At 42.9% G+C, this 124,594-nt stretch overlaps 3 protein-coding genes and 1 long non-coding RNA gene across 5 annotated transcripts in view; 2 read left to right on the top strand and 2 right to left on the bottom strand.

Annotated features, from left to right (window-relative positions):
* Positions 1-27,237: 27,237 nt before the first annotated feature.
* pycr3 (pyrroline-5-carboxylate reductase 3) lies at positions 27,238-46,912 on the bottom strand. Of its 2 annotated transcripts, none has more exons than XM_084310161.1 (7): positions 46,767-46,912; positions 45,599-45,692; positions 45,446-45,510; positions 43,403-43,582; positions 35,655-35,867; positions 28,450-28,542; positions 27,238-28,008 (listed from the first exon to the last, which is right to left on the bottom strand). In XM_084310161.1, exons 2-7 carry the CDS (start codon positions 45,672-45,674, stop codon positions 27,802-27,804), a joined length of 834 nt encoding a protein of 277 aa, XP_084166287.1. In that variant the 5' UTR covers positions 45,675-45,692; positions 46,767-46,912; the 3' UTR covers positions 27,238-27,801. The 2 variants fall into 2 exon arrangements, with proteins under 2 accessions (XP_084166287.1, XP_084166286.1); XM_084310160.1 differs by lacking the exon at positions 46,767-46,912 and adding an exon at positions 45,872-46,537.
* Positions 46,913-50,716: 3,804 nt separating this feature from the next.
* LOC311225197 lies at positions 50,717-51,769 on the top strand. The gene is made up of 5 exons (XR_014619489.1): positions 50,717-51,022; positions 51,118-51,165; positions 51,256-51,336; positions 51,446-51,511; positions 51,640-51,769. It is a non-coding gene; the product is annotated as an uncharacterized lncRNA (long non-coding RNA).
* Positions 51,770-54,819: 3,050 nt separating this feature from the next.
* bmb (brambleberry) lies at positions 54,820-103,215 on the top strand (the record flags this gene model as incomplete). Its single annotated transcript, XM_084311239.1, has 12 exons — positions 54,820-55,065; positions 55,338-55,466; positions 56,875-57,060; positions 66,695-66,917; positions 72,752-72,868; positions 72,996-73,175; positions 79,005-79,211; positions 84,967-85,117; positions 85,979-86,043; positions 90,613-90,728; positions 102,839-102,936; positions 103,086-103,215. The coding sequence occupies 12 exons, from the start codon at positions 54,820-54,822 to the stop codon at positions 103,213-103,215; spliced, it is 1,848 nt and encodes a 615-aa protein (XP_084167365.1).
* An 8,505-nt stretch (positions 103,216-111,720) lies between these two features.
* LOC311225378 (GDP-L-fucose synthase-like) overlaps positions 111,721-124,594 on the bottom strand; it is a gene marked incomplete at its 5' end in the record, with an annotated part of 18,083 nt that continues 5,209 nt past the window's right edge. The window contains 4 exon segments of the mRNA XM_084310641.1: positions 111,721-114,452; positions 115,099-115,198; positions 122,483-122,562; positions 123,035-123,166. Of these exon segments, the coding sequence (XP_084166767.1) occupies positions 114,397-114,452; positions 115,099-115,198; positions 122,483-122,562; positions 123,035-123,166 (368 nt within the window). The 3' untranslated portion in view covers positions 111,721-114,396.

Genomic DNA, 124,594 nt, shown 5'->3' with positions numbered 1-124,594 from the left:
TAAATGTTTAAATGTTGAGCGATTTGCACGGGATAATAAAAGTATTTCTATTCTATCTATGTAGTCAAGACCTGTGCCTGGGTAAGGACGTCGTCCAACCTGAATCGCGGAGCAGCTTGCCTGCCATAAGGTGAGCTTTGTCTTCGATATGCAATGCTCCCATCATTACGACAAATTTATCTTCACCAAGTGTCGCTCAGTATCACATCTTTGAGTCACATTACAATAATCCATGTTTTTTTTTATATATTTTTTTACACCTTCCACCCTAGTCGCAGAAATGAACAGGTTGACTCCCATGTTAAACAATTTCTTTTTAATACACAGCCTGTACAGTTTAAAATTAGAATGATTCATAAGTAACATGATAAAAGGATGGATGAGGCCTCCAAGAGGTAGTTTGTGCATTTATTCATTTTCAGGATTTTAACCATTCTTTTCTTTAGGAAAAGGGATTGGGTAAATTGGAACAATAGATGAAAAATATATGTTTTACTGAGATCGCAGTTTCCGTCACTAGGAAGACAGGTGGGAGTTTTTTGAAGGTTGACTGGAGGGTTAAATACATCAAAATAAGAAATGACATAGTACACATGACTTACGCGAGATAGGAAAGTGTTGCCTAAATGTTGTCATTGCAGGAAATAGTAGTTGTAGACAACAGAAATAGGAGTATCCCTTATTTTCAGGAGGGCTCCTATAAATTGAAATGATAAAAATGCATATGACAAAGGGCTGTGTTCATTGTGTAAACAGAAGAAGGCATCAGTCATTGTTATCTTGATAGCTAGATACTGTAGAACACTAGCTAGCCAGCTAACTAGCTAGCTAATGTTGTGTGATGCAGAGAGAGCAGGATACATTTCCTGGAATTATTGTAAGATTATAAAAATGACTGATGATGAATGATGAATTATTACTTACTTGAGGACGGAAATAGTAGTTAAGCTGTTGTTCAGCTGTTGTTCATCTTTATGACTTGCACACAAGCATGATCAGCTTTTTTAAATTCACATCATAGCCACAGGGGGGCGCAGTTGACCCTGTAACACTAACTGCCCTTAAGTTCAGGAAGCCCTCCCACATGATCCACAACATTCAAAATGGGTCAATATTGAAACAGAAACGTAAAAGTTAAGGTAAAAACTCATTTTCGGGGAACCGCCATCTTGGAAATATGCAAATTAAGGGTCCAGACACACGTCAGCGAGTATGCTGATACCGTTGTAAGCTACATAACTACAGTGGCAGACGGCATTGTCCTCACAAAGACGGCGCGGGTTTTCCCAAACCAGAAACCTTGGGTGGACAGCACTATAAGAACAGCCCTAAACTCACGCACCACGGCTTATAACCTGGGCAGAGAGTCAGGAAATATGGAAGAATACAAGGCTTCAGTCTACACTCTACGCAAGGCTGTTAAACTTGCTAAGAGGACATATGCTGAGAAACTGGAGACACAAATGGCACAAAACGACACAAGAGGCTTGTGGAGGGGACTGAAGACAATAACTGACTACAAAGTCAGCGCCCCCTCAATGGGGAGCGACGACGCCTCTCTAGCGGACAAACTCAACTCCTTCTACGCTCGGTTCGGTGTAGACAGTGTCGCCGCTAGCCCTCTGGCTAGTGACGTCACTGGCGCACCGGCTGTTGTGGAGGGGGGGGGGGCAACCGCGGGGGGGCGGGGGCGCTCTCTCGTTGTCGGAACACAGTGTGAGAAGAGCATTTATGCAGGTGAACACCAGGAAGGCTGCAGGCCCAGATGGTATAACAGGACGCATACTTAAGTCCTGTGCAAACCAGCTTGCCCCGGTGTTCACCGCCATATTTAATCAATCCCTGGCGGAGTCAGTAGTCCCTGCCTGCTTCAAGATGTCTACCATCATCCCTGTACCGAAGAAACCCTCCCCAACATGTCCAAATGATTACAGACCGGTGGCACTCACCTCTGTGGTCATGAAATGTTTCGAGAGGCTGGTCAAGGACCACATTTGTGCCTCTCTCCCCAGTGATATGGACCCTATGCAATTTGCATACAGGACAAACAGGTCCACTGATGACGCGGTCTCCCAGGTACTGCACAGCACTCTCTCCCACCTTGACCGTCAGAAGGGGGGCTATGTGAGACTGTTGTTCATTGACTACAGCTCAGCGTTCAACACCATAGTCCCCACCAGACTGGTGGACAAGCTGATCGAGCTAGGCCTGAGCTCCGCCCTGAGCGCCTGGGTACTGGACTTTCTGAGTGAAAGACCCCAGGCGGTCAGGGTGGGGGGTCAGACCTCCAACACCATCACCCTGAGCATCGGGTCCCCCCAGGGCTGTGTTCTAAGCCCCCTGCTGTACTCACTCTACACACACGACTGTGTGGCCAAGTTCAGCTCCAACTCCATTGTGAAGTTCGCCGACGACACGGTGGTGGTGGGGCTGATCTCGGACAACGACGAGAAGGCCTACCGGGAGGAGGTTGAGGTACTGGAACGTTGGTGCCAGGACAACAGCCTGCTCCTGAACATTGGTAAAACCAAGGAGCTGATCGTGGATTATAGGAGAGGACAGCGGGAGACACACACACCACTGAGGATTAACGGGGCTACCGTGGACAGGGTGAGCAGCTTCAAGTACCTGGGGGTCCACATCTCAGAGGACCTGACATGGTCAACACACATAAACACAGTAGTAAAGAAAGCGAAGCAGCGCCTCTACCACCTGAGACAGTTAAGGAAGTTCAGAGTATCGGGGAAGATACTCCAGTCCTTCTACTCAGGAGCTGTAGAGAGCATCTTGACCGGAAACATCACTGCCTGGTATGGGAACAGCACGGCACAGGACAAGAAGGCCCTACAGAGAGTGGTGCGCTCAGCCGAGCGTACCACGGGTATTGCGCTACCTCCCCTGCAGGCTCTATACAACAAGAGGTGCAAATCCAGAGCCTGCAGGATAATGAAAGACCCCCACCACCCCAATAACAGCCTGTTCCAGCTGCTGAGGTCAGGCAGACGCCTGCGAATTCTAGAGACTAAGACGGAGAGGCTTAGGCTAAGCTTCTTCCCCCAGGCCATCAGAGCCTTGAACAATGAACATTGAGAGACACAGAAACTGAACTATCCACACACAAGTACATACACGACACGCACGCTGAGCACGCTCACACACTAGCAGCCACTTTAACACTCATGACGCACACACGCACACTTATGGCCAGAGGAAAGGCCACTTAAAGTAGTATAACATCAGGAACAGTGTATTGCACTACTAAAGCTAACTAGCATGTCCTATATGCTCTGTAAATACTATGTACAGATACCGAGATGGCACACCATGTACCTGTTTATTGCACTGTTTTATTGGATTCTATTAATATGTTGTACCACTGTATTTTTATTGGATTCTATTATATGTTGTACCACTGTATTGCACATCGTCGCGGGCAAGACCAGCCGCATTTCATTGTATACCTGTATGCCGTGACAATTAAAACTCTTGAATCTTGAAATCTTGAATCTTGAATCCAATTATAAATATAAGCATTCCAATGTGTTTCTAATGGCAAAGAAACATAATAGACACAACGTTTTTATTTGAAGCTCATTTGGTTCAAAAGTTTTAGCCGAAACCTTTTTCGGGGGGGGGGCGGCCATATTGATTTGGCCACCAGGTGGTCGCTGGCTCGGGCGCCCTGGCTGAATCATTAGAACATACTCTGAGCTACATCTGGACCAAATTTGGTGCTTTTGCACAAATTTGCACGAACATGGCCTAATATAGCCCTAAGGCCCCCAACTAAAAGCAGTCGGGGCAATGGCAAGCCGAAAAAGTTATTTGAAGTTTGGATTTTTTTTTTTACGACTGAGGTAGGTGGATTACATTTTTTGAGACTAAAGTACAGAAAAACGGTACCGTTGGGTACCGGTATCGAGTCACAGGTACCGGTACCGTACCGGTTCAAATGTGAACGGTACCCATCCCTATTGCTTATGTCCAGAGATTCCACCTTTGATAACTAAAGTAATGACACTTGAACCTGTTATATTATGTTTTGCCTTTTTAACCATGTCCCTTATCGCGCTGTCCTCTGGCACGAGACGCGCACTGAGAGCTGGCCAGTATACCGCGGGAATTTTTATGAAACATTCTGATATTTTCGCGGGCACGAGACCACTGCACAAGACCGGCGAAAATATCTCCATAACAGTTAAATACGCCTATACGGGCTACAGAGTAGGGATGCACCGATATGAAAATTTGCCACCGATACCGATTGTTCAACTAACACAATCGGCCGATACCGATATTTGTGGCAAAAAATATATAATAATAATATATATATATATATATTTTTTTTTTATGAAACTACTGTATATTTGTATGTCTCTAAATGTTTTGATGAATTGAAAATGGAGGACCCTTATGTAGAAAAGCCGAAAGTCTTTTTCTAGTCTTCATCCTCCAGTCCACTGAGCTGTACTGTATTGTACCCATTCTGCAATCTGCCAATAAAGTTCTCAATCAATCAATCAATCAGACAAATGCATAGAAAAGCTCCCACCATAACCATATAACAAAAAATTATATTATTGTTTATGAAAATGTTTTAGCCCTATGCTTGACTATTATTTTAGCCATGGCAACAAATAAAATAAATAAATAAATAAATAGGCTACACGTAGGGCTGGGCGATATGGCCTAAATATGATATCACGATATTTTCTGACCTTTCGGCGATACACGATACACATCACGATGTTTTTCCTTTTTTCCCCAAACAATTCATTATGAGGCTTACCAAGACAGTATTTGAGTTTGCAAGCGAACATTTTTTTTTTTATATATTTTTTTTTATTATTGCAAAACAAAAAATTATTAAAAGTCAGTACTCAACACACAATGCATAATGAAACTTTCAGTAAAGGTGGTTATAATATATGCAAGTACAGAAACAGGATAAAACAAAAATAGTCTATAATAACATTTTAGCCGTATACAGTGTATATCCAGCGAAATTACAATTATATAAATGTTAGTATATAATATACCCCTAATACCTATTTTCTAAAACCCTACACACATATGCTCCAGCTCAAACCCCCCCCTCCCAGACCCCCTCTTGGATAGTACCTCCATTATCCCTCACTCCTAACCAGACACCACCATTATAAGCTAGCTTTCAGGGGAGGAAACTAACTTTTTGGCTTACCAGCCAACTGGCGAGTATCTGATTTTTTTTACCAGACAAACTGATTTTTTACCAGCCCAAAAAAATCGCTAATTGTGATGAATGAATGAATGAATGAAAACTTTATTTAACAGATTGCAGAATGGGTACAATACAGTACGGCTCAATACATACAATTGTTAAGGGGATGCAGACCTGAGAAAGACGTTTGTCTTGTTTCCATCAGGGTCCCCCATTTTCAATTCATATAGACATATATGACATACATGACATACAGATAGTCAGTACTGCTACATCTATACATTTATGACATACCAGATTTGCAAATACAGTACTGTTTGTGATACAGAAGGAGTCAAGAAAAGGGAGTATATACATTTGACGTAGAAACTGTACATTGGAGGAGGTTGGGTGGGGGGGGTTGGGTACATTGGGATATTGACAACCATACTGGGTAATTTACATTGGAGGTGGTTGGGGGGGGGGGGGGCGGGATAATTACTTCTTTGTATGTCTTTGTCTAAATTGATTTTCAATCATAGTAAAAATCACACCGTGTCTCTACTCTTTAAAATATTTATTAGCATAAAACATTAATAACAGTCTCTACTCTTCACAATATTAGCATACAACATGTATTAATCACACTGTCTCTACTCTTCAAAATATTAGGATATCACATATTAACATGAAAGAGGGAACTATTCTGGACTGGGTTGGGCTGAACTAGGCAGTGAAAGATGCTGGGCTGGACTGGACTAGGTTGGACTGGTCTAGGTTGGACTGAGTTGGGCAGTGAAAGAACCAAGCATTTCACTGTAATGTAATAGCTAAATAAAACAACTTGACTTGTTACATTTGCACTCTGGTTGTATGCCAAATGTATTCTGGTTGTACTGTACTTGTGCTGTAAGATGACAATACATTGGAACCGAATCGACAACGCTAGGGGTTCAGCAGGTGTATTCTGAATGCCAAGTATGACAACATCACCGTTGTGAAGGGCATATGGGCGAGTGGTGATATGGGGGGAACCCCGGTAATAATAAAATGTCACTCGGCTGCATTTAAGCAAAGCCGCTCAGTATAGTCCACTATGTTGAACGCGCGTTATGGTAGCTTGTTACATGCTAGGTAGCTAGCCGGCTAATGCTGGTGCCTGGTTGACTTGTCATTCTCATCCGACTCGAAGGAGACGCGTCGCATGCTATTGTTCGCCCCCATGTCAGACCGCACTGATATCCGAAAGCGACGACACTACATGCAATTATTTTCATCCACTGATGTGTTTTTGTCTAAGTTTGTCTACGTTGTCAAGCCGGTGGCAGGAGTCTGTAGGTCCGCGCGCAGTGATCTGTCCACTTCCCCTAGATGGGCGGCATCTTCTAGAAAATGAGTGTTCATTGGAGGAGCTTAGAGCGCATCTGTACAACGATGATGTTCATTGGTTATGGTTGGATTGAGGCGCAAATGGGAGGAATCAAGGGGGGAGTCAGAGTTCGGCTTGTGCCAGTGAGCGAATCAGCAGATTGCAGAATGATTTTTTTGTTTGTTTTGTAATTACAAGTACTCGCCAGACTGGCGAGTGCTCTTCATGAATTACTCGCCAAACGTAAAAAATACTCGCATTTGGCGAGTAAAGTGGCCTAATTTCCTCCCCTGCTAGCTTTTATTCTCTCCACCACTTCTAACCACATTGACATTTTGGATTCATTGAGCCCCAGAATTCTTGCTGTAGATATTTCTTGATATATCACATCAAGATATGTAAGAAACCACACTTTTCGGCAAATTTTTTCCGGTTGAAACCAACGTGATGCGATCAGTTTTTTAGCTACTGTGATACCCGATAAAACCAATCTTTTTAGTTGTGGATTCACTGCAAACTCAAAAACATCATTCAATAGTAATACCGCGGGGTGTACAGGTATATTCCAAAATACGAGTGTTGATAATTGTTGGGATACATCTTTCCAGAATGCCTTAACTGGTGGGCAGTCCCAATACATGTGCATAAATGTTCCTTCGTCCCCATTTGTACATTGGGAGCATTTGGAGTCTTGTATAAGCCCCATTTTGCACAGCCTTATAGGAGTCAAGTATGTCCTGTGAATATAGTTCAGATTGATTTGTTGATGATCCGGGTTCCTTGATGTAAGTCGGACATTTGCCCAGGCTCCTTGCCAATCAAAGTCATATTCCAGGTCTGGTATATCCCTCCTCCAGACAGTGTCTATTTGAAGGGTTTCATACGAGGACGTTAGTAATTGATAATAAAAACTTGATACAAAACCTCCCAATGTATCTCTTTCATAGAAAAATTTGTGGTATCTGTGGTGTTCAATTGGTACTAGTAATGGAACACCGTGAGATCTCATACAAAGTCGTAACTGTATGTAAAAAAGCCATGTGGACTCGGTGAGGTTAAACTTTATACATATTTCGACATAACTACAGAGGCCCTTGTTATTAAAAATATCCCCTAATGTGTGTATGCCTTTCTCTTCCCATATAGGGAATCTTATAGGTCGCTTTCCCATTAAGAGTGCATTGTTATTGAATATGGGAGTGTGATTATGCCATTCTTGAGGTTTAGGATATTTCTTTTGTGTTTCCCGCCAAGTTCTGATTGCATGGGTAATTATTGGGCCAAATTCTCGCTCACAATGCTTGATTGAAAGTTTAGTGTGTGCTATGTCTTCCAGTCTCTGTGGGGCTACCATGTTTCCTTCTAATTCTCTCCAAGATACCAAAGCCTGGGGATCAGACCATATCTTCACTGGTCTTAAAGTGAAGGCCTTAAAATATTGTAAAAAATCTGGGACTGCCATGCCACCGTCTGCTTTATTTCTCTGTGCGGTGGATCTTTTTATGCGAGGTGGTTTGTTATTCCAAATAAATTTGTATGTGGAGGTTTGTAATCTTTTCCAGTAGCCCTCTGGAGGAGGTAACGGAAGCATTGAGCTGAAGAAATTGATTCTTGGTAATACATCCATCTTAACTATTGATACCCTTGCCTGTACTGAGTTTTTAAGTTTTGCCCACCTGTCCAGGTCGTCTTTGATTTTGTTCTGTATTTTTGTGTAATTGTGCTTCACCGTTTGTCTTATGGTGGGAAATATTTCCACACCCAAGCATCTGAAATGTTTGACCATAGGCATCGCACCTGGGAGGGTTGTGTCTTTTTTTGCACTGGTGTTAAGAGGAAGAAACGCCGACTTAGGCCAATTTATTTTAAATCCCGATAAATCACCAAAGTTTTCTATCAACTTGAGTATATGCGGCAATGTGTTGTTGGGGTTTTGCATGAACAATATTACGTCGTCCGCATATAAACTAATTTTAAGATGTGTGCCCTTGATTACTATTGGTTCTATGTGTTGGGATTGTCTTATAAATTGTGCTAAAGGTTCTAATGATAGATCGAATAGTCCGGGACTAAGAGGGCAACCCTGTCTGACTGAGCGTGATACCGGAAAGATATCGGAGATGAATGTGCCTGTTGTAATCCTGGCCGATGGGTCCTTGTATAGTACTTTAATCATATCAATGAATCCTTTTCCTAACCCCATCCTTTCTAATACTGCCCATAGAAACGACCATTCTAACCTGTCAAATGCTTTCATAGCATCCAGGGATAGTATCGCCTTAGGTGTGTTGTCCTCTTTGTCAGCATCTAGTACGTGCAGTATTCGCCTTATGTTATCATTGATCAGACGACCTTTTATGAAGCCTGTTTGGTCCGGATGGACTAAAGACGTCATATGCTTTTGCAATCTGATGGCTAATATCTTAGAGTACAGTTTGACATCGGTTCCAAGGAGGCTTAAAGGACGGTAACTACCGCACTCAGTGGGGTCTTTGTCTTTTTTGTGAAGAACTGAAATGAGTGCGGTATTTTGGTGTTTATGGAAACTTCCCTCTTTGACTGAGTATAAGATCATATTTAGTAATAAGGGTCCAAATATGTCCCAGCAAGAAATGTACATTTCTGATGGGATACCGTCAATTCCCGGAGCCTTGCCGTTTTTCATTCCGGATATGGCCTCCTTGAGTTCTTCTAATGTGATCGGTACTTCTAACTGTTTAGCGTCTTCCTCCGTAATTTTAGGGAGAGTAATTTGATTAAGATATGTGTCTAATTTGTCTTGATCAAAGGTCGTTTCTGAATTATATAAATCGGAGTAGAATTCTTTGAATGTATCGTTTATTATTTTGGGTTCTGTTACTAGAGCTTGTTGTTTCCTAATGGCAGTTATATCTGCAAATTTTGCATTAATTCTTAGTCGCATGGCTAATAGGTGACTAGGTTTAGAGCCTTGGAAGTACTGCTGTTGTCTTGTGCTGCGTATTTGCAATTCCGATTTTTGTCTGTATATTGCTTTGATCTCTGTCTTTAGAATGTTTACTTGGTTTTCTAGTCTAGTAGAGTTGTTGTATTTTAAAGAATTAAAAAGCGTTGAGTAAAGCGTTTCCATTTCAGATAGTTTTGTGTTTTGATTTTTGCGCAATATGGAGGAAAATCTATCCGAGAAATCCTTAATCATAGTCTTTACCGACATCCATAATATTCTGGGATCTTGCACCGAGTTAGTATTATCCCGTAGGAATATTGCGAGGGCTTCTTTAATTTGTGTAATGAATTCATTGTTGTTAAGCAGCATAGAATTAAAATGCCATCTTGGGGCCCGGGAAGATAGTGTACCAAATGTTGCTTTCAGGATTAAGTAGCAGTGGTCTGATAGCGCATTGGGTGTCATTTCCACTTCATATTTATCAAATATTCTCGGGGATGCAAAGACGTAATCAATTCTGGATAGTGTGTTGTGTCTCGACGAACGACAGGAGTACTTGCGGGTCATGGGGTTAAGTGAACGCCATAAATCAGTTACCCCTGTTGATTTCGACCAATCTTTTAATGCTTTAGATGAATTTTTTTGTTCGCTGGAAAAGGTAAGGTAAGTTTTGTCCATCCTTGGGTTCCAAATGGCATTAAAATCCACACCTATTATATATGAGTATTCAGGATGGTTTAACATTTCTTCGGTTAGTGAAGTGAAGAAACCCACTTCGTACAAATTTGGGGCATATACCGCTGCTAATGCAATTTTCCTGTTATTGTGTATAATCCTAGCTATAGTTATGCGCCCCTCAGCATCCGACCATACCCCTTTCAATTCGATATTTAATTTGCGTCTGACGACTATGGCTACCCCTCTAGTTCTCGTAACAAAAGAAGAGTGACTAATATTATGGGATATGTTATCCGCTAACGTATTTATGTCTTCCTCTAAAATGTGCGTTTCGCTTAATAAAGCCAAGTCCACATGTTCTTTTTTCATCAGTGTGAGCACGCTTTTGCGTTTGTGTTGTTTGTTTATCCCTCCGGTGTTCCATACCATTATATTCAAACTAGCCATAATCTATGCATGTTTTTGGTAATGTTTCTGGAGTGTGAAGCTACAATAGATGTACATCCAATTAATGAGGTCCCGTTGAGAGCTGAGCTTAAAAACATATATATATACAAATAAAAATCCCCTAATTTCCCCTCACCCAGAAAGTCGTACAGGCCTGTGTTCCAAGAACACATCCTCCGCGATTGACTTTCTCCCCTAGTCCACCGGATTGCCCAAACTGAGCATTGTAATCTTAATCCTATGCTAATTGCCATAGGATCTAACATTTCCATTCTATTGCAATAGAATGTCGCTTTTGGTCTTGCACCTTCCCTTACTGTAATGAAGTGTTGTGATAAATGACAGAAAAAATTAAATAAACAATAAAAATTAAAAAAAAGAGAATAAACCATTATCGACATTCATTTGAACCCTCTACTAACGTGTGGAAAAAAGGAAAAAAGGAAAAGATTGTAGAGCAATATTGACACCTTAATGTGAAGAACATTGGAAAAGAACAATGCAAGTTAAAATATATTTTAAAAAATATAGATTAATGAGAAGAAAAAATTAAATAAAATAAAAATCAATGGAAAGATATAGATAAGGAATGAGAGATAGAATAATTATCAACGTGGAGAAGCCACTAGTCTCGAATTAACATATTAGATAAGATAGAATAGAAAAGCAGCGCCTTTTAGAGCTTCAATGTGCCTTCAATGGAGTGATTACTTAAATTGTTAGAATAACCTTGTAGTGTTCATACGTTTAAGTGTGGTTAATTTTTAAAATATTATTAAAGACTGATAGAACTTCATTTAATTTGTTATCTGCTATGTGTATACACACCGGATGTTTATTGTTAGAGTTGTAGGCTTCGTTGTCATGGTGCCTTATATTCTAGAAGGTTGTAGAGTATGCTAGTGCCTATACTATTTTATGTTCCAGAATGATCTAAGAGACCCAGGGCATTTGAGCGATAAACCCAGAATATTCCAGATAGATCTTTTTGCAATGATATGTATTTGTCTCCTCCAAGACCAGAGTCTGAAATTATAATGTATTATGAATCGTATTATACACAATACACATTGTTATAGACGGCTTGCATATCGTCTGCTACCTTGATGAACACAATAAAGTCATTCTAACACTGGTATACAATGAGAAAGAGGCTTATATGTTTCCGACACTTTCGCCCTGCCTTGGGTTATTTGCTCCAATTCGATTCAGAAAATCCTCAGCTTCCATAGGTGTGTGTATATCTGACCTGCGACCGTCACTGCCCACGAATGATAACAGCGCTGGGTATGATAGCCTTGGCTTGTAACCGGCTTTGAACAGCTTTTGCATCACAACTTTGTATGGTAGACGTCGGTTGATGGCATCTTTGCTCAAATCTTCGTAGATAAATATTGGTTTACCATCATAACTCAGATTCCCACGTTGGTTGCGAGCATATTTGATGATGTCATCCCTTGTTGTAGTCTTCCGCAGGGTGACAATGATGACTCTTGGCCCGTTGCTTCTTTGCCCCCGAGAACCGATTCTGTAAACTTGTTCCACTTCTGGCACTTTGTTTGGATCGATGTTATTCAAGATCGTTGATAACACTGTTGGAAAGTTGGGATCATCGCAGTATACTGCTTCTTCAAGCCCTACAATGCGGATGTTATTCCGCCTGTGGTAGCGTTGGGTTTCTAGTTGCCTCTCCGCCGCTTCGTTTTTAAGCCCTTGTATTTCACTCCGATATTCTTCTTTCACTCTTTCCATCTCATTCCCCATCTCTGTCATGCCACCTTCGCTCGCCTTGGCTGCCTTTGTGATTTCTGTCACCGAATTCTCCACTGACGTGATTCGCATTGACTGTGCATCGATCGCTTTCTTGACTTCTTCTAATTTCTCATCGATGCGATCGAATTTAGCATCGAGCGCCTTGATGTGTGTAATCTGTTCTACCATCAGGTTAGTCAGTGTGTTGAAATCGGGTGGAGTGGTAGTACTGCTTGCTTCAATTGGCGGCATAGATGCAGTGACGGTGACGGTGGAATCTTTTGCTATTGGTATTCTTTTATCCAGATATTTGGCTGCTCTCTCTTTCACGGAGCTTGATTCTGTCCCTTCTGTTATGTTGGTATCTATTAACTCTCTTTCGGGGACCGTAATCGATGTTCCCGGTAAATTTTCCTCTTCATTCTCCTCTTCGGAGCTTGTCGCCGTCGGCTCAGAACCAGCGTCGGTTAGGACGCGTTTTCTTAGTTTTGATACGTCCTGCGCCGCTGAAGTTACCGTAGTTTGTTTCCCTACCGTCCTTCTACCTTTAACCATTTTGTCTTTTGATATGATTAGTAGAGGGTCTTATCAATACATACGATGTGGTCTATTCTCTTTCCTTACTGTCCAAATAATGTTTTTAAACGAAATTAGCGTTGGTGGGAGCGGAGCAATTGCAAAATGCGTGCACTACATATTGTGCTAAACTGGAAGCGAACATTAAAGACAAAAGACTCATGCATTTAGCATTTTTATATTATATATTAGATTTAGATTATTGGATTCTTAAATTATATATTTAGCATTTTAGCCTTTCGTTTTTTTAGATTATATATTAGATTAGATTTAGATGATTAGATTACATATTGTAACTATTTATTTATTTACATGTATGTATATATTTATTATTTGAACGGCTTAAGGCTATATCTGTACTTGATGTTTGTTTGTTGTGTTGCATACTTGAAATAAACTTCAATCAAATCAAATCAAACCCCCCCTCTTAAAAACAAAAACCTGTGTTTAACCTAGCCATCTATAAAACATCATGCTAAAACTGAAACAAATGTCCTACTCCCCTAAAGAAAGAAATACATAGCAAACATGACTCAGTTATCCAATAGTGCTGCTGCTTTTTATTTTGTTAAAATCTTTTAGTTAATAAGACTAAAAGACTACAATATATATGACTACAAGGGCCAGAAGCAGACTTCATGACGGCTTCCTGTCCTCTCATTCCATTTTCGGTTTTCCGGTTAACGTTACATTTTCAACAACAGATTGCTGCTAATTAAACACTTCATGGAAATGGAGTAATGTTAACGTTATGTCGAGTTCATACGTGTAGTGTAGTATGAACTCGACATAACGTTAACATTACTCCGTGTCCACTGTTGCTGCCACTGTTGCGTCGCAGATGGATGGTACACTCTGTTAGCTCCGTAGCTAATCCGCTCATAGACTAACTTACCGATTGCAGTACCGTTAACGTCGGAGCTTACTCCTGGGTTTCAGGGGGCATCCCTAGCACCGAGCCACCGCCTCTCTGTCTCTGGCTAGGTGTGTGCGCTTGCGTGCGTGTAGATGACATAATTTGGGCAAGTGTGTGTGACTGACTTTTTTTTTCCTGTGAGAGGGAGAGGAAAGCATTTAGCACTGCGCTTGTAAGTCTCATCTCAGCCGCGGCGGCCTCTAACGCGAGGGCAAAACATCACGATATCCACGATACGTTTAAAAAGTGTATTGTTAATGAACTGTACCCGATATTTATATAATATCGTCATATCGCCCAGCCCTAGCTACACGGCTCTCTTTTTGTGTTACAAATTGTGCTCACCAATATGAACATAGGCCTCTTTACTTACTTAAAAAAAGGAAACATCAAGAAATATGTTTATGGTATTAATTCCACCATGCCATGGTGCACCATCTCTCTCTCTATGACTCTGCTCTCAACCAAAGCAATGCAACAGAACAATTTTGATTGACAGTCGATTCTGCCAATTACGTCACACCGCTTGCACCCGCCTCCTGCTGTTCTTACCACCAATCGGCAAGCGCGTATTCGTTTTTTACTTCTGCGTGTCCGCCATTGATTTTGACGAGAGCCAACAACAAAGCTACTAACGTTAGCTCCCCGCGGCCGACGAGTAGATTACCAGCACTCCGCAGGATGACTAAACAAGGCATAATGATTTTACTGTAACGAATGTTATAATAAAAGCCTTTCCATACATCTGTCTGATTGAAAACTTTAACAGACCGCAGAATGGGCACAACTCAGCACGGGCTGAGATATGAATGAGCAATGCTTGCCATCTATCTAGGTCGCCCTCAGACGTTGTTATGGTCCGGTAAATACACTGATGCTATTGAACGTGTAACTATATAACGTTAATGCCACAAAACTAATGCCTTTGTTAATCATAAGTAGTAACTTTGATGCAATAGCGTGTGTGTGGGGGCGGCGTTGTGCAGGTCGCTTGACTGAAACTTTTCAAAGTTTTAACGTGTGGGCCAGATTGACGCGACACAAATTGATGGATATTTATCGGCTACTGCCATCGGCACATTTGAGCTTATCGGCCGATACCGATACCCGACCGATATATCGGTGCACCCCTACTAAAGAGTTATGATAATAATAATAAATGTAACGAGTGATCCTAATAAAATGTCTATTCGATTCATGCCTGTTAAAGGTGCTATGCATTATAAATGTCATTTTTCAGTCTCTAGCATTGTATTATAGTAATAGGAGTTCGTATCAATGTGTTTTTGGGCCTAAATACTATATTGGCGAATTCCTCAGCTACAGCCCATCCCCTCTTTGCCTCTAGTAAATCAGGTCATGTTGATTTGACGACCTGGTGCACGTCACAGGGCGCTGTTTATAGCGCACGGTGATGTGATTGGCTCTGTGGTTTTAGTAATGCCCGCCTCCATTCTTGCTACCTGCAGGGTGGAAGGTTTGTCCAGAAGATCACTAATCAGCTGATGCGGTTCCCTCGGTCTTCGACAGACAGACCGGCGTTAGCTCTCGGGACTCGGGAGCGATCGCTAGCTACTTAGCACCAGCCGGGGCCGGCGTTAGCAACCGGGAGCGTCGTTGAGCATTCAGCCTGCTGGCTACCTAGATCCACTTCAACCAGCGTCGCGGAGCATTCAGCCTGCTGGCTACACAGCTTGTCGGTGTGCTAATAGCCTCTGCAAGCTAACGGTAGCTGGCTAAACAGCTTGTCGGTGTGCTGGAGCCTTTGCAAGCTAACGGTAGCTGGCTACACAGCTTGTCGGTGTGCTGGAGCCTCTGCAAGCTAACGGTAGCTGGCTCCAGGCTATTAGCACATCGACAAGCTGCTGGAGCTCCCAACGCTCGGCTGGTTGAAGTGGATCTAGGTAGCCAGCAGGCTGAATGCTCCGCGACGCTCCCGGTTGCTATCATGTGCAGGTCCTCTTCTCAGACCTGTGTGGCAAAGCACTGCACACGCATCATGCAAGCTACACATCGCTGCATGTTGATCAATGGTGGCCCACTCGGTGCATCACAGTGGGCTACTATTGTGCTAACAACAACCGCGGTGTCCGGCTTGTCGGCCGGCATGAGTGCTCGATTTGGGGTGGTTCTCTCCTCCTTGTGTGCCCCCGTTCTCGCGGGTGTCCTGCCGGGGAGCTTGTGGACGCGACAACAGCGGCGGCCGTAGCGTTAGTTAGCTCATAGCTATTGTGTACCACTAGCGTTACGGCGGGCTCGAGCACCCTACGGCTGCCGCCGTTGTCGCGTCCATGGGCTCCCCGGCAGGGTACCCGTGGGGACGGGGGTGTACAGAGAGGAGAGAACCATTTTGTGTCGGGCGTGCATGCCGGCCAGCGAGCCGGACGTCGGGATATGTTGTTAGCACAATAGCTACCAAGCTAAGCTATGTTAGCTTCTAACGGTGTATACACAATATGTACAACGCCACAATGATTTACATTATTACAAATATGGTAACGTGGTTGTGGCTTTTACAAATAGTGGTAACATATATATAGATAGACAGTACTGCTACATCTCTATATTTATGACATACCATATTTGTATTGCTACAGTACTGCTCAGTACTGCTATGATGGAGACCAGAGAAAGACTTTCGTCTTGTTTACATCAGGGTCCCCCAATTTCAATTCATGGTAACATATTATATATATATAGATAGACAGTACTGCTACATCTCTATATTTATGACATACCATATTCGTATGTAACCTGAAACCTAATCTCTGACGGGGAGATGGGCGGAGCTATTTGGTGGGTGGCTGTCACTCAAAGCATTCTGCTAGTATGGGTGGAGCCAAGCCAATAATAGCCTGCTTTCATGAGGCTGAAAAATGCTGGTTTTGAGTACAAGATTAGAAATATTAAACAATGATTATTTTTGGAATAAAAATTACAGATGTGTTACATAGACTCACAGGAAGTGTGTAAAGTTGCCCAAATAGTGCTAGGAATAGCAGTGCATAACCCCTTTAAACAAGTAAAAAAACTATGTAAATATGTTGTTAAAAATGGTACAAATATTCATCTGGTGACATTCTTCATAGCATTAACACATTTAGTGACCCAGAAAATGTGTAGTTTGACACCAAAATTGATCTTCTATGTTCAACATTCTAACAACAAACCCTAACCCAACATTCACATTTTTGGCAGTTGTTAGAATGTTCGACACATTTGTACCACATGCACAAACCTGCTTGATTATTGCCCAAAATAACATGCAAGTTGGACAAAGTGGGTATGTCTGGAAAGAAGAGGCTTGTGGGTACCTATAAAACCAATGTTCATTCTGATATATTCATGTGAACAGCCAAGGGACCTTTTGGAAGATGAGCATGGCAGTTTTTTCTAGGTGAAAATTGAACATAATTAAAACACCCTTCCCAACAGTTGGGCTTAATGAGATACCAATGGAAAGCTTAGCTTCTCTAGTTTACAGGGATATCAATACATTTGTGTTCGCTCAAATATTGAGCGCGCTATGGACCAAGATATTTATTAATGGGCAGAACCTTGATTTTACATGGCGGCCATCTTGAAATCCATCATGATGACGTGGCCCCTACCCCAAAATGAAAGCTATGATGATGAGGAACACGTGGGAAAACTGTGGTGCTTTTGTCCGGCACGTCCACATCCTTCTCAAATCTGGTGCTAAGCCACAAGGGCAAGCCCTTGTTTGCCAAGATAAAGCAACATACAGCCTCAGGTGATCCGTAGTTATGCCCAGGGCCAGCACGGTGCAGCTTCTAAATTACTTTGTTTATATGCCTTGGAAAAATACCGTATCCAGGGGAGGAAATTAGGCCACTTTACTCGCCAAATGCGAGTATTTTTTACGTTTGGCGAGTGATTCATGAAGACCACTCGCCAGTCTGGCGAGTTGACAGTGCCACGAGAGCACTGCACAAGACCCGCGGACATATATAATGTTTAATAAAAGTTCCCGCAGTACTGGCCAACCCGCGGACATATATAATGTTTAATAAAAGTTCCCGCAGTACTGGCCAACCCGCGGACATATATAATGTTTAATAAAAGTTCCCGCAGTACTGGCCAACCCGCGGACATATATAATGTTTAATAAAAGTTCCTGCAGTACTGGCCAACCCGCAGAAATATAGAATGTTGAATAAAAGTCCCGTGGTACTGGCCATCAGTCAAGGAAGCACTCGCAAACAGATAACGTTAAACACAGAAGATGGAAAACAGACAGACTGAGCAACGGGGAACTGCATCCAACCCTAGTACAACTCTCGAGTCCAAGGCAAGGACACATTTAAATTACAGAGGTGTATGTTAGTCTATTGCGCACCGGACTACGACGTAAGGTTAGACATTTTATTTCATGCTCAAAAGCCCCTGGCTTGCACATCGCAGTCACGAAAGGGGCTAGCTCAACCAGTGCACAACAGCAGACCAACCCAACTGACGTTACCACAACACTTGACGGAACTTCACAGCACTGTCGTAAGGCCACCGTGCCGTCTTAAAGGCACAGTGAACACTCGGATGCATACACAACATTGACGTGGCTTGACAACCGAGGTTCAAAGTTAACTTGATTGACTGATTGAAAACTTTATTAACAGATTGCAGAATGGGTACAATACAGTACGGCTCAATACACACAATTGTTAAGGGGATGCAGACCAGAGAAAGACTTTCGTCTTGTTTACATCAGGGTCCCCCATTTTCAATTCATCATAATAACATATGACATACACGACATACAGATAGACAGTACTGCTACATCTATACATTTCACATCTATCTATCTATACACTTCACAACATACTTCGGTTTTTTTCTTTCACTGCCCAACCCAGTCCAACCCAGCATCTTTCACTGCCCAGTTCAGCCCAACCCAGTCCAGAATAGATCCCTCTTTCATGTTAATATGTGTTATGCTAATATTGTGAAGAGTAGAGACTGTTATTAATGTTTTATGCTAATAAATATTTTAAAGAGTAGAGACACGGTGTGATTATTACTATGATTGAAAATCAATTTAGACGAAGACATACAAAGAAGTAATTATCACAATTAGCGATTTTTTTTGGCTGGTAAAAAATCAGTTTGTCTGGTAAAAAAAATCAGATACTCGCCAGTTGGCTGGTAAGCCAAAAAGTTAGTTTCCTCCCCTGACCGTATCCATTTAGCTTTTTGAAATTTTACTCAAAATAGCGTGCTGGTGTTCGCTACAAAGCGATCGGCGGTCAGAGATTCGGAACGCAGATGTTTGCTTTACTCGGCCTGCGGGAGCAGGATGATCATGTGAATGATGTGATTGGCTACATTATTTAACCTGAGCCTATGCGTGATTGGTTACCGCCTTTACCTGGAATGTTAAACACTGCCACCGATTATTTGACACCTTCGTCGTTGACACCGCGGCCAGCGGGCTGCAGCACAAGACACACACAATAGCCAGCAGCCTGCGCATATATATAAATTTCAAGATTCCCAGCATAACGATTTGGGTAGGCATAGCCTAGCCTGGCTGCGTGAATATTTTAGGCAACCAACTTGTGTTTAGCGTTTCTCTGATTGGCCAATACGCCCATGTGACCACGGCAGCGCGAGAGAGCGGAAATAGGCTGTCTATTGCCATTCTCTAAGTCAAACTCTAACCTTAACCAGCTCCTTAACAGCGCCTAAACTTAACCCTTCTAACCTTAAGCAACTCCGAAACAATGCCTAACCTTAACCAACTCCGAAACAATGCCTAAACTTAACCGGCGAAATGAATGCACGTTAAAAAATATTGCCATTCTCTAAGTCAAACTCTAACCTTAACCAGCTCCTTAACAGCGCCTAAACTTAACCCTTCTAACCTTAAGCAACTCCGAAACAATGCCTAACCTTAACCAACTCCGAAACAATGCTTAAAGTTATGCCTAAACTTAAAGGATAACTCCACTATTTTGGGAAATTAGCTTATTTAACATCTTCCCTGGAGTTAGACAAGAAGATGCATACCTTTTTTGTCTCTGTGCGTGCATTTTAGCTTTGGGAATAGATGCTCCGTTAGCATAGCTTAGCTTCATCACTGGAAGTGAGGCAGGACAGTAGCCTTACAGTGCCTTACAGTGTATTGCAAGGTCTGACATTGACCAAACTTGATATGCATGACCTTGGTGGGCTCTAGGTCAACTCCTGAAAAGGGGGTCAATGTCAGACCTTGCAATCAAAAGTTAGGGGCGCACTGAAATTATGGCAAGGGTTATTAGCCCCCTAACTTTTGATTGCAAAGTCTGACATTGACCCCCTTTTCAGGAGTTGACCTAGAGCCCACCAAGGTCATACATATCAAGGTTGGTCAATGTCAGACCTTGCAAGGCACTGTAAGGCTACTGTCCTGCCTCACTTCCAGTGATGAAGCTAAGCTATGCTAACGGAGCATCTATTCCCAAAGCTAAAATGCACGCACAGAGACAAAAAAGGTATGCATCTTCTTGTCTAACTCCAGGGAAGATGTTAAATAAGCTAATTTCCCAAAATAGTGGAGTTATCCTTTAACGGCGAAAGAATGCGAATGCAAGTTAAAACAAAAAAAAAAAAAAAAAAAATTGAAGGGAATCGAACTAGCCAGCAACGAGCCGTAGGATCCAAAGCCATGCAGCGTTGCCAATTGAGCTATTTCTGGATACTGAATAAGGGGCGGTTACTGGCATAGCTGCCGCGACGGAGCTCCGCGGCCGCCGCGGGGGCGTGGCTAGAAGCAAGTTGGGCGTGGTTAGACACAAGTTGGTTGCCTTATTTAGGCAGCCTGGCCTTATATACACGCGCCTATGCATATATGTTATGATGAATTGAACCCTGATGTAAACAAGACGAAAGTATTTTATCTGGTCTGCATCCCCTTAACAATTGTGTGTATTGAGCTGTACTGTATTATTGTACCCATTCTGCAATCTGTTAATACAATTTTCAATCAATCAATCAATCAATAGTTGTAAGAAAGAATATCGAAATCGGCACGTCAGACCTTTATAAAGAAAAACGGAATATTACCATAATGGGATAATAATATGCTATTGCTATTGAAACCTACCACCAGACCGTTTTCATTGTGAAGTCAGTCTGTGTGATGGTAGGTTGTATCTCTACATGAAGCCACAGGGCGCGTGGCCCTGCACGGCCCCCCAGTCTGACCACCAGGGCTCGAGCTGGGAGCTTCCCCCCGGCAGGTGCAGTGTCTAGCTTAGCTTGGTTATTATCTACCAACAAGCTGGTTAAATTAACACAATGACAGAGTTAGTATTTGCTAAACATTTCCCCATTTACATGAAATGCCAATGCAGCACAGGCACAGCCAGGCAATACGATACGAAACCGGCATGATGACAGCTAACGTTGGAGCCAGTGTTAGCCGGCTAACCTACGTAGTGTGCTGCGTGCTCGCTGCTAGCTCGGTGTAGCCTGCTGTTGGCTAGAGGGTGCTGCTGCTAGCCGTCCCATTCAAAGCCGCCTGTCTCTCCTTAACAACACGAGGCAATGTTTAACACACGTACGCCACATACATTAATTATTCGTGAGCCGAAAACCCAAGCTGTCAGTTGACATTAACGGGACTTACTGTTGTGTTTGTCGGTGATGATGGACCGGGCCGGTGGGTGGGTGGGTGACTCGCGTGCTGCTCCAGCAGTGAGAGACACTGGGTGATGATGGGGAGGGAGGAAGGAGCGGTGTGGTGGCGCGCGTGGGGGACTTGAAGGAGGAAGGAGGGAGGGGGAAGGGGGGCATCGACTGTCAATTATACCTTTTCCAACCAAAATAAGACTTTCATATTTGAATTGTCTGGGTGGTACATAGGCTATCCATTAAAAACTTAAAAGCCAACAGTCAACTCTGTATATAACCCATGACTCTGTACTATAAGACTTGATTGATTGATTGATTGAAAACTTTATTAACAGATTGCAGAATGGGTACAATACAGTACAGCTCAATACACACAATTGTTAAGGGGATGCAGACCAGAGAAAGACTTTCGTCTTGTTTCCACCAGGGTCCCCCATTTTCAATTAATCAGGACATATATGACATACATGACATACAGATAGTCAGTACTGCTACATCTATACATTTATGACATACCAGATTTGCAAATACAGTACTGTTTGTGATACAGAAGGAGTCAAGAAAAGGGAGTATATACATTTGACGTAGAAACTGTACATTGGAGGAGGTTGGGTGGGGGGGGTTGGGTACACTGGGATATTGACAACCATACTGGGTAATTTACATTGGAGGTGGTTGGGGGGGGGGGGCACACTGTATAAACAAGCAAAACTGTACATTGAGGGGGGGGAGACTCTGTACAAACAAACAAAATTGTACATTGGACTATTGACAAAACCATACTAGGTAAATGACTGTACATTGGAGGGGGTTGGGTTAGGATATTTACAGGGGCCAGTGTTGAATTGCAGTCTCCCGTAGGTGTCTCTTGAGAGAGGTTTTGAAAGTGGGTAGTGATCCACATTCCTTTACAGCTTTGGGTAGGGCGTTCCACATTGATGTGGCATAATTGCGAAACGTGTTTAGTCCCTTATTTGAGCCGAATCTGGGTTTAACATGATTTGTGGAGCTCCCTCTGGTGTTGTGATCGAGGTAATCACTGACCTTTGGGAAGTATTTTGCCATGTACATGGGTACCTTGGTCGTGTAGTGTATCTTGTAGACCAGGCCCATTGCAAGTTGCTGTACTCTGTCATCTACTCTAAGCCATCCTAGGTTGTCAAAGTGGGCAGGGGTGAGGTGGGTTCTAGGAGAAAGGTCAAGCAGTAGTCTGACCAGTTTGTTTTGAGATGTTTGTAATTTTGTTTTTAGCGCCTTTGAGGTGCTTTGGTACCATGAGGTGCAAGCATAGTCGTAGTACCCCTGAATGAGTGCTCCTGCCAGAGTCTTCAGGGTATTCTTGTTTACCAGAGAGGAGATCCGGTACAAGAATCGAGTTCGTTGGTTGACTTTTTTTATTACATTGGATGCCATTTTGTCACAGGAGAGATTAGCCTCTAGGATGGAACCCAGGTAGGTAATTTCATCTTTCCTTGTGACAATATTGTCACCCACTGTAACTGAGAAGCCGTCGGTCTTGCTGAGTTTGTTATTTGAACCGAAGAGAATGGACTCTGTTTTGCCCATGTGTAATGATAGTTTGTTATCAGCGAGCCATATGCAGCAGACATAACTCTGTACGATAGCATGTACACTAATGCTGTACTGTATACGACCGTATAGATTAATTATTACCATATATATTTATCCACATGTTTACACATACCTGCATATATAATAACCCTTGTTACATATCCCTTACGTACTCTTTACTAGTTACGCTGCTGGCCAGTATGACTTACTATCAGTGTCTTTATACCTTTATCACAGTACATAATAATACTACAAGTCTGCACATCTGATTAGGACTATCACTCAGTAGCACTCATTTTTCGAGTTTACATTGTATATTACTTTACTGTTACATTTGCACTCTGGTTGGATGCCAAACTTATTTTCATTGTGCTGTAGGCCTACTTGTGCTGTATCATGCCGATAGATTTGAATCTAATCTAAAGAGACTTGTCAGTGTTCACGGCTTTGATTAGACTCTTCTGGGAGTAACAGATGACTCAAAACCTCCATGCTTGTCTAATTCTGACCCATGTCTTCGCTTTGCGTTTCCTGTCTCTTGAGAAAATACATTTGAATCTGCTTTTGATGCATTTAGTTGTATTTGAATTAAAAACGGGTTTAAATCGGATTGTATTCCTCTAAATTTCCAACGTATCTTAAAGAGATTTTCAAACCCTTTACTTTGTGTCTCGTGGCTATATAACACAGATGCTATAGAATGAGCTCCAAAATAAGAAACTGCAAGTAGAATATATAGAACAATAATTGCCCAATATTTACCGTGCCCTAGCTGCCATACCTGGTTCTTGCTTCCAGACTTGTTCTTAACTTAAATACTTGATTTTGATGATGATGTTATCATACAGACACATATCCATTTGTTAGCTTCCTTTCAATTGCTTGCCATTAAACACTTAGTCATGCTCAAATCAAATCAAATGTATTTGTATAGCCCGAAATCCCAACGAATTTAGGGCGGCTGGGTATAGCGCAGCGGACTAAGCGCCTGCCTACCACCGCAGAGACACTGGTATCGAATCCAGCTGTCAGCGGTACCTCCGGCTTGGTCGGTCGTCCATACTAACCAATTGGCAGTGTTAGCGGGTGGGAAGCCGGCAGGGTGTGTATCCTGGTCGTTGTAAACAGCGACTCCTACAGGTCGGTCGGGGCGCCTGCTCAGCGAGGGAGGGAACTGGGGGAAGTAGTGTGAGCCTCCCACACGTTACGCTCCCCCAGCGAGAGTCCTCGCTGTCAGGTGAAAAGAAGCGGCTGGCTGACTCCACATGTATCGGAGGGGACATGTGAGATTGTCTTCAACCCTCCCTAGACCGGCAAGTGGGGGGCAAATGCGCGCAATGACCAGGTAGGGGAGGGGGGAATTGGCATAACGACTAAATTGGGATGGGAGAAAAAATACCGAAAAAAAGGAGAAAAAATTCACACATGTTCTTCCTGTGCGCCCAGAACAGTTCAGTCAGTATTTGTGAACGTGCACCTCTCTCCTAACCTAGAATAAACCCTCCAAACTGGGATGTCGGGGCTGCTCCATAGACAATGAATGAAGCCCTGCATGAGGCCATACAATGTTTGTGTGAGCTCAAATAAAATAAAAAAAACTCAAATTAGGTTTAATTCTGGTTCAGACCAGAGCTCACACAAACTTTATGGCCTCATAAATTAATTTGGTGGAAGAGATGAGGAGATGGGAGCACATGCATGTCATAGGTTACTCCTATAATTTATCTAAACCAGTTTGTCTCCATACTCCACAATGAGCAATGCCACTCTTGCTTTGCCCCATAACTGCTCCAGGGACACTGCACTGTGGGCAGCCCTGCACTCTGACCTCTCTAATGAAATGCATGTGTGTGGAGGACTGTGTGTACGTGTAACTAGGAGGGACATGTGAAAAGACTATTTAAATTGCCTTGTGTGTATTGACAATAAAATAATCTTCGACTCCATTTTTTATCCAATTGTTGATTTAATACACCTGGCAATGCAGTTGGAGGCATCACTGATGATGTGCCCTGGAGTCAGTGGGTGTCTTAGGTCTTTCAGTGTCAGACAGCCTCAGGCGGATGACCCAAGAGGTTGATCAGTCCTCAAATTGTGTTGTAGTAACATTAGCTCTCTCCCATGCATCAAGTATCTTGATCCAAAGTCATCTCGAGGCCTCTTCTTCAGTTGCCTCTCTGCTCTAGTCTAGTGCATCATGCCTTTTGAGTTTGTAGGCTCTGTATTAGAAAGGGATTGCCCTGCGAAGGCCATACACCTACTTCCACTGGTGTACAGCCTGGCATGTGGTGGTCACTGACCAGCCCCTAGTTCTTAGGACTTCTTCCTCTCAAACGTTTCTGGGGGGGGGGGACTTGAGCCGTTTGTTCTGGTTCGCCAACAGCTTCGAATCCCAGCCACTCTGGCGAGAAGCCCGATTGCTGCATCTGGAGTTGACCTTGGTTGGTCTCAGGCTCTGATGAAGCTGCTGGTCTGTTTTGTGGTCCCCGTCTGCTTGCTTGTTTTAATCCAGGTGTATATAACCTAGGGCTGGGCGATATGGCTAAAACGTTATCACGATAACGATATAATGTTATCATATCACTCGATATCGATAATTATCGATATTGTTACGAGTATACTCGTTATTGGCCGCCATGCGTTGAGTGCCAAGATCGTTATTTCTTTTATTAGCTATTGGCATTCATAATTCATCCAGGAAGCCTCCGGGAGCCAGCTGGACCCTGTCTGATATTGCAACGCCTCAATACCGCCGCCTGGTGGATTTCGGGCGAGTTACACTCCTCTAAACCGGAAGTGGCGCTCGGTGCATCGGGGAAAAGGCTCCGCCAGAGATATCTTGTAACGTGGATCAATATACACACCTCGAGTGCATTGGACCGCTTTCGAGACGCAAGAATCAATATGCTTTCGGCGTTTATTGCGTCATACAAACGGAAAATGGATCTAGCAGATCGACGTCAAATAATTTGAATTTTTCGGCCAGAGGTAAGAGGAATCTAACGTTATTTCCAGCTCGATTGAACATTTATTTCATTGCAATCTGTCCGATCAACGTATGGTGTCTTACTAAAGAAAGCTGTTAGTGACAATCAAGGAATCATAAACGACCCCCCCCCCCTTTCCTTCACGCATGATGGAGCATAATGTATAGCGATCATATCCATTTGAAATTTTTAATATAGCGTGTATAGGGACGAAACGCCAATCGATAATGTATAATACGTGCCAGGGCCTATATCGCGCGTTCTAGGAATTACTGCTATACAGTCTAGTAAAAACATACTTATATTCTCGACGGTACTAACACGACAATGTATGAATGGAAAAATATAACGTTCCCACATCCGGAACGATAGATACCCGATGTTGAATGGGCCATAGTAATGTCGATATAGCTATAATATTTAAAAAGTTATAGCCCTGCAAAGAAGGTGAGCCACTCCATAGGCTTACAGCACTGGCAGAGAGTGGTAAAGATGGACATACTGCATGGCACCCAATGTGTTAAGTTGCAGGCAAGAAAGACAAGTCTGTCCACTGTCTCTTGCAGGTCACAAAAAATATATATATTTTTTTAAATTATCGATCGATATCGATTATTAAATATATCACGATAATCATCGTTATCGTTTTATCGCCCCCAGCCCTAATATAACCTTTGCAATGGTCTCAAGGACTTAGCTGTGGAGTCAGCAGTACTGACCATATCCTAGCATCCTTGGGACAGCTAGTCAGTATGTGCTCTTCTAGACACAACAGGGTTCCACCACATCCCAACAGTAAACAGAAAGGCAATGCAGTAAGACAAGCAAACCAGTTCTATTTTCAATGCTTATGAAAAATATTTGTTCACACTTTTGTGACAAATCATTTGTAGCCCTGTGAAGCCCAAATAAAAGACATTAGCAACTTCAGAGGCCAGAGGGTGGGACCTATAAACACATTTACTATCCAATATTGTGAGGCCGAACAACAGGACCCATCAACTATGTAAATGTCCCTAGAAAATGTAAAATAAACATTTACAGAATTTTTTTTAAATAGCTAAAAGCGATGTCATTTTACAACGAGGGCCTCACATGGCTAAACATTGTACCACATAATTAAGGTACGTAGTAGTTACAAACTCCATGTGGAGAATACACACTGGTCATTAAACTGTAGCAGCACAAACAACAACCCATGTCCAATGACTCCTACATTTTAATGTTCATCATGTTTCTTCATTTGGTCAAATAAAAACAAATGTTACTATAGGACTGCAGTGTATTGAATATTTACATTTTACAGTAAGTGGTTGAAGAGATTTTTATATTAACTATTAAGATACACTTGGATAAACAAATGGCTCCATTCTCTGGAATTCTTTTCTTTTTTACACATCGTATTCCATCAGTATATGGGTACAAACTGATAAGTGTATTTGAGTGCTCACGCTGGGCATGTGTCTACTAATAATAGACCCTTTATTTGGAATGGTATGGTATGGTATAGGCTCAAATCCCACCTTTTGCAAAAACAAACAAACCAACCAAAAAGTAATAAAGTACCCACTATCCTCTTGATGAGGCCAGTAGGAAGATAATAATAGTCCCAGTTGTTCCTATTGCAGTCCTTTGGCGATGCTGAAGCTTGTGACAAGCCAGAGAGCCAGCTGGTAGGCTGTGGGTCCATGGATCAAGGTTGAGATTCAACGAGTAGCTTCCTCAGGTCAAGTATTAAGATGTATCGAGTCATTAAGAGGGCAGCCATCACTTCCTGTCTCCCGGCTCCGCCGACTTCCGGCCGAGCTCCCTGGCTCTTTCGGTGGCCGACTCCACGGCGCTCATGGTCGCGGCCCTCACCCCGCCTTGCTCCAGGGTGTGGAGCCCATAGATAGTGGTTCCCCCCGGGGTGCACACCTCGGAGCGGAGCTGAGCCGGGTGTTTCCCAGAGTCCCTCAACAACCGGCCGGCGCCCTGAGACAAAGCGACAGAGTTACACCTTTCTGCTGCATCATGCGTACGTTGGGTTTTGAGTTTGTATGTAGGGTCTACCTCGTCATCGCAGGTGTTTCCCAAGATTAGTCATGCATGGGTACATTATACACATTGAAATGGTCTATCTATAAATGGTCCATCTATAAATGGTTTATCTATAAATAGTCCATCTATAATGGTCCATCTTTAAATGGTCCATCTATAATGGTCTAAATCTATAAATGGTCTATATCTACAAATGGTCCATCTATAAATGGTCTATATCGGTAAATGGTCAATCTATAAATGGTCTATATCTACAAATGGTCCATCTGTAAGTGGTCTATATCTATAAATGGTCTATATCTATAATGGTCTATCTACAGTTGGTGAGACTGAAAAATTACTGGAGAAACACAGACCACACACTGTAAAACTGACCAGTATAGTCTGAGCTGCGATGCTGTGGGCGAGAACGCTCGGCATCCCCATCTTAACGGCCCCTTCGGCCAGCGCCTCAGCGAACAAGTACACCTGCAGAGGGAATCACAGCACAGAGAGTATGATCAGAATCAGATAAAACAAGTTTGGGGGCCTAACAACCTCAATACAGAATTGAAAAAGTCACATAAATTATTCTTGTTCTCGTCTTCCCCATTTGCCATTTAAACGAGGCCTTTGCCTGCATCCTTTAAAATGAGGCATTCGCCGGCATCCTCTAAACTAGACATTTGCCTGCATCCTTTAACTCATTGACTGCCAATAACGAGTATATTTGTTTTTGGCGCCCATGCGCTGAACGCCAAAAACTAGTATATTCGTTTTATGTTTTTATTACGATACTAGACACTCTCACGCACCTTGTGTGTGATCCTGGTAACCCTGAGATAATTACAATTGAAATAAATGACGATCGAATCCCGATAGGTGGCAGTCTCGTCTACCTTTTGAGTACATGGGGGGGTCTTGTCCCCATGAACTCTGCATGAACTTTAGCAGCTGGGAAAGCTTTAGGTCGCTTTCACATATAGTTCGGTGGACTCTGCGATTCGGGGGGTGAAGTTGCAACATTGTTGCATTCTTCATTTGGTTCGGTTTGCTTTCATACTACAATTTGTCAAGTGCACCAAACGTTCTGAACAATGTCACACGATCGAAAAGGGCACTCGTCTATTGGATATATGTTAGAATCACAAAAACAGGCTTCGGGGACAGCTCTACAGTGCACACACACACACCACATTATTCCCCCGGAGCAGCTCAGCGCACACACATACACACCACATTATTCCCCGGAGCAGCCCAGCGCACACACACCACATTATTCTCATATATTGCTGATAAAGTTTTTTTTACTTTGATGTGACATTGATCGATTGTAGCTCATTGCCATCATTCTCTCGCTAAACTACTTGTACACCTCGTTGTTTTTGTGAGTGGCCACAAGCAGCTGTGTAATTTGCTCGTCTGACCATATTTCAATCAGGGCGTTTACCTCCTCATTCGCCCACGTCTGTCCACGAGACATTTTTCACGCGTGCTTCCAATTATCAGTGCGCGCCGCGGTATTTCTTTTGTTTCCTTCTACCCAAGATGCACAGTTTATCGGGTCATTTCCTATGGTCTTGCGTTTGGTCCGATGAGCATTCACACCACAAACGTACCAAACCAGGGTTCACTTGGAAGCGAACCGAGACCTACGTTTTCAGGCGGACCAGAGTTCGCTTGTTTGTTCCGCACCAGAGTTCGAATGAGCTTTCACACCACCCCAAACCAAGCGGACTATCCGAGGAAACGAACTCTGGTGCGTTTAAAGCGGACCAAACAGCTCTGGTGTGAATGCGACCTTAGAGTACATCTGGGCTAGGATTGGTCAATTCAAATGAAAAGAAGCATTGTCGCCACAAACTTCACAGAGCACAGAGAGCAAACGGTTTGTGAGAGAGGTGGCGTTATTGATCAAGATAAGAGATAAGATATTCCTTTATTGATCCCCTTGGGGAAATTCAGGAATGATTGAAGATCATGAAGAGGAAACGCAAGACTACCCAGACCGTGCGGTTTTGCCAGACCATGCTCGAGTCCGCATTTCTGGTAAATAAAATAAAATTTCCAACTCCAACCGCCGGGCCAAGCCAGGCAGGCCCAAGTGGGGTAACTGAAGCCGGTTTGCTAGGAGCATCTCACCTCGCCGTAGCTGTCACAAGCGAGTACGTCCACAGCCAGAATATTTCACAGAAATGTTCGATAGCAACACAGACAGCGACATAACCGAGCCAGACCCAGATGAGCCAGAATGGATGCCAAGTCGAGAAGCAGGTAAGGTTATTGTAAGGTCTTTCATCCAAATTGTGAAATAATCCTCAATTATAAATTGTCAATTAATCCAGTCGGGCCTTCACCCAAATTAAGTCGTATATCTGACTATATTCAATATCCAAATTGTCATGGTCAATCATATCCAATAATGAAAGGTAGAACATCTTTCAATGGTTTTATTCCAAGAAGTGAATCAGCATAAGTTACAGACGGGTATACAATACGCTGAAATGTGGTAATTTCAACGGGCAGACATTCTAGGTTCTGCCAGGAGCAGAAAGTAACAAGTGACTTATATCTCGTCCATTAGCCAATGGAAATGCATCTTCAGAAATAGGATCAGAGAAACAAGACTGACACAAGACAAAATAAAGAAATAGGTATTGGTCAGCTAGGTAGGATTGGATTACAATTTTGGATTTGGATTGCCAGGCCATCATTGTAAATAAGAATTTTGTTCTTAATTGATTTGCCTGGTTAAATAAAGGTAAAATAAAAACAACTGAGCTCAACATTATTAGAACAGACTCTCTGGTGCCTGTTGTATAGGTCCACAGGAATGTATGACATTTTACATAGGCACACATAGTATCATATATTCAATTCACATATAATCAGTTTTAACACAGTAGATAAGATAAGTACATTGTCATTTACAATAGATGGAATTTATAAATAGATAGATATGGTAGAATTGATAGATTAGATATGGTAGATTATAGATACTGTAGATAATTTTATGGATAGTCTTATATTAGCATAAAACCTGCAATATTCTAACATTATCATATCCACCGACATGTACAACAGAAATGGGCTATAATAAATTAGCACACACATCCCTTCGGCAACTAACATTAATTATATAAATTGTTCCTGTTCAGACTCCGACACTTCGGAGGAAGAGTGGACAGGGTTTGGCGGACCTGCTGACCAAGGTAACGTAACTGTAAGAATTCAGGCACAATGTTCTATTTTACCGAACCCCATCCTAACATGCCTTTTGTGATCCCAGCCTCAGACCACATAATGCCATATATCCATTACCAATTCTACACAATGTATGTGCATGTAAATACTGTATTCACGTGTATGCGTTTACTGTATGGGTATGTGTAGATCTGGTGTGTAAAAATGTGGACTTGAATGTGAGGTGTGGGGATGGGGTTGTGTTGCACATGTACAGATATGTAAATAAAATGTCCTGCAAAGGACAATAAATCTAATCTAATGTATCTATTTGTATCTATACGTTCCTGTGATTCCAGAACCAGAGGTGACAGAGGAAATGGCAGAACCAGGGATGATGGCAGAACTGCATTCCAAACAGTCTAGACAGAGGGGTGAGTTGACCAGGACCAGCCTCACTCACTCACTCACTCACTCACTCACTCACTCACTCACACAAAGTTGTATTGTCTAACTATGTATTCTAGGAATGTGTGTCTACAGTAGGGTGTACGGGTATGGACTAGTTATGGTAATAATTGTATAATTTACAGGTCGACAAATGCAAATGGGAAGAGGTACTGGTGCCAGGAGGCATGCTAGAAGCAGGTCAGGGCGTGGTGGCAGCCAGGCTACCTGGCAATGACAAGGACTGGGCCCAGAAGCCAATCAAATATGGCATCAATCATACATTTTGTGTGACTCAGAAACCGGTTACTGTTTTGGGATGAAACCATACTGTGGGCGCCTGCAGTGTACAGAGCCTGGAACTCTGCCGTGTACAGAGACTGGAACTCTCTGCCGTGTACAGAGCCTGGAACTCTCTGCTGTGTACAGAGCCTGGAACTCTGCCGTGTACAGAGCCTGGAACTCTCTGCTGTGTACAGAGCCTGGAACTCTCTGCCGTGTACAGAGCCTGGAACTCTGCCGTGTACAGAGCCTGGAACTCTCTGCCGTGTACAGAGCCTGGAACTCTGCCGTGTACAGAGCCTGGAACTCTCTGCTGTGTACAGAGCTTAGAACTCTCTGCCGTGTACAGAGACTGGAACTCTGCCATGTACAGAGCGGGAGCCTGTAACTCTCTGCCATGTACAGAGCCTGGAACTCTCTGCCGTGTACAGAGCCTGGAACTCTCTGCTGTGTACAGAGCCTAGAACTCTCTGCCATGTACAGAGCCTGTAACTCTCTGCCGTGTACAGAGCCTGGAACTCTCTGCCGTGTACAGAGCCTGGAACTCTCTGCTGTGTACAGAGCCTAGAACTCTCTGCCATGTACAGAGCCTGTAACTCTCTGCCGTGTACAGAGCCTGGAACTCTCTGCCGTGTACAGAGCCTGGAACTCTCTGCCGTGTACAGAGCCTGGAACTCTCTGCCGTGTACAGAGCCTGGAATTCTGCCGTGTACAGAGCCTGGAACTATCTGTGTACAGAGCCTGGAACTCTGCCATGTACAGAGCCTGGAACTCTGCCGTGTACAGAGCCTGGAACTCTGCCGTGTACAGAGCCTGGAACTCTGCCGTGTACAGAGCCTGGAACTCTGCTGTGTACAGAGCCTGGAACTCTCTGCCGTGTACAGAGCCTGGAACTCTGCCGTGTACAGAGCCTGGACCTCTCTGCCATGTACAGAGCCTGGAACTCTGCCGTGTACAGAGCCTGGAACTCTCTGCCATGTACAGAGCCTGGAACTCTGCCATGTACAGAGCCTGGAACTCTGCCGTGTACAGAGCCTGGAACTCTGCCATGTACAGAGCCTGGAACTCTTGAGGAGAGCACAGGAAGTTCCTCGCCTTTCTCACAAGTGTGGTGTGACACACCACTGGGGCTGAGGAGGCAGGGGGTGATGGGGGTGAGGAGGCAGGAGGTGAGGAGGCGGGGGTGAGGAGGCAGGGGGTGATGGGGGTGAGGAGGCAGGAGGTGAGGAGGCAGGAGGTGAGGAGGCAGGGGGTGAGGAGGCAGGAGGTGAGGAGGCAGGGGGTGATGGGGGTGAGGAGGCAGGAGGTGAGGAGGCGGGGGTGAGGAGGCAGGGGGTGATGGGGGTGAGGAGGCAGGAGGTGAGGAGGCAGGAGGTGAGGAGGCAGGGGGTGAGGAGGCAGGAGGTGAGGAGGCGGGGGTGAGGAGGCAGGGGGTGATGGGGGTGAGGAGGCAGGAGGTGAGGAGGCAGGAGGTGAGGAGGCAGGAGATGAGGAGGCAGGGGCTGAGGAGGCAGGGGGTGAGGCCATGGGAACGGAGGAAGTGGAGGACGTTGGCAGGCAGCACAAGGAGCCTAGGGGCCCCAAGCAGAGACCCTCAGAGTAGGTTGAGTGGCAGCATTGGAACATGGCAAAGTACAAGTCCACCCACAAGAAAAAAAAATCCTACTAGAGTATGCAGGGTGTGCAAGAAGGATGGGTACAGAAGTGAAATGAGGTATTACTGCACATTATGCCTTGTCCCTTTGCATGTTGGAGAATGTTTCACTCTCTACCACACAAAGAGAGATTATGCTGGTCGATGAGTTTACTTGCAGTACCGCTATGTGCCACAGTCACTTCACAACACTTGAAGTCTATCGTGACTGTGGATATACTCACAGACCTCCGTTACATAGACATGGCAGTTTTGCACCTATTGTGTACAGGGCTGTACTTTTTTTGCACATAGCACTGGTGCTACAGAGGTTGATAGTTTTGTAGTACAGGCCAAAATATTGTAGCATGAGTATAAAACGTGTTATATTTGTAACAATCACAAATGTGCCTATTGTATTTGTGTTGTTATTTAGTTGCAGTGCCATGTTTGGTCACTAAGTGTTGTACCTGATGTAGCTACAGGTTTAATTTGATTTAACCTGAGCCAGTATATAGTTTTATAGTATAGTACATAGTCAATAGCAGTGTAGACATCATAGTATATGTATGTCTACACTATAACAGTGTATACATATACTATAATGTACACTGTATTGTAAACATTGGACATATTGCACAATCAAGGTTATAATTGCACATTACATGTTACAACTGTGAATGGTTTCACAGTAACATCTTGTTGAATGACAAATTGCACTATACCCTAGGGTAGCTGCCACATAATTGTGGGCCTGGATCTTGGCCACGTTCCCTGGTTATTTATTTATTATTTTATTTATTTATTATTATATTATATTTTTGATTTGATTTGTTTTATTGATGCCTTCTATGTGATGTATACTGTCCTTATGTGGTGCGATTTATTTTGTATTTTATGTTGTCTTGTAATAAATGCCCCCCCATGGTGGTTTTGTGAATGTATGATCATGAGCCCTTTGACCTGGAAATGTATAAGTGTCAGACGAGCAAAAAGCACGAACTGCGCATGCTTCACAAAAGACGCGATATCTCGCTTTCTAGAAAATTAGCATGGATTATTTGGAAACTGGCCATTCTTTAGAAACGCTGGCGCCAGGGAGGCCTGTACGTTAATGCCAAGCAAGCAGTGCAAAAATGCTTCCGCATTCGTCACCGCACGCTAGTGCGGTAAAGCGCCCTTCTTTTCAGACAAATGCTACCGTGCGTGCACCGGCGGCGGCGTGCTCGCTCAGGTGCGTGCGTGCGCCGGCGTGCTCGCGCGAGGTGCCCGCGCATGCGCGACACGAGCGGAGCTCAATATATATAAGTCACCGCCCCTTATTCAGTATCTAGCAATAGCTCAATCGGCAAGGACACATGGCTGTGGATCCTATGGCTTGTTTGCTGGCGAGTTCGAATCCCATCGAAAATATTTTTTAACGTGATTTTTTTTTAACGTGTATTCTTTCGCCGGTTAAGGTTAGGCATGGTTAAGGTTAAGGTTAGGCATTGTTTCGGAGTTGGTTAAGGTTAGAACGGTTAAGTTTAGGCGCTGTTAAGGAGCTGGTTAAGGTTAGAGTTTGTCAAAGAGAATGGCAATATAATTTCTATGGTTAAGGTTAGGCATGGTTAAGGTTAAGGTTAAGGTTAGGCATTGTTTCGGAGTTGGTTAAGGTTAGAACGGTTAAGTTTAGGCGTTGTTAAGGAGCTGGTTAAGGTTAGAGTTTGTCAAAGAGAATGGCAATAGACAGCCTATTTCCGCGCGACCTGGGCGCTGGGCGGCGGAAAATGAAAGGCGCATTACTGCATGCCACTACGGTAAATTTTTGCACTGCTTGCTTGGCATAAAGCTACACGCGCCAGGGAGTACAGATGGGAAAACAGGGTGGCAGTCAATGAGTTAAACAAGTAATTTGCCTGCATCCTATCAGCCACGATTGGGAAGGGTACATTATGTGTACACACATAACATTTGTATTTCTCTGAGACAAATTAAGCTCTATAGTAAACATATGGAACAGTCATTTGATAAGACCCTCCCTCATCCCAATCCCGCCTGCCCATTGGACACTCACAAAGGCCACGCCGCTGCCACTCAGCCCTGTATGGATGTCAATCCAGGCCTCTGGGCCCTCCTCCACCAGGCCACAGTGCTGCAGCAAGGAGTGAAGCATGGCTCCGTCCTCTGGCTTTGCCCGCGATCCCCGGGAAAACAACAGCGCCCCCTCCTGGAGCAAGCAGGGCAGGTTGGGCATCAGCCTGAGGACCACAGAATCCTTGGGCAATAGCTAGAAATGAAATAAAAGAGCACATTGCAACTGCATTAGTTTTCCGATCAAATAACAGCCTTTAGGTTTATACCCTATTAGCTACTAAAAGCATTGACATCACAATGTGTTGACAAGAATGTGGAAATCAAATGTAATTATTTAATCATAATGGTATGAACACTTAACTTGGTATACATCAGACCAACGCAAGCAGGTATTTCTCCCATGGTCACACCTACCACAACACAGACGTCATTCTAATAGATGGTTACATTTAGTCTGTTATCTGACACGCCTCTTCAGTCTTCCTCTATGTTATTTATCCATTCAGCTGCAGGATATTTCCCCATTTCCCTACTTGGACATTTAATATTACGCATTATGTATCTCCGGGTGACACTAAGGGTCCTTGGGTCTTTGGCATGATTTATATGGGTTTGTTTTATCCTATCAAGTCAAGTCAAGTCAAGTCAATTTTATTTATATAGCACATTTCTAAGCAGCAGCAGCTGGCACCAAAGTGCTTCACAGGCAGGTTGATAAAAGACAAAATATAACGATGCAAGATATAAAATAAAAAACACAGTAAAACAATGAATGTAATAAAACAGGTAGGACACAGTAAAGCAAAGAAGATAAAAATGGGCCAGGGGTCTAGTGGTATAGTTGTGAACACACCACAGAACCCCTGTTTACTCCCAGAGTTGTTTCCCCCCCAAAGAGAGGCGTTTTTTTGTGTCAGACCATTTTCATGCCGGACCATTTTTCCACTGCCCGGGCGGTGTAATATAAAAAAAGGAATGTAAATTACACCAATACACCTTATATTATGCAATTAAAATAACAATTAAACTATTATTACACCAATATCTACTCACGATAATGCAGAATCAGTGGGAGCCCTGATCTTGTTTCCCTGCAACTAGACCAGGGGTCGGAAACCTGCGGCCTCGAGGTCTACAGATGCCAGTGTTTTTTCTCCTTTTCTGTGTTTTATTTCAAAGTAGGTCTACACATGGTAGTCTTTTTTCAAAGTAGACTACTTTTTATTTTATAAATGTTCCACAAATAAGGGAAGGACTCAAATATACCTGAATAGTTCAGGGTTTTATTTCAAAGTCGGTCTACAGACACCAGTGTTTTGTCTCCTCTTCTGTGTTTTATTAAAAAATAGGTCTACACAGCCAGTATTTTTTTCTCCTCTTCATAAGAGTTTGAGGTTTTCCTTTGTTATAACAGGTAAAAACAGCAATTAAAAAGTCAAACATTTTCTTTTTGTTGCTTTATAATCCCATTAATGCAACAAACTGTGTGCATTAAAGTATAATAAATCGCAAATTACTTTGGGTATGCAATTGTCAGGCGTTTTATGCTAAATGTGGGGTATGCTTGGGGATATATAAAATGTTATACACTGTTATCTTCATTTTAAGGTAAATAGGTTGTGCGGCTCCCTGAGCATTTTATTTTGTGGGACGGGGGAAAAGTGGCTCTTTTGATAGTAAAGGTTGCTGACCCCTGAACTAGACGGTCCCATGTGGGGGTGATGGTAGAGAGTGACACTCAAAGTGCCACTAAGAATGATGCTTTCAGCGCAGACACATTATTTTGTGGCCCTCAATAATTGCTTCGGTCCTTCATGTTCACATTTCTTTTCTTTTTTTTAAGATTCCAAGGGCTTGTCTTTTAAAGCAGGGTGCTTGGTTTCTCTGTGATGAAGTAGCTTTGAGGGTTTTTCATGGCTTCATCAGCTAGCCGGTTACCGCATTATTATGCAGAGCGGGTGTGGAGCGTGTGAATCACCTGTTGCAATGAACCCGTAGTTTAAGTAGGACTCTAGGTATTTTCTTTCAAATGCAGCTTTCTTTTTTCTGGCACTCTGAGACCCTTCTGGTGTCTCATCGTTGGCTCATTCTCCATTTTCAAAGTAGCTCTCCAGTGAAATTTATTTGCGCGCAGACTTACTGATGCACAGAACAAACCCGCGACTGAGTTAAGTACGTGGGAGTGAGGCGTGGGCGGAAGTGGCAATTTTTCAAAATAGAATACCTGGAAGAATACTTCCAAGTATTTTTCACCCATCCCAATTTAGTCGTTATGCCAATTCCCTTCCTGGTCATTGCGTGCATTGCCCCACTGTCGGCCTGAGGGTGTAGAACTACCACATGCCTCCTCCGAGTCACCAGCCGCTTCTTTTCACCTGACAGCGAGGAGTTTCACTGGGGGAACGTAATGCGTGCAGAGGTTCGTGCTAATTCCCCCAGATCCCCTCCCTGCTGAACAGGCGCCCCGACGGACCAGTAGGAGTCGCAGTTTACAACGACCAGGACACATACCCCACCGGGTTCCCACTCGCTAACACTGCCAATTGTGTTAGTAGGGCCGACTGACCAAGCCGGAGGTAATGCTGACGGCTGGATTCGATCCCAGAGTCTCTGCGGTGGTAGGCGAGTGATCAGTCCACTGCGCTACCCAGCCGCACCAAATGTATTTAATTTTAAACAACTTTATTCTTTATTTGCGGCCGGTACCACATTTTAGGTTCAATTTTGAAATGTTATGAAATGTTAGTAGCAGGCCTGTACGCTGCGACGAGATCGTCGCAAATTGCCCCCTAATTTGGCCGGTGCGAATGAAAAATTATATCTACTCGCAAGCTTGCGAATAGTGATTTCACCCCTTCATTCGCATTTCACTACACTAACATTAGCCTACAACCAGGGCTGTACAGGCGACATAATGTTGCGGTTGTAATTTCATTAGACAGACCAGCGCGGACATTTAATAACATGCAATTTAATTGACACGAGCAATGGGCTAACGTTAGCTGGTGGTCCCGAGTGAAGCAGGGACGGCGGAGCTATAGGCTAACGTTAGCTGGTGGTCCCGAGTGAAGCAGGGACGGTGGAAAAGTGAGGAAAGGGGGTGGGTTATATTGACAAGTGACAACGCTTGACAACAGAAGTTTAAACATAACTTCATATTTATTAGTTATTCGTTTCTGTATATCATCCACTGTGACTTTCCATCTCCGTGTTAGACTCTTCCTGTTTACATTCGAGTGTGACGTCATCACCTACGGCAGCTTAGACGATCAAAACGCGAACCTAGAACAAAACCCGGGGGGGGGGGGCTGGCTCTCTTGTGCGTTCTCGCCCCCTCTCTCTCTCTCGCTCTCTCTCTACATTCAATGATTTAAAGTAGCCAAACGTTACAGACAGTATAAATACTAACTGGATAGTTGATGATAAACATTTAATTTCATTATCTGAAATATTCTAAAATCATTAAGTCTGCTATAAGCCATTATCCCTTTGTGTGTAATTATTATTTTCTCACAGTAGTATATATATATATATATATATATATATATATATATATATATATATGTGTGTGTGTGTGTGTTTGGCTAAAGTGGATAGAAAACACAGTACTGTGCAAAAAAAGGGCACCCAAGAGTTTTTATATAAATAGTCTTAGATGTAAATAATTTTTTTTATTAGTGTGTCAGTAGACTACTCTTAGTACATTTTCATTAAATAATTTTTTAAAGCATCTTCATGGTTTAATAATGCAAACATATGTTGCAGGGACTTATTATAATCATCATATTGGCGTGACTGTATGCATCAAAGGGTTAAATCAAGCATTTTTAAGTGCTTTAGGAAATGTCAAAATATTGCGATATATATTGTGTATCGTGATATGGCCAAAAAATATCGCAATATCATTTAGAGGCCATATCGCCCAGCCCTACTATAATGGTAAAATAGTTATTTAAAAATTTGCCCCTAAAAAATATTCTTTGCCCTAAATTTCTCATTTAGGGGCAAGTGTGTCCCTAGTGAAAAAGCTTAGCGTACAGCCCTGAGTAGGCCCATCAGAGACCTAAATGTATTTGCACAAGCACTGAAAAAAAGTGAGTGAGTGAGTGACAGACAAGACACTTTATTCATCCCCTTGGGGAACTTCAGGTATCCGGTAGCTCAGTGTAGTTGACAGACTGTCTGCAGGCTCAGATTGAAGATCCTCTGGAGTGGCTCAGCCAGTGGGCTGCACAGACCTTAACACATTCACGGCCAGGGGTCGCCGTTTACCTTCTGGGTAGAACGCCAGCGCTTTGTTCAATGGGGCGCTTTGTTCACTTGCGTTGCGAGTGCTTAAAATATATCTTATATTATAGCTATGGATCTTTTATTTATTTTATTTTGTATTTAACCTTTATTTATCCAGGCAAGCAATTAAGAACAAATTCTTATATACCGTACTTTTCGGACTATAAGCCGCGGCTTTTTTCCCCATTTCTCGACCCTGCGGCTTATATAACGGTGCGGCTTATATGTGACTCGACGTGACCAAACTCGAAAGTGTAAACATCTAAATATTGCTTTTTTGACTGCATTGAAATGTTATTTATCTGTTCCCTTATTTGCTAAACTTAATACAACTTGTAAATGAGTTAATGCTTGTTATTTGTCCGACAGTATTGTGTCCCAATGCTACTTTATGGTAATTAAACATTAAAACACCTGCGGCTTATAGTCCAGTGCGGCTTATATATGTACACATCATTCAATTTAGCTGCTGCGGCTTATAGTCAGGTGCGGCTTATAGTGCGAAAAGTACGGTACAAAAGCAGCCTGTCATCTAATACACCTGTCGATTGTCAGTGAGTTGCTTCCAGTCAACATGCACAACAGATTGTTTTTTCATCCGTACATTTCCGTTTTGAATATGAGTATAGTTTGGGTGCTTCTGAGTAATCCCAGGAAAAGAGGCGATAATAGCGTTTTAGTGAAATCCACTTATCACGTTGTCATTTTTCACCTGATTATCTAATCATCCTGAAATCCTCATGCAAGAATGAAATGTGGTTTAGACCGGCGCACCCCCCCGGTATATGTATATACTCTGTCAGGATCTATGGGTAACAGTACTGTATATTTGAATATCGTATATGTCACAAATGTAACAGTACTAAATACCTGTATGTCATGTATGTCCCTATGCCATAAATGTCATGTATGTTGTGTATGTCATAAATGTCACTATGAATTGAAAATGGGGGACCCTGATGTAAACAAGACAAACGTCTTTCTCTGGTCTGCATCCCCTTAACAATTGTGTGTATTGAGCCGTACTGTATTGTACCCATTCTGCAATCTGTTAAATAAAGTTCTCATTCATTCATTCATACCCTCCACACCTATCTGCTGTTGTTGTTCTGTTTGTAGCCAGTGATGGTCCTCATACCCTCCACACCTCTCTGCTGTTGTTGTTCTGTTTTGTAGCCACTGATGGTCCTCATACCCTCCACACCTCTCTGCTGTTGTTGTTCTGTTTGTAGCCAGTGATGGTCCTCATACCCTCCACACCTCTCTGCTGTTGTTGTTCTGTTTTGTAGCCACTGATGGTCCTCATACCCTCCACACCTCTCTGCTGTTGTTGTTCTGTTTGTAGCCAGTGATGGTCCTCATACCCTCCACACCTCTCTGCTGTTGTTGTTCTGTTTTGTAGCCACTGATGGTCCTCATACCCTCCACACCTCTCTGCTGTTGTTGTTCTGTTTGTAGCCACTGATGGTCGAGGGCCCTATTCCCCGTACCTGGTTCAACTAAGTCGATCAAAAGTCCCATTATCCAGATTCAATTAACCTGATGTTTGAATCCGCGCTTTCCCTGTTCCTCGAAGGTGGATTCAGTCTCGTTAATTCGAACCAGACTTGATACTCAGGATCAGTGCGCGCGGCCGCCTCAGCTGAAAAGTCAGCAGGTGTCGATCGCAGAAATCCTGATTTTCTAACGGCATTGCTTGATTGATTGATTTAAAACTTTATTAACAGATTGCAGAATGGGTACAATACAGTACGGCTCAATAGCCTCGCCGACAAGTTAAATGCATAATCTATAGGCTAATGTTAAGTCCCTCATTACCCCAATCAATCAGATTATATTTCTTTAAATGTGCCTGATGGCAGTAGGCTTAATGGAATGAATAATCGAATGAGATCTATTGGTAGCGAAAATAATTAGTTAAACTCTTTCAGAATAAGTCGATACAAACAAGCCCAAAGAGTATCTAATTGATACGAATTAATAGATGCTTATGAGGATATCTGTACTGTATGCGCTCGGCTTAGGTATCATGTACTTTATATATAAACAGTTTTCAAGGCGCGACCCCCGAAATAACGTGTCAGAGAGGCTTGGAGCCGGCTATACAGTTTCACTATTAATCAGGTTTTAATCTGTTTCGGACATAATCCATACATGCATTGAATTGATTAACCTTTGGTTTATACCAGTGCAGTGACACCTCATGTTCATCATCAGATAACAGTGCTTGAACAGATAAATGCATTTTCTCAAATGCATTAATGTCAACGGCTCATTCAATTTCTCAAATCTGTCAAACAGCGCATCTCATCAGACATTTTAATCCCAGTTACAATATCACAATAACGTGTGAGTGACAGTGATACAATTCAACAATCCACAGATTCAGATTCCTCGTAATTCATAATCCACAATCCACGCATAGACACTTCAATTTATGATTGAATGAAACACAATCCGGGCGCTCCGTTAAGCAAATACATCCACAGCAGAGAATATGAAACTAATCAGAGCCAAATGCCCGATAGGTTTCATTCATTAAAAATATCCCCGCGGGATTCACATTTGCAATGCGCAGTTATTAAAATAACCACATGCAGTGTGTATCGCGACTCCGAGCGCCGTATAAATATGACATGCATTATTTAGGACAAAGTAAATCTATAGGCTGAATATGATTTATTATCAGCATTTTAAGTCTATTATTTTACATTTCAAAAGCCCCCTCTAGGAAAACGAAGCACAAAAACATAATTCAGAATGGTATAATGCAGATACACTGTGATAATTATTTCAGGAAGCGAGCTGGCATTTCTTTGCGAGGGTGTGGCCATGGTTCATCCAGCTAACTGAACTTAACCCTGCTTCGTCTGTTTTATGTTAGTTTGTTGTTGTCTTTACAACAAATTGACCGCTCAAAGAAGCAACCAAGAACAGAGAGGGCTGTTCGCCTACAGAGAGGTGGACAGAAGAGCTGGCCAGGCCAGCTTGACCAACTTGCTAATGGAGCTAAAAAGGTCAGCCCGCTATCATTACAAGCCAGGCATATACAGTATATACCTACTTAAACCAAATGATCACAGGAAAACTGGGTTCTGATCGTCCCCTAGACAACAACCCCAAATGATCACAGGAAAACTGGGTTCTGATCGTCCCCTAGACAACAACCCCAAATGATCACAGGAAAACTGGGTTCTGAACTTCTGATCGTCCCCTAGACAACAACCTTGAATATATGTACAGGAGTGGTTGGCCGTGACAATACCTATAATAAACGTTTCTGAAGTACTGAAAGTAATTTAACAGGACTGTAGTTGAAATGTAACATTTTGTAATGCATTGAATCGTTGCCAAAAAGTAAATAGATTCTGAATAAAACTGCAGTTGGATGGAGTCATTACACCCCTGTTACAGGCAACAGCTGCCGACTGGACTCACCCCTTCCAGCGTAGCCAGTGTGACACCTGCTGCCACGGAAACGATGGTGTGCTTCTGGGTGATGTGTTGGGAGATCTCACTGAGAACACCGGGGACCAGGTGTGGCTTGACCGCCACAAAGACCAAGTCTGAGTCACAGACCAACTCCAAGTTGGAGTGTGTGACTGCAATCCCCAACTCCTGTCAACCGAAGGATACAAACATTATGACAACTTGTACGCAACTATACATATATTATACATCTACAGTATATTGTACAATTCATTTCATTGCATAAAACTTTATTTTTTTATTTCAAGGCATCATTCCCTGCCTGATGAGTCTGTCTGCACCAGAATTCAGTGTCCTATAGCAGTGGATGGGCACTATGCAGTGTTCTCTTGGTACCATGCACAGCTGTACACTATTTTGAGACGTAAAGCACCTCAGACTCAGAATGGATGGATGGGTGGGTTTATGGATGGATGCGTTTATGGATGGATGGGTGGGTTTATGGATGAATGGATGGATGAATAGATGGATGGGTGGGTTTATGGATGGATGAATAAATGGATGGGTGGGTTTATGGATGGACGAGTGGGTGGGTGGTTGGATGGATAGATAGATAGATTGCACTCACTCACTCACTTGCTGGTTCTGTTGGATGTCAGTGCTAAATTCAGCTTTTTAAATTTAGGATTTTTAAAGTGTTTTTACTTGTATTTTTCTCTTATTTTGTTAAATCTTGTGTATGGATGTTTTTGTTTTGTTCTATGTGGACCCCACATTTATTTGTACTCAACGTAACTGTAAATGAGGGAAGCCCTGTTGCATTTTCCAGTTTAAAAGGTTTGAAATTAAATAAAATTAAATATTTTGTTTAAATATGGTTTTAAAGGGGAACTCCACTTTTTTTGGAAATTAGCTTATTTAACATCTTCCCTGGAGTTAGACAAGAAGATGCATACCTTTTTTGTCTCTGTGCTTGCATTTTAGCTTTGGGAATAGACGCTCCGTTAGCATAGCTTAGCTTCATCACTGGAAGTGAGGCAGGACAGTAGCCTTACAGTGCCTTACAGTGTATTGCAAGGTCTGACATTGACCAAACTTGATATGCATGACCTTGGTAGGCTCTAGGTCAACTCCTGACTTTGCAATCAAAAGTTAGGGGGCTAATAACCCTTGCCATAATTTCAGTGCGCCCCCTAACTTTTGATTGTAAGGTCTGACATTGACCCCCTTTTCAGGAGTTGACCTAGAGCCCACCAAGGTCATGCATATCAAGTTTGGTCAATGTCAGACCTTGCAATACACTGTAAGGCACTGTAAGGCTACTGTCCTGCCTCACTTCCAGTGATGAAGCTAAGCTATGCTAACGGAGCGTCTATTCCCAAAGCTAAAATGCACGCACAGAGACAAAAAAGGTATGCATCTTCTTGTCTAACTCCAGGGAAGATGTTAAATAAGCTAATTTCCAAAAAAAGTGGAGTTCCCCTTTAAATTATGTGTGTTTACAGTACATAGTGTGTCTGCATTTTATATGGTGCTTTTCCAGACACTCAAGGGCGCTTTACAGTGTAGAGCGGACATTGCTCCCTACTGGACAACAACATACATTTCAGACTGTGACCTGGAAGAGCAGAGGAAGAGGAGGTGGGGAGAGAAGAGCAGAGGAAGAGGAGGTTGTGAGAGAAGAGCAGAGGAAGAGGAGGTAGTGAGAGAAGAGCAGAGGAAGAGGAGGTAGTGAGAGAAGAGCAGAGGAAGAGGAGGTGGGGAGAGAAGAGCAGAGGAAGAGGAGGTGGGGAGAGAAGAGCAGAGGAAGAAGAGGTAGGGAGGGGAGAGAAGAGCAGAGGAAGAGGAGGTGGGGAGAGAAGAGCAGAGGAAGAAGAGCAGAGGAAGACGAGGTAGGGAGGGGAGAGAAGAGCAGAGGAAGAGGTGGGAAGAGAATAGCAGAGGAAGAAGAGGTGTGGAGAGAAGGAGAAGAGGTAGGAAGAGAAGAAGAGAGGAAGAAGGGAGAGAAGAGCAGAGAAAGAGGTAAAGAGAGAAGATGAGAGGGAAATGTACCTGAAAGCGACCAAAGTTCCTGGGAGACGGAGCGCTCACTTTGATATTTATGGGAAGAACCTCTCCTAGAATGCAAACACAGGAAAGTAAACAATGACTTTCTCTCTCTCTCTCTACATACACTCTCTCTCACACACCTCTCATGCAACTCACCAGAGAGGATGCCCTTGGCTATCCCAAAGGCCATGTTTCCTGCACCAATAAAGCCAATCTTCAGCTGTGAATCCATTTCTGGGTCTGTTTTGATCTGCAATATATGGGCAGGATAAACAACATGTTATACTACATTCAATCATCTTACATTGCTTTTTGTTTGAACAAATAGAAAAAAATAGATTTTGACAGCAGATGAATGATGACATAATCGAATGGGGGAATAATGGGCTGATGACAAAAATCGAAGCAATCCATGGATTCACTCCCTACAATCAAATTCAGGTGAGAATTCTCGAGGCAGGGCTGAGGCCAGTGCAGGAACGACTGTTCTCCGTCCGAGTCTTCTGTCGCCTCATCGTTCCTATCAGTGATAGTGTCAGTGTGGACCACCGTTCCGCCTACCAGGGGACGCCTGGCTTCCATGATCGCGACCATTGTCTTTTCATAGTGACACCAACCCTGTATCTTGGTGGGGGCATGGGACTGCGGCTGTCGCTTGCACTTGTAATATGCACTTTTGAGAACTTTCCAGCGAATCTTTAACTGGTCCACGGATCTGCGGTAGCCGGCCGCTGTCATCCTCCTGTGTGCCAAAGTGAAGAGCTTGCTGTTCCTAACCTTCCTCCCGTCTAGGCATTTCTTCATGTCTAACTCCTTGAGGATCTCTAGGAACAACTCCGTCTCCCTCACGTCCCAGTTCTGTTTCTTAAAACCAGTCTCGTCCATTGTTGTTGTGTGGACGAATAGCTTTTTGTAACAAGCTAGCAACAGCAGTCACCAGTCTGTGCAGCAGAGGCAGATAGTTGGTCAGATCGCTAGTAGTACGAGCATGCCTAAAAGTGGTAAAGGCAGAGCGGACATTAGCTGCTAACTATTAACAGATAGTTAGACCGATTCGACCTCCTGGGTGTCCAAACCGTGAGAATCGCCCTCCTCCTCGAACCCCGTTAGGACAGCTACAGTAAACGTAGCTCTGCAGCTGCATCTAGCTAGCTAGAAAATAATAATCCAGGGAGAGATTATTCAAATACAATACACGTGCTGCTGGTAGAATGGACAACCATAAAGTAGCCCGGAGTGAGAGCAGACTTCGACAGCCGACTCAGATTCTGCAGTAAATAGAAAATAGCTAGCGTTAATATTGTCAATGGATTAGTTTGTTCACCTGATCGATCTCAGATGTGTCCGAAGTTTTGCCCTGTTTGCTGGTTAATTTCAGCTGTCTAATGTTGTTAGACCAGGTCTGTCAAACGGTCAGGTGGTGAGAGAAACACCAGCCTGCCACGCATGCCACCTTCGAGTGGAACTCGTGTGTTCGTGGTCTCGTATGTAGTGAGTGTGTGTACAGTTTTTGATTGATTGAAAACTTTATTAACAGATTGCAGAATGGGTACAATACAGTACAGCTCAATACACACAATTGTTAAGGGGATGCAGACCAGAGAAAGACTTTCATCTTGTTTACATCAGGGTCCCCCATTTTCAATTCATCAGGACATATATGACATACTTGACATTGATTGATTGATTGATTGAAAAGTTTATTAACAGATTGCAGAATGGGTACAGTACAGTACAGCTCAATACATACAATTGTTAAGGGGATGCAGACCAGAGAAAGACTTTCGACTTGTTTACATCAGGGTCCCCCATTTTCAATTCATCATAACATATATGACATACATGACATACAGATAGACAGTACTGCTACATCTATACATTTATGACATATCAGATTTGCAAATACAGTACTGTTTGTGATACAAAAGTGTCCAGAAAAGGAGTGTATATACATTTGGCATAGAAACTGTACATTGGAGGAGGTTGGTTGGGTGGGGTGGGGTTGGGTGGGTTGGGTGAGGGCTGTACATTGGAGGTGGGGGGGGGGGGGGGGGGGGGGTTGGGAAGGGGACACACACACATTTTACACTGTACATTTGAATATTGACAAAGCCTTACTTGGTCTGACATACAGATAGTCAGTACTGCTACATCTATACATTTATGACATACCAGATTTGCAAATACAGTACTGTTTGTGATACAGAAGGAGTCAAGAAAAGGGAGTATATACATTTGACGTAGAAACTGTACATTGGAGGAGGTTGGGTGGGGGGGGGGGTTGGGTACATTGGGATATTGACAACCATACTGGGTAATTTACATTGGAGGTGGTTGGGGGGGGGGGGGAAACACTGTATAAACAAGCAAAACTGTACATTGAGGGGGGGGGGGGACACTGTACAAACAAGCAAAATTGTACATTGGACTATTGACAAAACCATACTAGGTAAATGACTGTACATTGGAGGGGGTTGGGTTAGGATATTTACAGGGGCCAGTTTTGAATTGCAGTCTCCCGTAGGTGTCCCTTGAGAGAGGTTTTGAAAGTGGGTAGTGATTCACATTCCTTTACAGCTTTGGGTAGGGCGTTCCACATTGATGTGGCATAATTGCGAAACGTGTTTAGTCCCTTATTTGAGCCGAATCTGGGTTTAACATGATTTGTGGAGCTCCCTCTGGTGTTGTGATCGTGGTATTCACTGACCTTTGGGAAGTATTTTGACATGTACATGTCAAAGTGTACGTGATATACTTGGCGTTCCATTCACTTTGACTGCCAGGGGGCGTCTTTAGACGTCTTTGCTGGCCATGCTAAAGTTGCCGGGGGACGCTGTACGTCGTCTTTATATCAATATTTCAAAAATCTGCGATCGGATTCATAATGTCCCTCCGCTGGCCTGAGATTCACCAGCAGGACCCACTGAGCTCTCTGGCGGTTCAGGAGCGCCATCTGATGGCCGATCGGCGCAAGCGCTTAACAGGAAGCGCACTAGAGGTTTTGCTAGACGTCCGTATTGCTTCCGGCCACTCGGTACATGTCCCGTGACTCTAGCTCGTCACTCTACATAGCGATCGATTGCCAATAACTCGATAAACAACATGATTTGGACGTATATACCATTATACAAGCTGGAGATGGACCGGGTAATAATATATCCCATAATGATAAAATTTCTACTCGACGATGATCGCCCAACGGCGCGCGGAGACTGGGGTGAGTTTCAGCGTGTAACGTTACCGTCTTCGATAATAACTGATATTATCAACATTTGACCCACATTAGATGATTGGTATAACGCTGCCCACGGAATTATAAACGCCCCCTCGCCCATCCGGTCAACATCAGATGACGTGTAGTAACTTCTAGAAGTACGTCTAGTTGGAATTTTTTATATCGCGCTGATTGCCATCAAACTGTATTTCATCATCAATATAATGCATTTGGGGCTATATATCACGTTCTGGAGAAAGCTGCAGAAAGAGATGAAAACATACTTATACATTAGACCATACTTTACTATGAATATGTGAATGAAAAAGTTTAACGTTGCTACACAATGAACAATACATATAGGACTTTGAATGGGCCCTAATAATGGCAATGTAGCAATAGAATTTAAAAAGTTATAGCCCTGCAAAGAAGGGGACTTTCTCCATAGACAAATAGCGCTGGCAATCTATGGTATATCATTAATTTAACCTTAGGCAACCAGAGTGTTAAGATGAATTGAAAATGGGGGACCCTGATGTAAACAAGACGAAAGTCTTTCTCTGGTCTGCATCCCCTTAACAATTGTGTGTTGAGCCGTACTGTATTGTACCCATTCTGCAATCTGTTAATACAATTTTCAATCAATTGATTGTCGCTAGGCAACTGGGTAATGCGCTGTCTGTAATCTGTTTGAATGTGCACAATAATTCTATATAAATTACCTATTTATACAGCTGCATATAACCCATAACTCTGTATGATTACAATAATGCTATGTGTGGTAAATATATAAATTTGCCACCAAAAAAGGTTTGTTTTGTGAGATTATTGTAAATGTACTGTAGTCTTTATCTCACACAAAACAAACATTTATTGTTGGCAAATGTATATTTACCACATATCTCATTTTGCATTTAACGTCGTCGGCAGCAAGTTTCAGAACATTTCCAATCCACTCACGACTTCTAGAATACCGCACAACGGTCGGTCGTTGGACTTTTCTCGTGATGAACACGGTAAACACGACCCCATCGAAGGCACCAACAAACCGAGTAGGGGGTATCTGCAGAGCCGCAGAGCCAGGCTGGACGGGTTGGAGGCGGTCTGGACAAGTATTAGTGGTCTGGACAAGTATTTGCACTACTGCGCACCATTTTCAACTTCACTTTCGTCTCGTTTACATAGGTACATAGACAGTAATGTTACATCTAGACATTTATGACATGTAATAATAGAGTAAACTTGTAAATAGACAGTAATGTTACATCTAGACATACCAGATCTAGTAATAATAATAATAATAATAGTCCCTCAAACTGCAGGACATGTAAACAGTCAAGTTGCAGAACAACTGTTTGCACAAATGAGAAAGAACAATTACTTTTTAACGCAGCAACTACCATCGACCCATCTGTTCCTGATGAGAAACATCCTAGAACACTTCAACAACAACAAAACCAAGAAGCGAATGGACAACATCAAAAAGTTATTTGGGACGACAGCGGTGGCAATAAACAGCTACCACCAGGCTGTATTGGGTACATTTTCTACTTGCACTTGCATTAAAGATATTTAATGCATTAATCCTGTTTTTAATTGATCTAGGAAATAATGTATAATAATAAATGTCTTCATTCATCAAGTTCACTGTTCCTTACTAAGCTGTGTTTGTCATCTGCTTACAGTGTCACAGGAAGCAGTCCTTGATCTATCACTGGAAGCAGCTCAAGGTGTGCTCCCTGAAGCGGGTTCAGGTCTGCCCCCAGCAATGATAAGTAAGTGGAATTGCATGCTTGGGTCCTTAGAAAGTCTTAAAATGTCTTAAATTCAAGTTTAGCCGCCTTGACTGAAACCATGCATGATTTGTCCAATAATCATATTAAACTGCCACCCACCACCTTAAATAGTGAACTCTTAATTGCTCCAAGTCAAGAGTGCTAACTATTACACCATAGAACCTGGCTTCTGCAGCAGAAGCAGGCCTATAAAAACCTATGCCTACCTACAGTAATTCTTACCTCTACACTATTAGTTTTATTAAACATTGTTACTATTTCTCTTATATTTTTGTGTATGTCCATCCCTGTAGAACTTGAGATTCCAGTGGACAATGACTACTCACCAGACCAACCCTGGGCGAAGTCCCGAAACCCTATCCAACAACAACGGGTAGGCAAATTTCTACAAATAATTACTTTCTATGTAAAACTACTCATCTGTATCACAACAATGGTTATTATCTTCAGCTCAGTTATGTCCTGGACCGAAAGAGGCCTTCGGAAGAAATAATTGTGAAGGAAGGACAAACTTGTTTGACACGGGATGAGTTTTGGAGCCTTGGGTTGAACAGCTATATGGATTCAACTGTGAGTAGTCACATGGTCTAACAGATTAACATTTATTACCGAAGGGAGAGTTTCAGTCATGTTCACTATAATGTCTTAATTGTGATTTCTTGCAGATTGGAAATGCATGCCTGAAGCTCATTGGTGAACTGGCTCTGAAACGTGTATGACCTCTTTTTTAATTACACATTTAAAAGTAACTTTTGGTACTGAAGGCAGACTATTAATAATCATGTTTGTTTTTTCCTCATCAGGACATGGACATTTATATAGAAGACATGTATGTTGTTCCTACCTGGAAGGACCGAAGTATCAACCCGTTAGCTTCATTTCCGGTAAGTGTAATTAATTGATGAAATAAATATAATTATTCAGTTAGTAAATTGAATAAGCATAATGGCACATCCCTACTCTAATGGCAAACTCATGTTTCATAAATATTAGGCTGACATGAAGATGAAACATGCAATAGTCTTTCCAGCCTGGACCGAAAACCACTTTGTGCTATGTGTAAGTGAAATTAGTAATGCGTGTCTTATAAACGTAATCATGTCTGCCGTTCTGGGAGAATAGCAGAATCCACATTCCCACAGAAACCTGACTGACATGCTGTGCTTATTTTTACATACCCATTATAGGTCTTGAAGCCACGCATACAGGAGATTCTATTATTGGACTCGAAATACATAGAGCATACCTCTGGCTTTGGCGATGAAGACTACAGAACTGTTTTTAGGTACACAGATGAGAGCTACTTTTTGTTGTGTTCATATGGCATTTAGATGTGATGGTTCACCGATGAGCGATGCTGCCCTTGGGGGGAGGGAGTGCAGAGACTCAAACGCATCAGCGACCCAACTAACTGCGTGTCTGTCTGCATGAATAAAGACTTCTCAAAGTCCAGTTATTATACTGATATCGAATAATTAATTCTGCTCCCTCCCTCCAACCTTGGTTGCTATGCCTACACAAAACCGCATAACTTCACCCTGGACTCCGGTTTTCAAAGACCGGGGTTGCAGTGTAGCAAATCCCCGGTTGTGTGTGGCCGAACAGTGCAACTGCGCACATACAATCATGGTTATATTAAATCCAGCGCTCGTGTGGACTGGGCCTAACTTGCCTGCCATTACGTTGCGTTCTGAAAAGCGAAACTGACCCTGAAAACGAAACAAAAATGGCCCTGTGTGTAACTGCAGCCGTCTCTGTGCTAACAGTCACGTTTTTAGTACGAGAAGACAAGACAAAACTTCTTTCTCTGGTCTGCATCCCCTTAACAATTGTGTGTATTGAGCCGTACTGTATTGTACCCATTCTGCAATCTTGTTGAAATAAAGTTTTCATTCACACTCAAAATCTGTGTTCATTTTTTATTTTGCATACTAATGTTCTGTGTCTTGAGTCGTACTTGTATTGAAAAACTGATTTTATATGTCTGAGGAGAAGACCGGTACTCATCATCTTCGTCTCCACAAAAAGAAAAATTACATGTGAAGTATGTTGTGTGCCAGGTTCAAACAGTGCTGTATATGTACAGTTTATTCCTACTCCTATCCAAGCTCCGGGAGGGTCATCAAAGAGAAGTCGGGTCATCAAAGAGAAGTCGCCTATTCTTAGTCCTTGCCCCACAATGGTGGAATGAACTACCCACCCCAGTTAGGACAGCCGAATCCTGTCTAATCTTTCGCCGTCGACTAAAGACTCACTACTTCAACCATTATCTAAATAAAAAAAATCTAACCCTAACTAACCTTACTGTCATGCACTTGTCCTAATAAACTAACCTACACTGTAGCACTCAACACTTTATGAACATTGTTACTGAGACGAAAGTTACGTTTACTCTATTATTACTAGATCTAGTATGTCATAAATGTCTAGATGTACACTTTATGAACATTGTTACTGAGACGAAAGTTAAGTTTACTCTATTATTACTAGATCTGGTATGTCTAGAGATGTAACATTACTGTCTATGTACACATCATGTCTAGATGTACACTTTATGAACATTGTTACTGAGACGAAAGTTAAGTTTACTCTATTATTACTAGATCTGGTATGTCTAGATGTAACATTACTGTCTATTTACAAGTTTACTCTATTATTACATGTCATAAATGTCTAGATGTAACATTACTGTCTATGTATGTAGAGTTCCGTGTTCCTTCGCTCTCCATGTTCAATGTAGAGGGTTCTGTTGCTTCGTCATCAGTGTCGTTCAATGTATGAACGACATGTATGTATGTTCTGTTTCTTTGTCACCATGGCTCATATCTTATCATATGTATTTATCCACACAAAGAACGCCTGATCCGTTTTGTTTCTTTTATGTGAATAGTTTATTTACAATAAGTGAACCAAACTTCTCCTCCATTACAAACACCCCAAACATTCCCAGCTGTGACACACCCCTTTCACCCCTGTGCGCACTGACAGCTGACCGATGACAGCTGACAGCTAGATATACGTGCTCGGCTTCCCGCCACTGTGTCATGCCGTCATGTCTTTACGTACTGCAACAAGAACAAAACACAATACTTAGAATAGAGTTGCACCACATTTCCAATACAACACATGCCTATGAACGTCTAGGCTACTCACTACAAAACATATTAACAACCATAACATATGATCCCATTTTCAACATATGAGAACATATATCTCAACAATGTACCTATGTAAACGAGACGAAAGTGAAGTTGAAAATGGTGCGCAGTAGTGCAAATACTTGTCCAGACCACTAATACTTGTCCAGACCGCCTCCAACCCGTCCAGCCTGGCTCTGCGGCTCTGCAGATACCCCCTACTCTCCAGCCTGGCTCTGCGGCTCTGCAGATACCCCCTATTGAACAAACCAGCTGGCCGACCACATGCAAATTTTTGTTCCGTAAACCTGAACGTTTTGTGGCCAATGGCGGCCCGGGTAGGCGGGCGGCCCCCACTCCCCTCGTGTCTTCGTTTAATCCTGGGGTCCGAGGAACTCGCGACCCCCCCCTTTCCACCTCACCCCGACACCATATCGAACACACACCATAGCCGCCTCTGAAATTACAAGCGATTCCATTGAGTAGGGTAATGTAGGGTATATCTGCAGAGCCGCAATCCCAACGTCTGGGCGGGGCTTCGGGGCTTGTACTCGGTTTGAGGCGGGCCGAAGTTCCGCCTCAAACCGAGTACAAGCCCCGAAGCCCCGCCCAGACGCTGGGCTTGCGGCTCTGCAGATATCCCCTATTGATTCCATTGGCTACATACTTCTATTTCAATATAAAGGGCGGAGCGAGGGCTCCATCAGCTGTGCCTTGTTGTGTGAGTGAGTACCAGTTATTCTCACCGTGATCACAGTTACGTTCATTCACACAATTGGGAAACAAACAATACAGGTAAATTAAATCAGAGGAATAACGTTAATAATAATGGTGCATTTCCTTAGATGCTGCATGATAACGTTACATTTTATTTTTCGTTCAGTCATTTGTAATGGTAATTAATTGTATCAGTTATACAGGCATACTGTTCTGTAGCTTGTTAGTAGTCTTTCGTAGCAAAATAAAAAAAGGCATATTCTCATAAATCATGCACAAATTAAATATAAATTTGAGGTGCAACTTATTTAAACGGAAAGGATGCACCCCCCACACTCAGTAGGCAGTACAGTTAGCTTTCACGAGCGTCAGCTGTGCAGACATGCCTGGGCAAAAGACCCACCGGTGATGCACTATCCATCCACTGGCGCTCTGCATGTCTTGACTCTTATTCATTTACTTTTTACAAATTGTTTATTGTATTTTCCCCTCTTGCGCACTTTGCAGTCCGAGATGGTTCACCTGGTGATCAATCAGTCGTCTTTGGTGCTGCTGCTGATCAGCGTGCTGGTCTCCCCTGTAGAAGGTAGTTTATTTGACTGGATGAAGCGACCCGAGACCCCGCCGCCGGCCCTCCCACCTGCGGCCCCCACTGCAGGAGATGACGCCCCTCCGTTTGAGATGGTCGTTGCTGATGAGAAGTTCCTGGTCGAGGCGAAGCTGATGGAGCTCAGCCCCCTGGACAGCTGTCATTACAAGGTAAAATGAACACCGAACCAGCGTGTTCTATGTTGGGTTCAATTATAATGTCATCGGTAAGGTGAATAATTACTTGATGTTGTTTATGTCCAGACAACTTTTCTCCACCACTGGTTCTAACATCTCCGGATGAATTGAAAATGGGGGACCCTGATGTAAACAAGACGAAAGTCTTTCTCTGGTCTGCATCCCCTTAACAATTGTGTGTATTGAGCTGTACTGTATTGTACCCATTCTGCAATCTGTTAATACAGTTTTCAATCAATCCTTAGGTAGTTGCTCAACTGAAGTCGACCTGTGCGAGCCTATCGGAAGAGCAGCTCGCCAAATTAGGAGTGGTCCTGTTCAACTGCCAGGCAGAGGTCGAGGGTCGCAGGACTTACCCCTGCACAGAGGGAATGGTGAGCTTTTCTGAAAAAATAAAAATACATTTTGAGTTGTATATTAATTTGGTCAGACGTTCACGATGCAGAATTCTTTAATGTATTAAAGGTGCTGTAAGTGGTATTTTCTTTGTTAAAATAATGGCTCTACATTGGCAATCACTGATATGGAGTCTTTGGTCAGTAACATGGGTCTCCCAGTCCCTCCGCTCTGCAGTAAACAGAAAATACATTTTCTGGTATCCTTTATCCAATCTGAGGAGGAAACTCCACACTACAAAAATAAGAAATTAAAACATATGTGCTTGAAACAAGTAAAATAATAATATTAGCACTATTTGTCATCTTATTTATGCCAGCAAATTTGGCTTGGCAAGATTTCTTGAAATAAGTAACATCTATTTATTTTTTTGCTTGTGCACAGTCTGGCATACTGCCAAGGATAGACACAAAAAAAAGCTCAGATTATTTCCATTGTGGTCCTTGTAGGCCGGGGAACGTAAGTGTTCAGACATGCATCATACAGACCATCGTAAAGACTCATGACATCACACACATCACATGGACACATAGTGGTGTGACACAGGTGAGATGTGACATCACTTTAACCTATACAGTTGCACAGGTAAGACGTGACATTATTTTAACCTATACAGTTGTACAGGTAAGATGCGACATTACTTTAACTTATACAGTACAGGTAAGATGTTCTCTCTCCTGATTGGATAAAGTGGGAAGGGATACCAGAAAATGTATTTTGTTTACTGCAGAGGGACTGTAAGGCTGTCCCCGAAGCCTGTTTTTGGGATTCAAACTTCGTCAGGGTTTTTCGAACGGACGTTCGAACCTTCGTTTTGAATTTAAAAAATGTATTAAATTTTTTTTTTAATTGCATATATTATTTTTTTATATCTTCAAACTAAATCCTCAATTTGAATAAAGTGATTAATCTGATTAAATTAGTTTTCTTTTATTAAATCAACTTTCCAGACTCAGCCCAGGGAGAAGCCCCAGCCCAACTAAATCAACTTTCTAATGAATATAACTAATCAGTTTCTTTTAATACTATAATATTAGTGTAGCCTAATCTTTATCTGCAACTGTGAAGAAAAACCCCATTGGTTTAAACGGAATGAAAAAAAGAAAAACGTTTTATAAAAAATGTGAATGTTGCTTTAGAATTCGAATGCCAACGTAACAAACGAAGGTTCGAACGTTTGGGCTCAGCCCTAAGGGACTGGGAGACTAATGTTACTGACCAACACTCATCAGTGATGGCTGTCTGAATGTAGAGCTACTTAACACTTATTTTAACTAAATAAATGCCACTTGCAGCACCTTTTTAATCTCTGGCATTCATGCTTTGGGATATGCTTAGTTGTATTCCTCTCCTTTTCATTTGATCAAGCTGCTCATTAATTTTCAGGCTCTCAAAGAGTGTACAGGAGATATGGATCCAGACACGTGGACCGCGTATCACATAGTGAGCAACCGAGCACGCTCGGTGTGCTACGCCACCCGCCAGCAGCACTTCAGGCGCAGGGCAGAGCTCACGGTCAATGCTCTCATCTCCACGGCAACCAGCCAATTGCACGCCATGAAGGAGTTAAAGGTAAAAGTCAACTCTCGCCTCGTCACAATCACAAGCGGCAAGATTCCTTTGTGTTGCCACATCGCCGCAGACCAGTGTTGTGCTAGTTACTGAAAAATAGTAACTCTGTTACTTTACTAGTTACTTCATTTAAAAAGTAACTCAGTTACTTTACTAGTTACTTACACCAAAAAGTAATGCGTTACTGTGAAAAGTAACTATTTAGTTACTTAAAAAGAAAAGATTGCTCTCATTAATGCCCTTACAGATACTCAAAATCTGTTGATCAACTTGATAGTTTCCATTCACTGAACTGAACTCTGCTAAGCAATGTGGTCTGTACAAACACAAATTTGACACAAACACAAATGTTGTCCAGAGTCTCTGACGTAATAAGAAATGCACGTGCCTAATTGTATCGCCGCTTAGGTTGAAGGAACAGCCTTGATGTCGCCGGAGCATTTCATTATAACCGTCTTGCTACGTTGTTTAAGATATCAATTGTGCATTGCAACATTAGAATAGTTAGGATATCAATTGTGCATGAGGACTATATTTATATTGTTTGATTAGTATTGATGAGATTCCCTTGCAGATTCTTACAGTCAAAATCTGTTGATCAACTTTGCATTCACATCACTGAACTCACAAGTCTGCGGTGGTCGAGATGTAACGTTAGTCCAGCCCCTCAAACATTTTCTTAAGCTCAGCCTCATTTCCATTTTGTATATTATCTCTCCAAGTAGTTTGAAAACGTGAAGTGTTCCGTCCCATTTGCCGTGTGCCGCCTGGTGATGCTAACTAGATCCCCGAAAGCGAGTGGCTTACTGGCTTCGGATGAGTCCTGTTAACATTAGACTCGGCTACTAGCTTTGTTGAAGCATGGGCAGTAGATAGTATCTTTGAGCCAAAACACAAATGACGTTTAACTAAAACGTTCTTTTCTTTGTGCTCGACAAAAGAGAAATAGTGAGAATATCCATGTGTACAAACGCGAGTAGTGGGCGCTGCCATGACAGTCAAGTCTATAGTAAACAAAACACGCTCTCACAGCACAGCGTGTCCTGCAGGTGAGGTGACACAGACAGAAGTCAGGAGGACTGCGCTGGATCACTATCGCTCGCTACCGATCTACATAAAAATAATGCAGTAACGAACCATTCAGTAACTGTAGCGGCGTTACTGAATTTCAAAAGTAATGCGTTAGAGTACTAGTTACCGCCAAAAGTAACGGCGTTACTGTAACGCGTTACTTTGTATGTTAGTCCCAACACTGCCGCAGACGCGCGCTTAATGGTTGAACCACCTCAAAGCGCTCCCGGGCAGAATATGCCGTGACATCTTGGATCACTGTCTCCATTAACCAATTACAGCAACTCCAAACGATCCAAAGCAATAAAACTGGCTTACAGACTACCCAACTACATGAACTCTTAACTATTGGGGCTGAGCCCGAAATATCTGGAAAAGCACAGATTCTTTGTTATGAGCTCCATTGCTCCACATAGGGGGGGGGGGGGGCAGGCAAGCTGCAGGTCAGATGTGTTGCAGGTTCAGGTGTGCTGCAGGTCAGGTGTGTTGTAAGGCAGGTGTGTTGTAAGTAGGGATGCTCCGATATTGATATCGGCCCCGATATCACAAATAGCTGGATCGGCTATCGGTAAAAAAAAAATGCATCGGATATATACTTTTAATTTAAAGGGGACATGCATTGCTATTCCTAGCACTATTTGGGCAACTTTACACAATTCCTGTGAGTCTATGGAAGACATCTGTAAGGTTTATTATATTTCTAATGGAGTACTCAAAAGCATCATTTTCCAGCCTCAAGATTTCAGCCTGTTATTGGCTGGGCTCCGCCCATAAGCACTTTCAGTGACAGTCATCCACACAGTCTGCGAGTGGCAGACAGACACAGAGAGAGAGAGAGCGTGCTGTGTAAACACAGCTGCGTGTGAGATATGCAGGTCCCCTTCTCTTTCTCCCTCTCCCTCTCCCGTTTGAGGAAGTCTTCCACTGTGCCGCGCGCTACAGCTATAGACGGGGCGTTAGTTATGCTCCCGAATCGAGAGAGAGACGGACCGAGAGACGCCAAGCGCGACACGCGTGTATGTGTGCTCTGTCGCGAGGGTCTATCTGATTCTCTCGCTCTGTCAAACCCCGTTTGGTGCGCTACAACCACAGAGCCAATCGGATCACTATCCACTCCATCCTCGCCACGTGACGTCACCATGCAAGTCAAATCAGAACGACCTGATTAAATGGAGCAGGAAATTAATGACTGCAATCCGCCAATATGGTATTTAGAGACGCAGACACATTGATACTAACTCCTATTACTATAATACAATGCTAGACACTGAAAAAAGACATTTATAATGCATGTCACCTTTAATATATAATAAGTTAGGAAAGTAATGCCTGATGTTGCCTTGCACAAAAGAATGATCCCAGTCTCTTCCACACAGTGAGGCATACAGTTTATTAATTGAACAATGGGCATTTACATTTAGTCATTTAGCTGACTCTTTTATCCAAAGCGACTTGCAAGTTCTGTACGACAAGTAATCAGGAAGGGCACAACTCTTATCAGCGGAGTAACAATGTTCATCAAGTGTTGAGTGCTACAGTGTAGGCAGGGGAGGAAATTAGGCCACTTTACTCGCCAAATGCGAGTATTTTTTACGTTTGGCGAGTGATTCATGAAGACCACTCGCCAGTCTGGCGAGTTGACAGTGCCACGAGAGCACTGCACAAGACCCGCGGACATATATAATGTTTAATAAAAGTTCCCGCAGTACTGGCCAACCCGCGGACATATATAATGTTTAATAAAAGTTCCCGCAGTACTGGCCAACCCGCGGACATATATAATGTTTAATAAAAGTTCCCGCAGTACTGGCCAACCCGCGGACATATATAATGTTTAATAAAAGTTCCTGCAGTACTGGCCAACCCGCAGAAATATAGAATGTTTAATAAAAGTCCCGTGGTACTGGCCATCAGTCAAGGAAGCACTCGCAAACAGATAACGTTAAACACAGAAGATGGAAAACAGACAGACTGAGCAACGGGGAACTGCATCCAACCCTAGTACAACTCTCGAGTCCAAGGCAAGGACACATTTAAATTACAGAGGTGTATGTTAGTCTATTGCGCACCGGACTACGACGTAAGGTTAGACATTTTATTTCATGCTCAAAAGCCCCTGGCTTGCACATCGCAGTCACGAAAGGGGCTAGCTCAACCAGTGCACAACAGCAGACCAACCCAACTGACGTTACCACAACACTTGACGGAACTTCACAGCACTGTCGTAAGGCCACCGTGCCGTCTTAAAGGCACAGTGAACACTCGGATGCATACACAACATTGACGTGGCTTGACAACCGAGGTTCAAAGTTAACTTGATTGACTGATTGAAAACTTTATTAACAGATTGCAGAATGGGTACAATACAGTACGGCTCAATACACACAATTGTTAAGGGGATGCAAACCAGAGAAAGACTTTCGTCTTGTTTACATCAGGGTCCCCCATTTTCAATTCATCATAATAACATATGACATACACGACATACAGATAGACAGTACTGCTACATCTATACATTTCACATCTATCTATCTATACACTTCACAACATACTTCGGTTTTTTTCTTTCACTGCCCAACCCAGTCCAACCCAGCATCTTTCACTGCCCAGTTCAGCCCAACCCAGTCCAGAATAGATCCCTCTTTCATGTTAATATGTGTTATGCTAATATTGTGAAGAGTAGAGACTGTTATTAATGTTTTATGCTAATAAATATTTTAAAGAGTAGAGACACGGTGTGATTATTACTATGATTGAAAATCAATTTAGACGAAGACATACAAAGAAGTAATTATCACAATTAGCGATTTTTTTTGGCTGGTAAAAAATCAGTTTGTCTGGTAAAAAAAATCAGATACTCGCCAGTTGGCTGGTAAGCCAAAAAGTTAGTTTCCTCCCCTGAGTGTAGGTTAGTATATTAGGACATGTGCATGACCGTAAGGTTAGTTAGGGTTAAATGTTTTTTTCTTTTTTTAAATATATATATATTTTTTAGATAATGTTATGGGTATCTGATCGGTACTCTGTATCGGCCGATACCCAAAGCCAGGTATCGGGACTGAAAAAGTCAGATCGGTGCATCCCTAGTTGTAAGGCAGGTGTGCTGCAGGACAATACAATGTGCATCATATAATAATGGGGGTGGGGGGGAAATCGATGCAGCAAACTTTGCACAAAAATTATAATATATTGTGGAGTATATATTGATATAAATTTGCCTGCAATACAAACTATTGAAGTGAGATTAAGATTCTTATTGCAGATGTTGACAAGCTTTTCATTGGACATAATTTGCAGTTAAAGGTAAATATTAAGGCTGTAAAGTTACCGCGGTATTAACGCGTTATCGCCCGTTCTATTATATTAAACTAAATATTTTTAACTCACGATTAAAAAAAACATATATATATTTTTTATCTACACTTCACTCCGGTGTATTATTGATGCTCTCATTGATACTATGTCTGTTTCTGAAGTGTGTGTGTGAGATATATAGAGATGAGGAAGGGGCAAGAGAGAGCTGGGAGAGTGTGTGAGAGAGAGAGGGGGGGGTGTGTGATTACTCTGCCCTTGTGTGGGTGAATGTAACAAGTTCCTAACGTTTTCTTTCCCCTATTATTTCATGCCCACTTTTTTCATTGTTTTAAATTATTTTCTTTAAAGTTATTTTGTGCATCACTCGGTTTTGAATTTGATGCAAATTTGCAATGCATGAGGGTCATCCTTTTGTTAAATGGCTGCATAAAGCAAGCATTTGTTGACTCATGTTGATAAGAGTATTAAAACTTGGAACTTGAAAAAGATCCATTTAAGGTAGAAAAATAAATAAATAAAAAAATGCAATTAATCACGAGTTAACTATGGACAATCATGCGATTAATCGAGTTAAATATTTTAATCGATTGACAGCACTAGTAAATATATAAAACAATATATCAACTATCTTATTGTGATCATATCATGGGGCCTTTGGTGATTCCGACCCCTACAGTGCTACAAACTATATAGTCCTATTTCCTCCCAGTGTTACAAACTAGTCCCTCCCAGTGCTGGTGACCTATTCTTAACCTCTTAACACTTTGAGTGCCACGGATGAGATATCTCGTTATTTCATGCCAACCGTTGAGTGCCAGGAACGAGATATGCCGTTTTTTAATCGCTATTCTTTTTTTATTAGCGATTTTTCATATTTCATCAATCTAGCCTCACGTTACCACTGCAAACTCTCTCTGAGCTCTATTGGGAAAATACTGCCCCCTATCGTCTCCCGGATGGTACTGTTGGAATGGATTTAATGAAACTCATGGGAAAAAAAGAGTCCGGAATCCACATTTTACTTCTCAGGCATGTAACCAGAGCCGATTGCAGTCTTTGTGGTCCCGCAGAACAGCGTGGAATAATGTGTTCGAGCACCCAGCTTTGGATCAATAAACGCGGTCGATATTTGGAATGGCGACCAGGAATTGGAATAATCCTTTTGGAGAACATCTGATCTGAGGTAAGGAATCTATTTTACCAGTATATCAGTGTGTGTGCGATCAGGAAATAAGAGAATCGATTTTTCAGCCCGCTTCTATAGCGTGCATAAATACACATATACTATCGATAATCTAGCGTTTTCATAAATAGGCTGAAAAATGACCGTGTTTTGTGTATTACAGTAAAGGGCGTTTATCACAGAATCTTCTGAACGTTTCAAGAAACTAGCGCTTTTCAAAATGGTATAAAACGGAAATGAACAGATCCGTTTTGACAATGTTGACTGCAAACAAGTCATTGATAAGCGACGGCCACATTAGACACATAGCCATAATTTAAGATGTAGTTTATGTGTTCGCAAATATGAGAGCTCTATCATTGAAGTGGGTGGCGGCATTCAAGGGGTTAATAGGACACGGGCCTGAGAGGTCCAGTACTGGTAGAGGACCGCAAATGACATCACACGTATAAATCCATCTCTACAGAATGTATGAATTAATGTTTTTTTTTTTTCTTCAAATGTAGCCAAGAGTAAAGACCCTTATGTCAAAATAGCAGTCAAAGTGTATATTTTCAGCATTACGCATTTATGATTTTAACTTATTAGTGAAATATAAGATTATAGAAATCTCAGGGCATCGTATCGGAAAAAGGCGAGGATTTGGAAACTTAATGATGAGTAGTCTTCTGAGAGAGGAGACCCATGGCTTTCGAATTTAAAAAAATTACAAAACTGTTCGGGATCATATCTCTCATCGAGAACAAACTTTAACGTCATTGCCATAAATTAGAACAGTTAGCTTCTCTACCTTTCTGTGAACTTCTAGCAAAAAACGGCGCTGCAATCTGATAAATGGCGGGAGAAATTTACATTATAAAAAAACTAACTGTACTTGGAGTAGATTTCATTCACGGTTTTTGCTGCGCGCCTGGTGATACTAAATCCAGATTGAACTCTGCCATTGGAAAGGGGAGATTTGGCCCGATCCATAGATGTGCGACTTGGCCATAATAAGTTAATTTATAGGCCTAATATTCTATAATCATATTTCAAATTGCATGTGTCCGGATGGCAGAATTCAGTACTGTATCTACAAATCCTGTTAATTATCTTCCCTTTATTAATTTGCTTAGATTTGTTGTACACGTGATCTCAAGAAGGTGCTGAACGAGCTCAGTGGCCTATGCAACGTTTGAAATGCAAAAACGATTAAAAGAAACGGGCGACACCGGGAAAAAAACAGGTCCCTTAACTTAAACGGAAAGTTTAATATCTGGAGACACTTTAAAATAATTCCAAATCAAAGACATGGTGAGCGCCTCCACTAACGGGCTTGTTATGCTGCAAGTGACGATGCAGTTTGATGATGTCATTAAGCGTGGGCCAATAGACGTCTGCCCAAATATCAGAAATGCGAAAGCATTTATTCAGAGTTGTGCCAAACAAACGCAAATATCTCAACTATACATCACATCTCTCATATTGACATTTTGAGCTAGAAGTACATCAAGAGATGTATAAAATGTGCATGTTATGTCATTAAAAAAGTAAAAATCGATTTCCGATATTACATTTTAATGCCTATCGGCTGATAATATCTCTCATCTCTAATCTGAACCTGAAGAAATGACACTTCTCACATTTTAACATTCCAGGATAATCTTTTTCTGACTGAATTAACATAGTTAATTAGCTCTTTAAAAACAGATGGTGGCTAACTTGTTGACAGTGAGTATCAGTGAGCTGGATACAATCCTACCTGGAGGGGAGGGAACAGATGGTGGAAGTAAACGGTACACTATCCCCCCCCCTCACAGTGAGCTGTGGTGTTCCACAAGGAAGCATACTAGGACCGCTACTATTCCTAATTTATGCAAATGACATGTCGTCAGCTTGTGACTGCAACTTGTTCCTGTTTGCGGACGACTCAGCCCTGCTGGTCTCTGACAAGAACAAGTTACAGGTTGAAAAAGCCCTCAGCTCGGAACTAGGCAAAATCTGCATATGGCTCGCCGACAACAAACTATCATTACACATGGGCAAAACAGAGTCCATTCTCTTCGGTTCAAATAACAAACTCAGCAAGACCGACGGCTTCTCGGTTACAGTGGGTGACAATATTATCACAAGGAAAGATGAAATTACCTACCTGGGTTCCATCCTAGAGGCTAATCTTTCCTGTGACAAAATGGCATCCAATGTAATAAAAAAAGTCAACCAACGAACGCGATTCTTGTACCGGATCTCCTCTCTGGTAAACAAGAATACCCTGAAGACTCTAGCAGGAGCACTCATTCAAGGGTACTACGACTATGCTTGCACCTCATGGTACCAAAGCACCTCAAAGGCACTAAAAAACTAATTACAAACATCTCAAAACAAGCTAGTCAGACTACTACTTGACCTGACTCCTAGAACCCACCTCACCCCTGCCCACTTTGACAACCTAGGATGGCTTAGAGTAGACGACAGAGTACAGCAACTTGCAATGGGCCTGGTCTACAAGATACACTACGCGACCAAGGTACCCATGTACATGTCAAAATACTTCCCAAAGGTCAGTGAATACCACGATCACAACACCAGAGGGAGCTCCACAAATCATGTAAAACCCAGATTCGGATCAAACAAGGGACTAAACACGTTTCGCAATTATGCCACATCAATGTGGAACGCCCTGCCTAAAGCTGTAAAGGAATGTGAATCACTACCCACCTTCAAAAACACTCTCAAAAAACACCTACGTGAGACTGCAATTCGAAACTGGCCCCTACAAATGTCCTAACCTAGTTGTACAGTAAATGACCAAGTAAGGCTTTGTCAATATTCAAATGTACAGTGTAAAATGTGTGTGTGTCCCCTTCCCAACCCCCCCCCCCCCCCCCACCTCCAATGTACAGCCCTCACCCAACCCACCCAACCCCACCCCACCCAACCAACCTCCTCCAATGTACAGTTTCTATGCCAAATGTATATACACTCCTTTTCTGGACACTTTGGTATCACAAACAGTACTGTATTTGCAAATCTGATATGTCATAAATGTATAGATGTAGCAGTACTGTCTATCTGTATGTCATGTATGTCATATATGTTATGATGAATTGAAAATGGGGGACCCTGATGTAAACAAGTCGAAAGTCTTTCTCTGGTCTGCATCCCCTTAACAATTGTATGTATTGAGCTGTACTGTACTGTACCCATTCTGCAATCTGTTAATAAACTTTTCAATCAATCAATCAACACAATGTGTTCAGGTCATTTTCACTCAATTAGTCTGCTTCACTGTTAATTAGTCTGCTTCGTTCACCGTCTCCTCAGAACAGCTCATGCCTCTGGATGCCTACTTGGCAAAAGATAAAATAAAAAATCCACGGAATTATGGAATGCACCAATCGCTAGGGTTGGGTACCGAACTGTCCTTTTAAGGGTACCGACAATTACAGCAACACTACAGAGTACCAATTCACACTAGACCCATCTTAAACTGCATCTCAAGGCAAACCAGAACTGTGATAATTTTTAATCTAATTTAGTAATGTAACTTGTTTTATTGTTATCATTGATTGTCACAATGCTTTTACCTTAAGCAGGCTATTTATTGATTGAAAGAGTTTTTATGTCTCCTGTTTAGGGACTACGGGTGTAAATTAGCTCTTGCTACAACCCTGCATGTCTACATTTTGTATTCTGTACTTGATGTTCATTGACGTGTGTTGTCCCTACCAAATAAACTATCAAATCAAATCAATCTGTACCAAATTTCGGTACCTTTCCCTGTTTAGTATATATACTAGACAAGAGGGATGGTTTCCACAAATACTGTCATCTCTTGGGTCTTTGGAAAGACCAGATGAGGTCAGGAGTTTTACTTACTGAGGATGGCCAGATAATGTTATTTAAACATGTAAAGTTTAGACTTTATTTTTTTTACAACTGTGAAAAAAATAAATATATTAGAGGTAGTTGATTACCGGAAATGGGTACCGATACCGAATTACAGGAACTGGTAATGGTACCGGTTCAAATGTGAACGGTACCCAACCCTACCAATTGCTGTGTGTCTGTGTTGTCCTTGAACAGGAGGGCCAGGTGGAGCTGAGGGACTTGACTTCAGCATCACTGGACAAGGTGCTGCAGGGCCACAGTGCCCTGCAGGCCCAGCAGGGGGCACTGTGGGAGGGCCAGGAGCAGCTGGAGAGCTCCCTGCATTCAAACCTGGAGAAGCTGGGGCAGGAGAAAGCCCTCATCGCCTCCGGACAGGAGCTGGTGGCTCAGCTCATTCAGGGCATCACACACAGGATGGGTGAGAATACGGGCTACACGGCATCTGTACCAGGGGCGTCATTTTGGTATGGCAAGGTATGGCACTCGCCATACCTTGGCGGCGGTCTGTGAAAAAATTATCTAATTTGCGTGACGCAGTGTATTCATCCGCAATGTTGATCTCTGTCATGTTAGTACACCCTACCACCACCCAGCCTGTAGATGGCACTGCCGCGCTGTAGTTGAATTCCAGGTAGAGGTGGATGCTCTTTATTTAATAATCGTTTTTTAAAACCTTGTCAGAATTTCAGATGGGGTTAAATTAAACTAACTGTATAAACGCCATAATACTGTTGATTCAAATTAATTAAGTCCATGTTATGTTGTGTCAATACGAACACGTTCTATATGTTATTTTAGTGAAGCATGTTTTGATATTGTCAATCATCTCACTTTTACTAGGTGACTAACTCAAATGAAAATATGCTGCCAGAAAGAAAAGAAATAAGGGAAATGGACATACGGACGTTTTTTAGTCAAAGGGCAGCAGAGACTGAGACAAGTGATATAGGGACACATCCTCAGGTAAGGTCTTAATGGCTTAGTTATTATAACAGTGCAGTTCAGCATTCAGTAACTCATACATTTTGTGAGTGTTTTTGATACAACATCTGTTGAACACACACCTCAAAACCATACCTAAGGAAAATTGGCTCAATTGCAAGAAAAATAATAGACTTATGATATTACATTCTGCTCAGCATAATATGTATGCAAAATATTGTGGTTCCCTGCTTTAGTCTGTTGCCACACATTTCTATACTAAATGCTTTTGTAGTCCTGTGTAGCTCAATGGATGGAGCATAACTTGTAAAAAAGGCATCCACCAAATTGCATATTATAGAGTAGCTAAATCTGTAATGTTTTGTTTTGTTTCTAAGGAAATTGAAGTTTAACCAGGTCCACCTGCTAGGAGAGATGTAGACAGCAACAGTGACCGTACCAGTGACTATGAGATTGGCAGTGCAGTACAATGCAGCAGCGAAGACATTGGTCAATCAAAAACCAACTCTCCAGTGCAACCTATTTTATGTCAGTTCACCACAAGGAATGGATTGCAGATTGCAGCGCCGTTTTTTGCTAGAAGTTCACAGAAAGGTAGAGAAGCTAACTGTTCTAATTTATGGCAATGACGTTAAAGTTTGTTCTCGATGAGAGATATGATCCCGATGTCAGTTCACCACAAGTTCAATACCCAGCTATACAAAGCATACGAATGGATTGAATACTCGGTGCAAAAGGACAGTGTATTTTGTTTTGCATGCAGGCACTTTGGTGGGGTGTCAACATCTCAAGGGGACAGGCTTGGACACGGAGTCTTTATGGATAAGGGGTTTTCCTGCTGGAAAAATATGCAGAGCCAACTGAGGGAGCACAGCGAAAGCAAGCGGCACGTCAGTGCAGTTGTGGGATGGGCCGATTTCAAAGCAGTAAGTGCAGGTCGAAAAGAGTTATATTCTAACAGGTCAGTGGAGATTCGGCAGAACAGAAGACACCTAAAAGCAGTGCTTAATGTAACATCCCTGCTGGGTCGACAGGGCCTTCCCTTCCGTGGGCACAGTGAAGATGACAAGGGAGACAACCTTGAGGCTATTGATCTATTAGCAGCAGCGAGTGGCAAGGAGGGTGGGGAGGCACTGAGGCAGGACAGACGGTATGCACAGTACTCGTCCCCAAAAGCACAAAATGAGATGATCAAAGTTTTTGGAGAAAAGATCAAAAAGATAATTGTTGAAGAAGTAAGAGGTAGGCTATTTTTCCATTTTAGTTGATGAGACTAAAGATTTATCTAAAAAGGAGCAGCTAGAAATATTGGTCCGTTACACACTTCATGGCCACATAAAATAAAGGGCTATTGGCACCTACCATATGAAGGACCTTTGTGCGGAATCTCTGGCCACAGCCATATGTGCTGAACTATCCAGTCAAGGCATTGATATGCAGCTGTGTGTGGGACAATGTTACGATGGAGCCAGTGTGATGAGAGGCATGGTTAGAGGAGTGCAGACCAGGATCTGAGAAAGTGCTGCATGCTGTGTACATTCATTGTCATGCCCACAGACTGAACCTGGTACTAGTGAATACTATTAGCGACATGCCTCGGATGTCTTGAGTTTTTTAATATTGTACAAACACTGTACAATTTCATTGCACACCCTTTTTGTTGAAGCGCAAACCCATCTTGCCCAAAGAGACGTGCTAAGACTAGAGCGCACCTGTACTACCCGGTGGCTCTACTGGTACAGATCTCTCAAAAAGATCAAGCTGCGGTATGAAGCTATACTAGCAGTGCTGGATGCAACAATGGAGGCTCATGCAGAAGGCTCACTAGAAGCAGCTGGGCTGAAGTTGAAAGTGGAATCATTCCCTTTTGTCCTCCATCTGCATGCCCTCGAGAGTCCTATCTGTGACGTATGGGTTGTCTGAGCAGCTTCAGACTCGAGGTCTGGTCATCTCCAGAGCTGCAACTCTAAAGTGTACAAAAGCCCGACTCGAGAAGACGAGGTCAGAGTGTGAGTGGCAGGCCACACTGCATAATGCCAAGGCATTTGCCTCAAAAGTAGGCCTACAGACTGACGCCCCCATTCCCCGACCACGGAGAGTCAGTAAAGCACTGGCAGGTTTCCTCCTTGAGTCCACCAATGGCCAGAGACCGCTAGAAGAGGGTGACAAGGATAGGAGGATGTTCTTTGAGATCCTTGATCGCTTCATCATGGAATTCACACAGTGCTTTTCTGAAAATGAGACTCATCAGCACCATCCAAGCATTTGATCATAACTCTCCCATGTTCATGGATGCATCTACTATGGCAGAGTTTGCCAACCTGTATGAGAGCCATATTGACACCACACTGCTCCAGGCCCAGTGCCACTCCGCGAAAGCCTTCCTAACCATGGAGAAAGAGGATGATGGCGATGGCATCCTTGCCTCTCTCTCGAAGCTTAACACCCTGCCTGTGGCCTTCTCAGAAGTGATGAAGCTTTTCAAGATTGTGGCCACCTTACCCGTTTCTACTGCCTCTAATGAACGCTTCTTCTCTGTGCTCAAACGAGTGAAGACCTACCTGAGGACCACCATGGGCGATGAGAGGCTGACCCACCTCATGCTCATGGCAGTAGAGCAGAAGTTAGTTAAAGGTGCCATGCATTATAAATGTCATTTTTCAGTCTCTAGCATTGTATTATAGTAATAGGAGTTCGTATCAATGTGTTTTTGGGCCTAAATACTATATTGGCGAATTCCTCAGTTACAGCCCATCCCCTATTTGCCTCTAGTAAATCAGGTCATGTTGATTTGACGACCTGGTGCACGTCACAGGGCGCTGTGGATAGATGCCCGCCCCCATTCTACCTAGACTAGACAGCGAGTGAAGCTGCGGGGCGAGAGGAAGAGAGAGCCGAGAGGGAGCCGAGAGAAAGGGAGAGAGAGGGGGCACTTGGGGGGGGGGGGGGGGGGGGGGGTCCGCGCGACACACACACCTCCGAACGGGAGAGTGATAGAAAGAAAAAAAAGAAGAGAGAGGGAGGGGGGGGGGGGACCTGCCACACGGAGGTCCGCGCGAAACACACGCACCTCCAAACGGGAGAGTGATAGAAAGAAAAAAAAGAAGAGAGAGGGAGGGAGGGAGAGAGAGGGGGCACTTGGGGGGGGGGGGGGGGGGGGGGGGAACCTGCTGCACGGAGGTCCGCGCGAAACACACACACCTCCGAACGGGAGAGTGATAGAAAGAAAAAAAGGAAGAGAGAGGGAGGGGCTTCTCTCTCTCTCTCTCTCTCTCTCTCTCTCTCATGGTATAAATGATTATTTGTGTAAATATATGGTTATACGCCGACCATTAAGAAAATACATGTTAGTTTAGGAATAAGGGGCAGGTAACTATATAACTATAAGATTTATTCTTCTTCCTGCTCCTTTTGTCCATGGAATGACTATTTATGATTTTTTAATGAAGAAACTATGATTGTATTATTCCATGTGGCAAATAAAAACTCTGAACTGAACTGAACTCTCTCTCTCTCTTCCCCCCCCTCCCTCCCTCCCTCTACCAGTGCAGCCTGTGGTCTGACTGTCACTCAAAGTGCTTATGGGCGGGGCCATAACAGCCTGATTTCTCGAGGCTGAAAAATGATGGTCTCGAGTACTTGATTAGAAATATAAAACAATGAATTTTTTGGAAAAAAAAAATTACAAATGTCTTCAATAGACTAACAGGAATTGTGTAAAGTTGCCCAAATAGTGCTAGGAATAGCAGTGCATAACCCCTTTAAATCTCTGAACATGGATGATTTGGTGGACGACTTTGCCAAGATGAAACCCCGTCGTTATCCTCTTATGGATTGATGCACCTATCTGTTATAAGGTAAGATATGCTTTTTATATATACTATTATTATACTAATATTATTATCCATATTGCTATTAGTTTTCACAAAGGCAAACTCACAACAGTATTTTTTACACTGCTGTTTCTGAGAAACTATTTAAACTAAAACTAAAATCTTTGTTTAATTGTTTTTACAGGCTTCAATAGCATCAACCCACATGGCACCTGCTCCGGAATCTCCACTAAACTCTATCTCCATTTTCTGGTGACCAGGAAGCTGTGATCCTTACCCTGATGAGGTCATGTAGCACTTATCACTACATTTCACGAAAGAAAAATAGAATAGAATAGAATAGATCTCTGTCATTGTTACAGTTGTTACAACGAAATTTAAAATGCAGCCCTAGGTGCTAGTAAAAATATAAAAACAAGAGTCCTAAACACAGTATTAAATATAAAAACAGGAGTAAAGCATAAATAACATTAACATAAACAGGGGGGTGTAAAAGATAATTGCACTATCCCTTAATGTGGTGTGTGTGTGGGGGGGGGGGGGGGGGGGGTGCAAGGGAGACTTGTTTTAAATTTTAACTGAGTTTAGTGCACATATGGCCCTAGGATAAAAACTAAACTTCAGTCTGTTAGGGTGGGCATGATGACGTCTTTCAGTATTTTTACTGCTTTTTTAAGGCACCAGGAGTTGTATAGCTATACTGTATGTGTAACACTATATTTATCATTATGATCCACTCTAATAAAAAAAAATTGGTTTACTACTTGCATACTGTGTTTGTCTCCTTTGTTCATTAATGTTACCTAAATGTCATATAAGTGAATTGTATAGAAACTACTCATGCTGTTGTAGTGCTCATTCAAGACCAGTTTTATTCTTGTGACTATCTGGCTCTCTGGTTACAATATGTTAGAACTAGGGCCTGCCCTCGACTAAAGGTCTGTTAGAATTAGGGCTGATGTTAGAACTAGGGCTGTCCTTGACTAAAGGTCTATGTTAGAACTAGGGCTGCACTTGACTAAAAGTCTTTGTTGACTTCTAGTCAAGGACTTTGTCGACTAATCATGGCTTTAAATTTAGTGTTTACCGGTGATGCGATTATATTTCAGGATATAACTCATTCAGTATTGGGGGGGGGGCAGGGGTTTTTATTGGACGACTATGAAGAGGCAGCCTTAGTTGGAACACAGTACATACTGTCTGAGGAAACCGCCTTGATTAGAAAACATAATCGATCAATAAACAATCCATGAGCTCGCTTTTTGTATTGCTGTATGTGTGGTGTATTATGTCTGTCTGTTCTCTATCTGCTTGGTTGGACTGCATGTATTTTTCTGTTTTCGTATCGTTCCTGTCTTTTGTGTTTCTCTTTCTCTCCCGGCATGCGCCCCGGGCCGATGTAACTATTGGTTGAGGGGCGCAATATAAATAAATGTATCATCATATCATAGTACATGCTGTGTCTGTGTTCCTCCAGAGGACGTGAGTGAACAGCTGAAAGATCAGGGGTCGGAGGTACAGGAGGGACATCGGGCCATTATAGAAGATCTTGCAGCGGTCCGAGACAGAGCTCAGGACATATACCATAAAATAGGTAAATGGCAAAGTGAATCTAAACTCATAATTCCATCAACTTTCTAATCTCTTATTTGGGTGTGTGATCCATGTCCCCGTTCTGTCCTTTTTTTGACCCTGTGGTGTACTCCTGGCGCCCCCTACAGACCACAGCATGTCAGGCTTCCTCCGATACCAGGACGAGACGGCACGGTACTACACCGACCTCATGAGCAAACTGGAGCGCATGAACGGCACCCTGGGAGCCGTGCTGCACTACCTGGACAACATGCAGGGCCGCATCGAGGACAGACTTCAGGCCATCCAGGGATACCTCGGCTGGGCAGGTGAGACCCGGGGACATGACACATCCAGGGCTACCTCGGCTGGGCAGGTGAGACCCGGGGACGCGACACATCCAGGGATACCTCGGCTGGGCAGGTGAGACCCGGGGACACGACACATCCAGGGCTACCTCGGCTGGGCAGGTGAGACCCGGGGACACGACACATCCAGGGCTACCTCGGCTGGGCAGGTGACACCCGGGGACACGACACTTCTTAAAACATTTGTATTTAACCAGGAAAGTCACATTGAGATTAAAAATCTTTCAAGTGAGACCTAGGAAAGACTAGCTGCAGCAAAGCACATAAATACAACAAATTACACTAAACAACCAATATCGGAGCCAGAGGCAACCTAGCAGGGCAGGCAGCAACAATAGACTATTAGGGCAAAACAATCATTAGGGCTGTACCGAATGTCATTTTTTAACATTCAAAGCTTCTATTGAAGTATTCGAACGAAGCTTCGAATGTCTGTCATCATATTTTATGACTTAATCAATTTTTTTTTTTATATCAAACTAAATCCTCAATTTGAATAAAGTGATTAATCTGATTAAATGAGTCTCTTTTTTTTATTAAATCAACTTTCTTTAATGAATATAACTCATCAGTTTCGTCAACATAAATAATCCAATGAGGGCATGGTTGGTACAAAAGTGATGGTGACGTTAGAATGTCAAGACTTCCGGTTTGAGATGTTCGGGTAGACGGCCATTGTAAAGAGCTCCCGCTCAAGGAACAACGAAAAAGGAAGTTAAAATATCAAACAAAATAAAGTGACAATTCAATGATATAAGAGAAAAGGAAGGATGAGATACAAACACCGGAGGAAAGTTATCGACACAAGGAGGTGACTCAGGAAAATCAGGCTAGCATGGCGCAAGGCGACAGAGCAGAGGTGCCCACTTGGGTAGAGGAGCTACAAGCTAGCATACAGACTAGCATCCAAGCTAACACGCAGAACATCCAGAACAATATCGACAGACTCGGAAGAATTAAAGAAGGGTCAGGACGAGCTCAGAAGAAATAAATAAGAGACTTTTTTCTCTTTTTTTTTCTCATCCCAATTTCGTATTTTTCTTCCCTCCCCTGTCTCGAACGTTGCTCCCACTGGTCGGCTGCAATGTGGACGAAGCCTTGCATCACGTGTCTCCTCCGGTACACGAGGAGGCAGCCGTCGCATCTTTTCACCTGTACAGCGCGATCTCTCAGTGGCGAGGAGTAGCACGTGGGAGGCTCACGCTGCCCCCGATACTTTCCTGATTCTGCTGTACAGGCACACCAACCGACATGTAGGAGTCGCTGTCCACAACGTCCGATCCCCACCCACCGGCTTTCCCACCCCCCAATACTGCCAATTGTATTAGTATGAACGACCAGCCAAGCCGGAAGCAACGCCGAGCTGGGCTCGAACCCAGCATCTCCTGCATTAGTGGCGAGCGCCTTGCCCACTGCGCCACTTAGCCGCCCCCGTTTCGTACATGTTGACTGCAAGCAAGTCATTAAGTGACTGGTGTATTAGACACACAGCCATAATTTAAGATATAGTTTATGCGTTCGCAAATGTGCTCGTCCTCCCATTGATTAACGTGGTGGCATCCAAGCGTTAAATCGTCATATCCGGCTGGCAACCAATGTGTTAAAAGACTCATCAAGAATAATACCCAAGTACTTAAATGTATTCTATTAAAACGTACCGGTTGTACCAGTTGGTCTCCAGTGTTTTGGCTGCCCGCTCGTGGAAGAATGGAACAGAATTTGATCACTATTATAAACTGTTTTCAAATTACCCATGGCCTGCAAACTCATGTAAACTATTGTGAGATCCGACTTGTTTTTCATGTGTGTAAATATCTGTAGATGATGCCAGACATCTACTGACACTCTTCAGACAGCTTCCATGTAGTGTGGGTTACTCAAGAGGAGACCACCAGTGTGTGTCTTCACTCTGGCCCTGCGAGGGAGCCAAGGTCATCGGCCGAGGTGTTAATATCAACCGAGATAGCAGGCCGCTGGTAGGGGAAGATTTGTGTCAGAGGTCAACACCCTTGCGATGGTAACAGTTAAGAGAGAGAGAGAGCTGTGCTGTTGCTAGGGCTAATTATATATTATATATTTTTTTTAATTATGTTGTGGGACATGTACAGCACTTTGTTCAACTTTGTCAGTGCTGTAAAGTTTAAACCTTTTTAAATCATAGACAAACAACACTTTGCTTTCATGAAATATTGTAAGCTGTCATTTGAGGCTTTATAAAAGCAGCACAATGAACAAATCTGTCTGTGCCGAGTCCGACCTCATCTTAAATAACAAACGGCATTGCTTGTTGTAATTAACAAAGAGAGGCAGAGTTGATTTAGCTTTCTTTTTTTTTTTTTTTATTTTTTTTCATATTTTCATATTCAAATCCCATGCCCATCGAACAAAGCTTCAAAGTATTTAAGACAGCCCTAATAAACAACACAACGCAGACATCATGGGAGACTGATTACTGGCTGAGAACCCGATTATCCAACAGTGTATGCCTACTGGTCGCTGTCCGATTGTCACGTTAAGTTGTGAAGTAAGTTGTTGAAAACATAAACATTACGTTCGCTAGTACAGCACCACTAACGTTAGCTAAGCTTATTTTTGCTAGGGAAATGGTGATTGATGAGGGAGGCTTATCACAATTAATCCCTGAATGATGTAGTGTACCCATCACATTATTATTTATCAGTGTTTCCCCTACCATTGCCTTGAACGAGCCCCCCCCCCGCCAATGGAACCCCCGCCCCTCCTGAAAGCTTGCTTTAATCCCACTAACTAGCTAGCTAAATTATACATAAATCGGTTTTCATATAAATCTAAACCTTTTCGTCAGTTTTAGTCCACTACAGGCAATTCTATGTACCGCTTTTTTTCTTTAATAAAATTTTATTTTCATAACAAAGCTTTGAAGTATTTAAGACAGCCCTAGTAATTTGTTACGTGTTGCGTGTCGAGACACTGCCTGGCACAAGCTATAATTCTTATCCACCCAAGGGCCGTCTACTATTAACCAACCGAAAACATGTCAGCCATTGTAGCTTGCATGTCAAAAACACTAGGCTAGGTGCGGCCGGGTAGCACAGCGGACTAAGTGTCTGTCTACCACCGCAGAGACGGTGGGATCGAATCCAACTGCCAGCGGTGCCTCCGGCTTGGCCGGTCGTCCGTGCTGACACAATTGTCAGTGGGTGGGAAGCCGGTGAGGGTGGGTCCTGGTCGTTGTAAACAGCGACTCCTACAGTTCGGTCGGGTTCGCCTGCACAGCAAGGGAAGGATCTGGGAGAGGTAGTGTGACCTTCCACACATTACACTCTCCCAGTGAGAGTCCGCGCTGCCAGATGAAAAGAAGCAGTTGATTGGCTGCACATGTGTCGGAGGAAGCATGTGATACCCCCTACAGTCGGTCTGGGAGAGTGGAGGCTAAGTGCGTGACGACCAGGAAGGGGATTGGGAATTGGCATAACTACTAACATTGGGATGGGAGAAAAACAGATAAATAAATAATATAAATAAAACACTAGGCTAACAGGCGAGCTCAACAACCTAGCTCAAAATAACCCGCTAGCCTAAAATACGAACTTGGGCCGAACAAAGCCCAGCTAGCTTATTGCAATACAGTTTTCCAGCCACATGCACATGGTGCACCTAGCTCAACCGAACAGTTCGATGGTCACACATGGAGGAACTCGGCTGACCTAGTTGGCTTCAATATAGTGTTATCCTTCAACCATGACATTTTGTTGGCTTATAGCCAGTGTTAATTGTCAGCTTTTTAATTTTAGTTTTAGTCATGTGTCAAATGCTTCTTTCATCATACTGTTGGATTTCGACCATCAGCCAGTATCACCTCTTCATCTGTGTTCGTGTAGTTTCTGCGTTGTTTATCTCTCTCTCCGAAGTCGACCTTCTCATACTGGCTGTACATCGATGTCATCCCCTGTTTATTGCAATCCGTAATCATAACAATTCGACGCTGGCAACGTGATACCTTTCTTGGAAAAACGTTGTTTATTCCATAAACAAAGCCTCGTAATCCGATGTAACCCCGTTCTGTATTGTCATTGTTCAGTCTTAATTCTCTTCTCCATCGTCTCTTCCAATGGTTCAGGCCTCGTTGTTAGCCAAACCACCATTTCCTGTTAGCCGAAGCTAGTGATGATGTGTCACTCCCCTCCCCCACCCAGCGAGGGTGGAGAGGGATGAAAGTCTCTGATCAACGCGTCCGCTCTTCTGTGTGGTTCGTATCTCAGTCTAACTTTACCCGGAAGAAACTCATCATACCTTCCTTCCCCCTAACAACAGGCCCGCCCCCTCTCCTCGTTACTATGTGACGCGCTGTCTTTGACAACAGCTATTTGACCCAGATCACTATAGCAACGGCAATGTTGATATTATCCCCCCTCTGTGGTTACACTGCTATGTGACGCTGTAGACGATGACCTTGGCTGGTTATCTTCAGGCTTGAGAGCTCAGCTGATAACAGGCCCTCATCTGCAGTCCGACTGAAGACGCACTCTCTGACTGCCAGCTACTTTTAAGATCTATAGATCCGTCTGAGTAAATGCTGTCACCCACCGATATATACACATTGAAAAACATAGACATCCTTCAATGTTTAGTCAGTTTTAGTCAACTACAGGTCTGAGAATTTTAGTCTTAGTCAGTTTTAGTCTCTTTTGTTTTAGTCTAGATTTAGTCGGGGGGGGGGGGGGGGGGGGAAGCTTTGACTACCATAAGTCATAATTTTCGTTGACAAAATTAACACCGCTCACCAGTAGCGCATGCAGGTCGAACAGCATACGAAAAACTTCACAAGACTTCAAATAGAACAAAAATTCTGTTAAATTTACAAACAAACACTGGAAACGGACAAAAGGTATGTTGCCATAGACGCCAGACATGCAGCCATCTTGGAAAGCACACCCAGGGCTACCTCGGCTGGGCAGGTGAGACCATAGATATCTATAGAACACTAGATAGCTTAAGGCGGAGTCACCAGCGTCACTGAACCGCCGCCATCTTGCGCAGGTCAGCCTTGAGTGATAGTGAGCTGCACAGACAAAAATACTCATAACTCGCTGAAATATTGACTGATTTACAAACGGGTTGGTTTGCTATAAACATCAAAGATGTAGTTATGATACTGCATACTTATAATTTTTTTTTTTTTTTTTTAAGATTCTTTTTTTAAAAAACCGTTTGAATCATAGCCACGTTAATAATGCTTGTAATAAACCAAACCGTTTGTAAATCCGTCAATATTTCAGCGAGTTATGAGTATTTTTGTCTGTGCAGCTCACTCACACTCACTCAAGGCTGACCTGCGCAAGATGGCGGCGGTTCAGTGACGTCGCTCTCCATTGGCCGGCAGCGCGGGCAAGCTATCTAGTGTTCTATATATATCTATGGGTGAGACTCTGGAACACGGCGCGTATGCACTTCCTGGTTTACATTTTTCTGCATGTGCACTTCCTGGTTTACATCTTTCTGCATGTGCACTTCCTGGTTTACATCTTTCTGCATGTGCACTTCCTGGTTTACATCTTTCTGCATGTGCACTTCCTTAATTGACCTTTCGCAAAGCAGTAACCTAGGGGGGCGTGGCTTTGAGAAAGGTCAATTACGTCCCTTTCTGCATGTGCACTTCCTTGTCCAGGAACCGGCTGCTTTCTGTAGTGCCTCTCTGGTCCAATGCGCTAATGAAGCCAAGTGTTAATGTTTAAGCTAGACCTTTCCTTTTTTCTATAAAAAAAATTATATAAATGCTGTATTTCACCCCAAAACTCTGTGATAAAACAGGTCTGAGCCTGGCAGCCATGTGGACATGCGTCCTTCATACGGGCTACTTCCTGATGTGTGCCGTGCTGTTGACGTTCCTGCGCTGTAAGATCTTCACCCGGGCGACGCTGCTACTCACTGTGCCCCTGAACGCAGTGGCCGAGGTCAACCAGCAGCCTGCGCTGGATCTGCTGGGCCTCACCTTGATGCTGCTCATGCTCTCTATGGGTACGGGCACTAGGGACAGAACTGGCTCTCTTATGGGTATGGGCACTAGGGACAGGACTGGCTCTATGGGTACGGCACTAGGGACACGACTGGCTCTATGGGCACTAGGGACACGCCTGGCTCTCTATGGGCACTAGGGACAGGACTGGCTCTCTATGGGCACTAGGGACAGGACTGGCTCTCTATGGGTACGGGCACTAGGGACAGGACTGGCTCTATGGGTACGGCACTAGGGACACGACTGGCTCTATGGTCACTAGGGACACGCCTGGCTCTCTATGGGCACTAGGGACAGGACTGGCTCTCTATGGGCACTAGGGACAGGACTGGCTCTCTATGGGTACGGGCACTAGCGACAGGACTGGCTCTCTATGGGTACGGGCACTAGGGACAGGACTGGCTCTATGGGTACGAGCACTAGGGACACGACTGGGTGTCGCCACCGATGACCCCGTTCTAATTCCATCTCTTCACAAGGTCCCGATTTGATATAGATTAAATTAGGCTTAACGGTGCTTGTTTCAGGGGAGCAACACCTGCCAATGTTATCCAGTAGGGATGGGTATGAGTAACGTTTTCCCAGATCAAGTACTCTTGTGAATTACTGAAGTAAATGTTTAGGGAAATCATCAGAACAAATCTTAAAATGCACATCAGTTGCGATAACTAAATATTGCACGGAATCGCACGCACGACGTGCGCATTTTTTTAAATGATTTCTCACGCTTGCTGGTTTCAGAGTGAGATTTCTTTTGCATTGGTATAAACAGGCACTTTTGGTGGACATATTTGGTGATTTAATAAATCAAGCACCTTCAAACTACTCACGTTCAGTTGAAATGCGGAGTAATTGACTGATGGATTACTCACTAATTTGGTGAACTGAGTTTCCAAGTAGTTCAGCAAAAATTAGGCAAACTAGTGACATCTGCAGGAGGCAGGCGAAAGGGTTTTGATTGAGTCGAGATTTTCTTTCACCCAACATTTTTCCTAGCTCTTAACACTTTGAGTGCCAGCGACGACATACATTGGAGGTGGGTGGGTTGGGTTGGGGACGGGGGGGGACGGGGGGGGGGGGCAATGTAGACTGTACACTGTACATTGGAATATTGACAAAGCCATACTTGGTAATTTATTGTACATTGGAGGGGGTTGGGTTAGGACATTTGCAGGGGCCAGTTTCGAATTGCAGTCTCCCGTAGGTGTTCTTTGAGTGTTTTTGAAAGTGGGTAGTGATTCACATTCCTTTACAGCTTTGGGTAGGGTGTTCCACATTGATGTGGCATAATTGCGAAACGTGTTTAGTCCCTTGTTTGAGCCGAATCTGGGTTTAACATGATTTGTGGAGCTCCCTCTGGTGTTGTGATCGTGGTATTCACTGACCTTTGGGAAGTATTTTGACATGTACATGGGTACCTTAGTCATGTAGTGTATCTTGTAGACCAGGCCCATTGCAAGTTGCTGTACTCTGTTGTCTACTCTAAGCCATCCTAGGTTGTCAAAGTGGGCAGGGGTGAGGTGGGTTCTAGGAGTCGGGTCAAGCAGTAGTCTGACCAGTTTGTTTTGAGATGTTTGTAATTTGGTTTTTAGTGCCTTTGAGGTGCTTTGGTACCATGAGGTGCAAGCATAGTCGTAGTACCCTTGAATGAGTGCTCCTGCCAGAGTCTTCAGGGTATTCTTGTTTACCAGAGAGGAGATCCGGTACAAGAATCGAGTTTGTTGGTTGACTTTTTTTTATTACATTGGATGCCATTTTGTCACAGGAAAGATTAGCGTCTAGGATGGAACCCAGGTAGGTAATTTCATCTTTCCTTGTGACAATATTGTCACCCACTGTAACTGAGAAGCCGTCGGTCTTGCTGAGTTTGTTATTTGAACCGAAGAGAATGGACTCTGTTTTTCCCATGTGTAATGATAATTTGTTATCGGCGAGCCATATGCAGATTTTGCCTAGTTCCGAGCTGAGGGTTTTTTCAACCTGTAACTTGTTCTTGTCAGAGACCAGCAGGGCTGAGTCGTCCGCAAACGGGAACAAGTTGCAGTCACAAGCTGACGACATGTCATTTGCATAAATTAGGAACAGTAGCGGTCCTAGTATGCTTCCTTGTGGAACACCACAGCTCACTGGGAGGGGGGGGATAGGGTATCGTTTACCTCCACCATCTGCGTGTGTGTGCTGATCAGGAAATGAGAGAATCGATTTTTCAGCTCGCTTATATAGCGTGCATAAGTACACATAATATACTATCGATAATCTAGCGTTTATTTGAAAACTATTCATAAATAGGCAGACAAATTACAATGTTTTGTGTATTCCAGTAAAGGGTGTTTATCACAATCTTTATATTTTCCTGAAACTTTCAAGAAAACTAGGGTTTTTCAAAATGGTATAAAACGGAAATGAGAAAATAAAAATAAAAAATAAAATCCGTTTCGACAATTTACTGCAAACAAGTTATTGATAAGCGACGGCCAGATTAGACACTAGGGGTGGGACGGTTCACAAAATGGATGGTTCGGTTCGTATCACGGTTTTGGGGTCACTGTTTTCGGTTCGATATACGTACATTTTTATTAAAAAAAAATGTAACACTAAAAAATCTAAACATGCTTCTCATTTATAAAAAAAATTAAAAAGGGTTTACAGTGTTTATGTTTGGCTGAACTGACTGAAAAATATAGGCTACATTTGTCAAAGTATTAACTTAGTGCAAACAAACAATATGCTCAGCCAGCACTAGACTTTCCTTTCTTTAATATAAACACAAAAAAACAATGTCAACCATGTTTAAATTCCCTGATTGTCAGTTCTTAATGGAAAGATTAGTTTTCTGCTTGAAATTAAAGTACAGTATTTGAAATGCAATGAAAGGAATATGGCTGAATTTCTTATCAAAGGGAAAAGTGTCACTAGGCCATCAATATAAATGGCAGCATACATCAAACTAACACACACACACTGTACTGTTTTTAAAAACAACACTGCTCTGTTCATTCTATTTTTAAAATACGTACATTATCTGTCTACATTTATTTAGACTAACATTATTTAAATATTGAGTGCAACTGTGGTGGATTACGTAATTCGGCGAGTTGGAACTATCTATGGGTTGGCGGGTCCCCACGGACATTTTAGCGTGTGGGACCTTCAGCTCCGGTAACGTTAGGAGGAGTTCATAACATCAACAAGCAGCACGAAAGCGGCAAATAGTTCCGGTTGGAGTTAGCAAAACAGTTCTATGTTAGCCTTCTTGGATGTTGAATAAACGCCTATCATTGTCTTTAAACACCCCGCCTCTCAGACTCCCATTTCCTCCTCTGCTAGCTAGTAGCTACGATAACATTTCATTGACTGTATTAGCTAGCGGGCTACCATAGTTCAACATGCGTTGTGTTGTACAAACTGCTAAGTGCTAACGCTATGGCAAGATGTGTGTAGGCCTATGTAATGTTAATGGCTACGTTTTTAAAGTCGTAATGAAGATTGATTTATATTGTGCTTGCCATTTTTACACAAACTGACTAGCACCTGGCTGCAGTGCTGCTGCTGCTGCTGCTGCCTGCAGCCAGTGCTCACCTCTCCCGGCTCCGCCAAATGAATTTTTTTATTTGCGCGTCATCTGAACCATACGATACACGGACGCCCGGAACCGTGGGGGTCATACCATACGATACACGGACGCCCGGAACTGTGGGGGTCATACCGTACGGTACACGGTTCGAATGCGTATCGTCCCACCCCTATTAGACACATAGCCATAATTTAAGAGATAGTTTATGCGTTCACAAATATGAGAGCGCTATCATTGAAGTGGGTGGTGGGCTTCAACCATGTTTTGAGATGGGGAGGCGTGGCATCCAAAGTGTTAAAGGAAAACTCCAACATTTTGGGGAATTAGCTTATTTGCCATCTACCCTGGAGTTAGACAAGAAGATGCATACCTTTTTCTTCTCTGTACATGCAGTAGGAGTAGGAAGACATTTGGAACTAGGCTAATGGAGGAACCTACTTCCAGTGACTGACGCTAAGCTAGGCTAACGGTGCGTGTCTTCCTACTCCTACTGCATGCACAGAGAAGAAAAAGGGTATGTATCTTGTCTAACTCCAGGGTAGATGCCAAATAAGCTAATTTCCCAAAATATTGGAGTGCTCCTTAACACATTGAGTGCCATGCCCCTTCCGGGAAGTGACCTGGCCTTGCTGTCCATTAGTTGTACTTTGTAGAGCTAAACCTATATTTTATAGTATAGCTATGGGTCTAATAATGCCGTCGAGTCTCATTGAGCTGCTTCTGGTCAAAAACGGATTATTTTTTCATCCGTACATTTCCGTTTTATACCGTTTTGAATATGAACATAGTCCGGCCGCTTCTGAGCAATTCCAGGGAAAATACACAAACAGCGTTTTTGTGTAATTCAATAAACACGTTGTCATTTTTCACCTGATTATCGGATCTTCCTGAAATCAACGCTAGATCATCACTATTATCCTTTGTTGTGTACGCATGCAATGTGATTTAGACCGGTGCACTGCAACCCAACGGCAATAGCTGTAGAAAATAAATATCGGATCAACGCAAGCTTTCATAATGGTGTCCTTACCTGGTCTCTGAAGTAATGCAAAAAAAAGAATCTAATCTCATCGCCATTCCAGTTATCCACAGCGATCTTGTCCCCGACGTTGTTGGGCATTGCACTTCAACGGGCGGGCGGGGTCAGTAGTCCAAACCATCCCTACAAGCGTGTTTTGCCGGTGTGTTTAGGACCCGCCCCCATGCCGCAGCTTGGTAGAGAAAATAAACAAACCCGTTTCTAACTGGGTGCAATAATGCCGGAAGGCGCTAGAGGGCGGTATAAGACCGTCTGCCAGCTCAGACACACTCGGAACAGTAATGCACAAGGTGCCCCGCTGAATTATGAATGGCAATAGATAATAAAAGAAATACCGTGACAGAAACGTAGATCTACGTTTTTGGCAATCAAAGTGTTAACACTTTGGATGCCACTAGTTAACTAGTTGTCGAAACGGATTGTTTTTTAATCTGTTCATTTCCGTTTTATAGCATTTAAAAAAGCCCTCGTTTTTCAGGAAAATATATAGATTTGGCATACACAAACGTCATTTTTCTGCCTATTTATGAATTGTTTTCAAATAAACGCTAGATTATCGATAGTATATGTGTACTTATGCACGCTAGGGAAGCGGGCTGAAAAATCGATTATCTTATTTCCTGATCAGCGAGCACACACTCACAGCCACACACACACATATGGGACACGTTGATATATAGGTGAAAACGGCTCTGATTATCCTAAGACTGGTAAAATAGATTCCTTACCTCAGATCAGATGTTATCCAAAAAGATTATTCCAATTCCTGATCGCCATTCCAAATATCGACCGCGTTTATTGATTAGCGTTGCCGGCATTCAACTGGCGGCATGAACTAACGACAAAACGTGTCGCTGGCATCCAAGTGTTAAAGGAAACTTCACCAAGAAACAATGCAAAGTTTTGCACACATTAATTTAGTTATTGCATGGATACTAATAATTGAAAATGAACTAAACGGATGTAGACTGACAGAAAATAAGCGCTATTTTTTAATGTCACCGGTAATACCAGTGTTATGAGTTTAATAGTCATGGGAAATTCCACATCACCACGGCAAGGTTTGGTTGCTTTGCATCTATGATGCTCTTTGTCCTTGTTGGCATGCGGTGTAAAATTTGTCTTTTGTGTGACGTCCCCACAGGTCATTGGTTGGTTAACGAGTTGTTGTGGGCGTGTTCTCGGATCCATAAGAAGCCAGTCTGCCTGCCCCTTCCCCCCAATATTGTAGAGCCAGAGAAGGAGAATGAGCCCTGCTACCACCACCCATGTCCAGCTCCCTCCACCCCGCAGAGGTGAGCACACCAACGTCCTGCTAGGGTGGGTGAGACCCTCCAGGGGACTACCCACACAATCCCTTCATCCTTTCAATAGTGTTCTGGTTCAGACACATCTCCCATACATGGTAATATTCCAAATAGATGGATGTTTTTCCAGTAAGACATGCATATAAAAGTTATTCCAGTAAGACATGCATTGCATATAGAAGTTATTCCAGTAAGACATGCATATAAAAGTTATTCCAGTAAGACATGCATTGCATATAGAAGTTATTCCAGTAAGACATGCATATAAAAGTTATTCCAGTAAGACATGCATTGCATATAGAAGTTATTCCAGTAAGACATGCATATAAAAGTTATTCCAGTAAGATGTACATATAGATATGACATGACTACTGTAATGCACTCCTCACCGGCCTCCAAAAAAAAACGGAACGACTCCAACTAATACAAAACTCAGCAGCTAGGCTACTACCGGTAACTAGAACCAAGAGGAGAGACCACATCAATCTAGTATTGGCTAACCTACACTGGCTTCCGGTAACATTTAGAATAGATTTAAAGGTCCTCATCCTTCTATACAAAGCACGAAAGGGGATTTCAGAGAGACTTCTGTTTGAGCGAGATTTCTGTTTTCAGTTGCAAAAACACACTTTTCCTGGACATGAGTTACTTGGTAACCAAATAAAAATAAGAGGGAATTATTTTCATAGGGACATTATGACCGGAGAGATTTAAATATGCCGGGACACTTTTTCTGGTGGAAAGAAACGTGAAATATGGCGTAACGGCAACCCTGCTGTCAACTTATCTAATTCTGGGTTGGTTTATTTGATGTGTTTTCTTTGTGTCCCCTGCCTCCTTACCCTCCAGCGATGATGAAGTGGATGGTCTCCTGGAGCCAGAGGACCTGCTGGATCACGACAGCATCTTGTTTGGTGAGGACCGTAATCACTGGCTGTGGTTAAATGGACAATTTCCTCAATCTGATTTGAAATCTTACAGATTGGACATTTCAAATCAACCGTTTACCTGGCCGCTAAATAAGCACAACCGTGTTTACATGGCCCAAAGCATGTAATCAGAATATTACTTGTTTGTAGGGGTGTAACGATTCGACATCACAACAATTCGATTACGATTCTTCAGGCAACCATTTAATGAATCATGAAATCTCTTCATTTGATAAACCCAAACAATTTTGAATACACAAATGTGGCTGGGGGAACTGATTCACTCGGCATGAATGGACTATAGGTAGATGAAAAAATGTTTTTTTTATTAACATTTTCAAATCTATGCAGTTGAATCGTCTCATTAGGATTGATGCATCGTTACTAGGGGTGTAACGGTACGTGTATTCGTCCCGTGAATTTACGGTACGGCCGTCACGGTGCGGTACGTGCAGCTATAATGAAGAATACGCCTCGCAGCGCAAACATACCAGTCGCACATGCAGGCACTCTCGAGGTCCGTGCGAGAACAGCGCGCGTGGCCGGGCACACAGAGTCCGACTTCAGACTCAGAGCGGGCGAAACTGCACTGAGGAAGGCACATTTACATTGGAACAGCTGCAGGGGCATTATAATTTTACAGTTTTCTTTCGTTTTCTTGTTCGCCCAATAATGTTAACCAAATGAAACCAATGGAAAGACACACACACGTCGCCCACACACACGCTGCGCGTCGCCAACACACACACACCAACAACCGCAGACTCTCTCTCACAGGCACAGCTGATCAAATAAAAAAATAAAACATACTTTTCCGGACTTTCATCTGAGCTCCTCTCCAGTTGAACTGCTACTGTGTCATCTGTTCTCTAGTATTCAGTCTTGTGAAATAAAACGTAGAAGGCAAGCCTATAGAAAATGTTTCTATTTAATAATGATAAATTATTGAAAATAAAAAATGTATTTTATAAATTAAATTATAATTTTTTTCCCCCTGTTGTACCGAACCGTGACCCCAATACCGAGGTACGTACCGAACCGTGGCTTCTGTGTACCGTTACACCCCTACTTGTTTTTACATGATGCCCAGAAAGACCTTGACTACACTATTCTGCTACTTATTAACCTCTTCTGCCCGTGCGTGCCGGTGCCTGGCCGCAAATTACATCACGTCATAAATCGAGCTGTCCAGACTGTCTGCCATAATTATCGTTTTTTTTTTTTTTCAAACATATTCAAGAATAAACATAACGGCAGTTATAATGTATATTTTCATCAATACGTTTGTTTACCAATAGGTTGTTATTAGTGAGATTTTAGTTTAAAAAAATTTGGTGTTGTGGTCGCGGAAATCGGCCATTTTGAATTACCGGCCGTCGGTGAATTGAGTCATTTTGAGAAGAGGTTTCAATGAGCGTTGGAATTCTTTAAAACTACACTTCCCAAAGGCTTCTAGCTTTCTGCAAGCAAATTACTTCCTGATTATTATTTTAAATTTTTCTTATTACTCTGGATTATATACCACAAAACTGAACGTTATTGGCATATATTGGAGCGCAGTTAGTTTGTCTCCCCTATTTTGAGCATTTCTGAGCTATTTTGATCAGTTTCAAAATGGCAGAGCTCTTGCAAGAATAAAAAACCTACTGTACATACTAGGGGTGAACGGTACACAAAATCCATGGTTCGGTATTGTTTTCGGTACAGGGGGGGGGGAGAAATAAAAAAATAAATTGCTTCATTTATTTATGTAATTGTATTAAACAATATAAAACGAATTGGCCATAATTTACTGAGCAAACTAATGCTTACTGCTGTATTGCTGTAACCTACTAATAACACTTAAAGTAAATCTGAAGATTATTATATAGCAGATGCCTTGGACAACTGTAGCGTGTGCTTGTTTATACAGAGCCCCTTTCATGACTGTGATGCAAGCCCTGCTTGAATACAGGGGCAGGGCTTGCATCACAGTCACGAAAGGGGCTTGTTTATACAGAGCTGGTGGTATAATAATAATAATAATAATAATAATAATAATGGATTGGATTTATATAGCGCTCTTCTCTGACTCAGAGCGCTTCACAGAGTCCATTATTCGTTCATACACAGTCATCCCGGTGGTGGTAAGCTACAATTGCAGCCAGAGCTGCCCTGAGGCAGACTCACGGAAGCGTGGCGAATAATCAACGCCTACGGCCCCTCCGACCACCACCAACATTCATTCACATGCATACACACTCATACGAGGCAAGTAGGTTAAGTGTCTTGCCCAAGGACACAACGGCAGTGGGATGGACATGGACATGGGCTTGAGCGGGATTCGAACCACCAACCCTTCGATCATTGGATGCCCCGCTCTACCCCTGAGCCACGCCGCCCCACAATGGTATGACTTGCTGGCTGAAATACGGACGAGAGGGAACTAGGTAGCGGGGCTCCATTACTTTTAACATGTGCTTAAACCCAGTGTTCTCGACAACGGAGTATGGTCGCAGATCTGATGCTATAAAAACACCTATGGCGTTTGTTATTGCTTTGGCCCGGTCTGAATTGATAGCGAGATGCTGCTTGAATGCCACAGGGAGCTGGGTTTGCTTCTTCCGTGTACCAGTGATATTCACATTCGAGTGATGCCGTTTCAAATGCGTGATAAAGTTCGCAATAAAGTTGAACAATGCCGGCACGTAGCCCCTTTCGTGACTGATGCAAGGCTTGCATCACAAGTGTGCATCACAGTCACGAAAGGGGCTAGCCGGCACGTAGCTTTAGTGCAATCCACCTGTCTTTGTCCATTACTGTCGTTAACTGGGAATCCGAAATGATCCCAAACGGGAGACTTGAATGTTGTGGGAGCATCTTCTAGCTCTGGCTTGTCGGTTAGTATTGCACATACTAAGGCTAATATGCTATGCTGAATTACAGCTCTCGTTCAGTGTAGCTGCGTGGGATGAACAAACAACATCCGGTTAGTTGTGCACGTTATATTAGGGCCGGGGGGGGATTTAAGTTCCGCAAAAAAAGGTTCCGTACCGTTGCAATCGTTCGGTGCACAGCGCGTACTGTACCGGAGGACCACATTGAGGCAGTACAGTACGTATTCGCGTACCGTTACACCCCTAGTACATACAGTATATTTCATTATCTGTTCTTCATGCACGCCTGGTGATACTAAATCCAAATTGAACTCTGCCATTTGAAAGAGGATTTGGCCCAATCCATAAATGTGCGAATTGGCTATAATAAGGTAATTTATAAGCCTGCTATTCTATATTCTATAATAATATTTCAAATTGCATTGGTCCGGATGGGAGAATTCTGTACTGTATCTACAGAACCTTCTGTTTAATCATCTTCCCTTTATTAATTTCCTTTGAATTTTTTTTGTACACATGATCTCAAGAAGGCACTGAACGAGATCAGTGGCACTTCTTCATGTCTGGTCATTATTGGCATGGTGTTATTCACTGTCAAAGATGCAAAGAAAAATCATAATTCATATTCTCCGTTTCATCACAATTTAAGCAAGCCTAGTAATAAACACAATATTTCTGACCCTGGGAATACATCCACTGAGGTCCATAGATGTCCCTAGATACCAAGACTATGCAAATGGACCTTGCAGAAGTGGAGCAATATTCCATTTACTTGGGTATGTATTTTAGGCGGATTTTCAGAAAATAGGCTCCGGGTGGAAGAGGTTAACCCTTTCACTACCACACTACAGACTGGTAACCATGGTAGTGAAAGGGTTAACCTTCTGTAGTGTGGTAGTAAGGGTTAACATTCTGTAGTGGGGTAGTGAAAGGGTTAATAGACATTGTAGCTGAAGGAAAAAAGGTTTTGGTTGACTGTATTTTACTTTAGGTTTATTTATATATATATATATATATATATATATATATATATAATATAAAAAAAAAGAGGTTGACTGGGAAAAAGTTTGTTGATAATTCTGGACCTTTTTTCTAAACCAGTACACTCAGCAGTAGAACTATTTCAGAATCATCCCCATCCCTGTAAAACCAGTGCATCTGTTTTCTCTTTTTACATTTAGTCATTTAGCGTACTTTTTTATCCAAAGCGACTTACAAGTTCTGTACGATGAGTCTTTCAGAGTAACAATGTTCATCTGTGTTGAAACTTGAGTGCTGCAGTGATGAGTGCATAGTAGTAGAGACATATTAGTATAGTAGGAAGAGAGCATGATAGTAGAAGACTGTAAGAAGGTTAGTGTGGGGTTCAGATATTGATTGAAGTGTGTTTTTAGTCGACTGTGAAAGATTGGTCGGGTTTCGGCTGTCCAAACTGTGGTGGGAAGTTCGTTCCACCATTGTGGAACAAGGACGGATGATCGGCGGCCTTTCTTTGATGACTCTCCCAGAGCTCTGATAGGGGTGGGTCTGAGCCGGCCAGAAGATGTAGAGCGGAGGGGTATAGAGGGTGTGTAGTTAGAGTTCCCTTCGCGATGCCTCCAGTTTCTCTCCATCCCTGTAAAAACAGAATCTGTGGTGGAATGAGTGTTTTCTCTTTGCCTCTTTCTTCACTGCACAGGTGACTCTGGCATCGCTGCACTGTCTCCCCGCTACCTGGTGCCAGAGATCGGGTTTCAGCCTATAATGGACACAGCCAACCACTCCACCCCTAGGTTCAGGGGACGGCCCAGCCTGGTGAGCATGCAGAAGGGTACATGATGTAACTGGGATGTACAGTTTCTTTATTATGAATTCCTTTGTGTCGTCACTAGAGCCCGGCTGCTATTGGCCCATCGACGATATATGGGTGTGTATGTTACTGGTTGATTAGTGGTATCATATTGAAATAGATCTTGAGGAATCCATAGACACCAGCCATGCCATGCTAGGCAAAGGAGGTAAACATTGCTCCAGTCGAGCTACATTTTGGAGGGGGGGGGGGGCTTTGGGTGGTCATGACTATTTTCAAAGGGGTGACTTGACCTCAAGATATGTGAATGAAAATGGTGTCACTGGAACTACATGTGTCTCTTTTACAACCCTATTCATGCGGGTCCCATACAGATAACCCTAACCATGCAGTACAAATAGGTACTTTTTTTTTTTTTTATCCTTATTTTTCTATTTTTCTCCCATCCCAATTTCGTATTTCCAATTCTTCCCTCCCCTGTCTTGAACGTTGTTAGACTATGCCTCCCACTGGTCAGTTGTAGTGAGGACAGAAGCCTTTCATCACGTGTCCCCTCCGGTACACGAGGAGGCAGCCTGTTGCATCTTTTCACCGCAGCAGCTCGAACTCTCAGTGGCGAGGAGTAACGCGTGGGAGGCTCACGCTGCCCCCGATACTTCCTGTTTCCGCCGCACCGACCTGTAGGACCTGTAGGAGTCTCTGTCCACAACGTCCAATCCCCACCCACCGGCTTTCCCACCCTCTAACACTTGCCAATTGTGTTAGTATGACGGCCGGCCAAGCCGGTAGCAACGCCGAGAGCTGGGCTCGATACCAGCATCTCCTGCTTTAGTGGCGAGCGCCGTTCCCACTGCGCCACTCAGCCGCCTACAAATTGGTACTTCTTTAAGTAATATGTATACATTCTATAGCCTGCTTCTAAGTTCAGTGGCCTGATAATACATAATAATATATATATATTATTTTTTATGCAATCATCTGCCGGCGACCCCCACTTTGGGAACCCCTCAAGCAGGCCAGGCCAGTGTTTCTAGTTGCAGTGGCGCAATAGTTAGATAACCTAGGTGGGGAACAACGAGGAGGCAACTCACACAAGTTGGAGAACACTCTCTCTCTCTCTCTCTCTTGCTCACACACACAAAGGGAGCCGCATGTGATTGGTGGAGGCGGGACCCTTACAAAAAACAAAATCTAAATCAGTGTTGTTGCTATCATTGACACATGCTAGCCTGTAATAATCCCCCCCAGAAAAATCTACTTTGCATTTGATATATTGCAAATATATGCCATCACACACACTGGCATTTAAAGGGTTATGATCATGGCTGAAGTTGAATAAAAGATTGTATTTTCAATCTGACATTACAAAAAAACAGAATCCAGTTTTTTTAACAATAATTTGTGATGCCATCACAAACACTGGCATTTAAAGGGTACAAATAATTTCCTGCATCCTGGTGCAGGAATCTTTTTACATTTACATTTACATTTAGTCATTTAGCTGACGCTTTTATCCAAAGCGACTTACAAGTTCCAATGGGGGGTCCGGGAGGGGGGGGTACGAGCTAGAGCATATGTGTGTAGGGTACTAGATAACAGGTATTAGGGGTATATCCTGTATAAGACATTTAACTAAATGGTGATTTCATTGGATATGCACTGTTAATTAATGCTTGTATATCTTATCGTGTGTTGTCATGTTTGTTTATGTTTGTTTAAAAAAAATAAAAATAAAATACAAAGTTCTGTACGACAAGACAGCAAGAAGGGTACAACTCTATCAGCTGAGTAAAAATGTTCATCAAAGTGTTGCGTGTTACAGTGTAGGTTAGTTTATTAGGACAAGTGCATGACAGTAAGGTTAGTCAGTTTTTTTTTTTTTTTTTATCATTTCAGATAATGGTTGAAGAAGTGAGTCTTTAGTCGACGGCGAAAGATTGGACGGGATTCGGCTGTCCTAACTGGGATGGGTAGTTCATTCCACCATTGTGGGGCAAGGACTGAGAATAGGCGGCTTCTCTTTGATGACCCTCCGGGAGCTTGGATAGGAGTAGGTCTGAGGCGGCCAGAAGATGCAGAGCGTAGGGGTCTTGAGGGTGTGTAATTAGAGACCATTGACCGGAGGTAGGCGGGAGCGGTTCCCTTTGCCGCACGGTATGCTAGGTCGAGGGCCTTGAAGCGGATACGTGCAGCAATGGGGAGCCAGTGCAGGTCCCTAAGAAGTGGGGTGACATGGGCCGACTTCGGTAGGTTTGAGATCAGGCGGGCCGCTGCGTTTTGAATGAGTTGAAGAGGCTTGGTGGCAGTGGCCGGGAGGCCAGCTAGCAGTGCGTTGCAGTAGTCGAGGCGGGAGATGACTGTTGATTGGACGAGGAGTTGGGTGGCTTCTTTTGTCAGGAAGGGGTGTATCCTTCTGACGTTGCTCAGGAGGAATCTGCAGGTTCTGGTTGTCTCTGCAATGTGAGCAGAGAAGTTCAACTGGTCGTCGGGGACGCGGTCACAGCTGCATTCTCGACTGTGATGGAGAGGTCGGTCAGGGGGGAGGATTTGGCCGGCAGGTGGAGCAATTCTGTTTTGCTTAGGTTCAGTTTGAGGTGGTTGGTCGTCATCCAGGCGGAGATGTCGGACAGACGGGCCGAGATCCGCTCAGAGACGTGGATATCTGAGGGAGGGAAGGAGAGGAAGAGTTGAGTATCATCGGCATAACAATGATATGAGAAGCCATGAGATGTGATAATGTTACCCAGTGATTTAGTGTAAAGGGAGAAGAGAAGGGGTCCTAGGACCGAGCCCTGGGGGACACCCGTCCGCAAGGGGCGGGTGGCCGACAAGAGTCCCTCTCCATGACACTTGGTAGGAGCGGTCGTTGAGGTATGATGTCAGTCATGTCAGCGCAGATCCAGCCACTCCAGATCCAGCCAAAAATAAATCGAATTGGACATTTCTATCTCAACTGATCATTTGTTTGAAGGTTCTCCTCCCATAGACACCAATGTGTTCGCACTCTAAAAATACGATAATTTTTGAGCTTTTCCCCCCTTCTGTTCCGATCGCCACCAAGGCCACAATTGTCGACTGAATGCCACAATATCGCACACAACCCTTCACCTACTCCTTGAAGTGCTAATGTGCGCTTCACAACGCTTCATCTTTTATCGTTTGCTTTTAATCATCGTGACAATGCAGTCATGCGTCTGCCCTCATTGAAATGCATTGTATGGAAAGTGCAAGTCATTCGTGCCTAATTAGGTAACAGGTGTGTGGCTCATGGCCCATGGCTCTAATTAGGTAACAGGTGTGTGGCTCATGGCCCATGGCTACAGCTGACCTGCCAATGACCTCTCATGGACTTAACCCTTAATCGCCCCTCTGTGTAGCAGTACTGAATTGCTTAACAGCACCCTCTGTCTTGCGGGTTGTGTCATTGTACTCAGTAGGGATGTGCTCTTTCATTGGTCTATGTTGACCCATTGGACTCTGTAGGGATATCATTGGTCTATGTTGACCACTCCCCCTATCCTTAGACCACGCCCCCTTAGGCCACACCCGCTCAGTGTATCTCTTGAACGTTTGTCGTCGAGACTTGCGGGTTGTGCCATTGGACTCGGTAGGGATATCCTCTTTCATTGGTCGATGTTGACCACTCCCCAGATCCTTAGACCACACCCGCTCAGTGTATCTCTTGAACGTTTGTCGTAGAGACTTGCGGGTTGTGCCATTGGACTCAGTAGGGATATCCTCTTTCATTGGTTGATGTTGACCACTTCCCTGATCCTTAGATCACGCCCCCTTAGGCCACACCCCCTTAGTGTATCTCTTGAACCGTTTGTCGTAGAGACTTGCGGGTTGTGCCATTGTACTCAGTACACCAGTGTGTAATAGTGTGCTAGTGTAATAGTGTGTAATAGTATAGTGTGCTATGCGACTTGCGGGTTGTGTCATTGCACTCAGTAGGGATATCCTCTTTTATTGGTCTATGTTGACCACTCCCCCGATCCTTAGACCACACCCCCTTTTTGTATCTTTAACCGTTTGTCATAGAGACTCGCGAGAGACCCTCTCTCGTTAGCTGGCGGTGCACAGGTGTCACCCACACTTTCACAATTTCCCCCGCGCGGAATTGTCTAGTTGATCTTACAATTCATGCATAAATGTTATGATGAATTGAAAATGGGGGAAGAAGTCCTTCTCTGGTCTGCATCCCCTTAACAATTGTGTATTGCGCCATACTGTATTGTACCCATTCTGCAATCTGTTAAAGTATCAATCAATGTATTACCATAGTGTCTTTATACCTTCATCACTGTAGGCTACATATTAATACTACAACTCAAGAAGAATCAAGGTTTATTTGTCACATACATACAGTGAAATGCGGGTGCAAAATATAATAGAAATAGGCATAGAAAAAATAGGTAACACAAGATATGCATGATAAAAAGACATGCCAAGTTCCTGAAAAACTGGTTCCTATGTACACTACAATATACAATTGTAACAACTTGAAACTTGAAACTTAACTCTTAATGTATCTAAACTATACAATACCTCCCTTTTTAAAGTGACATTTTGTGCAAAATACAATAAAAATAGGCATAGAAAAAAAGGATGGGTAACAAGATATGCATGATAAAAAGACATGCCAAGTTCCTGAAACTGGTTCCCATGTACTTAAGCATTACATCACGTGCAGAAGTGGGTTGTGACAATTAGACCATGCCTAGGGGTGGTTGTTAGACCCCCCTAGGCATGGTCTAATTGTCACAACCCACGACTACAAGTCAGATGAGGTATATCTCGATAGGCTTAAGAGCGGGACGCTCAGCCAGTACTCATATAACTACCTATCGTTTTCATTCATTCATCATCTTACCTTTTGAGTTGGGTGGCTTCAGTTTTCCCAGCTGAGTACTTCTGAGCAGAGTCGGGGAACATCTGCTACGCTCCGGTTGAAATCGTCGCAGAAACTGAAGGCCACGTTGGCTTTTGCACAAAGCATGGACATTTTAACTTCAGCTTTGGTGACTTGATCAGCCTCTGTTTCTCGTCACGAACGTAGTAATACATTTCGCGCTAAACCCCTCCTTTATCCGGTCGCTCTTCTTCTTCGGGTCGCAACCGTCTTCCGGTCTGACTTCATGTGCTAACGTTCTAATCTACACTGCCACCTGTCGTCACAGAGGGGAATTGCAGCCATAATGGCTTATTAGTGTGTGCGTTTGAACATTTGCATGTTTCAACCATACATTTCCATTAAAAAGAATAAGTAATTCCCCCCTAATAGTGGGGGTCGCGGCTCTTGACACGTAAGCCATCACTTGTACAACGAGATACAGGCCCTCAAAGAAACCGGAGCCATTTCTCTTGCTTTATGCTACGGAGATATACACTTAACAACATTCTAAAGATATTAACCGTTTCGGGGCCAACCACGTGTATATATACGTTCGTGGGATCCGACCGTTGGAGGCCAACCAAGTATATATACACGTGTTAAACTCCTTTTTGCTTTTATTCCATTTTAATATCCTACTCAATGTCACGGAGCTGTAAGTTGGCTAGAAACTGCCTGTTGGGACTCGGAAAGTGCAGTACCGGCCAGATCCTGGTAGTGGCACTGTCTCGAGAATGCAGTAATCCTTGTTCCAGACGGGGTGTCACTTTTCTTTCATTCCGGGTAAACTTTTATGTTAGCCTGAAGCTATGGCTTCAACCGATCGCCTGGAATACTTATTGCGACGCCGAATTCAGGATGCAGTAAAGGAATATAGCATCAGCCAATGGACATAACAATCTACCAGATGGCGATCAATAACTGGGAAATTCTTTTTGGACTCCAACCGGCCACAGGTAAGAGCGATTTGACGTCAATTTTAGCTTGATCAGGTCTTGTTCTCATAGCCATCTCCCTGATCAGCGTATGTTGTTGTAATAACGAATGCCGTTATTGGTAATCAATAATCAGAAACTACTTCCCCCGCCCCCCCCCCCTTTCATGCATTCATGGTGGACCATGATACCGATCATATGCATTTAGATTTTTAACTCTAGCTTGTGTAGGGCCGCGATTTAACGTTATTAGCTTGGCGCCCTATAACTAGCTTTGCAGGAATTACCCTATAACATTGCGGTATATAGTTCATATTAATGACTATAAAAGGGGAACGTATTGATGAAAAAAATATTTCTTTATGGCATATTGAAGGGAAGGTTTATACTGTCAATTGACAATGGACACAGCAATAATATAAAATATAGATTTAGCTCTACAAACAACCTCACGCACAGTGAAACCTTGTAATGAAAAGCTGGCCTCATAGAGTGGGATTAGACAGGCCCCAATGGCCATGAATGTGTTAACCTCTTAAACCCTATTTTCTGAATTTGCCTAAATTTACATAAGTAAATGGAAGATTGCTCCACTTCTACTAGGGGTGTAACGGTACACAGAAGCCACGGTTCGGTACGTACCTCGGTATTGGGGTCACTGTTCGGTACGAGTTCGGTACAACAGAAAAAAAAAGTATAATTATTAACACATTAACTGCCACGCAGTTTGCCCTTCTCACACCACTCTCTGCCACCACTCTAAGCCTATGGAGACGTTCACCTTCTTTGCAGGACTATAACTTTTTAAATTGTATTGCTAAATTGACATTACTATGGCCCATTCAACATCGATTATCTATCGTTCAGGATGTAGGAACGTTATACTTTTTCATTCATAGATTCATACGAAAATACTGTCTAGAATATAAATATGTTTTTATTGTTTTCTGCAGTAATTCCTAGAACGTGAGTTATAGGCATAAATGCATATATAGATCAACTGCCGTTTGTTGCCGATACACGCTATATAAAGATTTCAACTGTACATGATCCTAAACGTTATGACTCATCATGCGCGGATGAACGGGGGGGGGGGGGGGGGGCGTAATTTATAATTCCGTGATCGTCAGTAAATGCTTTATGTAGTATGGGTGATATATTGATCAGAGCAGTTTGCATTAATAATAATAAACAATCACGCTGGAAGTAACGTTACTGTCTTACCGTTCGCCGATGAGACTGGAGGAAAAAGATCCCACTTATTTGACGTGGATCGACTAGATCCATTTCCGGTTTGTATGGCGAAATAAACGCCCAAATCATATCTATTATTGAGTTATGGCAGCGATCCATATACACGGATGTGTGTCTAGAGTCCCGCAACAATATGTGACTGCCGGACGCATTTCCCAGATGCACGCCGAGGAATGGCGGAATTCGCATGACCTTGAAACACGTCGTAAGCCGTTTCCGGCGGTGGATGTGTTAACACTTTAACTGCCGAAGGTTAAATTCATGATATACCATCCCTTGCCAGCTCTATTTGTCTATGGAGAAGTTCCCCTTCTTTGCAGGGCTATAACTTTTTAAATTCTATTGCTAGATTGCCATTATTAGGGCCCATTCAATGTCCTATATGTATTGTTCAGGGTGTATGAACGTTAAACTTTTTCATTCACATATTCATACTAAAATATGATCTAAAGTATGTTTTCATCTCTTTCTGCAGCTTTCACCAGAACGTGATTTATAGCCCCAAATGCATTATATTGATGATCAAATACAGTTTGGTAGCGATCGGTGCCAGATGAAAAATTTCAAATGGACGTGCTTCTAGAAGTTTCTACGTATCATCTGATGATGACCGGATGGGCGGGGGATCGTTTATAATTCCGTGGGCAACGTTATACCATTCATCTAATGTGGGTCAAATGTTCATCATAGCAGTTGGTGTCGAACACGGTAATACTACACGCTAAAACTCACCCCAGTCTCCGCGGGCCGTTGGGCGATCAGCGTGGGGTAGACAGTTTTCCATTATGGGATGTCGAAATACCCGGTCCATTTCCAGGTTGTATAATAGTATATACGTCCAAATAACGTTGTTTATTGAGTTGGGGCGAGCGATCTATTATCGAGTGTTTCAAGATGGAGTCGCGGGAGCTATAGAGAGTGGCCGGAAGTAATATGGGTGATCAGCACTTCATCCACATGACTTCCTGTTTGGCGCTTCTGCCGATCGGCCACCAGATGGCGCTCTTGAACCGTGGGTTGAGAGGAGGCCAGCACTGTGTCTCAGGGCTGCGGAGGAAAAATATGATTTCGATCACAGATTTTTGAAATATTGATATTAAAGAAGAGTTAGGGCGTCCTCGGCAACTTTAGCATGGCTAGGAAAGACGCCTAAACACGTTTTCGGCACTTAAAGTGTTAATATAGAACTTGTAAGTCGCTTTGGATAAAAGCGTCAGCTAAATGACTAAATGTAAATGTAAATGTAATATAATTTTTTTTATTCAATTGAATATTTATGATAATTATTATTATTAAATAAAATAATTTTCTATAGGCTTGCCGTGGTAATTAGTGATACTGGTGTCATTATGTGTTCAGGCATCCACTTACTTACTGCCCCTTTAACAACGTATCCTTGCTAAGTTTCAGTTTCACTTCCAGAGAGAACAGATGACATATTACAACAATGGCAGAGGATTATTTGGATTTAAACAGTGAAGCTCAGATGATCTGTCCGGAAAAGTAGGTTATTTTTATTTGATTGTGCCTGTGAGTCCGGCGGGGGAGAATGTTGATGTGTTTGTTGGCGCGTGTGTGTGTTGCCGTTTCTTTCCATTGGTTTCATTTGGTTAACGTTATTGGGCGCACAAGAAAACGAAAGAAAACTGTAATGACCCTGCAGCTGTTGCCTTTCTCCTCTGTGCACTTTCGCCGCTCTGAAGTCTGAGCTCGGTGTGCCCGGCCATGCGCGCTGTTCTCGCACGGACCTCGCGAGTGCCTGCATGTGGGTGTGTTTGCGCTGTGGGGCGTATTTGTCGCATGGGTGGGCGTACTGCACCGTGACGGCCGTACCGTAAATTCGCGGGACGAATACACGTACCGTTACACCCCTACAAAGTTAATTTGCATGTCCTTGGTATCTATTAGGCTTGGGCGGTATGACTTTTTTCATACAGTTATACCTTGATTGCCTAATACCGCGGTGCACGGTATATGACTATGACTTTCATTCATCAGCGGGGGGGGGGGGGGGGGGCGGCAACCCAACTTGAGTTACCAAGTAAACAAATCATCGTCAGCTCTCAGAATGGTAGTCCCGCACCGGTAGAAGCCTGCACCGTTTTAGCGTTGGCATCTAAATCAAATCAAATTTATTTATAGGGCCAGACAACACACGTTAATGTCCCCATGGGCCGTACAGGTCTTCTTTAAACAAGTCAAGAAGAAAACATAACAATGTCAAGAACAGAACAAGAACACCATAAGGTCCAAAAATGTTTAGATTAATGCAAATAAATGAAAGAATGCAAGCACTCCCAGACATACCCCACGCGAAGGTAAGGAAAAACTCACTAAAACCTATCAATAGGGAAAAAAGCTCCACAGGCAGTGTGGAGGAGAGAAACCTTAGAAGGGCCATTCAAGGGGGGATCTCCCTTCTTAGATGTTGGTGATAGTAGTGTTGCAGACGGACAGTTGGTAAGCATGCACTCATGTGTGTGGTGAAACACAGATGAGTGCATGCAATAGCAACTGTACATTTTGAAAGATTAAAGATAGAGCTAATAGCGATAGCAACTGAACATTTTGAAAGATTAAAGATAGAGTTGATAGCGTATCTATTTGAGGCACAGGGGCGGCGCAAAGAGGGTCACGTCCTCCCCATCTTAGTCACGGGACATTCAACACTCCGGTCGTTGCTCAGGGAGATAGGGGGTGGCGCAGAGAGGGTCGCGAACTCCCCGACATCATCGCGGGACATCCGGCACTCCATGTCTAGCCATGGCAGACTATTTGATTCCTTAAGGGCTAGAAATTGCCTGGGTTTTGGTATGCTCCTGTTTGGCTACTTCTATGTGCAGTGAAAACTACTCTAATGCTTTATAACCTAGTCATTGATTTAGTTCAGGGTAATTAGTTCAGGGTAATCTAAGATTAGCCGCAGAGCTAACGCTAGTTAACGTGAGCTAACGCTAGTTATTCAAGCTCAGTAGCTCACAGAGAGATAAACAGCTGACAGCGGATAGTACAGGATGGTACAAATACAATAAAAAGGCGGGTGGGGGCTGTTGTGTAAACCTTGTACTCTTTAGTTCACATATAATAAGAGACGGATTATTTGCTTGCTCCACCAGTGCACCACTCGACAACAACACACACCAACTCTCGTCGCAACGCTTTACGGTATTTTCACAGCACTGTCGCAACATTACCGTAAAACGTGAACACCGTTGTGACCCACTCGCTCCACTAGAGCGGTCTCGCCCTCTGCTGGCGCATGTGTGCACTACACTCAGTGTGTGCACTACACTCAAAACTCTGTTTCACTGTTATAGAAACTGAAGCGCATCTGTGATTTTGACGGTGACGGACGGTATTGAATCAATACCGTCGGTATCTCTAAATACCCCGGTATACCTTAATACCGTCATACCGCCCAAGCCTAGTATCTATGGATCTCAGGGAATGTATTACCAGTGTCAGAAATATTGTGTCCGTTACTAGGCTTGAGTAAATTGTGATGAACCAAAGGAGAATATCAATCTTTTTTACCCCCTCTTTTGACTGTGAATAACACCATGCAAAAAATGACCAGACATGAGCTCATTCAGCACCTTCTTGAGATCTAAGCAAAAGGGCAGATTATTAAACGGAAGGTTTTGTAGAGATGGTACTGAATTCTGCCATCCGGACACATGCAATTTAAAATATGATTATAGAATATCAGGCCTATAAATGACCTTATTATGGCCAAGTCACATCTATGGATCGGGCCAAATCTCCCCTTTCCAATGGCAGAGTTCAATCTATAAAAAAGTAACTGTACTTACAGTAACTAAATCCAATGTACATTTCTCCAGCATTTTTCATCAGATTGCAACGCCGTTTTTTGCTAGACGTTCACAGAAGGGTAGAGAAACTAACTGCGTTCTGTTTTATGGCAATAACATTCAGGTTTGTGGGGTATGATCCCGAAAAGGAAGAGAAATAAAAAAGTAAATCTAGAATAAATTGTCGGGCTGGTACGAGCTACGAAGTGTAGTTATTTTTTTTAATTTGAAGTCCTGGGTTTCCCCTCATATGACTACAAGCAAAAGGGCGTCATTTCCTCGTGTCAATATTCGCCTTTTTCTGACTAGATATTTCACTTACTTACTTATCCCCATTACGCCGGCATAGGGCAGCAACAAAGTTTCTCCACTTGCATCTGTCTTTGGCCATCTTCTCTATGGTCCCCCCAGCTCTGGTGGTGTTGCTGGAGCTCCTTCTCTTTAGTCCTACGTAGGGTTGACCTTCGAATTATTTTTTGGAATTCTAAGCTTCGGGGCCGAGATTCAATTTTAATTCAAAGCTTCAAAAAAATAAAATATAATCTTTTTAAAAGTGTATATATATTTTTTTAATGTTGTGGGACTTGTACAGCACTTTGTTCAACTTTGTCAGTGCTGTAAAGTTTAAACCTTTTTAAATCTTAGACAAACTAAACACTTTGCTTTCATGAAATATTGTAAGCAGTCATTTGAGGCTTTATAAAAGCAGCACAATGAACACATCGGTCAGTGCCGAGTCCGACCTCATCTTAAATAACAAACCAAACAAATTGATTTTGCACAATTTTTTTTTTTTAAAACATTTTATAATCGAATTTTATTTTCATATTCGAATCCCATGCCCATCGAACGAAGCTTTGAAGTATTTAAGACAGCCCTAGTCCTACGCCATGTCGTTTTAGGCCTCCCTTTCTTTTGCCTTCTGGGGTCCAGTGTAATGTGACTCTTGGGATTGCGTTGATGTCTATTCTGATGACATGGCCAATCCTTAATTATAGGAAGGATCCTGTACCCTCATTCTATTCCTTTTGTTAACCACTTAAGCATTGGACGTCACACACGCACGCACGTCATGGCACTTTGACAAAAGGCCATGAAAGGAATTTTCCACATATCCCTCCTCCAGTACATTATCTTTGTGTGCGAATATCGGCCAATATATCTTACCAGAATAAGCCCCAAAACTCTAAACTCTATCACCAGTTCTCTTGTCATTACAGGCCGTCAATGATTTGCCAATGAGTAATCTGGCAGGTCTTTTCGATGGAGTGAGTGATTCGCGGTGTGCCAGTCCAGACCCCTCGCTCGCCAGCAACAGGTTAGTGTCGCCCCCTCCCGGGCAGTTTTACACTCTTATCCGGCTCCGTCGAAGAAGTTAAACTTGTCTGGTGAATTGTATCTCCCTCCATTTTGTCAGCGAAATGTTGTCAGGGTAACTTGGCGCTCATGTTTTTCTGGTTCATGCAGCTCTGCGTCAGGTCGTCAGCTGTGCAGCGGCATCACAAAAATGAGGAAGCCTTGCAAGAAGAGAGCCTCGCCGGGGCAGGACTTCTGTCGAGTCCACGAAGGAGGCCAGACCTCATACGTCAATCTCTGACTGTCCCTGTGTCACCTGCTTTTATTTAATTTGCTCACCATGAAGTGCTTTTGATTTGACTATTTCACTTTGTGTTTTTAACTTTGCTTTGTGTTTTTAACTTTTTATTCATAATACAATTATTTCTTTTTAACTTTGCTTTGTGTTTTTAACTTTTTATTCATAATAAAATTATTTCTTAACCAACTTTGAGCCTATTTGTATATCATCATCTGCACTCTGCAATGTTAGAGAGAGCGGGTCCCTTTTCTAAGGTCTACTTAGGCTACATTCACACTGCAAGTCTTGGTGCTCAAATCTATCTATTGCTCGGATCAGTTTTCTTTTGTTTGGCTCAAACTAACAATAACGAAGATGGAAGTATAACATGGAGGACACTGAAGTCACAATTCATGGTTGCATTTATAAGTTGATGTGCAGTGGAGGCTAATTCATGAGCAGGTGAGGATGAGGTGAAAGAGCCATTTCTTCTTTGCTTCTAAACGCAGACCGGTTACCCCTCAGGTTTTGCTTGTACAGATACTAAAACGCCTCACTGTCCCTCCACTCACCACCTCCATCACAGCGGTCTTCCATGTTTCTTTTCACTGAGTGACTCCCGCCAGCGCAGAATTGTGATGAATGTTATCTAAAAGTCACATGAATTCCAATATCACTGTTAAGACTGAGGTTGCATTGCAAACAAATCAGACCTGTATCTGATTTAGGACAACATATGAAAGTGGCCCAATTTTAAAAAGATCAGATTGCATGTGATTTGTGCTTTCACACAACGGATCAGAGTCATGAGCAAAATAATTCTGCCACTTTTGCCTGCAGTCTGAACGTAGCCCTAGTCTTCATCATTCCTAAAGGAACACAGGTACCCAGTTTTCTCTTATCACTGTCTGCCCTGTTCTCCTGACTGTCCTATAAATGATGTCTTCAACTACATTCAAATAACATGGCTAGCTCATTAATGAATGGCCCCCTCTTAGCTTGTTGTCTTGTTCAAGTTCTTTATTTGTCAAATACACAACAATACAGGGGCATTGCAGGTAATGACATTTATTTGTTTTGAGCTCAGACTCAACAGTGCACAATTAACACATTCTGTGCCAAAAACGGAAAATTACGTGTTTGCTCGACAAGCGTTGAGTGCCAAAAACGATATTATGTTTTTGCATCACTGTGGCACATTCACATTCACTAGAACTGCAATGCTAATCGACTATCACAAGGTGGCAGTATCGTCCGTGTCTGAACTGCAATGGCTTGGGGTTGATACTCACTTCATTTCTCCTTGGTAGTGAGTGGCCCCTCCTCCTGCTGGAACAGAAATTCACATTGCTCGCCTTGAAATTCCGTTGCCTAAGCGTATTTGACCATCGAAACGTGTATAAACATATACACTGGTAATCGCGATGGCGATGCGATCACTTGGAATTATTCTTCTTGGAATACCTTCTGGCTAAGGTAAGGTACATTCTGTCTATTTTACCGAATCTGAAACGTGTTTTTCTAACTATCACAGTTCTGTGTTTCACCGGACGAAAAACATGCTCTGCAAACATGATCAGTTTTGAGTTAAAACACCCCCCCCCCCCCCCCCCCCTTGATGATTTTGTGAAGGTACATATATACATGCCATATACCTTTGATTTGGCGTTTCAGGGAATCAACCAGAACGGTTTGGGTTTATTGTGTTTTATCTCACGATCTATGAAAAAAGACTGGATTATCTTGGAACTGTGCGGTGTTTAGTTAAGCATTACATCACCCGCAGGAGTGATTTGTGAACAATAAACCATGCCTAGGGGTGGTCGTTAGACCCCCCTAGGCATGGTTTATTGTTCACAAATCACGACTGCAAGTGGTGTAATGCTTTCATACAACTGCCACATTCATCCAACCTTATTGCTATACAATAAACACACATTAATCGAAGATTTATTGAAAACCATCCGCCAGAAAAAGTAGTTCCCACAACAAAAAAGACAATTTGCCTCCATGTGGAAGCAAGGACGCGGGAAGGGGGGGTGCGGCAGGGGCTGCCGCACCCCCTGCTGGATGGGAGTGTAACTGCAACTGCAAGGTTGTTTTGGATTTTATTCCAAATTTGTAACCGAGGCTACTCATGTCACAGAGCGGAGAGGCACTGCAGATTTACCCTACTCTTGGAATTCATTCAGATCGTCATAGGGGCACTGTCTCGATAATGCAGTGTTATTAACAGCGTGTAGCCGACGCATGAACCGGTTGGGATTCGAATAGACGCGGCCTGGAAGAGTCAACGCGGAACTGGAAATCCGTTGGTAAAAAAAATAGACACAGCGGCTGCGCCCTGCCTGGGATAGTTTTGGGTTTTGGGACGCTGTTTTCGCAGTAAAGGAATATATGAATAAGCCAGCAGAACTATCCGAGCCCCCGGGAGGGTGGTCGAAGACCTTTTGCATGTCGGCGATCATGTATGCGGGGAACGAATTGCAGAGGGAGGGCGCAACAGCCAGGTGGGGTAAGCTGGGCTGTGATGTGTGCATCAGAACGGTTACATTGTTTGTCTCGCACGCTCAGAGCGCGGAGTTGGGCAGCGGTATCCTCTAGTGAACGAGAGTGTTGGTTATGACGTGACAGACAGTGGAGCTGTTTGCAGATAGCGAGCATTTTGACGTGTTGCGTGGTGGCGATGTCTTGCAGACAATACAACTACAAGTATAATTATACAATATATATATTTTATAAAAAAAAAAATTATATATAAAAAATAATCAAACAATCGATATCTCAGCACCCCCACTTCCCGCGGACTTCCCGCGTCCCTGTGTGGAAGCAGCTCAGAAGTGCATCCAACCAACTAACACATCCAACTGTGTGTTATTGGAATGATTGAGAGAAGTTGCCTCATGTGGAAGCAGCTCGGAAGTGCATCCAACCAACTAACACATCCAACTGTGTTATTGGAATGATTGAGAGAAGTTGCCTCATGTGGAAGCAGCTCGGAAGTGCATCCAACGGATCCAACAAACTAACACATCCAACTGTGTGTTATTGGAATGATTGATTGAACATTTTATTACCAGATGCAGAATGGGTACAATACAGTACGGCTCAATACACACAATTGTTAAGGGTATGCAGACCTACTTTCTATAGAACGGCCGTCCTTTATGCGGGTGTTACGGGTTAGCTAGTTGGCTCTACTCCTATTTTTAGGCAGGGGGGGCCGATTGGTTGATTTGGGGCGCTTGTTGGGCAGGTTGATTGCTCCTCTTCTCCTGCCAGTCCTGGAGCTCAATTTCTATTACATCCTGTATTCTACTCACCCTTTGAATGTTTTGTTGGGCCTTTCTCGCGGCGGCTGCCTGGCGGTGTCATCGCGGGGTAAGCATATTTGTTTGCCCTGCGGTGGCAGCGTCATGTGACTGCCGGGGAGTGGGCCTCTTATGATGGAGATTGAGACATATCCTCTTATCCTCTTATAATGAGACATATCCTCTTACAATGTGTACTTGTTCTGTTGTGTTTTTGTATGTCCTGTATTTATTTAATTTTTGTTGTATGTCATGTGTTACATTGCACAAAATGTGGGACCCTCTCGAAAACGAGATACTGTATCAAGTGGTTTTCCCAATAAAAGAATTTCAATATATATATGCTTCTATAGAAAGTAGGTAAAACAAATTAAAAAGTTTTCTTCGCCCTATTTTTTTATTTATTTTTTTAAACCTACGTTAGAGGGCCTAAACTTAACCAGTTGGAAACCAGGCGTACAGTAATAAAATTAGCAATCAACCAATCAATCAATTCAATAGACCATGCTCACTTAAAACAGCGCAGCACTCAGCTGCTTCTCTCTGTCTAACTCTCCCCCGCTGTTGCAGACGGGAGTGTGTGTGTGTGTTTGTGTGGGGGTGGGTGGGTACGCCAGCGTCGGACAGTGTGAGAGTGAGCGCTGCAGTCAGGGGGAAGGAAGAAGAAATTTAAAATAAATTTGCAAATAATCAATCAATCCGATTTTTCTTTTGTTCTAAAATGACTCATGACCCATCAATTACATCATCCAACATTGTTTAAAGGACTAAGACATTCCATTTGTTAAAGATTATTGTCCGCCATCTTGTTTTCTCCGAAGCGGAGTGATGTGATTCGGTTGTGGGCGGGTCCTGGGACCAGAAGCGTGGAATGGTCCCTATACATACGTGTAAATGGACTGTTTCAGCCAATCAGAATCGAGAAATTTGCATGCCGTTGTATAACATGTAATAAACCACAAACTACAGCATGTGGAAACAAACTATTATTCCCATGTTGCACTACAAGTAATGTCAAAATGAGCCACACCATGTCTCCACAGCAATTATTTTTTTTAAATATTTATTTGAGCACTTTTCTGTCTCTTTCTGGTCAGACATGACCGACAGAGGAGAGGGTGAACGGGAGAAGAGTGGGGAAGACATGCGACAAATTATCCCCCGGGAGCGGGAAGCGAACCCGGGACGGCCGTGTAGGTGTGCGAGGCACTATGGTATGCGCCCAGTCTCCACAGCTATAATACAGAACACACACAGCTTCGCAAACATAGTGAAACGACCGCGGAAACTACTATAAAGCTGGCATTCTAGCGGTAAAGATAAGCGATACGCGTGGCACAGTGTTAAAGCGCATGACGGCAGTAATAATGACATATTGCACATCTAACAATTTTATCATGTCTCGCTCATGGAACAGTGTCTATCAGTGGAGGCTGCTGACCAAATTTTTAGGTGAAGCACAAATTATTATATTATATTATATATTAAATTATATTTTTTAAACATCCCCAACGCTGCAACACCCCCATTCCTCCCAGGAGTCAGGCTCCTCATTCGCTTCCATTCATTTTGGGGACCATGTTTAAATATCATACTTCTGAAGTATAAACAAACTATACTGCTGTGACGATTTCAATAAAACAGACCGTTCTGAGTCAATGGTATGCAAAACTGTACATTGGAATATCTAACATGTATTTACCACCTTCCTCTGCACGAGGCCACAGATGGGTTTTATGTAACACAAGGACAATGAATGAATGAAAACTTTATTTAACAGATTGCAGAATGGGTACAATACAGTACGGCTCAATACACACAATTGTTAAGGGGATGCAGACCAGAGAGACTTTCATCTTGTTTACATCAATTCAGTGCCACATACACATACAGTCCTCATATCCCTCCTAGTTACACACAGTCATCATATCCCTCCCATACAATACGCACAACACAACAGACTAACTCGTCTTGCTCAATACTTGTTTATGAGTTTTAAGAGACAGCACTGTAATCTCTCTCAACCAAAGCTCTACTAGTTAACAAAGATCTCCACCTTGCTATCTGAAACACTGACACCATTATCAACCTAATAATATCAACCTGATAATATTGAAACATTATCAATATAACGTTAGCTACCAACTTTAGCTAACATTAATGTAGCAGGGCTCCTAATAACACAAGATACATTTCACTATGAATTGAAAATGGGGGACCCTGATGTAAACAAGACGAAAGTCTTTATCTGGTCTGCATCTCCTTAATAATTATGTGTATTGAGCCGTACTGTATATTGTACCCATTCTGCAATCTGTTAAATAACGTTTTCATTCATTCATGCCTTTTGAAAAGTGACATGGTCGATGTAAGAGTTATGATGCGGTTTCAATTCGGTTACAGTAACGTTACACAAACTGACGTTCTAATCCCTTGGAAAATGTAAACAATAGTGCATCGCGAGCCAGCTTTGATGTTTGGCTTTTGTCTCCCGAGTGAAGTTAGAACTACTACACTTCGGCTGGCTAACGTTAGCGTTAGCGTCCAGGCTAAGCACTGCAGGCTTTCGTTTTACAACTGAGATAAAAAAATATATATATATCATCAAACGATGCACAATAAGTTCATGAACAATAACAAAACACTCCACCCTGGGCCTGGTAGCTGCGGTGGTAGCCCTTTAGCTACGTTAGCTCCAACAAGTTAGCTTCTTAAACTGAGATAAAAATGATTTCGTAAACAAAGCTGCAGAGCAGCAGAGCCGCAGAAGAGAAACCATTCTCTGATTGGATCTCAAGGCTGCCAATCATTCAACCTCCGTCTAGCTGCAGAGCAGCAGAGATGCCACATTCTCTGATTGGATGTCAAGGCTGTCAATCATTCAACCTCCGTCTAGCTGCAGAGCAGCAGAGATGCCACATTCTCTGATTGGATGTCAAGGCTGTCAATCATTCAATCCCCCATTCAATGGCAAGAGTTTAAATGCACGGACCGTGCTTAGATGACATTAATAGCCTATTTTGATTGGCTATTATTTATTATTTATTTAATCCTGGGTCAACCTGTGCAGCCATCTGCATGAATATTTACTGCAGTCATTACTGCAGTGCAGGCCTGCTCAGAGCTGTCAATTTTGGCAATTTGAAGAAAAAAAAATTCACTGACTTTTTTTTACAGATAAACATTTCTAAAAATATATATATATATATATGTAAATTAATAATAATTATGAATTATGAGTGAATTTGTGTTTCACGTGTTGTCATATAGAGAAACCTCCACTGGTCTGTATCAATACTAGTCTATGAACGCTACACAAAGTGGGCGACATGTTGGCAAGATTTGGAAATGCTCAAACATGAACCGCTGTTTTTAACTTTTAGATAACGCTAGGCCAGTTTTCAATGCAACAGCGTTTTTGCGGTTATGCTCTCGTGTTCCACAGCTGACCAGTGTTGTCTTCATGCAACAACTCATGTTATTTTTTCACAAGTCTGGAATAAACTGTCCTGGAGTCTGCTGGTCCGGGCCTTGAGGCTTCTGTACCACTTGCTGGACGGCAGCAGCTGCAAGAGTTTGTGGTTGGGATGGCTGGGGTCATTAATACTCCTGCAGGCTTTACTGACACACTGTTGGTTGTCAGTAAAGTGGATGCGTGAATATTTTAGGCAACCAACTTGTGTTTAGCGTTTCTCTGATTGGCCACTACGCCCATGTGACCGCGGCAGCGCGAGAGAGCTGCAGCGCGGAAATAGGCTGTCTATTGCCATTCTCTAAGACAAACTCTAACCTTAACCAGCTCCTTAACAGCGCCTAAACTTAACCCTTCTAACCTTAACCAACTCCGAAACAATGCCTAACCTTAACCTTAACCAACTCCGAAACAATGCCTAACCTTAACCTTAACCAACTCCGAAAGAATATTGCCATTCTCTAAGACAAACTCTAACCTTAACCAGCTCCTTAACAGCGCCTAAACTTAACCCTTCTAACCTTAACCAACTCCGAAACAATGCCTAACCTTAACCTTAACCAACTCCGAAACAATGCTTAAAGTTAACATGCCTAAACTTAACCGGCGAAAGAATGCACGTTAAAAATAAATAAAAAATTAAGGGAATCGAACTTGTCACCAACAGACCGCAGGATCCACAGCAAGGCGGCGCTACCAGTTGAGCTAGTTGTCGATGTTAAAAGAGGGGGGATTACTGCTACATAATGCTGCCGCGACAGAGCTCCGCGGCTAGACGCAAGTTGGACGTGGCTAGACACAAGTTGGTTGCCTTTAGGCATCCTGGATGGAGGGGAGCTCTGACTGTTGGTTGTATATATCCTGGATGGAGGGGAGCTCTGACTGTTGGTTGTATATATCCTGGATGGAGGGGAGCTCTGACTGTTGGTTGTATATATCCTGGATGGAGGGGAGCTCTGACTGTTGGTTGTATATATCCTGGATGGAGGGGAGCTCTGACTGTTTGTTATATTATCCTGGATGGAGCTCTGACTGTTGGTTGTATATATCCTGGATGGAGGGGAGCTCTGACTGTTGGTTGTATATATCCTGGATGGAGGGGAGCTCTGACTGTTGGTTGTATATATCCTGGATGGAGGGGAGCTCTGACTGTTGGTTGTATATATCCTGGATGGAGGGGAGCTCTGACTGTTGGTTGTATATATCCTGGATGGAGGGGAGCTCCGACTGTTGGTTGTATATATCCTGGATGGAGGGGAGCTCTGACCGTTGGTTGTATATATCCTGGATGGAGGGGAGCTCCGACTGTTGGTTGTATATATCCTGGATGAAGGGGAGCTCTGACTATTGGTTGTATATATCCTGGATGGAGGGGAGCTCTGACTGTTGGTTGTATATCCTGGATGGAGGGGAGCGCACAACGTCTGGCCATTATGTAGCCTCGGTTCTCTGAAGGAAACTGAGTGAGACACAGCTCTCTATGGCTTTTTTATACATGCCCTGAAAGCGGAGAGCCCATCTGATCAAGTCTATAGCTCCTCCATCCCCTAGGCCCTAGGGCCTAGGCCCATCACCAGCAAGAGTACTTGCTGGTGATACCTGCACTCTGCAGCCCATAATGATCATTCTGAATAACGAAACAGATTAGACGGCTGGCTTTACAAAGTTGATAATCTGAAATGTCCCCCTCATTGAACCACAGCAAAATCCGTTTATCACTTAGGAGAAAGATCTCAAGACATGGATAGAAAACATATTTATTAATCTCAAACATTGAGCCCATTTGACAAGTTACAAAAATAACATTATTCCAAACCACCATGTCCAAAGAGAAAGGAAGCCTTCATTGTAATGTGTCCAAGCCTTATTCAATACAGTGGATCTAGGCAACATACATTTGAATTAAACCACATTACAGTAAAACCTTGCTGAAATGTGATGGTCGATGGTGCAAATACTGAACAAACCTAACTGAAATTACAAAAACAAAGTGGCCCCCAGTGCTGGTTTTGTACCTGCATTTAAAAAAAAAACGTATACAAGAATTCTGACAAATACAAATTGTCAACCTGTATCAGTATTGGCTTATATAGGATTTATAAAGGGGAGGTGCCAAGCTACCTTCACAATTACTTCCAATATGTAAAAAATAATCATAGCCATGAAACCAGAGGTAGAGACACAAACATACAGTAGTTCCTTTTAGATTTAAACTAATTTCGTATGGCCAGCAGACCTTCCTTTACTCAGCTGCAGTAAAACAGGCCCCCATGTTAACTGGCTTCAAAAAGTCTGTACGAACATGGCTATCAGCATAGGAAAGTGAGGGTAGCATATTTATTATTATTTTTTATTTTCAACTGTATATGCATATTGTATCTTAATGTATTATGATGTTTTATGTTGATGCATGTCCTGTTTTTTTAATACCAGGGACCATGATGGAAATAAGTGCTTGCATTTTATCATGTTTTTATCCCTTGGATGATGTCTTTAACACTTTCGATGCCGGCCGTGTTTTCCTTTTTACTCCCTTGAATGCCGCCACCCACTTCAATGTTAGCGTTAAAAACGCATAATCTATGTTTTAAATTATGGCTGTGTCTAATCTGCCCATCGCTTATCAATGACTTGTTTGCAGTCAACATTGTCGAAACAGATTTTTTTTTTTTTTTTTTTTTTTAATAATCGGTTCATATCCTTTTTATAGCATTTCGAAAAGCTATCGTTCTCTCAAATTTTCGGAAAATTGAAAGATTCCCCCATAAACAGCATTTATTGGAATATTCTCGAATACACTAGACACGTTATCATTTGTCGGCCTATTTATGAATCGTTTTCAAATAAACGCTAGATTATCGATAGTATATGTGTACTTATGCACGCTATAGAAGCGGGCTGAAAAATCTATTCTCTCATTTCCTCAACATCACACACACACGGCACATGCTGATATCTCAGTGAATACAGCTCTGATTATCCTAAAACTGGTAACAGACTCCTTACCTTAGATCAGATGTTCTCCAAAAAGATTATTCCAATTCCTGATCGCCATTCCAAATATCGATCGTGTTTATTGATTGATTATTGGCTGCTGTAAATATATATTCCACGCTGCTTTCCAACTCGCGATCACTTCCCTCATCAGATCCCTCGCCAGCATAATGGAGCCAGTTGGCTCCCCCCACAGGGATCCAGCAGTATAATCGAATGGCCTGCTGTTACACAGGGATAGACGATAGGGGGCGGTATTTTCCCATCTGAGCTCCTAGAGGGTCTGCTGTACCAACGGGAGACTCGGTTGATGAAATAAGAATTCAGATCGCTAATAAAAAAGATTAACGACAATACACGTCGTCGGCATTCAAAGTGTTAATCCACAATAAAATCAATCAATATATGGGTGGAAGATCTATAATTGGCCTGAAAAATTCATAAATAAATAAATGGGTACATCCCTGTGCATGGAGTTCTAGTGCAGACACAGAAAAGCGGCAGACAAAGTCGCTTTGGTCCCTCCTAACATGGTCTGAAGGTGTTCAAACACTTAAGGTGCTCCCATGGTCGAGCGGACTGTACGCGGACTGGACTCTGCGGAGGTCCGCTGGACTCTTTGAGCTTTCATAGTCGAGCGTACCTCAGCGGACCTCCGTGGACCAATTTCCTACATGTCTCGCGCCAGTTTACAAAATTGTTCCCACGCTGTTCAACTTCTGTCATGTCGTCGTCATCCGATGTCAATAAAGAGTATCTTATCTCCGTTTCCAATATTTCGATAATAAAACGGGCAGTTTTACACACTTGAATAACAGGTATATAGGCAGCGAGGTGCAATGTACCGTATAGGCTTGCTCAATGAGGTGGACAGCGTGTGGTGCTGAAATGGAAAACACGCATTGCATGAAATAAAAACCCGTTTTATTTCGAAATATTGGAAACGGTGATAACATAGACTATCTCCGTTTCCAATATTTCGATAATAAAACTGGCAGTTTTACACACTTCATTTAGAAAAGCCATTCTCTTTTGCAAGTGAAAAAACGAGTGGTCAGAGTAAAATGCAGATCGGCGTCACATTAAATGCAGGTCGATGTCAACGCCGATCAGCGTTTTGTGTGACACCAGCGGCGCGGACGTCCGCGCATTAGAAAATTGGACCTTCGCACTTGGGAGTCCGCTTTGGGTCTGCTTTGGGTCCGCTCCGTGTACGGTCCGCTCGACTATGGGAGCACCTTTAGACATTAGCGACAGGATGACACTGTTGGACTTCACGGACTGTATAGAAACGCATTCTAACCATGCTGGTTGACCCATCGTCAGCGGTTAGTGCACCCGTCTACATCTATGACACCACCACCACCTCTGGCCCCTCCTCCTCCGAGGATCGGCTGATTCGTTGCTGGGCTGCCTGGGCACTCTTCACTTGCGAGCCGATTGGTAGTTGGCGACAAACCAATCGCAGGTCTCCTTCAGAGCTGAGTATGCAGAAGGGAAATCCAAGGAATGACTTACAGGGAAAAAAGAGCTGGTGCTACAGTACAGTACATTCTGCTGTTCTTGTGGCATATTTTGGTTAACATACTGTATACCCATTCAAATGAAAATTCTGTTGAATTGCAACCCCGTAGGCCTACTGTGCATTCAATATGCAGTGCACTCCTCCATCACATGTACAGGTGATGTCTAGCTCAAACCCTCTGCATGGAGCACTTCCATCAACTGTACAGATCACTCTTCCATCACATGTACAGATCACTCTTCCATCACATGTACAGATCACTCTTCCATCAACTGTACAGATCACTCTTCCATCACCTGTACAGATCACTCTTCCATCAACTGTACAGATCACTCTTCCATCACATGTACAGATCACTCTTCCATCAACTGTACAGATCACTCTTCCATCAACTGTACAGATCACTCTTCCATCACATGTACAGATCACTCTTCCATCAACTGTACAGATCACTCTTCCATCACATGTACAGTGCAGATCACTCTTCCATCACTGTACAGTACAGATCTACAGTACAGAGAAATGACACATCGTCACTTTAAAGTGCATTGCGGGGTAAGAACAGCTGCCTCTGGATGTGGGTGTGACCGATGAACTCTAACCTTGGTTGAAGGGGGTGAAGGTGAAGTCAGGGAGGTGTTGGAGCAGCTTGGCATTGCTGGCAGTCTTCTTGAACTGGCCGTCTGCTTTACTGGTGTCATACTGGAGTTCAAAAGGTCAAGGGAAAAAAGAAACAGGAAACGGCAGTACCAAGACATTTGTTATTGGTTTATTATCGGTATTGGGAGGAATGCTGGTTGACCGCTGAATCTGTGGACTTTACCAAACTGTCAAAGAACAACTTTGACTACAGTTAAGCTTGTTATTTCAAAAAAACGTTTTTATCATCAGCTCACGCCAGAACACATTAACTAACTACAAGGAGGCTCCCAAGTTCCTGGATCTAATGACACAGACCTCATCCCTGGTAATATGGCTAGAATTCTATATAGCCGGGATGCAATCCAGTCACAATGCTGTGTCTATACTGTATGAGAAATGTGAAGACGTGTAGAGGAAGAGTGAGATAAAACATAGTGTAGACACAGCTGTATTGATGAGCTTTGTATGCTTTACATAATACAAGGCTGTATAAGCAACCATCATGGATTCTGAGGGTTAAGTCAAAACTCGTCCACAAGCCACAAGACTCCTGAACAAGGACAAGAACAGGAGATAGCCCTATTAAAAAACTCTAGAACACACACAAGACACATGCACCTTAAGATGCACATACACTTTTATGCAAGACACTTTCTGTAAAGATTTACTATTTTATTTTATCTGACCTCATTTTGATCATTTATTTAATTATCGTACTACTACTACTTATTGTTATTGGACACACACACCCTGCACTGCACCTTAACATGCACATACACTACACGCAAGACACTTTCTGTAAATAAGTGACTATTTTATCTGACCTAATTTTATATTTTATTTGATGTTATTACTACAACATCAATGCCCTCCAGTTGACAAAGGCTTGGTGCTGCCACCACTGGTCACCAATAAGATCAGCACCTTGACCTGGCAGCTTAACGGTAATAGTAATGTTTTTTTGGCGACCAGTGGGTGGCACTGAGCATTCGTCGAGCTTCCCCAGAAAAACCACAGAAGAACATCTGGCTGGAGGATTTGAAAGGAGACTTGGGAGAGAAAAGGGACGTTTTATTCTGTATTTCAGCAGTGGCTTGTGTTTTCATCACACAGGACTTTGTCTAGACTCTAGACTCTTCCAGCTTTCTGATCCCTTAGAAAACACAAGGTGAACTTACAATTATTAGTTAGACAAATTTTTACTTAACCCTTTCACTACCACACTACAGAATGGTTAACCCTTTCACTGCGACTCTACAGAAGGTTAACCCTTGCACTACCACACTATAGAAGGTTAACCCTTTCACTACCACACTACAGAAGGCCCTATGGGATCGCGGATGATTTCACGGAATTTAGATATTAACACGGAATTCTGAATGATCGTGGAATGGTCATGGAATTTGCTTAAATTATACATAAAACGGTTTTCATATAAATCAATCTTAACTACGACTTTAAAACGGTGACGCAGTACAGTCTACGGAGATGCAGAAATGACAGCTACTAAATCCATTCCGAGACAACGGAACACAGACTGACTCGCGGCACATGTAACAAGAGTCTCTCTCTCTCAAGTAGCCAAACGTTACACTTTAAAAACGAACTGGATAGTTGATTTTACTTAATTTCATAGCTGAAATATTCTAAAATCATGAAGTCTGCTATAAGCCATTCTCGCTTTCTCTCTGCGTGTGTGTGTGTGCATGCGCCCGTCCCATCTCTGGTCTTTTGAAAGGATGAAAGGAGGATGGCCAGATAATGTTGATATTTAAACTTAAAAAATTATTATACAGAGAGAAGCTCCAGCAACTACAAAACTCTGCTGACCGACAAAAGAGAATCCCTCACTGAAGAAAACACAAAGGCCTAACCATCATGTATCACAATGGTGATGTCAGCCAGATATGGGGAGAAGCATGAACTTTTAAAGGACATCTCTTTGAAAGAAATTATATTTGACAGTATTTTTTTCTGATTTCAGAAAATAAAACGAATAATAATTTTGTATTATTTAACCATTTAATTATTATTTAGTTATTGCACTGCACTGGCAGTTGAACTGCATTGAAAAAAGTCCTTTGTACAAAACTCATCAATAGAGCTAGTGTAGATGTATAATTAACTGTAGACATAATTGACAAGCCTTTGAAACGTTTCTATAATAGGACCTGTTACACACATATCTCTGAAGACTGTATGAAATTGTCCGATAACTCGTCCGTGAAAAAGTATTATGTTTGGTGCATTACTAGGCTAGTGTGGAGACTTGGCTATTGGGTGCATATGGGCTGGTGAAATGAGAACTAGATGTTGGACAACAACACCTCACAAATGCCTCACAAACCTCACAAACAACACCTCACAACCAACTAGGCTGCAGCAAAAAAACTAAAAACCAGATTTATAAACATAAAGACAGAAAACACTCATTACAAACAAACTGGATGTGGCCAAATATCTAAACATATTCTTTACAAACATAGCCACAACATTGGTTAATAAACTACCCTCCCACTCAGGGCATTATGGGGTAGAACACATAGTAGCATACTACAAAAACCTAGGGGTCCGCAAAGATGACTTCAAACTGGAAATGGTAACAACAGATGAGATACTCCAAAAAAAATCGAATCTACGAATTCCAATCTGGCTTCAGAACATCCCACTCCACTGACACATGCCTTCTCTATTTAAACGACCACATCAAACAAGAGGTGGACGCGGGCAAATACTGCGGCATGATCATGCTGGACCTACAAAAAGGCCTTCGACACTGTCAATCACTCCATTCTGATTGACAAGCTAAAAGCAATTGGTTTTGATAGTCTCAGTGAGCGTGGATGCAATCCTACCTGGAGGGGAGAGAACAGATGGTGGAGGTAAACGGTACTCTATCCCCCCCCCCCCTCACAGTGAGCTGTGGTGTTCCACAAGGAAGCATACTAGGACCGCTACTGTTCCTAATTTATGCAAATGACATATTGTCAGCTTGTGACTGCAACTTGTTCTTGTTCGCGGACGACTCAGCCCTGCTGGTCTCGGACAAGAACAAGTTACAGGTTGTCAGCTCAGAACTCGGCAGAATCTGCACCTGGCTCGCTGATAACAAACTATCATTACACCTGGGTAAAACAGAGTCCATTCTCTCAGCAAGACCGACGGCTTCTCAGTTACAGTGGGTGACATTATTGTCACAAGGAAAGATGATATTACATACCTGGGTTCCATCCTCAAAGGCGCTAAAAACAAGATTACAAACATCACAAAACAAACTGGTCAGACTACTACTTGACCTTACTCCTAGAACCCACCTCACCCCTGCCCACTTTGATTACCTAGGATGGCTTAGAGTAGACGACAGAGTACAGCAACTTGCAATGGGCCTGGTCTACAAGATACACTACACCACACAGATACCCATGTACATGTCGAAATACTTCCCAAAAGGTCAGTGAATACCATGCCCACAACACCAGAGGGAGTTCCACAAATCATGTGCAACCCAGATTCGGCACAAACAAGGGACTAAACACATTTCGCAATTATGCCACAACAATGTGGAACGCCCTACCCACAGCCGTAAAAAGATGTGAATCCCTACCCACATTCAAAACCGCTCTTAACTCATTCTGCGCCATCGCTTAATGCGTTAGAGGGCGCTATTACGCCAGCGCTGTAAGTCAATGGGGCGATTTGTTCACTTGCGAGTGCTTAAAATATATCTTATATTAAAGCTATGGGTCTAATACACCCGTCGATCGTCAGTGAGTTGTTCCAGTCAACATCCACAAAACAGATTGTTTTTTCATCTGTACATTTCCGTTTTATACCGTTTTGAATATGAATATAGTTTGGGTGCTTCAGAGTAATTCCAGGAAATTACTTTTTGCCTGATTATCGAATCTTCCTGAAATCAACGCTAGATTCATCATTATTAGCCTTCCTCATGCAAGAATGAAAAGAGCCCTGGACCGTGGGGCTCCCCCGCCACCTCCTCCCACCCAACGGCACACAGCCACACACACACACAGAGACAGCGTCGATCGAGGTAAAAGAAATATCAGATCAACACAAGATTTTATATATAGTGTTCTTACCTGGTATCTGATGTAATGCAAAAGAAATAATCCAATTATATGATCGCCATTCCAAATACTGCTCATGGAGGTCCGTCCCACATTACCGAGCATTACACAGGAACGGGCGGGCGGGGTTACTGTTCCATGCCATCGTTGTAAAGCCCTGCCTCGTCTGAGTATTTAAACCCTGTCCGCACGGCTCAGATCGGCCCTGAAAAGAAACTACACCATTTCTAATAGAGTGCAATTCCTGCTGGAAGGCATAGGCGGCGGTATTTGCCCTTTTGCGAGCTCAGACCCATTCCCAGTGATAACATCAGGCTGGATGGATGAAAATGAATGGATATAGCTAATAAAAGAAATAACGATTAAAACCCGACTTTTCTCGTGATTGGCGCTGAACGGTTGGCGAGTTAACCCAACTTTTTTTGTGATTGGCGCAGAATGAGTGTGACGGATACGTCTGTGCACCGCACCCGCACATGTTAACCGTATTGTTTGTTTAGTTAGTTAATGTTTGTACACGTTTACATTCATGATACACATACACAATTTCTATTTCACATAATGATACACGACACATAGACTTGCGTACTGATATCATATCCATTCTTTATTATTTGACTAACATGGTTAAGTGCATGCATGTTGTTCATTGTTTGTTTTCTCCAACTCTGCAGCCAGCCATCCCCACTCTGGGCAAACAGAGCAGCTGCGACTGATCGGTCCTAAATGGCCGGATGGGGGTGGTGGACCAAACCATGTCGCGGGAGATGTCGGGGGGGTTTATTGTATTGTAATTTAGTTTCCTTATATGCATTTCCTTATTAATTAAGATTATTAGTTGTGCAGTTTGGTAGTTGTGTGTTGTGTGTTTATTGTTTATTAGATTAATTAGAAGTGTAAGATATTATTTCGTAAAATATTAATTATCAATTAGCCCACTTAGATTAATGTATCTGGCCAGGGCCTATATATAGTTTTGAGTTCTTAGTTGTCATGGTCTTCCGTTCTGTTCAGGTCTGTTTTTGTCCCGCTATATTATTTGGACCATTTATGTTATATTTAAATTATGTTTTTTGAAATGGGTAAAATAAAACCCTTATTTTTTGCCAAAACCACTGTGTCCTCCTTGTCTGGCTGATTGGTCCCTTACAATGAGTAAAGAGCACCTACGGGAGGCTGCAATTCAAAACTGGCCACCGTAAAGGTCCAAACCCCCCCCCCAAATAGACAGTCTCCTCCTAACCGTATGTATATATTTTCTCCCCACCGTATGTATATTTTTTCTCCCACCCACCCACCCCCTCCTAATGTACAGTCTCCTCCCCATCATATGTATGGTTAGGATCTATGGGTAACAGTACTGTATATTTGCATATCGTATATGTCACAAATGTAACAGTACTATATACCTGTATGTCATGTATGTCCCTATGCCATAAATGTCATGATGTCATGTATGTTGTGTATGTAATAAACAACGATTCCAAGAAAGGTACTACGCTGTCCAGTGTCGAATTCAGAACCCACACAAGTACATGTCGTCAGCTTGTGACTGCAACTTGTTCCTGTTTGCGGACGACTCAGCCCTGCTGGTCTCTGACAAGAACAAGTTACAGGTTGAAAAAACCCTCAGCTCAGAACTAGGCAAAATCTGCATATGGCTCGCTGATAACAAACTATCATTACACATGGGCAAAACAGAGTCCATTCTCTTCGGTTCAAATAACAAACTCAGCAAGACCGACGGCTTCTCAGTTACAGTGGGTGACAATATTGTCACAAGGAAAGAAGATATTACCTACCTGGGTTCCATCCTAGAGGCAAATCTTTCCTGTGACAAAATGGCATCCAATGTAATAAAAAAAGTCAACCAACGAACTCGATTCTTGTACCGGATCTCCTCACTGGTAAACAAGAATACCCTGAAGACTCTAGCAGGAGCACTCATTCAAGGGTACTACGACTATGCTTGCACCTCATGGTACCAAAGCACCTCAAAGGCGCTAAAAACAAAATTACAAACATCTCAAAACAAACTGGTCAGACTACTGCTTGACCTTACTCCTAGAACCCACCTCACCCCTGCCCACTTTGCCAACCTAGGATGGCTTAGAGTAGACGACAGAGTACAGCAACTTGCAATGGGCCTGGTCTACAAGATACACTACACGACCAAGGTACCCATGTACATGACAAAATACTTCCCAAAGGTCAGTGAATACCACGATCACAACACCAGAGGGAGCTCCACAAATCATGTTAAACCCAGATTCGGCTCAAACAAGGGACTAAACACGTTTCGCAATTATGCCACATCAATGTGGAACGCCCTACCCAAAGCTGTAAAGGAATGTGAATCACTATCAAAAACACTCTCAAAAAACACCTAAGGGAGACTGCAACTCGAAACTGGCCCCTGTAAATGTCCGAACACAACCCCCTCCAATGTACAGTAAATTACCAAGTATGGTCTTGTCAATAATCCAATGTACAGTTTTGTTTGTACAGTTGTACAGTGTCCCCCACCCACCCCTCCTACCCAACCCCCCCCCCCACCTCCAATGTACAGTCCCCCCCCACCCCCACCTACCCAATCCAATGTACAGTTTCTACGTCAAATGTATATACTCTTTTTTTTTCTGGACTCTTTTTGTATCACAAACAGTACTGTAATTGCAAATCTGGTATGTCATAAATGTATAGATGTAGCAGTACTGTCTATCTGTATGTCATGTATGTCATATATGTTACGATGAATTGAAAATGGGGGACCCTGATGTAAACAAGACGAAAGTCTTTCTCTGGTCTGCATCCCCTTAACAATTGTATGTATTGAGCTGTACTGTACTGTACCCATTCTGCAATCTGTTAATAAAGTTTTCAATCAATCAATCAATCAGTCAACAGATGAAGAGGTGATACTGTACTGGCTGATTGATCCAAATCTTAACAGTCATTAATGTCACTATGAATTGAAAATGGGGGACCCTGATGTAAACAAGACAAACGTCTTTCTCTGGTCTGCATCCCCTTAACAATTGTGTGTATTGAGCCGTACTGTATTGTACCCATTCTGCAATCTGTTAAATAAAGTTTTCATTAATTAATTCATTCATTCATGCAATACCAGGCTTAGCAAACAGATCAGTAGAACAGCAACTATTTGCAGTGCTGGGATTTGAATAGTCGGTTACTAACAGTAGCTAGTGTTAACTCGCTGCGCTGCCTATCTGCACACGCAGGACTGGAAGGATACCACCACCTCGCCCTTGAAGCCCAGAGCTTGGACAACGGACTCCGCTGCCTCTTTGATGGACACCTCGTCTTCTTCACCAACTGGAGACAACAAGATGACATGTTTTATCTGGCAATGCTGCCGACTGTGATGCCCCAACCTCCCGAGGGGATTCATTAAGTATCTACCTATCTGTTGAAAAAGGTTAATCTAGTCTTAAGTTGTGATTAATTAAGTATCTACCTATCTGTTGAAAAAGGGTAATTTAGTCTTAACTTCTGGAGTTTTAAACTAGGCTAGTGGTCCATATCCACTTCCATTAATTTGTGCTAAGCTAGGCTACAGTAGCTTGCAGCCGAATAGCTTTCTACTGAACACACAGAGAGGAAATTGATATCCATCGTCTTGTCTGACATTGGGGAAGACGGTAAGTGCATTATTTCCTTTAAATATGGATTATAAAAAAAAAACACTTATGAGCAAATTAACCATTGCGACTTCCGAATGAAACAGAACTTGCCACAATCAAGTTGCTGACAATATTTAGTATGTTCAGGGTGTTTGGGAGCTCACCAGACAGTATGATAGGATCCACTTGGTTATAGTCCCTCAGGACCCACAGGAAGAGGCGGGCCAGGTCCAGAGAGTATATGAACTGTCTCCTCGGAGTGCCGGAGCCCCACACCACCAATGGCATCGCCTCCTCTAATAAACACACACAGAATAGTTGGCTTAAAAAAGAATCAATCTCTACTCTAGTCACTACTGCCTTTAGTTTTGATACTAGAGGTGCAATGATACAAACATTTTCAGACTGGATACTAGAGCTGTCACCAGTGTTGCGATGCTCATATCAACACAGGCTGCACGCACGCTAATGACGCCACATGCATGCACGCTCCCAGGCGCGTGCACACGCTCCCGCGCATGCGCATAAATGTTCCCTCGCATAAGGACAGACTAAAAACAAAGCCTAATTGCCTCTACGAATGGAATGTAACACCTGACGACCGGCGCTATTGATATGCAAAGTAGCCAGGTGTGTACTGCGAGTTGGCGCATCAGTCGAGTGCAGCTCATTCCGGTGTGCACGCGCTTCTGCTCACAAAACTTAGGTTGCCCGGAGTGCAATCTCGTCCCATGAGCAACGCATCGCTGGCTGTCACTAACGACAATTTTGTTATCGATTAATCAGTTGATTATTTGATCAATTAATCTAAACCATTAATTTACCAGAAACAATTGATTATATTTGTAATTGAATACTTCAAAATTTTTAATGAGTATCCTCAGCCTTTTTAGCTTTAGATAAAAAATAAAAATAAAAAAACTACCAACTTCTGAGAGATTTAGCTTTTAGTATATTTCCATGAATTATTATTATTATGTATTGTGTGTTATCTCTCCACTCTACGCTAAGGTAGTGCTTGTGCCAGCACAGGAGATATGATTCAAATACATTCTTTATATATAGGCTATATACTAGGGGTGGAACGGTACGTATTCGAACCGTACACCGTTCGGCACAACCTCCCTGGTTCGGGGCGTGTGTGTATTGTTCGGTTCACGGGATGAGCACGGAGCTGGGAGAGGTGACACGCTGGCTGCTCAGCTGGCAGCAACAGCAGGTGCTAGTGTGGAAATTGCAAGCGCAATATATTATAAATCAATTTTCATTACGACTTTAAAAACATAGCCATTAACATTACATAGGCCTACACACATCTTGCCATAACGTTAGCACTTAGCACGGTTTGTACAACGCACTTTAACTATGGTAGCCCGCCAGCCCTAATACAGCTGAATGAAATGTTACCGTAGCTAGATACTAGCTAGCAGATGAGAAAATGGGAGTCTGAGAGGCGGGGTGTTGAAAGACAATGATAGGCGTTTATTCAACATCCAAGAAGGCTAACATACAACTGTGTTTACTAACTCCAACCGGGACTATTGCCGCTTTTCCACTGCATGTTATCAACATGATTCAACTCAGGCGGTAATGTTAGAGTCGAGAAGGTCCGTGACGCTAAAATGTCCGTGCTGTCCCCCAACCTATAGATAGTTCCAACTCACCGAATTACGTTAATCCACCACAGTTGCACTCAATATTTATTTTAAATAACAGTGACACGT

The sequence above is a fragment of the Notolepis coatsorum genome, assembly GCF_963971535.1.
Source record: "Notolepis coatsorum genome assembly, chromosome: 3".
Classification (NCBI taxonomy): Eukaryota; Metazoa; Chordata; class Actinopteri; order Aulopiformes; family Paralepididae; genus Notolepis; species Notolepis coatsorum.
The sequence above is the reverse complement of the archived record's forward strand: the minus strand, read 5'-3'. Positions and strand labels throughout refer to the sequence as shown.

Excerpts from the sequence above, each read along its gene's own strand:
- pycr3 (XM_084310160.1), bottom strand. The coding sequence starts at position 46,327 with ATGGACGAGACTGGTTTTAAGAAACAGAACTGGGACGTGAGGGAGACG. Across the intron at positions 43,583-45,445 it reads GGAACTTTGGTCGCTTTCAG|GAGTTGGGGATTGCAGTCAC; the intron begins GTACATTTCCCT and ends TTCGGTTGACAG. Across the intron at positions 28,009-28,449 it reads TCGCAGCTCAGACTATACTG|GGCGCCGGCCGGTTGTTGAG; the intron begins GTCAGTTTTACA and ends GCTTTGTCTCAG.